Here is a 144179-nt window from a genome sequence, read left to right as displayed (position 1 = left end):
ATAGTTGCAGTGGGCTTTAGCACTTAGGTCACTTTGTGGCAACCCCTGAAATAATGGAACACTGCTATTATGTCTCCTCTGGTCCTTCTTTTCATTAAACTATCCATGCCCAGTTCTTGCAGCTGTTCTTCATATGTTTTAGCCTCCAGTCCCTAATCATCTTTATCTGTCTTCTCTGCACTTTTTCTAGAGTCTCAACATCCTTTTTGCATAGTGGCGACCAAAACTGAATGCAGTACTCCAAGTGTGGCCTTAGCAAGGCCTTATAAAGTGGTATTATCCCTGTGTTAATGTAGCCTAGAACTGTGTTGGCTTTTTTGGCAGCTGCTGCACACTGCTGGCTCATATTTAAATGGTTGTCCACTAGGATTCCAAGATCCCTCTTACAGTTACTACTGTTGAGCAATGTACCACATATACTGTACTCATGCATTTCGTTTTTCTTGCCTAAATGTAGAACCTTACTTTTTCTTTATCATTGATTTTCATTTTGTTAGGTAGCGCCCATTGTTCAAGTTTGTCAAGATCCTTCTGTATTTTGTGCCTATCTTCTGCAGTGTTGGCTATTCCTGGCAGTTTGGTCTCGTTCTGCTGGCAGATCACTTTCGGTCCTAGAAGATAATTCCTGCCTTCTTTATGTGTTGTTTTGTATAGTTCTATTTTGTCAATGGAAAAAATAAAGGCATTGGAGTGGGAGGGAGGGGAATTAGATCAGCACTTGATAGAAGCCTATATATATGTGGTCACAGTGGCCAATGAAAGAACAATGAAAGCCATATTCCACTTGTGGTTTTCTAGCAACTTGGAAGTACAGTATTATGAAAACAGCAATAACTTGTGGCTATTAATGCTATCATTCTTGGATCAATTCAATGGAATGTTGTTAAGCTGTTGTACTGTTTAGTGGCTATCATCAAATTTTATTTATTTATTTATTAGATTTCTATGCCGCCCCTCTCCGCAGACTTGGGGCAGCTCACAACAATAATAAAACAGCGTATGACAAATCTAATATTTAAGTAACTAAAAACCCCTTATTAAAAAAGCAAAACATACACACAAACATACCATGCATAAATTGTATAGACCTGGAGGGAGGGGATATCTCAATTCCCCCATGCCTGACGACAGAGGTGGGTTTTAAGAAGTTTACAAAAGGCAAGGAGGGTGGGGGCAGTTCTGATCTCTGGGAGGATCTGGTTCCAGAGGGTCGGGGCCGCCACAGAGAAGGCTCTTCCCCTGGCTCTTCTCAAATCCTATTCAGAATACCTCCTTTTGTTTCTCTTGACTCTCCTTTGAATCACCAAATTATCCAAAAGCTACTGTTAGAGGAATAATACTATTTTCTTCTACCAGAAGAAAATCTTCTTACTTTCCATATATCTCACTCATCCTTTTATATGCCTTTCACTAAATAAAATAGTTCCAAATACTGCAATTTCTCTTCAAGTAATAGCTCCAATTTTCTGATCATCTCGATTGCCCTCTACATGCTTTCCAAATTTCCACAACCCTAACAGTACATAAAAGGGCAAGCATAGTGTAGATTGTACAAGGGGAAAACACTTTTATTTTTTCAAAACACTTTTATTTTTCAAAAATAAAAGGGTTTCATAATAAATAGAAAATGAGTATAAAAGGAACTGAACTGTTTTGCAGCTGCAGCTCTTTGAGATACTACTGAAACTTCCCCATGGAGATTCCATCAATTTATATTTGAAATTCTTCTGGTTTCTCCTGTCCATCTTTTTCTACTGCATGTGCTATTTTAATGTCCATTGACTTCATTTGAAATATATTTTTAATGGGTTTTATACTTTTTTTCTTTTTTTTTTCAGGCTGAATAATTTAGTGTTGTCTGTAAATCTGGCCTCTCCAACTAACATAATTTATAAACAGATTTAAAGGCACCAATCCTAACGCAAAAATTCAAACCATAGCTTCTCAAAATAAAAATAAAAATTTTGACTCTAAGGATAGATAACAAATATAAAAATTCTAGCTTATTCTCAATTCAGCAGAGTAAAACTACAAGACAGCTCTACATTGGAAGCATACTTCCAATTTATTATTATAGAATTGTTTAATTCATGTAGTTTTGTACTTTGCATTGGTTTTTTGAATTCTTTCATTTTATGTATCTCCTAAATGTATATTGATTCTTCACAGTAGCCCCAGGAAATACTGCAGAACTACTTTATTTGGTTTGATTAAAATGGGATAAAAATTAGCTTCCAGCTTATCTCATGCTATGAGCAATTATTTTTCTATTATTTCTATACTAGGCTTTCTAGATCAAATAAGTCTACTGTACAGTATGTATCTCATAGAAATTGGGGGATATTACTAGATAAAGAAACTAGGATTGCCAATTTGCAGTGGGGTTTCTAAGAGTCTTAAAGTGCAACCGTATGAAATCAGCTATTTCAGAAAGTCAAGCTGTAAGTGACAAAAAACATGAATTTTGGTTCGACCTTTTATCCTTAATGGATAAAAACACCCTTAACAATTGCCATATTTCCTTATTTATTTTTATAATTTTATTTCAAAAGAGATCATCTAGAATAGAATCTCTGGGTAAATCTGAACCTATTTTTTATTTTTATTTTTAAGCTAATTGAAAGTAAAATGAATTATTATAGCTGAGTGATTGTCATTTTTGCTACAAAAAACAATTCCTGCAGTGAGTGTGTTTCCATACACCATAGCATGACATTTGTCAGCTCATTTGTCAGCAATATTGATGTCAACCTGTGGAAAAAATTATATTTATACATGCTATTTAAAGAGTTTCTTGTTTCCACATACCGTATTTTCCGGCGTATAAGACGACTGGGTGTATAAGACGACCCCCTAACTTTTCTAGTTAAAATATAGAATTTGAGATATACTCGCCGTATAAGACTACCCCTCTTCTGACGCACATGCCTTCGCTCCCCTTCTCTGCTGCGGCGGCGAGGGAAAGGAAGGGGGGGAGGAACAAGCGAGCGAGCGAGAAACGGGGTGTTGGTGGAGACGGCGGGCTGAGGCAAAGGGCTGCGTTTCCCTTCCCTCCCTCCCTCCTGCCCCCGTCCTGAATGGAAGCCCCGCTCGGCCAAGCAGCCCTCTTCTGACGCACATGCCTTCGCTCCCCTTCTGTTCTGCGGCGGCGAGGGAAAGGAAGGGGGGGAGGAACGAACGAACGACTGAGCGAGCAACGGGGTGTTGGTGGAGCCGGCGGGCTGAGGCAAAGGGCTGCGTTTCCCTTCCCTCCCTCCCTCCCTCCTGCCCCCGTCCTGAATGGAAGCCCCGCTCAGCCAAGCAGCCCGGGATCTCCGCCGCTTGCAAACCGGGCGGGCGGAGCGGACCCGCGCTCACTTTCGGCTCCGGGGACTGCGGGTGGCTACGGCGCCGAAAGGAAAAAGAAGTTGCTGAGCGTCCCTTCGTTGTAAACCCGACGGGAGGCGATGCCGCAAGATGCTGTCTCCTCGAGCGCTCCCTTGCCTCCCGAACTCCCGCCTATGAAGAGAAACCAAAGGGGGAAATAAAAAAACAAGGCGTCGGGCGAGCGCCAACCGATTCCGGAGCTCCCTTGCCGGCTTCATCGACGCGCTGCTGTTGCTGCTGTCGCTGCCGCCTGAGGCGGCGGCACTCGAATCTGGCGTGGTGGAAAATCTGGAGGCAGGCAAAGATTTTCCACCACGCCAGATTCGAGTGCCGCCGCCTCAGGCGGCAGCGACAGCAGCAACAGCAGCGCGTCGATGAAGCCGGCGAGGGAGCTCCGGAATCGGTTGGCGCTCGCCCGACGCCTTGTTTTTTTATTTCCCCCTTTGGTTTCTCTTCACAGGCGGGAGTTCGGGAGGCAAGGGAGTGCTCGAGGAGACAGCGTCTTGCGGCATCGCCTCCCGTCGGGTTTACGACGAAGGGACGCTCAGCAACTTCTTTTTCCTTTCGGCGCCATAGCCACCCGCAGTCCCCGGAGCCGAAAGTGAGCACGGGTCCGCTCCCCCCCCCTCAATCCCGCTCCCGGCCTCCTCCCGCCCGCGGCTGTGGCTGCTGCGTATGAATGACTTCGGCACCGAATGGACGCAGTATCCGGCGTATAAGACGACCCCCCACTTTGGAAAAGATTTTCAGGGGTTAAAAAGTCGTCTTATACGCCGGAAAATACGGTAGTCTTTTTCTCAACCAAGCTTTACTAATGGATACTCCACAACCAGCTGGCTCTATTTTCAGGGCTTTTCATCTTCTTTATAAATTACCTAGGAGGTAGAGTCGAAAGGATGTTTATCAAATTTAAAAATGAAACATAGCTTATAACTACTATCTCAAAGCACAGATTCTGAAACTCTGTGGTACTATCATCTTTCAAAATGATAAAACTGGACAACAAAGCCCTACAAACAAAAATGTTTCATTGGTTAGTAATAAATTAATTACTTTTAATAATTAACTTTATTTCTGTCCATTTAATAACACCATTGAAAATAATAGAATAGAATAGAATGTTTTATTGTCCAAGTATGATTGGACACACAAGGAATTTGTCTTGGTGCATATGCTCTCAGTATACATAAAAGAAAAGATATGTTTGTATCATAAGGTACAACATTTAATGATAGTCCGAGTACAAATAAGCAATAATCAAACATTATAACCCAAAATCCAATAAATTTTAACTCATATTTTTAATGTGAATGATGAGCTGGCTTATTCTAATTTCCTAATTCTGAAATCTGGGTTGCATTTTGAAGACAGCTATTTTCATTCACCAAAATCAGGGAAAAGGAGACAGGGTGATTCTTGGTTTTCAATCAGCTTCTCTTAAACTGCTGTTAAAATAATGTTTTTTTCAAGCTGTAAGTCAATTTTCTCTAAGCATAGACACACTGAGATAACAGTATCAACTTAATCTCTTCTCCTTCCATTTTTTTGCAATTTCCTTCTTTCCCTCTGTTTTATTTCCCTCTAGAGAAAGAGTGTCAAACACAAGGCCTGCTGGCCTGAATCTGCCGCACGAATCCCAGCGGCCAGTTAGGTCCCACAGAGTTGGTCTTCTCCAGGTCCCGTCGACTAAACAATGTGATCTGGCGGGACCCAGGGGAAGAGCCTTCTCTGTGGTGGCTCCGACCCTCTGGAATCAACTCCCCCCAGAGATTAGGACTGCCCCCCCCTCCTTGCCTTTCGTAAACTCCTTAAAACCCACCTCTGTCGTCAGGCTTGGGGGAACTGAGACATCCCCCACTTGCCTATGTAACTTTGTGCATGATATGACTATGTGTATGTATTTTATCTATTGGGGTTTTTGGGGGGGGGGTTGTAATGTAAAACTGTTATTTTAGATTTTAATTATTAGATTTTTTACCCTGTATTTTTTTTATCACTATTGTGAGCCGCCCCAAGTCTACGGAGAGGGAGGGCATACAAATCTAAATAATAATAATAATAATAATAATAATAATAATAATAATAATAATAATAATAATAGCCCATGATGTGGCTGGTGATGTGAATCTGGCCTACAGGGCTATCCTGGAAAATGTGAGGGGCCAGCCCGTGTTGCTTTGATTCAGTCTACCCAATGCAAAGAGGAAATATTGGGCCAGTGTGACTTTGGCGCAGTCTACCCAGTGTGGAGAAGAAACATGCCAGAAGTTTGGGGAGTGGCATCAAATTGGTCATGCCCGGTGAGTGGCATCAATCTGGCCAAACCCACCCAATCAGCATGCCTCCCCAGCCACCTGAGGTCAACCGACAGCAAAAGGATCCAGAACCCACCCCGGTCAGATTATATATTTGTAAGAATATATATACTACCTGGCACTAGAACTTCCTAGAACTGATACAGTGTACAGTAGAGTTTCTTATTATGATTTGGTTCACCCAACATATTAAACTGTAGTTTGTTAAACATGATTTACCAATTAATCCATATTTGCTGGGTTTGTATATAATCTCTCAATCGTGGTTTGCAAACAACAAAGTTGAGTTTGACAACTTATTGCATCAAGAGCAAACAAATCACAATGTGACATAATGGTGATTTACAAAACTAACCTTTGTGCCACTTCTTTATATATTCACAACACATCAAAGGGATGTGTAAATCCTAATAAAGCAAATCAATTATACAAGCCTGACCACATTCCATTCTTATTTTAAGCCATTGTCCTGAATATAATTACAGTATCTAGTATTCATACAAGATAATGTGAAACAAAATTATCAAGTAGAGCTAAATATTATAATTAATTAGTCTGTCTTTCTGGCAGAAGAGCAAAGATCAAGTTTTCACATTTCAAATAGTTCCATTCTAGATAAAAATAGCCCAGAGTGTGAGTTGGTCCAACAAAATCTGCTTTAGATATCACTCTTTTCAGGTATGTTTAGATAATAACACTATGAAGAAATGATGAAATAGAATCCTGGACAAAAACCAAGAGATATCGAAAGGATTAGCTTAGAGAACTGACAGATGGTGGATTATAGAGAGGAGGTTTATTGTCAAGTTCAAGGAATGAGGATCATTCATAAGACTGCAGTATAATCTTATCATCTCACGGTTGACTTAGCCTTCCATCCTTCCGAAGTCAGTAAAAGGAGGATCCAGATTGTTGGGGGCAACATGCTTTCTATAGTTTAGAGATGGCTATAAAGCACTATGGAGTGATATGTAAGTCTAAATGCTATTGATAATGATCAGATTTATTGAAGCCCATGCAGAGGAATCTAGTCAATTAATGATCAGCACTTGGGCCAACATTCTGTAAAAGACCTGGAATACTAATATCGAATGACCTAAGTGCTAAAGCCCACTGCAATAATATCGCCAAAAAAGCCTCTAGAGTTGTTAACCTGATCCTACGCAGTTTCTGCTCAGGCAATCTCACTCTACTCACAAGAGCCTACAAAACTTTTGCCAGACCCATCCTAGACTACTGCTCATCTGTCTGGAACCCATACCACATCTCAGACATCAACATCCTTGAAAATGTCCAAAGATATTTCACCAGAAGAGCCCTTCACTCCTCCACTCGAAACAGAATATCCTACGAAAATAGACTTACAATCCTAGGCCTAGAAAGCCTAGAACTACGGAGTCTAAAACATAATTTGTGTATTGCCCACAAGATCATATGCTGCAATGTCCTACCAGTCAATGACTACTTCAGCTTCAACTGCAACAACACAAGAGCACGCAACAAATTCAAACTCAATACGAACCGCGCCAAACTTGACTGTAAAAAATAGGATTTCAACAATTGAATTATTGAAGCGTGGAACTCATTACTGGACTCAATTGTGTCAACCCCTAACCCCCAACACTTCTCCCTCAGACTCTCCATGATTGACCTCTCCAGATTCCTAAGAGGCCAGTAAGGGGCGTACATAAGTGCACTGGTGTGCCTTTCATCCCCTGTCCAATTGTCTTTCCTTTCTTTCACCCATCTTATATATTCTCTTCCTGTCATATTTCCTCTCCTCTAAGCCCACTTTCACCCTTTTTATATTATCACATGTCTATTTTCTTCCTATGTACTTGTGTATTGGACAAATGAATAAATAAAAAATAAAAAAAATAAAAATTCAAGGAGGGCTGGACCTGGATCTCTTGTGGCAATGCACACTGAAGTAATGATGTGATTTATTCTGCCCTTCCCAGTTCTGCCTTCCCTTCTCCTACATTTATTTTTTTAAAATAAGGAAAACAAAGGAATTGCAACCTTTTAAACTGTATGTTTAGGAAACCAAACTGTTTTTTCAACTCAATAGATAAAACTGAAGTATTTGCTGGATGAAAACAAAAGTCTCTCTGTAGTTTTTTGTTTTATTAGGGTTATAATCAGATTCCTCTCATAAACTACAAGTTATTTTTGAAAGAAGCATTTCTTCACAGAGCACCTACATAAATTTCAGAATTCTTAGCCACAAAATATAATGATAGCTTAAATCCACCAGGGCTTAAGAAAGTTTTAAAAATGTGTGAATGCTGCCTTTATGTTCTGCTTGGAGGCTTCTTATAGAATGTGATTTCAACCTTTTAAATCAAGTGCCACATTTGGAATGCTGACAGAATTACACGAGTGCTCTCGTACAACATTAATTTGCAAAACCATTGATTGTTCCTACAGGGTTTACCTGTCTTTTTCTTCTCTAATGGACTGTAAAGAACTCCCATTTTGTAAACCATCTGTGGGATCTATGTGGAAATCTGGCTGATGCTTGTGACTGACATCTTACTTTGTAGCAAGTCAATATTCCACTTTCTAAAAAATTAACATTAATTTTTAATAAAATATCTTAAAAAGCAGTACATTGGAAAATGTTTTGAGAAATACTGGAATCTGCAAATAATTAAGATTCTAATCTATATAATTCTGGAATTGATATTTTTTTTTGTATGATTAAGTTCTGTTAAGATATTCATGAACTGGGAGAGCCATATTAATAAGATCAGCCAATGAACAGGCATAGCAACTAAGTCAGCCAATGGGAATTACACACCTCTGAGTCTGTGAGAATAAGAATTGAAACTTAAGCTTGAAGCTGGGCATGGCTCAGTCCACTCTGTGCTCTTTTCAATTCTGAACGCTAAAATTGAAATGAAACCAACTTTTCTCTCCTGCCTGTAACTGCTATTACATTGAAGGGTATTGTAAATACTCATCTGTTATTCTTGTATACAAAGAAGTTTCTTATTTAAACAAATAAGAGCCCTTCACTCCTCCACTGGAAACAGAATATCCTACGAAAACAGACTAACAATCCTGGGCCTGGGAAACCTAGAACTACGGTGCCTAAAACACGATTTGAGTATTGCCCACAAAATCATATGCTGCAACGTCCTACTGGTCAATGACTACTTCAGCTTCAACCGCAACAACACAAGAGCACGCAACAGATTCAAACTTAATACGAACCGCTCCAAACTTGACTGTAAAAAATATGATTTCAACAATTGAGTTATCGAAGCGTGGAACTCATTGCCGGACTCAATTGTGTCAACCCCTAACCCCCAACACTTCTCCCTTAGACTCTCCACGATTGACTTCTCCAGGTTCCTAAGAGGCCAGTAAGCCCAGTGCACTAGTGTGCCTTTCGTCCCCTGTCCAATTGTCTTTCCTTTCTCTCACTTATCATATATATTTTCTTTCTTTCATATATCATCTCCTCTAAGTTCACTTTACCCTTATATATATTACTACATGTCTATTTTTCTTCCTATGTATTTGTGTATTGGACAAATGAATAAATAAAAAAATAAAAAAAATCCTGCTGCCATCAGTCTGTCTGTGTGTACTTTCAGACTTACACTTGCCCAATCACACTGGAAAACTACTTCTAAAGATAGGGTGATCATAACCAATAGGTAGAAATACAATTTATATTTCAGCTAGTGACTTGCAGAGTCTAAATGTAATCATGAATATTGAGTCGCATTCAACAATGAATGCTGGAATTCAAAAATAGGCCTACAAGAGTTACTAATCACTCTATACCAGTATATAACAACTTGGCAAGGGAAGCTCTTACTTAAGGAATAGAATTTATTGATGTAGAAAAGACGATACTGGAACCCGGAGACCATAACAGGAATTCATTTTTATCTTAGCTAGACACATTTACTGTTGTGCTATGTTTAATGACCCAGAATTCTCAGCCTGTAGGAAAAAAAGTTTGGGGGAGCTACATTAATACTAAGTCCTTCATAGTTGAAAAGATGGCAGATAGTTCTTTATGACTCGCTGATCATCAACTTAATATGCTTTGTGCAGGAAGTAAAATATTTAATATTTGCTTTGCTTCTCTCCCCCATAGTGTAGCTTCTACAGTGCATGGGGAAGAGAGACACCAACTGCTATGCATTGTTTATGTGAGACTTCTTGATTCTGAGATTTTTTTTTTCTTGAGAAATAACTCGGAATAAAAAAGGAAACAGCCGACATATATTGGTTCTTCCTGTGGATTTGTCTACCTAAATATGAGCAATCTATAACACTGTTGGATGGAATCATGTGAAGCAGGCTAAAAATGCAGAAATCTGGTAGTGTATCAGCAGTATTACAGATGGTGATAACAGGTTTCATGACAGCAGGCGGTAAAGAAATACTCTCTGAACTAAAGAAAAGACAGAGAAATGAGATGAGAACATGAGCCATCGAAAAAAATGTAAGCTGCCAAGAAACCTGGGTTATGTGGTGTCTATACAAAATAATTAAATAGAATTAAGGGCACATTTAGTAATCCTATCCTATCCTATGCTTAGAGTACTTTCGATGGTACATACTATCCATCTGTCCGTCCATTACCCTGGGGGGGGAATTATTGACCCCCTCGGAGAGGGTCCGCATCTTGGGCGTCCTCCTCGATCCACAGCTCACATTAGAGAACCATCTTTCAGCTGTGGCGAGGGGGGCGTTTGCCCAGGTTCGCCTGGTGCACCAGTTGCGGCCCTGTCTGGACCGGGACTCATTGCTCACAGTCACTCATGCCCTCATCACCTCGAGGTTCGACTACTGTAACGCTCTCTACATGGGGCTACCTTTGAAAAGTGTTCGGAAACTTCAGATCGTGCAGAATGCAGCTGCGAGAGCAGTCATGGGCTTACCTAGGTATGCCCATGTTTCGCCATTACTCCGCAGTCTGCATTGGTTGCCGATCAATTTCTGGTCACAATTCAAAGTGTTGGTTATGACCTTTAAAGCCCTTCATGGCATTGGACCAGAATACCTCCGAGACCGCCTCCTGCCGCATGAATCCCAGCGACCGATTAGGTCCCACAGAGTGGGCCTTCTCTGGGTCCTGTCAACTAAACAATGTCAGTTGGCGGGCCCCAGGGGAAGAGCCTTCTCTGTGGCGGCCCCGACTCTCTGGAACCAACTCCCCCCGGAGATTAGAACTGCCCCTACTCTCCCTGCCTTCCGTAAAGTTCTTAAAACCCATCTCTGTCGTCAGGCATGGGGGAACTGAAACATCTCCCCCGGGCATGTACAATTTATGTATGGTATGTTTGTGTGTGTGCTTGTTAGTATATTGGGGTTCTTTTTAAACTTTTTTAAATATTTAAATTTATTTGGATTTGTTATGATTTGTTTATGCCTTGTTGTGAGCCGCCCCGAGTCCGCGGAGAGGGGCGGCATACAAATCTAAATAATAAAATAAATAAATAAATAAATAAATAATAAAGAATAAAACCTAGTCCTTGTATGTGAAAAAAACCCCATCAATTGATAGATGTGACATCTCAATACCTACAGTTTTATGTACACCAACCTAGAATAGTACAAGATTGGGAGCAATGGGCATTTTATTTGGTCACCCACAAGGATTACAAATCACTTTGCAACTCTTTTTTCTAATAGTATTTCTCCAATATTCTGTTTTGTCTGCTTGGCATGATTTAATTGGCCTGATGGCCTAAGTGTGAACACCAAAATCTGTTGACCAATTTCTTCCTAAAAGGGAGGCTAAGGAAACGACACATCTTTTCAAAGCCAATAAAAACAGATTGCCACAGAAGGGGGAACAATAAAAACAGAAAGTTATTCAGCACTTCTGGAACCTGAAAATATTAACATTTTTTAAAAATGTAAGTGAGCATGTTACATGCTGTTCCCCATGGATAAAGATTTGTAGGAAGGAATTTAGCTTTTTAAAATCTGTTTCCAAAATATGTGTGTGGTGGGGGGCATTAGTGGGATGCACACACACACACACACAGAGACATACAAAATTTTTGGACAATTACATAACTATTTACAGATTTTATTCTTTAGCAAATTTGCCTGTTCAGCTTCAATCAACATACTTAAAACAAGCACAATAGCTATTGTAGCCACAAACCAACTATCACTGGAAAATATATTTCTTGTACTTTTTCCGCATTTATAAATCTGTGAATAGATGTGCCATGTGCTTAACTTTAAATATAGCAAATTTTGCATTGTGTTTATTAGCTTATGCATTAAGCTTACACTATGTCATTAGTGCCTCATACATAAAATGCTCCAATTCATTTTATGGTCATGATTTCCACGGGTCTGGCTTTTAAGCCATGTACTTTGTTAATGGTTGTATCCATGCATGACGTTTTTTGATGTTGGAGGTAGAACACGCATCGTATTGCCAAGAAGGAAATGTTATTATATGATCTAAGATCATGACCGTTACTGGAAATGTTGTTTTATAAAACATGCAGCAGATCTTCACTGCTGAAAGTAGAAAAACTATAGCATGTTCATCCATGAAAACATTGCAGGGTCTTAGATGTATCATTACAACCTTACATCTGTTCTCTATGTTGTTGGTTTCTGTCACAGTGAACTGATTATGGATTTGAGACTAAAACTGCTCTTCTTAATAGTTCTGTCACGATTTGAATTTTCAAGCTTTCAGAAACATCCACTGCTGTTGAGAAACTAGTAATTAAGTGGCAAGAATGGAAATCCAGCTGCAACATAGCTTCTGGAAGAAAACAAGTTTCAAAATATTAGCAGTTCTCCACAGGGCATTAAAAAAAAACCCTATACTTTCAAATGAAAATAGAATAAATACACCCTGTTTTAGAAGATGCAATCATCTCTTGATCCCAACAGAAATTATAGGAAAAAAGTCCCATTGGCTTTGTGGAGTCAAGAGCAAGCTAGTTTTGTACACATGATGAAATGTGTTATGTGATGTCATGATACACTTACCTGTGACCTCTCAATGCAAGTAGAAAAGGGATGGAATTTGCATCAGGACTATAATTATTGACCTTTGTTCTCCTCACTGACACTATAAAGGATTTCTTGTAGCTACAATGCATCTTTTTTACACTATGGGTATGCAGCATTCGTATTGCAACAGAAATAGCATACACTGTATTTAATAGAGAAATGTATCTTTTTATTTTATGTACACTGAGAGCATCTGCACCAAAGACAAATTCCATGTGTGTCCAATCACACTTGGCCAATAAAGAATTCTATTCTGTTCCAGATTTATAAAGGAACTTTGAAGAATTATACTGTACATTTAAACTATAGTATTATAATACCTGTAAATGAACCTATTTTGTGCTAATATGAACCAGCGTTTGGCCTCTTCCTTGATTTTTATGTTTTTCTTCTTCATGTCAGAATAGGGACATGAGCTTCCTAGGGAATTATCTGTACAAGGTCACCCAGTTGACTTCACGCTTAAGGCGGAACTAGAGCACAGTCTCCTGGTTTCTAGCCGAAGGCTTTAACCACTAGACCAAATAAGTTGTTTCTTTTATACAACACAAATTTTGACTACTGTAAATGAGAACACCTTGTACTAGCTTGGACTTAGGTTTATATGTATTTGGAAATAAAATCCCTTAGATCAGTGATGGTGAACCTATGGCACGGATGCCAGAGATGGGCGGCAGAGCCATGTTGCTGGCACACGAGTGTTGCCCTAGCTCAGCTCCAACATGTATGTGTGTGCTGGCCAGCTGATTTTTGGCTTGCACAGAGGTTCTGGAAGGGTGTTTTTGGCTTCCAGAGAACCTCCAGGGGGATGGGGAGAGTATTTTTACCTTCCCCTGGCTCCAAGAAAGCCTTTGGAACGTGGAGAGAGCGAAACACAAGCCTATTGGGCCCACCAGAAGTTGGAAACAGGCCGTTTCCAACCTCCAGAGGGCCTCCCGGGGGGGTAGGGGAAGCTGTTTTTGCCTCCCCAGGCACTGGGTGTGGGCACTAACACATTATAGGTATGGGCACTCACACGTTCATTTAGATTTCTTTACATATTGTTCCATTTATAATATTGTATGCCAGCCTGAGTCACCTCAAGAAGGGCAGCATATAAATCAATCAATCAATCAATCAATCAATCAATTAATAAACTGAATAGACAAGACCTTGCAGACAACCCTCACGCTGTAAAAGACCTTGTAATACTCATATCAAATGACCTAAGTGCCAAAGCCCACTGCGAGAACATCACCAAAAAGGCTTCAAGAGTTGTTAACCTAATCTTATAGCTTCTTCTCCGGTAATATCACACTACTAACCAGAGCATACAAAACTTTCACAGACCAATCCTTGAATACAGCTCATCTGTCTAGAACCCACATTGCATTTCGGATATAAATACATTAGAAAGTGTCCAGAGATATTTTCCGAGAAGACCCTCCACTCCTTTACTCACAACAGAATATCTTACACAACCAGACTTTGAAATCCTAGGCTTAGAAAGCTTAGAACTACGTTCCCTTGGACATAACCTAAGCATAGCTTATAAAATAATCTGCTACAACATCCTTCTTGTCAATGAGCATGAAAGAGTAGTAGATCCTTGGAACAAACTTCCAGCAGACGTGGTAGATAAATCCACAGTAACTGAATTTAAACATGCCTGGGATAAACATATATCCATCCTAAGATAAAATACAGAAAATAGTATAAGGGCAGACTAGATGGACCATGGGGTCTTTTTCTGCCGTCAGACTTCTATGTTTCTATGTTTCTATGACACGCTCCGTCAGCACCCAAGGAAAAAAAAGGTTTGCCATCACTGCCTTAGATCAGTGAGACCTTCTAACACTACACACTGCAGTAATGTATACATGGACCTTTTCTCCCCAATCTAAGCATACTTTCAATTTCCTAATCCCATACAGGTACACATAGTAGGACAGGAACATCCAATGTCTGGTTATTTATTTTATTTATTTATTTTGTCAAGTACATATTGGTAGTGTACATAGATATAACGCTGTTTGTATACATGACATGGGTACTAATAAGAGGGAAACATTAGGACAGGTATGGTAGGCACGTTGGTGCATTTATGCATGCCCCTTACTGACCTCTTAGGAATCAGGTGAGGTCAGCAGTGGATAGTCTAAGGGTAAGGTTTTGGGGGTTTGGTGATGAAACTACAGAGTCAGGTAGTAAATTTCAGGCATTAATTACTCAGTTGCTGAAGCCATATTTTCTACAATCAAGTTTCGAGCAGTTTACTTTGAGTTTGAGTTTGAATTACTTTGTATTTGTATCTGTTGTGTTCTTGTATATTGGTGTGGTTGAAACTGAAGTAGTCATTGACAAGAAGGATGTTGTAGCATATGATTTTTTTATTTATTTTTATTTATTTTGTCCAATACACAATGAGGGTTTTAGTGGGTATATATCTATATACACATAGTAAAATACATGATGAAGGTTATAGAGGAGATACTCATAGTAAAATATATCTAAGAAATAACAGAAAAGAAGGTATAGTAATAGAACATATCAATGAAAGAATAGAAGAAGAGATATAGGAATAGAAGAAAGGTATAGGAGATATAGGAAAGCAATAGGACAGGGGACGGAAGGCACTCTAGTGCACTTCTACTCGCCCCTTACTGACCTCTTAGGAATCTGGATAAGTCAACCATAGATAATCTAAGGGTAAAATGTTGGGGGTTTGGGGATGACACTATGGAGTCCGGTAATGAGTTCCACACTTCGACAACTCGGTTACTGAAGTCATATTTTTCACAGTCAAGTTTGGAGCGGTTAATATTAAGTTTAAATCTGTTGTGTGCTCTTGTGTTGTTGTGGTTGAAGCTGAAGTAGTCGCCGACAGGCAGGACGTTGCAGCATATGATCTTGTGGGCAATACTTAGATCTTGTTTAAGGCATCTTAGTTCTAAACTTTCTAGGCAAATATCTCTGGACACTTTCTAATGTATTTATATCCGAAATGCAATGTGGGTTCTAGACAGATGAGCTGTATTCAAGGATTGGTCTGTGAAAGTTTTGTATGCTCTGGTTAGTAGTGTGATATTACCGGAGAAGAAGCTATAAGATTAGGTTAACAACTCTTCAAGCCTTTTTGGTGATGTTCTCGCAGTGGGCTTTGGCACTTAGGTCATTTGATATGAGTATTACAGCGTGAGGGTTGTCTGCAAGGTCTTGTCTATTCAGTTTATTGATTGATTGATTGATTGATTGATTGATTGATTGGTTTCTATGCCGCCCTTCTCGAGGCGACTCAGGCCGGCGTACAATCTTATAAATGGAACAATATGTAAAGAAATCTAAATGAATATAAAAAATTATACAAATTAATAAAAAGTATTAAATCCCCCATATACAGTCATATGCATTCATCCAATTCAATCATACATAGTATCAGCTGGAGACAATCACACCATTCACAGCCCCCATGCCCGCTGGCAGAGGTAAGAGCTTTACGAAAGACCAGGAGAGAGGGGGCAGTACGTGTCTGTGGAGGGAGTTTATTCCAGAGGCTGGGGCCGCCACAGTGAAGGCTCTTCCCCTAGGCACCGCCAACCGACATGTCTGGCTGACGGGACCTGGAGAAGTCCAACTCTGTGGGACCTAACCGATCGCTGGGATCCATGAGGCAGAAGACTGTCCTGAAGATAATCTGGTCGTAATATCTATTTTGATGTTCTGATTCTTTTTGCCAATGTATATATATTGAGTCTAAGGAGAAGGGCAGCCTAGAAATCCAAATAATAAATAAATAATATAAATTTTATATACACACACATAGTCAATACATATATTTGACACACAGTCAAATAGTTTCTATTGGAGAAACTAAAACATTGCCAAAAGAGAGAGAGAGAGAGACCATGTTTTGGGAGAATGTTTTGAGATTTTTTTCCCAGAGAAAATTCCAAAATGAAAACTTTCAGATAGTGCACCCTCCTCTGTTTTTATCGATCCCCTCTATGTCCCAGTTTTCTCTTTTCCCCCTTTCATTTCATCCTCACAGCAAACACAGCCACCCACTACAGATCAGGCAGGTGGAAATCGTGAGACTGGTGCTAGGAGAAACCCAACTGGCTTTACCGAACCGTTTAAAACTTTTGCTGTCCCCAAACGGGTCCGTGATTCTTGCCCTCTTGCCCATAGTGGAGTCAGTCAACGGGTCCGTGATTCTTGCCCATAGTAGAGTCAGCGCCAACACACACACACGCACGCACACACAGAGAGAGAGAGAGAGAGAGAGAGAGATGCTTTTAGTTCCTCCTCCAGGTAGGGCGGGAGGGGAGGGAGACTGGGGAGGAGGAGGAAGAGGAGGAGAAGCGGCGAAAGGCAGGGCTGGGAGAACGAGGTGTACTCAAGCCGGGCGAAGGTGCAATGCCAGGAGACTTCGCGGCGCCCCGGTTTGCCTCCCTTCCTCGCGGCTTCTTTTCCCGTCCTTCCCCCTAAGTCCTCATTCGCCGCAGAAAATGACGGCTGCCGCGGATCCGAGCCAGAAGGTCTCCGCGAGGTAAGGTCTTCCAGCTTCTTGGCTTGCCTTTCTCCCCCGGTCTTTCGCTTCGCAGTGGATTCTCCTGGATCCCGACTTGCAGAAGGGCTGAAAGAGCCTCGCCTGGCCCGTCCTTGGAATCAAAGAAGCGGTTGGTTCCCGAGGCGCCTGGAGGCTAGCAAAGAAGGCGGCTTAATCCACACGGGACAGCCGCACGAGCCGTTGAGGGTCTTGTGTTACATCGCTGGAGTAAATGTCTACGGAGAGTCTCAGTCATGGTTGTCCCAGCGGTGTTCCCCACCCTCCCCAAATCTGGACTTTCTCTTTCTTCTTTCAAGACGTTTGGCTGCTCATCCAAGAAGCTTGGATGGCGTTCGATCCTTCCATTCATTCCTAGTCTACAGCTGAAGAAGCTTCTTGGCTATCAAGCGAAACGTCTTCAAAGAACCCCCCCCCCCCCCCGCAGAAACAGCAATAGCATTTAGATTTATATACTGCTTCACAGTGCTTTACAAGCCCTCTCTAAGAGAGTAAGCATATTGACTCCAACAATCTGGGTCCTCATTTTACCGACCTTGGAAGGACCAATTGGGGTGGACTTGGAAAGTCCAATCTGGGTCCTCATTTTTACCGACCTTGGAAAGTCCTCTGGAGGAGGGGAGCCACCGTTGGGACTTCGCTGGAGTAAGCTTAAATTGGATGGGGGAGAGCAGGGAGAACCGACCGTCTGGTTGATTTAAAACTACCAAGCTTTGCTCAAAGCCTAGAACCGGATTCTTGGAACCGGATTCTTTTCCCCTCTAGAGAAAACGTCGCCCAAACGGGCTTTCACATGCTAAAGGAGCTGCCTCCCATCCTAAGCAGTGCCCATGAATAACCGGTCTCGTCGGCTTAAAAAGAAAGGGCAGGTGGGAAGAAATCGAAGGGTGGAAACATACTGTAGCTTTCCACGGGACTGGACTGGAGGGAAGGTGACTTTTTGGCTGCAGGGCACGTGGGAATTGAGAAGTGTGGATCGGCTAATTGAAAGCAAAGCTCCGGGACGGTGTTTTAGGTCGCACAAGGTGCGGCCATGTGGAAGCCCTTAAACCATTAAAATTGCAGTTTGAAAAAAAAAAGATTCTTGCTTTCCTAAAGTGCCATCGGATTATAGTAACGGCTTTGTGGCAAAAACCTTCCAGGAAGGTTATATTTGGGGATGGGGTTGTATTTCCCCCGCGATCATATAATTTCAGACTATTCTAATGAGAGAGAGAGAAATAGAGAGGGGGAGAGGGGGAGGGAGAGAGTAAATGTAAGCAGGCAGGAGGGAGAATGTTTTTTTCTTTAACATAGCTTATCACATTTTTCTTATGGGTTGCAAGTCTAACATTAAATACAAGGCAGTGGGAATTTCAGTACTTGGAATTTCCAGAATGTGCTTGCTTTATCATGACCAACATTTTCATTATACATATTTGTGTAAGAGAGATACGTAGTGTCTGTTTTAATATAAATCATTGCATCTGTTTAAATGCGGTTGTATTAAGCTTGCATTCACAGAAACCACTGCAGAAATACGTTTTCTCCAGTGCCCAAAGATTATTTGGAGTTTCATATGTCCCATAAAAATTGAAGGAAGTAGATTAAATGCTTAAAATCATCATTACAAAATATGTTATTAAAGAAAATAAATCATAATACATTACGTTTCATGTGTTTAATGTTATAATTTCCATATGTGTTTGTTACATGCTACAGTCATGTGTATTTCATGGCTGCCTAACATCCATTGCTCTCTGACCTAAATATCACAGATTGCTCCAAGAAGCAATAAGTTTATGATCTGTTCCTTAAGTTAATGAGTTTTCACTTTATTCCCTTAAGCAGATGTAGTTCATCACGTAAATATTAAAAAATCATTATAGAGGGTTAATGGTGTCTTAGTAGAATAGCTAAAAATAAACATCCAGACATCTTCCAGCTACTTCGGTCATTCTTAATGGACGACATCTGTCTCATTCATACATCTCGTAAGCCAGTAAACAGTGTGCAAGCATAGCCATCTTTAACCATCTATGCTAAAGAACACATCACGTTTGAACAGCAGAGGGTGCAAAATTCAACCCTTTTCTGTTATTAGAAAAAACTAATTAGAAAAAACATTAAACATGTTTATTATATACTTTTCAGTGTAATTTCCTTTTTTGTCTTAATAAAATAAAAAAGCACAACAAAAAAATTAACAGATTGTAGTAATGCATAATCATTCAGATTTCCTTTAATATTTAAATGCAGTTCATTAACAATCTGAAGTTAGTTGGGGGAATGATCAAAGGCAACATGAGAAAATATTATTTTACTGAAAGAGTAGTAGATCCTTGGAACAAACTTCCAGCAGACGTGGTTGGTAAATCCACAGTAACTGAATTTAAACACGCCTGGGATAAACATATATCCATTGTAAGATAAAATACAGGAAATAGTATAAGGGCAGACTAGATGGACCATGAGGTCTTTTTCTGCCGTCAGTCTTCTTTGTTTCTATGTTTCTATTAGCTTTAGTATCAATGTTTGTAAAGACATAAAACTGATAAATCATGAAAAATGCCCAGGAGAATCAGGCAAAGGCTCTGCTACTTGATTTGAGAGATGCTATTAATTTCTTTTATGGTTATAATATAAATCCTTATTCCAGTCTGAAATGTTTTGCAGAGGTAGACATACTGGTTCCCTCCAGATATTTTGAACTTCAGCTACCATCTGAACTACAGTCAGACACTGTAGATATTTGCCTGTTTTGTTCCTCTATATATTTATTGTAATGTATGTATCTATCTTGTTCCTCATAGTGTTAGCATGTGTATTGTGCATAAAAATAAAATGGGATATAACATTTTAACATTTCTCAATAACAATGCTTAAGATTAACTTCTAAACATGTCAACTAAAAGATCTGCCCAAGAATATAACCTTCCTTTATACTTTCAGTAATTGCAAACATCAAAAAAACCTGAAACGTCTTCTGATTTTTCCTTCTACTTCACTTCGTCTCTGCAGCGATAAAGACAACATAACTGTCCTTATTTGAATGTAGCTGCAATAATTCGTTCTATTAGAAAATTTGATTGTCTGTGGTTTCCAATAGAAATATAACCTTATTTGAACAAAGTTTAGTTCCCCTTCAGTCATTTTTTTCCCGTTAAACCAGGAAGGTCAAGGAAAGAACAGGCAAAACTGATCCTGTCTGTTCTTAGAATTACTGAATGACCAATTGTACTTTAGAAAATATGCTCTTAAGATCTTTAGGATTCTCTGCAAGATGTACTTCTTGAAAATAAGAACATTTATGTGGCTATGGCTCAGTTTCTAGGAAAGAACTGGAGATTGCCCATTTCAAGATGCTGATAGCTTGACTCGTGGATTTTAATAAGTAATGACCAAATGAAATTGAGATGGATCAGGCTTATAATATTTTTCAGTTCCTTAGATGTAGCTTCTGATTAAAGTACTTTCATTCTCCTGCTTATTCCAAAGGCAAATGAATCATACTTACTTATTTATTTCTATTATGAAAGAAAGGCTAGCTTTTTCCTCCTTTTCCTCCTCTCTGGCAAATAGGTCCATACAACATAAACCATAGAACAGAAAATAATGCATTTTGCTGAAATGCATTAGCGAAAATTCTAATGAGCTGCCAAGAAATTTTTATTATGGGATGACTAGTAGAGGTAAATAGAATTAAATAATGAAAAAATAATCTGTTATTATCAGTAAGACTTTAACTATGCTTTTGCTTGGACCAGAAGTGGGTTCCTTCTGGTTTGGACTGGTTCACCTGAACCGGTAGCAACCCACTGGTGATGTCACGATGCTGTCACAGAAATGGTTTGGTTGGTGCTGGTTCGTGGGCACTGCCACCTTTAACAAAAATTAATTTAATTTTTTAATTTTTTCCCTTCTGAGCATGTGCAGAAGCTGAGTTTATGGTATTGTGTATTCAGTCGCCACCTTGTTTTGGGCATATTTATTTATTTTTCTGCACTGTGCTTGTGCAAAGTGAGCATGCAGCCACGAGGAGTGGCCGCATGGCGTGGGAGGAAGTGAACTGGTAGAGAGGTGAGTTGGAATCCATCCCTGGCTTGGACCTTATATAATGAAGAGTAAAACATACCTTTCATGTGAAAAAAACCCATCAATTGGTGTTCTGCCGGGCTCTCTGGTAGGAGCCTCCCGAAAATTCAAGGGTACAAATTTCAGACACACATACACGTTTGAAAATTCAAAACAATGTTCTTTATCACAAAATGCAAAATAAATTAAGCACTCTTTTTGTATTGCAAAGAGTACAATTAACCTTAAGCAGTCATTAAGTACTTAGCTAGCAGCTGTGAAGAAACTTCACACCCCTTCTTCTTCCAACAAAATGACACACACACACACACGCACACACGTTGCTCTGCTTTGTTTTCAAAGGTGTGAAAAATCAACAAAGTCCAGAAACCAGCAACGCAGGATTCCTGATGAACTGTGATCAGATACTCTTCCACAACGGCCAAACCCACATGTTGCTATTTATAGCAGCAGCCCTAATTACTGGCGCCCTACCCAAACATAATATGTTCTTACTTGGTCTCTTCTACGCATACTTCTGTGCTTGCGTGGATCCAAAACATCTTCATCCGAATCAATGGAAGATAAGGGAGATTGACTGCCTGGGCTGTGTGCCAAGCCCCCCTCTGCCGAGTCACTCCCACCTTCTTCTTCGTCCAAGGAAACTAAACTCTGAACTGACTCTGTCGGCAATAACACAGGCCTGTGACATGTTGAAGTTTCCCCTGTATCCACCTCCACATTCCCTGGGGCAGGAGCTGGGCCAGAGCCAACCACAACAATTGGTAGGTGTAACTTTCCAGCATGTACAATTTTATGTAGGTAAACCTAGAACACAAAAAGGATTCCTGGGACCAATCTGTACGGCCATTTTAACTCATCATTCACAAGGAATATGATTCACTTTGCAACTTCCGCTATACTATTGCTCCAACATTTTTCCATTGGCATGACAAGTAACATATGCTTAAATCTAGTGATATTGGTGGGAATAATTTTAAAGCCTTATTGCCTGAGTGAGAATCAACTACCCTTAAAGTGAGTCCAAGAATTATATGCACTGTTGCTTTGTATAATTTAAGAGTCTGACCCTTATATCAGTATATCAGTATACTAGTCACTAATAGTTACTGCTTCCCTGAATAATGCTACCTTAGTTCTGGTTTTAAGCTACTACAGAAATGTTTAGTAGCAGTACAAGTTAAAAACCAAATACCTATTTCATATAATCTCTAATAGAGAACTGTAGCTCTTGCTTTCAGGTGTACTTTTAAGGAGGTAAATAGATTCCATATACATCTTCATGTATGTTAAGATGCAGAATATATACTCCTCTGCAATTTGAGCAAATATAATAAGCTGCTAAATTTCAATACCATGATTGATTACCTTCACACCTGGCATAGTGATATACTTTGATCATCTGATACTTTACTCCTTTTTCAAGACTTGCTCTCGGGTCTGGCAAATTGGCAAATGTGGCAGATTTGGTAGGAGGTTCTCAGATGGGTCTTTGTATAAGAATGAAGCCACATTCACGTAAGATTATACAGGAGTCAAATTCTCTGCTTCTGGATTTAAGCTTTCCCCCTCTTTTTGATTCAATGAATATTTGGGTTTCTTTTGATGGCCTTGGAAGGCAACTGGTTTCTGTTGTCACAATGGTTCCCTTTAGCCTGAGAAATACTGATTCCTGTGTTGCCAGCTTATTCCAATTGCTGAAAATTGGCAACATGTATGTACCCTGAAAATCATAAAATAAACCCTAAGAAAATTTACTGCAATTAAACTCCTCTAAAGATTGTCCACTTCAGCACTTTTATTTTTATTTTAAGAAAGTAGAAAGTTGTTAGCATCTTTTATTAAAAGTGTCACAATTGGACTGGTACAGTGAAATTAGTGGCACTTTTCATATTTGGAAACTCAGGATAACAGAGTATAGATGCAACAGTGCAATTTATATGATATCACTAACTTATACGCAAACATTGCTAGAATCACATGTGGGCTAGGATTGGGAAATGTATAAATATAATTGGATTCATTATTAGTGTAAGCAAAACCAAATATCAAATATCATAATCAGCTAAAGAAATGTTAAGTTCTTTGCACAAGAGAAATCCACAGGGCCAATGGATTTTTTATTCACAGTACACACATGTTGTTCTTAAGTGCCTCTTGAATAACACTTAAATTGAGTACATGAAGTTAATCAACAGATTTATAACTGCCCAGCATGATACAAAGAACTGGCATTTCCCAAAAGGTTAACTATCATTGAAAAAAAATTCAATTGTTAAAGTATTATTACTTAAAAGTAAATTAATCATGACCTCATGTTGTTAGTTGAGTAAATGGCTACTTTTGCAGAACACCTAATAAATTAGATATAATTATTTTGACTGTTCCGCCACTTACCTTCCGCCACAAGGTAAACTATAAGAACAAATTTTGTTAAAACTGATGAATCTCAGGAGATTACAAGGGACTAGAAAAGGTAAATCAAAGCACAACATTTTTATAGACAATAGATGTTAAACACGAGCTGCTTCCGTATCTCTTCTTATATCTGAAACCTAAGCGAGAGATTATTGAATGCAAAATTAAGATTATAAGAAGAGCTTTTCTGGATAAATTATTGGTCAATAATAGCTCTATGAAAATTCGTAACCTGGATCTGAGTACAAGATAAAACTTAAGAAATGAGCCTCAAGGCAGCTACTGAAAAAGTTTGTTGAATTGAACTTTAAAAGAGTTGTATTATAGGGGAAAGAACTATAAAATGTAATGGAATTTTGAGTGTCCCTCTTATTTTTCATAATTGATATTACCCCAAAATTAATAATAATAATAATAATAATAATAATAATAATAATAATAATGAAAATCATAATAATCTCATAGGAGGAAATGTATTTTAATTCTTCTAATGAAAGTCAATGACCATAGTGAAAAACCTGATCTAAGATTAAATATACAGAAGACCAAATTCATAACAATATGTACAATAACATAGAAACATAGAAACATAGAAGTCTGACGGCAGAAAAAGACCTCATGGTCCATCTAGTCTGCCCTTATACTATTTTCTGTATTTTATCTTAGGATGGATATATGTTTATCCCAGGCATGTTTAAATTCAGTTACTGTGGATTTATCTACCACATCTGCTGGAAGTTTGTTCCAAGGATCTACTACTCTTTCAGTAAAATAATATTTTCTCATGTTGCTTTTGATCTTTCCCCCAACTAACTTCAGATTGTGTCCCCTTGTTCTTGTGTTCACTTTCCTATTAAACACACTTCCCTCCTGGACCTTATTTAACCCTTTAATATATTTAAATGTTTCGATCATGTCCCCCCTTTTCCTTCTGTCCTCCAGACTATACAGATTGAGTTCATTAAGTCTTTCCTGATACGTTTTATGCTTAAGACCTTCCACCATTCTTGTAGCCCGTCTTTGGACCCGTTCAATTTTGTCAATATCTTTTTGTAGGTGAGGTCCCCAGAACTGAACACAGTATTCAAAATGTGGTCTCACCAGCATTCTATATAGTGGGATCATAATCTCCCTCTTCCTGCTTGTTATACCTCTAGCTATGCAGCCAAGCATCCTACTTGCTTTCCCTACCGCCTGACCACACTGCTCACCCATTTTGAGACTGTCAGAAATCACAATAACAAGCTGAAGAATTGACAATGGAAATATTGTATGGTGGGTAGAGTGAAGCACAGTTCCACTTGAAACATAACCCTTTAAAAGATTTAACATGTATGTTAACTACTTCTTTTCCTTTTTATTCACCTCTTTTGAGTCTATAAGCCTTGCATTAATCTTTAAATCTTGGAATTTTATTAGAAGTCATTTTTCCTTAGGATTTCCTACAAGAGCTCCACTTTTTTTTACCAGAGAACAAACAGATACAAATATATACATGTCTCATTTTTAAAACTCATGCATAAATTTATTATCGCTCTCTCTTGTTTTTTTTAATTTAAATAGAAAAACTTACAGAAATTCAATATTTATATTCTATATCTTTCCTTCTTCACCTTCAAATATTTAAACATGTTATTCTAAAAATGATCATAATGAACTATAAGAATGTTAACATATTTTGCTTTCAGTAGTCTAAGCAGTAATATTTGTTCCATACCTCAACTTTTTAGTGCAACTGCCTAGTACGGTCCACTTCTTATTTCTCTTCCCTATTCTCATTACTCATTCCATCATCATTACAAAGGCACGACAAAGGGTGTTCTTCCTGCATCAACTCAAGAAGTTCAGACTGAAGTTTTGCAGAATAGTTATTGACTCTTATTTTATTTTATTTATTTATTATTTGGATTTGTATGCCGCCCCTCTCCGAAGACTCGGGGCGGCTCACAACAAGTGAAAAGCAATCCAATACATAATCCAATTAATTAAAATATTGAAAAATTTAAAAACCCCATATACTAAGATACATACACACAAGCATACCATGTATAAATTCAACATGCCCAGGGGGAGATGTTTAGTTTCCCCATGCCTGACGGCAAAGGTGGGTTTTGAGGAGTTTGCGGAAGGCAGGAAGAGTAGGGGCGGTTCTGATCTCCGGGGGGAGTTGGTTCCAGAGAGTCGGTGCCGCCACAGAGAAGGCTCTCCCCCTGGGGCCCGTCAACCGACATTGTTTAGTTGACGGGACCCGGAGGAGGCCCACTCTGTGGGACCTAATCGGTCGCTGGGATTCGTGCGGCAGAAGGCGGTCTCGGAGATATTCTGGTCCGATGCCATGAAGGGCTCTGTCATTTGTATTGTTATAACTGTCTGGTTTGGAACAGTAATCAAACAGAACAGCAGGAACAGATGCCAATGGATAGTCAGGGCTGTAAAAAGAATGATTGCAACCAGCCTGCCTTCCATGGAAGATCTGTATATTGCATGGGTCACAAAAAGTGTTGAGAAATGTTTACAGACTCCTTTCATCCTAGGCATAAACTGTTTCAACTTCGCTCTTTGGGATGCTGCTGTAGACACAGCAGATAGACGCACAACTAGACACAGGGATAGTTTTTTTCCTTCATGAAATCAATCTGCTGATACCTAACTCTCACAGTACTGTCTAATGCAGAGGTCTTCAAACTTGGCAACTTTAAGACTTGTGGACTTCAACTGCCAGAATTCTCTAGCCAGCTATGCTGGGAGTTGAAGTCTACAAGTCTTAAAGTTGCCAGGTTTGGGGATCCCTGGTCTAATGTCTCTATATATTTACCCATGTTATATGATGGGAGTATTACTATTATCCTTCTTATCTTTTTTTTACTCCCCTCTCTTATTGTATGATGATGATGATGAGTATTACTCTGTTGTTTTGCTGTACACTGAGAGCTTCTGCACCGGAGACAAATTCTTTGAATCACACTTGGCCAAATAAAGTTGTTCCATCCCATCCCATTCCATCCCATCCCATCCTATTCTATTCTATTCTATTTATTCTATTCTATTCTAACTTTAATTTTTCACATTGTTATAAACAACTAGGGCACTGAAAGGACTCATATAAGTTATATCAATCTAACATCTAAAACAAAGTTGTTCTCTATCCCACTGAATTGATTAAATTATGTATAAGAAATAAATGATATATCATACAATTTTATCTCCATATAGCAATTGTTTTAGTACATTGCTTTTTAAAATAAATATTAAATAAATACAAATGTCTCCTAGCTACCAGAAGATTGGAAGTGCTTTCAACATACCAGTTTTGTTCATTTACTTATTTAAATGTCTTTTAAAACAATATCCTATCAAAGTTGAAATTGTTTATAAATTAAGTGATATCATGATAGGAAAAAGTTCTTGCTGATGTAGAAGGCTGTTTGTGTACTTGCACTGAAGTAAGTTTGCTCTTCTGTGTTGGCTTGTTGAATATTTGTTTAGAAGAAACCTTCTACTCTGCTTTTCCTTTTGCACATTTGCATTTTTATCCACAATTTCTTAGTTTAAAAACAATAAGTGATTAAAAAGTTGCTGCTTCCTTGGTGTTGCTGTTTTTGTTATGTATCAGTTTAGAATGATCATTTATATTTGCTGGGAGACTCAATTCTATTTTATTGCTACTTCCTGAAAAAAACTCTGTAAAAGGGCTGGATGGTTTCTAGTGCTATAAAAGTAATTTATTTCCTCTGTAATTCTAATGTGATGCTAGTTCTAAATCTGTTCCAGCAATTTTTTTTTACTTTTTGTTCTGTTAGTTCAGCAATACATAATAAATTGATTCAGTAACTCAATCATGCAAACATCAGTGATTCGAGAAGGCTGTAAAGTTTAACAATTATTTGTGTGTGTGAGAGAAAAAGAAAGCTGAAAGAGAAACAAATTATTTTCCATAAAAACAAAGTTTTCTGGGCTAGTTTGTTATGGCTCAAATCAAACAGTTTTTAAGGTTTCGGGATTGTCATGGCACCTGTGATGCAATTCAATTCAATTCAATTTATTAGATTTGTATGCCGCCCCTCTCCGTAGACCTACACTTACTATAGTTTGTCCAAACATAACTGCAATTCTAGAGGAAACTATTTGCTGTGGTTAGCTCTGGCCCAGCTCCTGCCCCAAGGACTGTGGATGTGGGGGAGACATACACATGCTGCAGGCCTGTTTTGCCCCCCCCCCCGGGTGGAATCTGATGATGAAGGCTCCTCTGACCAAGAAGACATGAGTGACAGGGAGGAGGAGAGTGTGGCAGACAGCTCAGAAGGAGATCAATTATGTAGCTCCTCCTTGGATTCAGAACAAGAGTTAATGATACAGCCACACATGCGGAGAGCGATGCATAGGCAACAACAACTGGGAGATTATTATCAAAGAAAATGAGGCCACCTGTGGTTGGGTGGGGCTGTGGTAATTAGTGAGGCTGCTATAAAGAGCAACCTGTGGGTTTGGCCATTGTGGAGGATTATCTGATCGTTGTGTTTCATGACTGCTATACTGACTGACTTGTTGTGTGTGCTGATTTTTCCCTGCTTTGAAACTAAACCAGAGCAAAGTGTGTTTCACTTTGTGAAAGAAGGACTTCGAATTGCCTCACAGCTGCAAGCTAAGTATCACAGGACTGATAAGGGACCTGTATAAATTACCAGTTTGTTTGGAGACGAGTGCTCTTTGCTATACCAAAAGAGAGCTTAGTTTAAGTGAATTTTCATTATAAAGAACATTGTTTTGAATTTTCAAACGTGTGTGTGTCTGAAATTTGTACCTGTGGATTTTTGGGAGAGCCCGACAGAACACTATTTAGATCAAAATATTGTTTCTCAACCTTAGCAACTTTAAGAGATTGAAGGACTTGATGACTGGCTGGAGAATTCTGGCAGTTGAAGTCCACATATAGTTGCCAAGGTTGAAAAACTAGAACTCCTTTGTAAAAGAGATGGTGGGTGATAGTAGAAGCCATAAGCTTTGCATGCAAGAAGGTCCATGTTGCCCTCCAGCTTTATCCTGTCACACATCAGGGCATGGAAAGCATCACTGACAGGTTGAAAATCACTGATGCTCAGAGTAGATAATAATGGACAAATTGATTGATATACAGAGCAGCTTTTGCTGGCATAAGGGAGATAATGGATTGAACAAAATTATTGTTTATATTGGTAGAATCTGACAATAATATTCTGCCCATGCAGTTGAGCTATAGCCTTTATCAGTTTTATTCCCTAGCATTTATAATCTGAGTTTATTATAAAGCATAAAGTAGTGAGATATTCCAGGGTCTAGTTTTTATGGATTACTTGTGTAGTGCAACAAACCTATAATAAAACTGTATGCATCAAACAGCTTCTGGGGGAGACTATTAAAATCCAAGCAGCTGTGGTTTTCAACTAAGCCAATAATGAAAATGCAGCAAAATTTATTCTCAGAAATAATCTGTTTCTTTCAACTCTCCTCTCTTTGAAGCCCCATATTTAAAAATCTTAACTAATTAACCCTAACACTTTATAGCCCAGGCATGGAGGATAAAAATTTAAAATACTAAGAGCATTATGTGCTGCTGCTGTCTGCACTCCTAACCCAGTTGTCAATTTCTATGCATAAAATTTAACAATAATTTGGAACAAAACTGCACCTAGTCCAAGGAACAAAGGCTTACAGGCTAGGAACACTTGATTCATCACACAGTGCAAATTAAGGCAAGTGCTTTATTGCTGGTCTGTCTTATTTCAATTACATTTTGAAATGACCTCTGGCCATTTTAACTATAATAAAGAGGTTGCAGAGAAATATATAATTTGCTTTTGTATTATGCTATGAAACTTATGGATATTTTTTCCTAAGTAGAGTTAGAAGGGCTATATCAACAGAAGTAATATAGCACATATATTTTAGTGCTTATAAACATTAATAAAATCACTGGATCAAATTGGCATCCATCCAATTTTACCTTATCTATAGGAGAAGGTAAAATTGTTGATCATAGGTGCAAGATTTCTTCAACTGAACTCTGTTTCTGAGTGGTCTAACACATGGCAGCTCCAAATCTCAACTAGCAAATGCTCTGTCCTACACATTGGGAAGAAGAATCTGAACTTCAAATACGAACTGAATAATCTAATTATCACAGATAATCCCCACTGGGTTAAAGACTTTGGTATACTAATAACAAAAGATTTAAGTGCCAAAGCCCACTGCAACAACATAGCCAAGAAGGCTTCAAGAGTTGTAAACCTAATCCTATGTAACTTCTGCTCTGGCAATCTCACACTGCTTACAAGAGCTTACAAAACTTTTGCCAGACCCATCCTCAATACAGATCATCCGTTTGGAACCCATATCGCATCTCAGACATCAACACCCTTGAAAATGTCCAAAGATACTTCACCAGAAGAGCCCTTCACTCCTCCACTTGAAACAGAATACCCTACGAGACTAGACTTTCAATCCTGGGCCTAGAAAGCCTAGAACTAAGAAGCCTTAAAAATGATCTAGGTATTGCCCACAAGATCATATGCTGCAACGTCCTGCCTGTCGGCGACTACTTCAGCTTCAACCACAACAACACAAGAGCACACAACAGATTTAAACTTAATATTAACCGCTCCAAACTTGACTGTAAAAAATATGACTTCAGAAACCGAGTTGTTGAAGCGTGGAACTCATTACCGGACACCATAGTTTCATCCCCAAACCCTTAACATTTTACCCTTAAATTATCTACGGTTGACCTATCCAGATTCCTAAGAGGTCAGTAAGTGCCTTCCGTCCCCTGTCCTATTGCTCTCCTATATCTCCTATACCTTTCTTCTATTCCTATATCTCTTCTTCTATTCTTTCACTGATATGTTCTATTACTACCGTATATCTTCTTTTCTATTCTTTCATAGATGTATTTTACTATGAGTATCTCCTCTATAACCTTCATCATGTATTTTACTGTGTGTGTGTGTGTGTGTGTATGTATGTATGTATGTGTATATATATATATATATATATATATATATATATATATATATATATATATATATATATATATACACACACACACACACACACAGTGGTCCCTCGATCATCGCGAGGGTTCCGTTCCAGGACCCCAAGCGATGATCGATTTTTCACGAAGTAGCGGTGCGGAAGTAAAAACACCATCTGCGCGTGCGCAGATGGTGTTTTTACTTCCACTGCCGCCCGCCCTTCGCCCGCCCACCCCGTTGCTCGCGCCTGGGGTGCGCGCGCGCTTGGGGACACCCTAGCTCCGCTTCCCAGCTGGGAAGCGGAGGTGGGGTGTCCCCAAGCGTGCGCGCTTTTCCCAGCAACGCGCGCGCACGTGGGGACACCCTAGCTCCGCTTCCCAGCTGGGAAGCGGAGCTAGGGTGTCCCCAAGCGCGCGCGCTTTCCCCAGCAATGTGCGCGCGCGTGGGGACACCCTAGCTCTGCTTCCCAGCTGGGAAGCGGAGTTGGGGTGTCCCCAAGCTCGCGCGCGCCGCCCGCCGACGCTGTTGCCGGCTCCGCTTCCCAGCTGGGAAGCGGAGCTGGGGTTTCCGCGCGCGTGCCGCCCGCCAGCCCACGCCGTTGCTCGCGCCGCCGCTGGGGTCTTACCGGGGCAAGAGGGGGAAGACCCAGGGAAGCCTCTGCCCGGCGGGGAAACTCCACCATCTACGCATGCGTGGAAGGGCACACATGCGCAGATGGTGGAGTTTACTTCCGGGTTGAAAACTAGCGATATAGCCCTTTCGCGATGCTCGAGGACGCGAAACTCGAGGGTTCACTGTATATATATATACCCACTAAAACTCTCATTGTGTATTGGACTAAATAAATAAATAAATGAATGAATAAATAATAACTAAAAATAAATAAATTGAAAATATATAATAAATAAATAAATAAATAAAATAAAAACTTTAGCCATTTTAAGATTGTAGATGTCCCCGATTTATTTATTTATTTATTTGTTTGTTTATTTTATTTGTCAAGTACGTATTGGTAGTATACAAAGATATAACACTGTTTATATACATGATAATGGAAAACATTAGGACTAGGATGGTAGGCATACTGGTGCACTTATGCAAGCCCCTTACTGACCTCTTAGGAATCAGGCGATGACAATTCCTATACTGGCAGGTAAAACCTGGGAGTTAATAAAGTCTGCGTATTTAAAATGCAAAGGCTGCGTAATACTAATGTAAAGTTCAGACTTAATGCTTGGGAAAATAAGTGTTATGATGGCTGTTTTGATAAAACTTTGATAAATGTGAGTCCAGAACATGATAGATCCATTAGTAGGAAATTGATGGCAAGAAGAACTAAAGGAAATAGAAAAACCAATCTTGTTGGAGAAAAATAAGCATGGTATCTGTGAAAGAAACTATGATTCTTGATGTTCTCATATAGCTTCAACATACTGTACATACATCAAAATCAATTTGTTAGTGAATATCTGACCTAATTATGAACACAATATTTTTTTCTATAATGAAATAAACCTTCTTCTACACATTACTCAAGAGAGCTGTATGTGAGTTACCACAATCTGTGACTAACCTGACAATTGTCAATATTATTTGGATATGATGCAAACTGTAGTCCCAATATTTGACTTTGGGAAGTCATCTAAACATATTTGACGTGGGATTTTATTTATGGAATAAGTGGGCATTGATTGAAAGCTTAAAACTATGACGCCTAAAACACGATCTAAGTATTGCCCACAAAATCATATGCTGCAACGTCCTGCCTTTCAATGACTACTTCAGCTTCAACCGCAACAACACAAGAGCATACAACAAATTCAAACTTAATATTAACCGCTCCAAACTTGACTGTAAAAAATATATTGTCGAAGCGTGGAACTCATTACCAGACTCAGTAGTGTCAACCCCTAACCCCCAACATTTCTCCCTTAGACTATCCACAATTGTCTCTCCTTATCTCATATCTCATATATCTTTTCTTCCTTTCATATATCTTCTCCTCTACTTTTATATCCTTTCTTTATATATAATACCTCATGTCTATCCTCTTCAATATGTATTGTGTATTGGACAAAATAAATAAATAAAATAAAATAAATAAATAAAATAAATAAATTAGATTTTAAAAATCATATTTGTTAATTGTTCTGTGCTGCCGTTTGTCACGCTGAGTATTGACAGCCCCAGAGACATTCTAAGTCATTCAGAGTTATGCAGTAATTAAATAGTTAACAGTGTGTGTGTTGTATTAGCTCCACCCATTATGATGTAAAATCCTGCCACATCATCAATGCATCATTTCCTTCTTGTTGAGATCCTCCATATTCCTTTGTCTCTTTCTTTGTTAGCTGCAATGATGTAGCATGCATCTCAGATGCCTCCAACAGGCATTAATATATTTTCTTATTTTCGTAATAAAAGTAACTTTGTTTGAAAGCTGATTCTCTTTTTTAATCCATCGACTCTCAGAGATGATTTACTATGGTCCACGCAGGCTGTAATTTATCTATAATCTGTCACCGTTCAGCTTTTCTATCAGTCTGGGTATCAAGCATAACTAGAAGCATAACTAGTTTTTCCCAGGCCACAACTTCGTAAAATACACTACTACTTACTCCATAACAAGCAAACATACAGACAGGGAATAGTTGTCATGATAATACACATAATCCAGATAATCCAGGGAAGTCTTCTAGCATTTCTGAATATCATACTATTGCTTATAAAGTGAAATATTTTATATTCTAAGGAATGGAATTAGAGATCCGTGTCCTGTTTTTTTAACACTTTGCAGTGCTAGCTAAATTATAAAAACAGTAGAGATCTGATACAATGAAGTTTTATAACGCTAATACGAAGGAGGTACCTTCTCTTTATCGTTCTTGGCAGATCTAGCATTGATTTTGGAGATTCCAATATTCCAAAGGGAAATATTGACTTATACTTTTTTCCTCTCATACCCCCCTCTATCATTGGTGTTGATACATATGAACTTTGAATTCATACTGGATAAAGTCAATGTTTCATAATACTAGATCTATGCAGACTGATTCTCATGGGCAGGTAATTACTTGAGAGGTGTCACTGATAGACTTACAGAGAAATATCCAGATCCAAATGCAAGCTCTACCATGACAGTAATAAACTCAGAATCTACTTCAAGGAATATTTGGAAAATATAGTGTAGGAACCATAAAATGAAATTGTATTTTGGATGAAACAGAAATAAAGGTGAAACTAGACCCCAGAGTTGGGTGAAATATTTGTTCTCCCTAATAGGTGGAAGTAGCCTCCAATGATGGGAAGACACCATCCTTAGCCAATCAGGACTGAGTGTGAAAACAGTATAAATAGAACTACAGTGCGTCAGTTCTCCCTCTTTTAATTCAGTTCTGAGTCAAGGATGTGTGCCTCCTCTCACCTTCACTACCTGGACAGGGAGTCATTGCTCACAGTCGCTCATGCGCTTATCACCTCAAGGTTCGATTACTGCAACGCTCTATACATGGGACTACCTTTGAAAAGTATTCGGAAACTTCAGATCATGCAGAATGCGGCCGCGAGAGCTGTCGTGGGGCTTCCCAGATTCGCCCATGTTTCTACAACACTCCGGGGCCTACACTGGCTGCCAATCAGTTTCCGGTCACAATTCAAAGTGTTGGTTATGACCTTTAAAGCCCTACATGGTATTGGACCAGAATACCTCCGGAGCCGCCTTCTACCGCACGAATCCCAGCAGCCGATAAGGTCCCACAGAGTTGGCCTTCTCTGGGTCCCGTTGACCAAACAATGTTGCTTGGCGGGCCCCAGGGGAAGAGCCTTCTCTGTGGCGGCCCCGGCCCTCTGGAATCAACTCCCCCGGAGATTAGAATGGCCCCCACCCTCCTTGTCTTTCACAAATTACTCAAGACCCACCTTTATCGCCAGGCATGGGGGAACTAAGACATCTCCCCCAGGCTTTTATATTTTATGTTTGGTATGTATGTGCTGTATGGTTTTTTAATTGTTGGGGTTTTATATATCTTTTTATTATTAGATTTGTTCTATTGTTCTATTGCCTTTTTATTACTGTTGTGAGCCGCCCAAGTCTTCAGAGAGGGGCGGCACACAAATCTAAATTATTATTATTATTATTATTATTATTATTATTATTATTATTATTATTATTATTATTATTATTATAAGTTTCTATTCCCTGACCGAGCCCCCTCCCCAAGCTCAGTACTTGGGTTGAAGGCAGTCCAGGGCATCAGCCCAGCTTACCCCTTCAGCTGAAGGCCCTTACCTGTCATCTGAAATTCCTGCTGCAAGGAAGTGGGATTAGTTCCAGCTTTAACATCTAGTGACCAAACGAAGGGTACTTCAAAATCATCTGGGCCCTGGGCCTCGAGAGCTGAAGAGTTCCCCTAACTCAGGGGTAGGCAAAGTTGGCTCTTCTATGACTTGTGGACTTCAACTCCCAGAATTCCTGAGCCAAACATGCTAGCTCAAGAATTCTGGGTGTTGAAGTCCACATGTCATAGAAGAGCCAACATTGCTTACCCCTGCCCTAACTGAACTGCCTGCCTCCTCAGAATGACAGGCCTCTAATCTTCCCTCAGAACTGTCGTGTGAGCTTTGGGCAGCGTGGTCAAGTGATTTGCCCTTAATTGCTGATCATATGCAGAGATAAGCCTCTATTTCACAGCCAAGCTGACAGACTGATTTGGACAAACGGGCACGTAATTTGCCGACTGTCGCTGTCCTTGTTTTTTTTGGAAGACTGAGAGCTTCATCTTTGAATGAATAGAATTAATTTAATAGAATAAGATTTTTCAAAAAGTGTAAACCAAGGAAAGAAAATATCTATGTAAAGTTAAAGAATTATGTTTTTTTTCCATTCAATATTCTCTATTTGATATTTATTCTAAGATGATATCTAATTTAATATTAGGATATTATGATTCCTACAACGATTCAACCGTGGGACAATATAACACAATGTGCATTGAATATAGGAAACGGAGTGCTATATTTTAAAAATACAAAGCTGGTGTTTATTTAACTTGGCTGATTAAGTGACAACATATAATACTAGAAATAGATTCTTCCTTAGTAATTACATCCTTTATAGTCATAATCCTGAGACATAGCTTATCGTATTAAAACCCCTAATGTGTGATCTATGTAAGCTTGTGGAATTAGGCCACAGATAGCATTTACAGTTTGCCTGAGGTTTTCATCCATAACAAATCCCAAAGACATTTGCAAGAGGTATTTTTAGCTGTCACTTTGACTAACCATCTGTGCTTTTACTGAAGAATGCATGGTTAGAAGTGAACAAATAATGCTAAACAAGTCTAACTTTAAAATCACAAATCCAATTACTGGGGTGCATATGTCACCCAAACATATTTTGTTTATGTTTGTTGCCAAATCAATACATATGCATATAAAATTCATATAAAATGAGAAAATCTGAATTAAAATCTCAGTGATTTTGCTATTTTCAATATTTGTAAGGTTTAATGATATTATATAGGGAATGACTCTGCTTCTACAAACCTATTTGGGGTTTCATTGTTTATCATACAACTCGTTAGTAAGTAATCTGGACTTTAGAACCATTTAACTAAATTGAAAACATGGTGTTATAATTTTATTAATGCATTATCTTGGAAAATGAATTTGGTTTTCTAAGCTGGGTTCTCCTGTCCATCTTTCATAAACACTGTATTTCTGAGAACAGAGGCAAGTTCTTATTTTAAAATATGCTTTATATGAGCACAAGTGGATGGTCTGCAAACTTTGTGACATTTTCAGTCCATTTTGACAGCCTGACGAAGCCCCTACAATAGTGCTGAAATTTATTTGCTGTCTATCTCTCCCTGGGGTTATTCTATGTGGCTATCATATCCTTTACTATTAGTGTTTTTTCATCTTGTTCCCACAAATTATGTATCAGGGACAAAAAAAGCTTCCAATGGAAGGTTATTGTAGAAAAACAGATCAATCAAAGAAAAAAATTGCATTCCTGAAAATGGGGAAAAGTAATGTTTCTCCTAGTAAAATGTTCAGATGAATTCTAGGGGCACGTGGGGTTCTGCAGGTAATAAAGAGCTTTATAGCTTAAAACCAATACTTTAAACTGTGCCTGAATCCAGTTGACAACTTGCAATCAGCCTGCAAAACAGATATAATGTATGTCTACTAGCAAATACCCCTGAATATCTAGGCCATTGATTTTGAACCAACTGAAACTTTCAGGTGGTCCAAAAGAACCTCATGTAAAGTGTGCTGCAATAGTCTATATCAGTGAGGGTGAACCTATGGCATAAGTTCCACAGGTGGCACACGGAGCCATATCTGCTGGCATGCAAGCCATTGCTCTAGCTCAGCTCCAACATGCATGTGTGTGCCGGCCAGATGATTTCTGGCTTCCATGGAGGCTCTGGGAAGGTATTTTTGGCTTCCAGAGAGCCTCCAGGGAGGTGGGGGGCATTTTACCCTCCCCTGGCTCCAGGAAAGCCTTTGGAGCCTGGGGAGAGTGAAACATAAGCCTACTGGGCCCACCAGAAGTTGGGAAACAGGTCGTTTGTGGCCTCCAGCGGGCCTCCAGGGCAGAGGAAAGCTGTTTTTGCCCTCCCCAGGCATTGAATTGTGGGTATGGGCACTCATGCAGGCGCGATAGCACATGTGCACCCTCTTTCGGCACCCATCACTGGTCTATATGTATGTCAGAGTATATATAGTTGAGCATAGCATCCAGAATATTACTAAAATGATGATGGCTCTTGTGAGCCATATGATAACCCAGGATTTCCACATTTATGGCTACTTGACAAATTTCTGATCAGAATTGCCCTGATTTTCTGGGAAATAGCTTTAACCAAATACTTCATTGTCGTGACTTTGTAATGAATGTATCAAACAACACCCAAATTCCATATTTTGCACATGAGCATTGAGAGTGATACAGGTTCTGGGTCCTAGAAATGTACTTCAAGCTTCAAAAGTAATGTGGAATTATTACTAGCTTCAAAAAAGACAGTCTCTATGAAATTAGCTTTATACATTATAGGATTATAGCACTGGACTCTGTCCAGTGGGTCCATTTCCTCTCCAGACTGCTATGGTGACTGCTTTAATTTTTTGCTTCACTATCAGATTACTAGCAGAATTATCTTGTTTGTAATAATGCCAAGAAAAGGAATCCAGTCTTTGCACTGGTGATTGGTCCCAATTAACGAGAAATGTCAGTTAAAAAGCTAGTCAGAGATTTGACTATCATAAATGCCAACTAGCCAAATTTATAATAATATTTCCAAAACACATTAGCACAAGGTTTTATTTGATGCAGCACTGCTGTTCAATCAGCTGGAGTTAAGGCACTTTACTGGCCTTGAAAGCTCAGGTATGAGCAACTGATGTGAACTGACAGTGTTACAACAAAGTCCACGTAAATCATCAGGACATATACAGATTTAGATCAAATAGCCATCAGAGGGAGATCATGGCCTGGAGACTTGACAGGAGCAACTTAAAAGGAAGTTCTAGTGAACTTTTTAAGCTCCTCTCAGCTCTTTCTCTAATGACGGAGAATGACAGTTAGCCTTACCACTGTGGTAGTTAGAAAATGTCCTTGACAGATACCACCTTATAAGTGTGGGATTTCCTTAAGAGAGAATTCAAGCAGCCAGCCCATGGTTTAAATTATTTGTTTGTTTGTTTGTTTGTTTACTTACTTTCTTACTTACTTACTTACTTACTTACTTACTTACTTACTTACTTACTTACTTACTTACTTACTTATTGGATTTGTATGCCCCCTCTCTCCGTAGACTCGGGGCGGCTAACAACAGTGGTAAAAACAACATGCGACAATCCAATACTAAAACAGCTAAAAACCCTTATTATAAAACCAATCATACATACAAACATACCATGCATAAATTGTATCAGCCTAGGGGGAAAGAATATCTCAGTTCCCCCATGCCTGACGGCAGAGGTGGGTTTTAAGGAGCTTACGAAAGGCAAGGAGGGTGGGGGCTATTCTAATCTCTGGGGGGAGTTGGTTCCAGAGGGCTGGGGCCGCCACAGAGAAGGCTCTTCCCCTGGGTCCCACCAAACGACATTATTTAGTTGACGGGACCCGGAGAAGGCCCAATTATGAACTACTTAACTATGTTATGGTATCATATTCTGTCCTGGTTCCATGTTTGAGGATTTAGACTACTACAAATGTTACTACAGCAAAATATGCAGGAAAGTTATTTTATATGCACATAGTCCTGTGTCCTAATGGAAGATATTTCCTTCATAAGATGGCAAGAAAGATAAACTCCTGCCTTCTGAGTAGAAGAAAATATTCTTTCTCTTTTGGTGATCAGGATAGCAATTCCTGGTATATTTATATAGCCACAAGAGTCAGTTCTTGTGTCAAAGCTGAAGTTATGTAAACGCCTTTGCCTCCTGACTTCCCATTACACCAATTCAGTAACAGTAGCACGTAAGACTGATAGGAGCTTTGTCTGATGATGAATTGACTGATAAAATCCTCATATAATTTCTTTGAACCTCATTCTTCAAAAACCGATTAACTGTTCCCTGTCTGTGCTGATAGAAATGACCTGCTTTGCTTTCTAAATTTAATCAACTCCATTGTAGTCTTTGCCTTGAAAAGCTATAATTTACCTTTTTTCTTGGGTATGAAACAGACGACTTAGTATAAAATTTAGTGTGCAATTTCTAGCCTGCTGGCATAGTGAATGGATGTAACCACTATATAATTTAGAAACCTTAAACTGCTTCTTTGATACAGAAAAGAATATTTTATTGTATTGTTGAAGGTGAACAGATGCTCTATCCAATGTACTGTAGTTCTGTATTCTAGGTTTTTTTTATTTTCAAAGGCAATCAGGCCACTATTTCAGAACAGGGCTCCAATGCTGAAAAAGTTATAATAAAAACTAATCCCATCACAAATAATATGATGCTTTGTGCCAAGGAAACCTGCAAGAGCTAGAAGGGGAAGAGGTATGAAGGATTATGAAATAATGTTTGATTCCTTTGTACCAATGTCACTGATTCCTACTCCCCCTTTTCTCTTCAGCAACTTTGAATTTCCCTTGATGTACGAAATTTCGCACCACTGTGGCACAGAAAATAGTGTCAGAAGTTCGGTCACGGCATGTAAGAAGGTAATGCCTTTTTGAAGTTGTCAACAATGCAGCTAATTCTGTTTACCCATTATTTCAATAATATTCAAAATGCACACAAGGAAGGCAACTAAATGATGAAAAATATTAACATACAGAAGCAATCAATTGACCAATGATTTGCTGAAAAATAGCTACCTATTCTAAAAACATAATTGTTCAGTTTTATGGACAAGCCTCATTGCACCATCTGATAGTTCTTAGCCTATAAAAACAGTGGCTTATAATAATGAGCCTTAAACATGACAGGGCTTGGAACAATGGATACAAATATCACACTACTGGAATTATGGAATGAAAACAAGCAAGGACAGAAAGAGTTGGATCAATATACTATTAAAAAGTGAGTTTTGAATGTTATCTGATTGAGAAATTATTAAACCAAAGCTTTCCAAAATGAAATCGGGACGCCAATTTATCCTAGAAAGACTTAGATGTGGGCACAGGGTTCATCCACCCATGAATCACTGCCAAATATTAAAAGAAGAAAAATATATTTTTAAAAAATTGGGTAGAATATTCCAGTCCAGATCTAAATGCATCAAGTACTGAAATTGCCAGCAAAGGATTATATGATAATGCGTTCATTTTACATGATGACTGATATGACAGTTTTAAAAATGACTGCAAAATCTTTTCAAGAAGGAATCCAACTTGGGTTTTCAATTTCTAGATATATGTATGCCTAAAAAAGCAATTGTTACATATATAATTTTCCTAAACATTAATATTAAACTAAGAAGTAACAAATATTGAATACCCAACTTCAATTGTTCTTACCACTTTGATTGATCAAGATTCATGTTTGGGTATATTTTGCCCACAATATCTCATTCATTCATTCATTCATTCATTTAATTCAACGTCTATGCTGCCCTATCCCAAAAAACTCAGGGCGGCTTACAGCAACAATATAAATACAAAACAATAAAAATAAGTCAAATTTAAATTTAAATTTAAATGGGTTGACCTGCCTGAACAGAAGGTTGTATTAGAAGACCTCAAAGGTCCCTTCCAAATCTGTTATTTTGTTCTGTTATTCTGACCCACTTTTTATTTTTATTTCACTTCTCCATTAAACTCTCCACGATTGACCTCTTCAGATTCCTCAGAGGCCAGTAAGGGGCGTACATAAGTGCACTGATGTGCCTATCGTCCCCTGTCCAATTCTCTTTCCTTACCCCTTTTATCTTATATATTCTCTCCTCTATATATATTCTCTTCCTATCCACTTCTCTTCTTTTTTACTTCCTATCCTTATATATATTACCTAATGTCTATTCTCTCTCATATGTATTGTATATTGGACAAAGAATAAATAAAATAATAAATAATAAATAAAATATTTTAAAGCTTTATAATCTCAGGCAGCATCAACATGACTGCTTCATCATTCCATTCTTGCAGCGTAACATTAAATGTGTGAGATATCCTGTCCTAATTATTAGCGTAATATGATGAACCATGTTTTTAAAATTACAGTTACATATGTATTATGAAGATATGCATCCCTGAAAATTTCATACAAAGGGAAGAAAAATCAACCTAGGCTTCAATTTTGTACCTGCAGATTTAAAATAAATCCACATAGTTTTAGAACATTGCAAATGCCTTCAAATTCCTATCAAACATATTGATATCTAGATTTGTGATCAGCAGAAATCATAGAACTGATTCCAGTTTTTTTGGATTTATCAGAATGTAATACTGCTGAAAACAAAGACACATAGGGAGAAGCATTTCTGCACATTGTTTTTATTTGAATTTCTCCCATTGCCTGGTAGTTGTGTACATAGCAGTGGCACATGATTTGAGTGTGTGGGAAATATGAAGAAAATATTAAATGAGATAGAATGATGGAGAGACGATGTTCTGTCTGGGTCACTCCAGAAGCCAATACCAACCCAAAAAGAGAATCCAGACACACTGGTAAAAGGCAAAGGCAGTTTTATAAAATTCAAGAAAAACACAGGTAACAGAAAATGTCCTTACAAACAGGAAAATGCTGTATCTGCAGATATATTCACGAAGGCCAAAAGTCCATGCAGCAATACAGAATTCTTGCTGCCAAGCCAAGGCTGTAGATAGCAGACCTATACCTCCCACGGATCTTCCAAAGCTGCTGGGCCACAAGCCAGGAACAGAGACGCCGAGAAACAAGACAGGATAACGCCACGCCAAGCTGATAACACGCCACATGGCTTAAAGGGCTTGCCTGCCTTTTAAACCCTGCTGATGAGTACCACACCCAAACCCAGCTGTTTCTACTTCAATGGTGAAAATATCTCTTTAACTGCTCCTTTCGTTGCTCTGAACGTTGCTGTCTCATGTCAATGACAGCTTGTGCGTCATCACCTAATGACTCCAAGCTACTGGCTGGGGAGAGCCCCCCCCCCCCCGGGGCTGTCATGCTGTTCGCCTTCATCCCATTCCTGCTTTTCCTCTCCCCCGTCCGACTGTTCAGCTCCCGCCTCTGCGCTGTCATCCTCCTCTGGGCATGGAGCCAGCAGAGACACAGCTGGTCCCTGAGCAGCCTCAGGCTGAATCACAACAGATGATAGACGATATATCTCTTTGCAAGATATCTATGGAACCTTAAAAGATAATAGAGAAAGTTGTCTAAACCACACTGTCAGAGTTATGTAGACTTGGCACAATCTCTCATCATACCTGACTGTCAGGGCAAAAGATTACTAACTTTTGGCCTAGGTTTTTCCTGCAGTTTGTAAGACATATTTTATTCACTTCCATTTTGCCAATACTCTCAAATAATTCAAGACACTTATTATAAGATAAACTAATATGAAAAACATCATTGAGCCATATTCATAAGCCATCTTGGTCCATTTTCTGACTCCACACATTATATTAACAAAAATGATTTGTTAAAATGAAATTTTATTGTTTGCAGTGGGCTGACACAAGAAGAATAACAAGCATTTCCTTCAATTTGCTTTAGGTTCAATTATCCGTGACACAAACAAAAACTCATAGCATATGGGGTACAAAATATTATTTCACTGACTCCGTTTTAGAAAATGAATGTGGAATGAGTCCCCAAAGTCTCATCTTGTTTTGCATGTTCTTTGCCATCTCTTTTTGATGAGCTGTAATTAAACACTGCAATTAAGATGATCAGGCAAGAATAAGCTGTTATCTCATGTGTTAAGAAAGCCTCTATAGCAGTGATTTTCAACCTTTTTTGAGCCGCGGCACATTTTTTACATTTACAAAACCATGGGGCACATTGAGGGGGGGGCAGCTAAAAAAATATTGGACAAAAAAATTCTCTCTCTTCCTCCCTTTCGCTCTATTTCTCTCTCCCTCTTTCTCTCCCTTCCTCTTTTTTCTCTCTCTCCATCCCTCTTTCTTTCTCTCTTCCTTCTTTCCTTTTTTGCTCTTTCTCTCTCCCTCCCTACCTCCCTCTATGTCTTTCTCTCTCCCATCTTCCCTCCCTCGCTTTCTCTCTCTCTCTTGCTTTCTCTCTCTCTCTCTCTCTTGTTCTCTCTCTTGCTTGCTTTCTCTCTTGTTTTCTTTCTCTCTTGCTTGCTTTCTCTTTCTCTTTCTTTCTTTCTCTCTCTCTCTCTTGTTTTCTTTCTCTGAGCTTCGCAGCACACCTGACCATGTCTCGCGGCACACTAGTGTGCCACGGCACACTGGTTGAAAAACACTGCTCTATAGGGATGTATCCAATTATGCATTGACTATATTAGTCATATAGCTATCTTATAGAAGGAAGTGGTTGTTCTCAATTTATAGTCTGCGCACTATTAGACAGTGTTTCAGTTTTCTGATTTTCAACTGACAATATAGGCCATAATTGGAACAGATTACCAGTGATGGCGAATCTTTTTTCCTTCGACGGCCGAAAGAGCATGGGCGTGCACTATCGTGCATGCACAAGTGCCCACACCCATAATTCAATACCTGGAGAGGGCAAAAACAGTTTCCCCACCCCCCCAGAGGCCTTCTGGAGGCCAGAAACAGCCTGTTTCTCAACTTCTGGTGGGCCCAGTAGGTTTGTGTTTCCCCCTCCCCAGGCTCCAAAGGCTTCCCTGGAGCTGAGGGAGGGTAAAAATGCCCTCACCCACACCCCCAGAAGCTTTCTGGATACCAAAAATGTTGGCAGGCACACACATGTACATTATAGCTGAGCTAGGGCAACAACTTGCATGCCAGCTGTTCTGTCGGGCTCTCTGGTAGAATACTTCCAAAAATTCACAGGTACAAATTTCAGACACACACACGTTTGAATATTCAAAACAATGTTCTTTATAATGAAAATTCACTTAAACTAAGCCCTCTTTTGGTGTAGCAAAGAGCACTCGTCTCCAACCAAACTGGTAATTTGCACAAGTCCCTTATCAGTCCTGTGATACTTAGCTTGCAGCTGTGAGGCATTTCAAAGTCCTTCTTTCACAAAGTGAAATACACTTTGCTCTGGTTTAGTTTCAAAGCAGGGAAAAATCATCACACAAAAAGTCAAAGTCAGTAACACAGTCATGAAACACAACGATCAGATAATCCTCCACAATGGCCAAACCCACAGGCTGCTCTTTATAGCAGCCTCACTAATTACCACAGCCCCCCCCCAACCACAGGTGTCCTCATTTTCTTTGATAATAATCTCTCAGTTGTTGTTGCCTATGCATCGCTCTCCGCATGTGTGGCTGTATCATTAACTCTTGTTCTGAATCCAAGGAGGAGCTAGATAATTGATCTCCTTCTGAGCTGTCTGCCACACTCTCCTCCTCCCTGTCACTCATGTCTTCTTGGTCAGAGGAGCCTTCATCATCAGATTCCACCAGGGGCAAAACAGTCCTGCAGCATGTGGATGTCTCCTCCACATCCACAGTCCTTGGGGCAGGAGCTGGGCCAGAGCTAACCACAACACCAGCAGAGATGGCTCCGCATGCCACCTGTGGCACCTTTGCCATAGGTTCGCCATCACTGGACTAGACTATATGGACATTTCTATTCAATTAGAATTAAGGCATTCATTTTTTTTTATTTTAATGTTCCTGAACAATCATGAAGTTTCAGTTTGATATATGTAGAATATAAGTTGCATCCATTTGTAAGTTTACTGAGAAGATGAAAAAATTGTATTTTAATCACATAATTTTTTTAGTTCAAGATGTCCTTGGGTGTTTTGGGGATCATATATTAATCCCCAATACATCATATATTAGATTGGGGATCAAAGGCTGCATCAAAAAAAAATAGCCAGGGTTAAACAGTGAAGAGGATGGACCCAGTAAAATAGTAAAAACATTATATAACTTTATTTGACATGTGAAGTAAATTAAAATATAACCAACCAACAAAGAAGAGTTTTAACTCCTCCCATGTTAAAAATGATATTGTGACAGCAAGAAAACTGAAAGCAATTGCTTCTTAGATGATAAGCTATTTTGAGTTTAAAAAGCTCAGATTTTGATGATTTAATTAAAATGTTGCAATGATTGAAATTGTTAGAATAAGGAAGAATTAAATTGTTTGGTCTGAAAAAAACCTCTTTATCTGGATTATTGTATTCCAAAAAAATTAGTCTACCACAATGGCTTCTTTTAAAAAATACTTCATTATCAAGACCTTTCAGAACATTTTGTTTATTTATTTTGTCATGCATGTATTAGATTACAGATATAAAACATAATTACTGTTCTGCCAGGCTCTCTGGTAGGAGCCTCCCGAAAATTCAAGGGTACAAATTGCAGACACACATACACGTTTGAAAATTCAAAACAATGTTCTTTTTCACAAAATTCAAAATAAACTAAGCATACTTTTTGTATATCAAAGAGCACTGGTCCCAAAACAACCGGGTAGTCTGTACAATTTCCCTTAAGTCATTAAGTACTTAGCTAGCAGCTGTGAAGAAACTTCACACCCCTTCTTCTTCCAACGAAGTGAGACACACACATACACGTTGCTCTGCTTTGGTTTCAAAGGCGTGAAAAATCAGCAAACAAAGTCCAGAAAACAGCAACATAGGATTCCTGAAGAACTGCGATCAGATACTCTTTCACAACCCACACGCTGCTAATTACAGCAGCCCCACCCAACCACAGGTGGCCTCATTTTCTCTTGTAGTAATCCTTCAGTTGTTGTCTCCTATGCATCTCTCTACACATGCGTGGATGTGTCATTAATTCTTGTTCAGAATCCAAGGATGATACAGATGATTGATCTCCTCCTGGGCTGTCTGCCAAACTCCCCTCTTTCCTGTCACTCATGCTTCCTTGGTCAGAGGAGGATTCATCGGCAGATTCCATCGGGAGCAAAACAGGCCTGCAGCATGTGGATGTCTCCCCCACATCCACCTGCACATTCCTTGGGGCAGGAGCTGGGCCAGAGCTAACCACAACAATTACGAATACATGAAATAGATACAAATAAAAGAAAACATTAGGACAGGGATGATAAGCATGCTGGTGTGCTTATGCAAAGCCCTTGAAGACTTCTTAGGAATGGGGTGAGGTTGACAGTAGACAGTCTAAGGTTAAGGTTTTGGAGGTTTGGAGAAAACCCCCCCACAGAGTCAGGTAGTGCATTCCAGGCATTGATGGAACTTTGGAACTGTGTGATCATGTGATCAAGAACAGGTACATATTCAAGATATACAGTAGTACTTTTGTATAACATCTAAACATGCCTGGCATTTCAAATTAACTCATTACTAATTTGCATAGAGAATATACATAGCATCTTGAAAGAACAACAATGTTTCCTACTGTTGTCCTATTCTGCTGTTTTTCTCAAAAGTTCAAGACATGGGATCTAATATATGCACACAGAAGCAAATGTATTCAAAGTTGCCCAATAAATTTCAATAACTAAGACTAGACATGAACCTCAGCCTCTCTGGTTCTAGTCCAACACCCTAACTACTATACTACACTGAGGTACAATAGTGGTTTTGAAACCTTATTTCCTCCCTACACCATACATTTGTGACTGTTTGGCTGTTTGACATGATAGAAAGGGCTCAAGCATTTAAGATTCTTCCAATTCAAAGCTTTTCAAAAGCTGCTCTGTTCAGTTCAAGAACTTAAGTCCTGTCATCCCTATTTGGGAAATAATTTTAGATTGTTCTATTTTATTTAAGAAACCAATATTATAGAAGTTTATAAAAAGTTAAGAAAAAATTGAGTGACTTGCCTGAGCAAGGCATTGCCAAGGTCCTTTTCAACTCTGTTATTCTGTTCTGTTATTCTGACTCACTTTTGATTTTTAAAAATAATTTTCTTAATAATTTTAGGCATCAATATGACTGCGTTATCATTCCATTCTTACAGCATAACATTGAATGTGTGAAATACATTGTCCTAATTATTAGCATAATAATTAAATACTGTATAGATATGCTTTTAATTTTCTCTTTAACAATCAATTTTAGATTTTGCATTGCCACTGACTGCTTGGTTTCATTAGTTAATAAACTGGTATTTTAAAAAGGCCTTTCTAGTCAATCTACCTCATGCTATTCAATTTCTGATTGAAAATATGAAGCACTCTTCTATAAAATGGATTCCCTGAGTCTCCAAGGTGATGTTATTTATGCCCCAGCAGTAGTAAAATCAGAAATATTCTGGAGTCATCAAGAATTTTATAGAGTTTTATACTAGGAGCAGCCCAAAAGCAGTCAATCAATTTTGCTTCTTTGGCATAGAACTCAGACTGATATTTGGGAGGAAAAAAATAAAATAAAATGAGGAATGGAATGGAACGCAATGGGAGTAATACAGCTATCTGGAATCCAATAGGACCATGATGGTGAATCTATTTTTCCTCAGGTGCTGAAAGAGTGTGGACGTGTGCTATCATACATGCGTGAGTGCCCATACCCATAATTCAATGCCTGGTGAGGGCAAAAACAGCTTTCTCCGACCCTTGGAGGCACTCTGGAGGCCAGGAACAGGCTGTTTCCCCAACTACTGGTAGGCCCAGTAGGCTCGTGTTTTGCCCTCCCGGGGCTCCAAAGGCTTCCCTGGTGCCAGGGGAGGGTAAAAATGCCCTCTCCCATCCCCCTGGAGGCTCTCTGGAAGCCAAAAACACCCTCCCAGAGACTTTTCAATATTTCTTTCCTGCCATCTAATACACATCCAGATTTCTGTATGCCAGACCTAGCACCTCTGCCTCATGCCTTAGAGCAGGGATGTCAAACTCACGTCATCATGGCGGCATCATGTGACATATCAGGACTTTTCCTCCCTTCGCTAAACCAGGCATGGATGTGGCCAGCACATGGACTGTTAAGTTGACAGCCCTGCCTTAGAGGGGTGTTTTTTCCCCTATGCTCCCTATTCCTACAAACTTAGTCAATGATAATAGTCAATGAAAATTTGGAACAGTGATCACTTTGTCTTTTCTGAAAAATAATTAAAGCATTTAATGTATTTTTTATTGCTACCTAGTAATAATCTGAAGTTTGCAGTCCAGTTATATATAGCCTCAATAATAGTAATATTAAAATAATAATAATATTGTACTACAAGCTGCTATATTTTATATATTACTTGGAATTGATGTAGAAGCTGTAAATGTGATTTTAAACATTCTGGCCCATTAACTAGCATAGCCCCTAAAGGGAGAAAAAAGTATCATTTTGTAATTTAATCTGCATGCCTTACACAAACATTCATTTTTCACCAGTTCACAGTTATTGTTATAGAATAGTTTTATTTCATTTTTCATCAGAATTTTTCTTTCTTTCTGGTCGCTTTAATGTACTACTGTGATACATAGTTTGGTGATGACAATTTTCATCTTGTTGAAATGGGGGCTGCTGGGCATTTCCCTTCTCATTATTTGGAATCTTAACACATTTTATTACAAGATTTTATTTGCAAACATGCGTGGTGTGAGTATTTATAATTGTGAACTAGCATTAGCTTTTGAAAAATAATGCCTCTCACTGAAAGGAGACAAAAGCATTTTTATGTGAAACGGTAATGATTTTTTCATAAGAAAGTAAGCAATATGCCAGGCTGCATTTTTAAAAGATTATTTAGTAGCATTCCAACAGTTGAAAAAGTTTGCTTTAAGGCATTGTTCATCAACCACCAGCCCTTCAGATGCATGGAGATTACAATACTAAGAATGTCAAAGCAGGAAGAGTTTGGAGTTCATGAATACAATAAATTTTTCATTGGCTGTGATTAAAGATGAGTTGGAGCATCCTCCAAGACTGTGATAAAGAAGTTGGGAAAAAGGTGTTATTTTAATTCCAGCCAGATAATTGACATTTTTTTAATTAAACCATGAATTAATTATTAGACCCTTTCGTTTCATATTTCATACTTCAATTACTTTAAGCTAGGGTTTTCCATTGCATTTACATTGAAATGAGTAATTAAATTTTAACTCCAGTTTACAATATGAAATGGAAATGATTCTTGCTATGTCCCGGGTTTTAAAGGCATGAAAAATCCAGAGCAATCATTGGTTGTCCACGCCTGGCAGCCACATATATAAATAGCTGCCAGGCGTGGTCCGGGTTGTTCGTTGCTACCAGTTGATTCCTGTGTTCTTGTTCCTGTTGCTACTCTTCAATAAATACAGTGGTACCTCTACTTAAGAACTTAATTCATTCCGTGACCAGGTTCTTAAGTAGAAACATTCTTAAGTAAAGCAATTTTTCCCATAGGAATCAATGTAAAAGCAATTCAAAGTGTTGGTCATGACCTTTAAAGCCCTACATGGCATTGGACCAGAGTACCTCTGGAACCGCCTGCTACCGCATGAATCCCAGCGACCGATAAGGTCCCACAGAGTTGGCCTTCTCTGGGTCCCATTGACTAAACAATGTCATTTGGCGGGCCCCAGGCGAAGAGCCTTCTCTGTGGCGGCCCCAGCCCTCTGGAACCAATTCCCCCCGGAGATTAGAACTGCCCCCACCCTCCCTATCTTTCGTAAACTACTCAAGACTCACTTATACCACCAGGCATGGGGGAGTTGAGACACCTTGCCCCAGGCTTTTTTTTTTATACTTTGTTTTATGTTTGATATGAATGTGCTGTTTGGTTTTTTTAAAATAATGATAGGGTTTTATATGTTTTTTAATATTAGATTTGTTCTACTACTATATTGTTTTTATTACTGTTGTGAGCCACCCCGAGTCTTAGGAGAGGGGCGGCATACAAATCTAATAAATAATAAATAATGATAATAATGCATGCAAACCCATTAGGAAAGAAATAAAACCTCAGAATTTGGGTGGGTAGAGGAGGAGGAGGAAGAGGAGGAGGAGAGTCGCTGCCGAAGGAAGAAGGTGAGGTGAGGGGAATCAAAAAAATCCAAAACTTTAAGACTTAAAAAAAAAGAGAGGGACTCTGAGGCTCTGAGGAGGAGCATGCGCCTCCCTCTGTTCACTCTGGACTGCCAAAGTCTCTTTAAGCACCAACGAAAGGCTCCTCTGGCAGCCCAGAAAAGCCCGAGCTGGCCAGGATTAAAGGGGGAATGGCCGGAAACTGGCCAGGCCTTCATGCCACTCTCAAATTTCCTGGGAAATTTTTCCAGGCTCGGGTTCTTAAGTAGAAAATGGTTCTTAAGTAGAGGCAAAAAAATCTTGAACACCCAGTTCTTATCTAGAAAAGTTCTTAAGTAGAGGCGTTCTTAAGTAGAGGTACCACTGTACTTGGTTCCTTTCACTGGCCTGGCGTCTTTCTCCCTTCAAGGGATTTTAACAATTCTAGCATAATGGAATAAACCATAATTAATTTTCCCTGCATAGATGTAAACCATGGCTGTCAAACTCATGTTGCCATTATGTGATGCTTTGTGATGTTTTTCCCATTTACAGAGCTTGGTGCGTGTGGCCTGCATGTGATATGTCCAGCAGTTGTCCACCAGTTTGACACCCCTCATGTAAACTTTAGATAAAGTAACCACACTATGTGCATACTACCTACTGAACTCTCCTGTACGAAATCGTAATTTTCTTAACTGTTTTTTTAAATTACTGCCGTTGATTTATTGTAGTGCCTTTAAATGGCATGGGTGAAAGCACTTTTAAATGGCATGGGTGAAAATAAAACTATTTTGAGAACCTCCTGTAGATAACCAATGCAACCTAGAAATAAGGAAAAAAAATCTATTGACAGCAAGAACTATTAGTGGAACAGCTTGCCTCCAAAATTACTGCATTACTAAAGGTTTTAAAGAAGAGATTGAACAGCCATTTCTCCAGAATGACATAGGGTTTCCCTCTAACCCTATGTCATTCTGTCTAACCCTTTCCCTCTAAAGGGTTAGACAGAAGACATCCAAGGTCTCTTCCAGCTCTATTGTTCTGTGTAATGTTGTATTTAGGCTCATGGTTTCATTTTGCAAAGCACTAGGAATTGTTTCTGTTTCAACAGGTAATTTGCAGTAACAGATTGCTAGAATCAACAGACTATTGGCTCCACAATCAGAAGACACCATGTCGAATTGGCATCATGGAGGACAAGACAGACAAGAATTGCACCTCTGTAAGTCCTTTGTAGTGGAGAATATGTACAGTCAGAGCTGTGCATATAAATCTGTTAAGGAAAAGTAATGCCTAATGACAAAATCCAATTATTACTGAACTGTAAGTTATGGTATCATATAGTTTTGATTTTTGTTGTTGTTGGAATTGTTTCCTACGATCTGGCAGTTCTCTATTGATTTTTCCCTGTTAGAAGAGGGATAAATTGGGATTCAGGGGGAAAATTATGCATGCCAAAGAAGATAAGACAAACAATTATTATCATTTCATTTAATATTTTAATTTTATGTTCATAGGAATGAGGCATGGTTTCTATTGGAATGGGGACAGAAAAAATAATCTGAAATATAGAGCTAACCAAAATTTATTTATTCTATTTTATTTATTTTTTATTTTATTTTATTTTATTTTATTTTATTTTATTTTTTATTTTATTTTATTTTATTTTATTTTATTTTATTTTATTTTATTTTATTTTATTTTATTTTATTTTATTTTATTTTATTTTATTTTATTTTATTTTATTTTATTTTATTTTATTTTATTTTATTTTATTTTATTTTATTTTATTTTATTTTATTTTATTTTATTTTATTTTATTTTATTTTATTTTATTTTATTTTATTTTATTTTATTTTATTTTATTTTATTTTATTTATTTAGTTTAGTTGATACTATGAAGATACGCATAACAGATGTGACTAAGAGGCATATTTAATGATAGATGGAACTGCTTGACAAAATAAACAAAAAGGACCCTTAAAATACGAAGTATAGAAACAACCAAAAAAGATCAGATGGGAAGGGGGATTAGAAAATTGCTAGGCAAATTTATAAATGCTCTTTGAAGTATATTTTAATTAAGGAATAGTCTTAATTTAAATATTAATTGTAATTAATGTATTAATTAATTACAATAACTGAACTGCAGAGTTCCCATCATTTCTAGCCATTCTTGTCAAGATTTAGGCTTTTTAAAAAATGTAGTTTTGCATTTTTTGCCTATATCCTCTCTCTCTCTATCTGAAACCTAAGTTATTATTAGTAAAGGTATATTTTTAGTGTTAATCTGCTGCTTAGTGCTCAATTTTGAAACACCTTAATTACATTTCACCAAGGAAAAAGAAAAGATAGTTTCAGGAGGTTAGTGCTATAGCAATAAGAAAGCCATGGCTATTATTTCAGGATAGTTTCTCAGGGATTCATGTTTTACAAAGAAGGCTAATGCTTTGCTTTAAACTATTAGATTCATATGGTCCTAATGATAGTTAATAATAAGGATTACTTCCAAGATAAATGTTCTCTGCTTCAGCTTTGCAAATGTCCATTGTTGTCATTTGATCACAGTACTGGTCCATCTGCTTTATGCCTATCTGTTAATTATTTGCTGCCTAAAAGGGGAAGTCAGGATAATTAACTTAGGTAAAACTTCCCTATCTGATTTTTCAAACATTATGCTATAGTACATAACACGAAAGTATGTATTTATGGCATGAGTATATAATTTTCTTATTTTATTTATTATTGATATTTTTCTTCTGGGAGTTCAAGATAATACTCTAGGGTTTTCTTCCTTATTTTGCTATCACAATAACCCTGAGTGCAAATTTAGGATGAAAAATGATAATTGGTTTAAATGGATCCTGTTCATGGTCAACTGTCTTTTTATTTTATATATGATATATCATTAAAAATAAATTCCAAGTTTATTTATGCAAGAACTATAGGTTGTCTTTTCATCCAAACCAAATGCTATTTATTTGCTCTCTTTCTCTGTCTTACTAACTTGTGGATCCTGCTTATAGATAAATCATTATTCAGTTTTAATAAAATTATGAAGACAAATTTGCTGCTCATATGTATGGTTCATTTTGCTTGTTAAAGGACATGCTTTTGCATCAGCTAAAATGGCATATTTAGAAGGAGGTAGTCAGAGGTAGTACTACTAATAGCATCTTACATAGACCATTCTGAATAAGTTCATTGAATCTACATAGTGAATGTTTTTCTGTAAAATTCTACCTGATGTATCAATCTATTATCAGAAAATATTTTGGCACCTAGAAAAAATCTCCATAGTAATAAAAAAGTCTCAGACCCATATAAGCATGAACAAAAAAGAAAATAACTTTGTTTTAGTGGTTGTGCAGTTTCGGCTGATACCATAATAACTGGGTACTAAACAAAACTATAAGTAGTGGTATTCAGCAGGCCGTTTGATTGCTGGGTGCTTCAATGGGGATCTATAAGCATCGTTTTTATAATCAACATGATATCTCTATGACCTTTTTGAAACAAAATATCAGGAAATCAATACACTATTGCCTGTGCAATGTTATGATTTAGTGCTACCTGTGGTCAAACATCTCAGTGTGACTAGAATGATTTCAGGTATAAACAAGAAGTGTCCTGCTAATTCTTAACATATGGTACCAAAGAAAAGCAGATGGCAAGCATAATATAAATATTTATTGGCATATTTTTGTTAAGGACTTATCTGAAGTGACAATTGATTACATCATAACCAAAAAGTAGCCAGCTTTCATTACAAAAAAATATTCATAATAATTTCTAAATGCTATAAAATATGCAGAAAAGGTTCTGGATGACAGTGCCAAGTATTTATATGGGGAAGAATTTCTAATATATTTATAAATATACTGGGACATTTTTGAGATACAAAGTACAGTTAAGCTGAAAGCTAAATGTAATCTATTTATATTTAATTTAATTTAAGTCAATTTATTTATTTATTTTATTTATTTATTTATTATTTAGATTTGTATGCCGCCCCTCTCCGAAGACTCGGGGCGGCTCACAACAAGATAGAACAAATCATAAATAATCCAAATAACTTTAAAATATTTAAAGATTTAAAAGAACCCCATATACTAACAGACACACACACAAGCATACCATGTATAAAATTGAACATGCCCGGGGGAGGTGTTTCAATTCCCCCATGCCTGACGGCAGAGGTGGGTTTTAAGGAGTTTACGGAAGGCAGGAAGAGTAGGGGCAGTTCTAATCTCTGGGGGGAGTTGGTTCCAGAGAGCCGGTGCCGCCACAGAGAAGGCTCTTCCCCTGGGGCCCGCCAACCGACATTGTTTAGTTGACGGGACCCGGAGAAGGCAATGAGCAATGAGTCCCGGTCCAGATAGGGCCGCAACTGGTGCACCAGGCGAACCTGGGCAAACGCCCCCCTCGCCACAGCTGAAAGATGGTTCTCTAATGTGAGCTGTGGATCGAGGAGGACGCCCAAGTTGCGGACCCTCTCTGAGGGGGTCAACAATTCCCCCCCCCAGGGTAATGGACGGACAGATGGGATTGTCCTTGGGAGGCAAAACCCACAGCCACTCCGTCTTATCCGGGTTGAGTTTGAGTCTGTTGGCACCCATCCAGGCCCCAACAGCCTCCAGGCACCGGCACATCACTTCCACCGCTTCGTTATATTGCAATTCCCTATTTATTCAATACTTCCCTTTTTCTGAGACATTTTAATTTGCAAGTTTATGCCATATATTCTGGTGATTGTATCCAGTAATTTTAGAAGCCATTATGTACCAACCAATCCATTATAGCATATTCAGCATGCCTTGATTCAAATAATTTTGGGGTAGGGTGAAGCAGAAAACCGAAGCCTTGTGAAGCAGCAGAACTACTTTCACTTCTCTTGAAGGAGCAATACAATTTGTGGCAACATTTTGACTTGAGAAAGGCATCAATCTTGATACTTATAATTAACTCATTGAAGCATGTAATTCCATCATGTCTGGCTGCTTTGCTTCAGGAGAAGTCCTTTAGCACAGCTTGCCTGTGTCGAGCCTTTGGAACACCAACTGAGTAGAAAGTACAATCCATTGAAAGGCACCTCAGCTGAACCTTCAGCTGAAGAGAAGCATCTTTTTTGAGGCTTCAGGTAGCACCTCAAGGCCTGAAGAGAAGGAATGCTTCTCTTCATAGGAGGACATAGGTTTTAGAATAGACAAGTGTTGGGCACCTGCACGATGATTTCAGAATCATTATTGGGAACAGAAGAATGACTTAAAATGACTACTTCTCTGTTTTCTGCTGAACAGTAGGTCATTTCCTAGAATATTTTTGTCAACTAGTCTACGGAGACGGGCAGCATACAAATCCAATGAATTATTATTAATTATTATTATTATTATTATCTTAATGTCAAGTGTTGGAAAGAAAACATTATTTGGCTGCAGGTGGAAATGTTTTTATTTTGCCAGGTTATACTTTTTAATGAGTGTAACCAAAAGGGAGAAATATAACAATCCAGAAATAAAGGTGAGGGAGAATTCCTTCATTTTTGCTGCCCATGTTATTCTCTAAGTAATATTGAAAAATTAGCTTGAATGAATAAGACCTATAAAATTCATTGCTGGGTTTTTTCCCTGTGTTTTATACCTCACTTTAAATTAATGTTTTTCCCCCCATGATGTTCTTTTGCCTTTTGAATCTAAATCTGAATTATAGAAAACAACTGAAGTACAGTTGTTAATTGTCTTCAAGTATAGAGGATTTTCATTTTAAAACATTAATTTACTGGGTTCTCTTCCTTTACTCCAAGGGTAAGTATGGTAATCTTTATAACTCTGAATGCTATTAGTAGTGTTGAATGATTTATATCAGAGACACATGTGTATTTAAGTATACAATTCAATACTTGGTAAACAGTCAAATCCCACAATACATATCCACAGTTCCTTATAAACAGTTAAATTCCACAGCTTTGGTACATAATTTAAGATTATAGTAAAACTGAAATGTTTAAATATTTTCCCATAAATATGCTAATATACTATTTTTCACTCATTGCCAAAAGTGATATTATTTCAGACATTCAGAGAATGGTTGTGGGAAATGTCTATCATTTCTGGAGCCAGTACTTCCTATCTATCAAAGGTTGCAGCAATATGTGTTATTATGGCAATAATTTATTGCATTGTTCATATTACAGTAATGCATTCATTGGTAAACCAATGATTGTTGATAGGTATAAAATATAAGATTTTAGTTCAACTCCTTCTCATATTTATGAATATCTTACATTTATGAATATCTTACATCTTACAAAAGCTTGTACTTTTTCTGTAAAAGTTTGTTTTAAGTTTGAAGATTGGTTTTTTTTGGAAAAATAAAAATATTTAGTAACAATAAATTTAAAATATATTTTCATTTTCTTTTGTAATCTGCACTGCGGAAATTCAGATCACTATGAAATGGCACCAAAGAGACATAGAAAATTCTTTCTTTTTCTGTCACAGCACGATCGTGTGGATTTTTGCAGCACAGATTTGGTAGGGCAAATAAAAATAAATTAAATATAGAGCTGGCATGCTGCCAAGCAAGACACCAGCTTTAGCTTAGTTATTTACAGAAATGCCTTGGGGCTCCTCAGAGGTCCCATTAATACAAGGGAGAGTATCTAGAGTGTCTCATGTCAAATGAGTAGTTTGTGATTGGCCATGTCACTGAGCAGTCATTCTGTTAATAGTAAATTCTCCCATGGCAGCTTTCTTTTAAGTGCCTACAACAGATGTTCTTAAAATTCCTAATTGCTCCTGGCCTAAATACATGAAGATGGCCAGGGTTTCTGAAATTTCATAGAGCAGTAATCATTCTTTTTTTATTTCTTAAATACCAGGTTTCTCTCTCCTTTCTTTTTGTAACTGCTTTTGAGTGAATTAATTTTCAACAAAACTGTATGCTATTTTTAAAACCTTACTAATGAAGGTTCATCCAGGTTAAGATTATGACAGGTGTCTATACCTTTCCTCAAATCACATACTGATGAACAATGCCTCTGGTGATTCAGCTATTCTCTGTTAAGGAACCTCAGTATAGTTTGCCTCAAGGTTTGGGCATTATGTTTCATAGCAGCTCTGCGGAATAAGAGATATAATGATGATATAACTCGTCTCCAACATATAGCTGGGTAGATGGTCTGATGATATTCTTACCATGTTATTTAGGTTGGAAAGTGAATAAGATTAAGGTAGTTCCAAATGGGGTCTCAACTTATTCAGGAGGGCATCTGGCTTACCCCCATCCAGTCGCCCAAATTCAACCCCAAAATAAGGGATTCCTTTTACCTTTTGTGATTATCCAAAATTGTTTAGATGAGATAAATAGAATAGAATAGAATAGAATTTTTATTGGCCAAGTGTGATTGGACACACAAGGAATTTGTCTTGGTGCATATGCTCTCAGCGTACATAAAATAAAATATACATTTGTCAAGAATCATGTGGTACGACACTTAATGATTGTCATAGGGGTCAAATAAGCAATGAAGAAGCAATATTAATAAAAATCTTAGGGTATAAGCAACAAGTTACAGTCATACAGTCAACATGGGAGGAAATGGGTGATAGGAATGATGAGAAAAACTAGTAGAATAGAAGTGCAGATTTAGTAGAAAGTCTGACAGTGTTGAGGGAATTATTTGTTTAGTAGAGTGATGGCTTTCGGGAAAAAACTGTTCTTGTGTCTAGTTGTCTTGGTGTGCAGTGCTCTGTAGCGACGTCTTGAGGGTAGGAGTTGAAACAGTTTGTGTCCAGGATGTAAATATCTTCCCGCCCTCTTTTTGACTCGTGCAATATACAGGTCCTCAATGGAAGGCAGGTTGGCAGCAATGGCCAGATATATTGAAATAATAATAAAATACTATTTGTTAGTGCACTGATCCTTCTATCAACAATACTGAATATCAAACACATCTGACAGATTATCCCACTTCCTTTACCTGGATGATCTGAGGTTGTATGAGGGGTAAAATATCCAAAATAGAATCTCTGCTCTACATTGTCTGTATACCCAGCCAGTATACCACAAGGGAGTTTGGACTGAACAAATATTCCATTTTCATCATTGACAGAGGAAAAATAGGGAAAACTGAAGGAATCAATATGCCCTATGGAAACAACATCAAGAATTTGAATTAAGATGGTCACTACAAATGCCTGGGTATCCCTCAGACTGATAACATCAAACACACTGACGTCAAGAAGAAAGTTAGAAGTGAATACATCATAGGAATCTTAAAGTCTAAATTCAGTAGTGGAAATAAAATCAAGGCAAAGAACACCTGAGCAATTCCAGTAATAAGCAGGGGTGGGCTACTTCCTGGACGGGGGAATGCAGTGGGGTAGTGAAAATGGAGCTCCACCCCAGAGCACCCAATTTGCACTGAAAGATGTTGAGAAAAATGCAGGGCGTCCTGCATAAACCACGGCCACAGCGCAGTAGTAAAAATTTTGGTATCCCTTCACTGGTAATAGGGTAGGAAAATAATGCCAATAAACTATGCCCTTCATTCCTGCAAGTATATTGATAGACTGTACTTACCAGGGAAAATAGGTGGCCGTGGAATATTGCAAATACACCAGACAGTTGAACCAGGAAAAGAACACAGGAAGAATATCTGAGATGATGAGTAAGATGAAATTACTATACCAGGAAAGCTGACTGAGTACCAGAGAGTCCAAACTGTCTTACAAGAAAGATCTTACACGTCCAAGTAAGAAGGTAAAAAACTGCCTTAGAAACACAGAAGAGTATTGAAATTAGTGAGTTAAAGGGATACTGTATTTGTGAAAGGCACTTTTTCCTAACTAGGAAAAAAAAACCTTTAGCTCTCCCCCTCCTTCACAGAGTTATGATCCATATACTGAACCCTCAAAGTAGATATTAATATAAATAAACAATAGCAATAAATGTCAAATGTATACTAAACATACATTAAAGTTGAGACTTAGGCTAATAAAAAGTATGCATTAACATTCAGTTAAACTTTCCCAGAATTATACAGTGGCATTTAGGATTTCAAGAGCGTATATTTAAGTTGTCACATTAATTGAATTGATGACTCCAGTTCAAGTGAATAAGTTGACAGGTGCTGATGATTCACAAGTCACATAAGATGGCCGCAGAAGTCTCAAAGAAAATGATGCTATTTTTACAGATTTTTAATATCATATGTGTTAAAAATAGACAGGAAGTGACAAAATAAGAATTATTGTCACAACACTGTCAACTTTAACTAACAAGGGCAAACAATTCTACAGGCAGATGCTGTAAGGATAGGTATTCCAGTGAGGTTTTTTTAAAAACGTTTTAATCTTCTTTTCTTTAGTTTAATAGCACAATCCATACATATTTGTTCCTCCATGTTCCAGGATACTTAATTGCAGAGGGGATAGTATCAGAGTTGGAACTATAGGAGGAAACAGGGCCTCCACCCTCCTTGTGGTTTCCCCAATCACACACATTATTTGCTTTTACATTGATTACTATGGGAAAAATTGCTTCTTCTTATAAACTTTTCTACTTAAGAACCTGGTCACGGAACGAAATAAGTTTGTAACTAGAGGTACTACTGTACAGTGATCCCCCGGTTATTGCGTCCCCGACCATTGCGAACAGGGTAATTTGCGATTTTTGAACCCGGAAGTCAGAACACCATCTGGGCATGCGTGCCTTTTTTTTCTATGGGCACGCATGCGTAGATGGGCCGGGCAATCAGCTGCTGGGCGGCTTCCCTGAGGAGTTTCCCCACCGCCCACGCAAACTCCTCGCTGCTGCAGCTTCGCTCGGGCCGCTTCCCAGCTGAGTACTCAGCTGGGAAGCGGCCCGAGCGAACGGCTTGTCCGCAGCCTGCCTGCCCGCGCGCCCGCGACTCGCGCGCCCTTCTCCCACCCACGCCGTTCGCTCGGGCCGCTTCCCAACTGAGCTCTCAAGCCAAGCGCAGAAGTTAGCTTTTGGCGCTTGGCTTGAGGGCTCAGTTGGGAAGGCGCGCGGGTGTTTTAAAACGTCCCCACTGACATGGGGGGCTCGCTAGCATCCCCCCAAACCCGGGTTGGGGGTTCGGGGGGGTGCTAGCGAGCCCCCCATGTCAGCGGGGACGTTTTAAAACACCCGCGTGCCTTCCCAACTGAGCTCTCAAGCCAAGCGCAGAAGTTCGCTTTTGGCGCTTGGCTTGAGAGCTCAGTTGGGAAGGCGCGCGGGTGTTTTTAAACGTCCCCACCGACATGGGGGGCTCGCTAGCATCCCCCCAAACCCGGGTTGGGGGTTCGGGGGGGTGCTAGCGAGCCCCCCATGTCAGCGGGGACGTTTTAAAACACCCGCGCCGCCCCCAATCTTCGGCTCCTCGCTAGCGCTGCGGAAGTAAAAACACCATCTGCACATGCGCAGATGGTGTTTTTACTTCTGCAGCGCTACTTCGTGAAAACCCGCTCGTTGCGGGGGGTCCTGGAACGGAACCCTCGCAACGAGCAGGGGATCACTGTATATGTTTGCATCTATAACCTTGCATGGGTATGAAAACATATACTAAGCTGAGTAGTATAAGAACATTGAATGAACAGTGATGAAACTAAATACAGATGAGCTTGTAAAAAATATTCATAATCTTATTTAACCATTTAATCTCTGCTTCAATGGCTTAAACAAGATAAAAGCTTTAGAATTGGAGCTCTAAATACCTACACACACAAACATGCACACTGCATATTACAAAGGGGGGGAAATGTTCATTTTTTTTTCCAAATAACTAAGTAAACCCCCCCTTCCATCCACCCTTCCATGGATATTGGTTGGTATATGTGCGCAGACATGTGTTTATTGTACAATGTTACAGTGACTCATTACTTCAAGCATTTAATTGTCAAGCTGCAAGTACCATAAAATTGTGCATAATTAACACATAATTAAGTCACAGGAAAGAGGTAAATCTTTAGAATTTTAAATAGTTAAACCAGTGAATACAGTCCAACATAAATATTACAAAAGTGCTCTTAAAAAGAAAACATACATGATTTTGGCAATAAGTATACTGTAATTCTATCACTTGTTTAAATTGATATTGACACTTGATAGTTCAAGTGAAATATCTGACAGAATAAAATTCTGTCTAATACTATGATAAGAAATATGCATATTATTTGGAAATTATTATTGAGACTGACAATTTTTAAATGTTACGTCGTATAATTATATTATGAACAGTTTAATATACCGTGATTTGTATTTGTATTTTTCATATTTTAGATTTTCAAGGCTCTGCAATTCAATAGCGACTGTTATATAATATTATTACATTCACTATAGTCTAATTCATAACAGAAAACAGGTCAAATAACCACAGAGGTCATTCTGATAAAATTGTTCCAAAATGGATAAATAAATGAGATCATTCACTGCCTTAAATGTATTTTTTTTTAATGTATTTATTTATTCAATTTTTTAATGCCGACCTTCTCCTTAGACTCAGGGCGGCTTACAACATGTTAGCAATAGTACTTTTTAACGGAGCCAGCCTATTGCCCCCACAATCCGGGTCCTCATTTTACCCACCTCGGAAGGATGGAAGGCTGAGCCGGTGATGAGATTTGAACCACTGACCTGCAGATCTAGCAATCAGCTTCAGTGGCCTGCAGTACTGCACTCTACCCACTGCGCCACCTCGGTTCTTATTTTTTTGCTTATTTATTTAGCAAATATATGTAGCTGTCCATCTCACAAAAAGTGATTCTGGGTAGTTTATAAGAAGGATATAGGGTCTTTCTGGTCACATCTGAAATCTGGTCTTGAAGCAGGAGTTGCAGTCCAAGATTGCATACCAGTCTTGAAAGGAGAAGTTGCATCCAAGTTCAAAGATGCAATGTTCCCAAATCTGGTTGGCCAAACACACACAGCCTTGCTAGGATTGAGTTAGAGACAGTTCCTCCCCATCCAAACAGGACAGCTTTTGGGAACTATGACAGAACGTTGAAAGTTTTTCTTGGATGGTTTGTAGTTGGAAGATATAATTAATTATCATCAGCGTCTTGATGATACCAAACCCCAAAATAGTAGATAACAGTTTCAGGTAGATGTTGAAAAGGAATGAAGAAAGATAGGCATCCCCTCCACACAAGCAACCAAATACTGTACCACTTCAATTCTTCTTTGAATGTTCTTTCCAATAGTAGGGATTGAACTGTAAGATTCTGCTTTTTCCAGAGCTTGGTTGTTCCCTTTGTGATGTCAAAATCCACTGTCATGGGCCCTAATTTTATTACGGTATCTAGCCTGGCAATAAAAATATAAAGCCCTTCATGGCACCGGACCAGACTATCTCAGGGAGCGCCTTCTGCTGCACGAATCCCAGCGACCAGTTAGGTCCCACAGAGTTGGTCTCCTCCGGGTCCCATCAACTAAACAATGTTGCTTGACGGGACCCAGGGGAAGAGCCTCCTCTGTGGCGGCCCCAGCCCTCTGGAACCAACTCCCCCCAGAGATTAGAATTGCCCCCTCCCTCCTCGCCTTTCGTAAGCTCCTTAAAACCCACCTCTGCCATCAGGAATGGGGGAACTGAGATATTCTTTCCCCCTAGGCCTTTACAATTTTATGCATGGTATGTCTGTATGTATGTTTGGTTTTACAATAAGGGTTGTTAACTGTTTTAATATTGGATTGTCATATGCTGTTTTACTACTGTTGTTAGCCGCCCCGAGTCTACAGAGAGGGGCGGCATACAAATCCAATAAAATCAAATCAAATCAAAATCAAAATATCTACCAGAAAACAATGAAATTATGTGTTCTTTATTAAACTAGACTAGAAGGTCATCATCCTTAGGAAGTGGAATAGAGTCTTGAGTTCATCTCCAGTGTAACATAAAAAGACTTTTTTCTGAATTTATTGAGAAGTGGAGAGGGGAGATTTGAAAGTTCAGCTGGAAATCTGTCAGCAAAGTGTTTGTCAGAGCAGAGGGCAATCTGACAAACAGAAGTTTGGTATCAATCATCAGTGACTGACATAGCCGAGCTCTGTCAAAGGGCAGCAAGGCAGCAAACGGGTGTTTTTCCTTTTCCCAGTGATTTCAACTAAACATAAATGCAATTTATTTTATATGGAAGGTGTCTGCTCAGCCTTTTGATGTGCCTCAGAAGAATTGTTTTTTTGTATTAGGATGCCTCTTTCAATATTAAAAACAAGGCATAGAGCTTCATTTCAGAAATGAAAAGCTGAAGCTAAATTTCAGAAAAGTTGGCCTTTTGCCCTTACCTTTATGAATTCTGGAGCTCTATTTTGCTTCTCGCCAAAGAAATATAATATAGAACAATATTTTCATTCCCAGCCTTTAGCTGACTCCAGTGTTTGCAAAAGATGTTCATCCAAATGCTAAAAGCACTCAAGGGAGCCAAGATTTTGAGCTCCTCGTGACCCATTATAATACTGTGGGGAAATTTTATTTGAAATTATTCTTCATGAAAGCATAAAAATCCCTTCCATAATGCATTTTTAATTTATTTCCAATCTGACCGACAAAACTGAAATGTGAATATGATTTGATAAATGTGCATGCGAACTGGGCTGGTGTAGTGGAAAGCAATGTGGCAAATACCAATATAGTCTATATCTAACTAGCAAATAGATTGACTAGAGGTAGTAGTAAAACAGTGTGTTAGATTCAGATTATTCCAGTTGAGTAGAAAAGTTATGGTTGGAACAAAATCCTCCCGATTTTCTATCATGTGTCCCATCCCATCCAAAATCTCACTGCTTTTCAGTCAAAAATGATTATCTAGAAAAAAACATGTTTGTAGTGGGAAAAGCACTATGAGAAAAAAATTACCGGCTTGATAGTGAAATATAGGAAAAGGTAGACCAATGTCTTTTATGAATACACCCTCATTCAAAGAGGCATTTTCCCTTACTGTAACCATTGAACCAATCTGTTGTAGACAGTTGAACAAAATATGCTGCTCAAAAAAATAAAGGGAACACTCAAATAACACATCCTAGATCTGAATGAATGAAATATTCTCATTGACTACTTGGTTCTGTACAAAGTTAGATGTGCACAACAGCACGTGAAATTGATTGTCAATCAGTTTTGCTTCCTAAGTGGACAATTTGATTTCACAGAAGTTTGATTTACTTGGATTTATATTGTGTTGTTTAAGTGTTCCCTTTATTTTTTTTTGAGCAGTGTATATCCATATGAACATAGTAATAGTAATAGTAATAGTAATAAAATATTAGATTTGTATGCCGCCCCTCTCCGCAGACTCAGGGCGGTTCACAACAACAATAGTACAATATAACAAATCTAATATTTAAAAAAACATCTAAAACCCATCATTAAAACCATACAACACAAGCATACCATACATAAATTATATAAGCCTGGGGGGATGTATCTCAACTCCCCCACGCCTGGCGATATAGGTGGGTCTTAAGCAATTTACGAAAGACAAGGAGGGTGGAGGCACTTCTAATCTCTGGGGGGAGTTGATTCCAGAGGTTGCGTACATGTGAGGGCATGTGTGCTTATGCGGGGTGCATGATGCGGACCCATGTTCAGGGAGGTGGGGCTGATGCATGGGGATCATGCACATATTACATTTGGGGGGTTCGGGTATGCACTTGAGCTTTGATCCAGAAAAAAATATTCATCACTGCCCTATAAGATAGTCTGTGCTTTTCACTTCTGTGAGTAGAAATGTATTGAAGATACTAAATGGATTTCTTTTTGAGTTGATGATCTTCTTAGGATACCTTCAATTCAATGTATTTCCATATTATTATTATATGTTATTACTAACTTACTAACTGAATTAGTAAGCCATTCTTTGTGGCAGCATTTTCTTGAGTATTATTATTATTATTATTATTATTATTATTATTATTATTATTACTTACGGTGTATGTATTTTTCAGGAAAAACAGTAACAGAGCAAAGGTTTTTTTAAAACTCATGAAAGAGAATATCCTTATGAACAAGTTGTTACCAAACTTAAAATATTCTGTAAATAGGATTGTTGTGATAACTGTTTTCTGTAATGTAACCAAGCATATATTCACATGATTGAAATGACAATCACCATCCAAGTGATATACAGTATTTTCAGATTCATTTATTTAAATATACTGTATGTCTAGATCAAAACAAAGACAACATTTTAAAGTAAAAAATGTATTGTCTTTTCTTGAGTTTCCCTTTCTGGGTTCAGTTTGCATCTGGTTGCCACAGCTGCTCTATTTTTTACATGGAATCCAAGTATATTACATAGGCGTAAGCAAAAACCAGATAAGAGTAAAACATTAATCTGAATTGTGCTATTGTTTGTTATGACATATTTCTGATATTTGTTCTACAGACATTTTTCCCTAGTGATTCTCATACATGCTTAAAGCAAGCTTTCTTTCTTTCTGCCTTTAATTTCAGTCCCAAATCAACAAAAAACCAAGTTGTGATTTGTCTAAAAGAGATACAGTTGTCTGCTTGTAATGAATATTATTATACTGTTATAGAACATTTGCTGAAATGATTTTCATATTCTTCCCAGTCCTATACTGCTAAATATGGCTTCATTACGTATTTCATGACTAACACAACAATTGTTGTCATGTACTTATATATCTGATTGCAATATTGTTTTTTTCTTTAGTTTCATCTGATAAAATATACTTGGAACATCTAGTACAAATGAATACACTCAGAGTTCAGTCCCCAGTAGTAGCATATACAAAACCAATCTCAAAAGAACTAATGGATATCATAAAGAATTGAGTCTTTTTTGTGATAATTTCAAGAGAGAGCAAGTTGCCCCCAAAGATTAAAAGTTTGTTAGATCTGTCTCTGCTCACATATTTATGGTGCAAGGAAGTGATGGCTAAGAGAGGACAAAATCTTTTTGACCTCTATAAGGTACCATTTAGAGTCTTTACTCTATGTGAAATTCTTTATATATTCATGCCTACGCCCTATCTGCTAAGACAATCAAGCCCTAGTAACATTTATTTTTCTCCTTGTCATTGTAATGTTTTCCTTACCTCATCCTTAGCCAATGAGTTTAACTGATTTAAGCTCCTAGCTCTACCAATAGTAAGGTTTTTCCTTGTAGTGGAATGACGTTAGGTCACTGAAACAGATTAAGAACATAAGTATGTTATCCATATATCAACGATATATAAATTGAAATTGATCTCATTTTCAAATAGTGATTAGGACTCTATAATTGAGATTGCTGATTATTTATTTATCTATCTATCTATCTATCTATCTATCTATCTATTTATTTATTTATTTATTTATTTATTTGACTTGTGTGCCGCCCCTCTCCGCAGACTTGGGGTGGCTATATGGTGCATCCCATTCCAAGCCTCAGAGCTTATGAGGAGACGTATAAGAATCAAATCAAATCAAATCAATTGAAAACCATATAAAGATAACACCAATTGTCTGCAAATAGTTCAAGCCAATGAAATTAGTCCTTAAACCAAACATCAATTATTTTTGACTGTCTGAAACATTACTAGAATGTATATAGATTCACTATTTTTAGAGCATGGGCAGGATATTGGACAAAGTTTGGTTGGTGTTAAGATCCAGTTTTATTACTCATTTTAATTTGGGGAGGGAATGTAAGGCAACAGTTCTCAGCCTGCTTCACTATTGGCTGTGTTGTCTGGGATTGCTGAAAGTTGTTATACTGTAGTGTATCTCTGCTAGCTAGTTCCCACTGACTCCTTATTGTACATCTATTATTTGTCTACATTTGGCATTCATTGAAATTTCAAACAGAGCTTTATTTAAAATTTGTTTTGTGTTGTTTTGTGCATGTGTGTGTGTTTGTGTCTATAATAGTACTGCTGATAGAGAATTATTTTTAGCTCAGGGTTGAACTTTGGAGTACTTGGTGCTCTCAGAATATTGCTCCTTGATTACACTATATATGCAGAGTACCATTTATAAGTGTCTTGTGATTTTTTTCTTTGCATCAAAGAAACAGCTATTGTAGGTATGGAAAAAATTCAGTTCTCAGCTAGTTGATAATCCAGAGAAGAAACCAAGATTTAAATCTCATAGTAGCAATGGGATACTAAAGTAGCACTTTATTATTGATAAAGTGACAGTCCCATTGTTTCCACTATATAACAATTTGTTTCTTTGAAGAAAGTATACACACACCGCTCCATATATAAATAGACAGATATTTGTCTTCCTTGTGCTTGAATGGCTTCTTGGTGGCCAGAGGAAAATGATCATTTAGCTTTTAAAATCAAAATCAAGCGCTCCTATGGGAAACATTGAGTAGTACTGTGTATGGTATAAAAAATTTACCCTGAGTCACTGGAGAATTCCAGCTACTCAAATTAGGAACGACAAACAAGAAACCAAAAGTCATGAATTTTGTAAGTCATTTGTCTCCAGATGTCCAAGAACCTCAACACCTAGCATGTCTTTGTTGATTTGAGTGACGACCAACTTTGAATGGTCAACAAACTGTTGTAAGTCAAGGAGTACATTTATCACCCAAGAATCTGCTACTAGGATAAAAGAGATACTAAAATGTCTAGATTCTAAGAATCTAAAACGGTTCTTGGATGTTCTGTTTTTCTGGGGGGGGTGGGGGTTGGTTTTTTAAATTATTATTATTATATTGATGGTCTTTGACTGTAATAAAGGTCTATCATTCTGCAAAAGGACTTTGTCATTCTGCAAAAGGACTTTGGACAAATAAGTTAATTTTTTGTCCCCAAATAGATTTATAGATTTTTCTCTCTGGGATCTCCTAGAATCTATTCCCCCCTCCTTTTATTTATTTATTTATTTATTTATTTATTTGTTTGTTTGTTTGTTTGTTTGTTTATTTATTTATTTATTTATTTAGTCCAATAGACAATGAGGGTTTTAGTGGGTATATATCTATATACACATAGTAAAATACATTATGAAGATTATAGAGGAGATACTCATAGTAAAATATATTTAAGAGATAATAGAAAAGAAGATATAGTAATAGAACATATCAATGAAATAATAGAAGAGATATAGGAAGAGAAGAAAGGTATAGGAGATATAGGAGAGCAATATGACTTTTTCTTTTCATTTGTCTTTCATGCTCTTATTACAGGTATGCTATGTGAATCTGGAAGCAGGCAAAGTTGATTACAACAGTGAATTCATGAAACAGGCAAGTGTTCTTCTAGTACACGTGCAGTAGGATTCATGTAAGAATAGATCCAACAGAATCCCCATACAGCCTTGCAGCTCATGGTGTGAATTCAGTCAATCACTTTTCTGTATGCAATTTATCTCACAGTATGTTTGTAGTGGAGAGAAGAGTTACGAAACCTCCTCAGGTGTGTGGCTTCGAGCTTCTTAGATGAAAAATTGAACATTAATCCAATTAATTGTGAAATTCAATGCTCAAACACGATGACTACTTGCTTCTCACATCTGGATTGTAAAAAATTCTGGATGGGTGAAATTGTGTGATCGCATAACATCGCCATTTCAAAATTCACCTCCATTTACTATCAATGAGAAATTCATTCTCAGTTCATTTTTGAGGATGCCAGCAATCACACTTATTTTTTATTCGACTTCTATGCCGCCTTGAGTCCTTCGGGATTGGGCGGTACAGAAGTCGAATAAATAAATGAATGAATGAATGAATAAATAAATATTTGATAGCAAGATCTCTTAACAAATACAATAGAGTCTGCCTTAAGATCATGATTCTTATATTTCAGAGATTGGTCAATATCTCCCCAAATCTTCCAAAGTTTATTGCCTCAATGAATATACAGCCGCCAAAAGACAATGAAATTATTTTCCTGAGTGGATTAACTTCACAAAATCTTCAGGCTGATTTGGAAGAGCCCCAGGTATGAACGTATGAATTAATCATTAGAAATATTTCTGAAATAATTGCAGAAACACCCTATCTATCTATCTATCTATCTATCTATCTATCTATCTATCTATCTATCTATCTATCTCTCTGAGAGAGAGAGAGAGAGAATATACACACATGGTACCAAATATGTAGGGTGAAAAGTTAGTATACTGTATATGGTTGATCAATAGCTGATCAGTTTAACGAAACCATTGCCTTGGGATTTAAATTACATGTAATTCCTTTGAATGAAACACAGAAAATCAAATTGTTTCTGCCAGCACTATAATATTGTTATCCTGATAAAAAATACTGGATTACATGAAGCCATTATGTAAAGGTTTAAATTATAGTTAAACACAATGGGATTTGTCCTAAATGAACCTTACTATAAACCTGATTGCTGCTGAAGCAGAAGAGAGTGTGTATTTGTGTGTTTGTGTGTATGATATATTTAAATAATTTTTATCTAGGCAATTTTTAATAAAACAGATTTTTGGTCATATTACATTTTTTTAATTTTATGAATGAAGGGAGCATACATTAATGGAATGAGATTTGTTCTCACATAAAAGATCTTTTCATGACCAGAAGAGATTCCAATGTGAGGGCAAGTTTCTTTTCATGAAATAAAGCATTAGATTCAACTTAATTTTACTATAAGGACAAATATCAAGTACCACTACTCACCTATAGAAAATAGCCAATTTGTAGCCATGTTGTTAATGTCTCTAGACCATGCACTATTTGCATTTCTTTAAGTGTTCAAAGTAATCCACAGTAGGCGTTTTCAGAATTCAGTGTTCCCTCGCTTTTCGCGGGAGATGTGTTCTGAGACCGCCCGCGAAAGTCGAATTTCCACGAAGTAGAGATGCGGAAGTGAACACGCTATTTTTGGCTATGAACAGTATCACAAGCCTTCCCTTAACCCTTTAAACCCCTGAATTGCAATTTTCCATTCCCTTAGCATCCATTCAGATTATTACTCACCATGTTTATTTATTAAAGTTTATTTTAAAAAATATTTATTAAAGGCAGACGAAAGTTTGGCGATGACATATGATGTCATCGGGTGGAAAAAAACCGTGGTATAGGGAAAAACCCCGCAAAGTATTTTTTAATTAATATTTTTGAAAAACCGTGGTATAGACTTTTCGCGAAGTTCGAACCCGCAAAAATCGAGGGAACACTGTATCTATAAATGCAGACACTCATCCATTGGCATCCATGTATGCACTATCAAAAAAGAGATTTAATTGGATGAGAACTAAATGGCTCTGTTATTATTCTGGTACTGTATCAGGCTAATTATACAGAGAATCAAGCTCCTATTTTGGGCAGGTGCATTTGAGCTATCCTCTTTCAAATTACATAATACCTTTTGACCTTGAAACAGAAAATGAATCTGGGAATACAGTAAAGAACAGACTCTGGCATCAAGTTTAACAAAGTCATGCAAGCATATGTAAGCCTAACATAGTAACTATTTATGTGATGCATATGTTCAGTGGAGCATATTCCCAAGTTTAGGATTATAGCTCTTCAAGCAGAATATACACCATCTTATAAATGTTATGAGTGTGATATTTTTACCCAAGGAATACCTTGGGAATACGAAAAAAAATGAATAAAATATTCCTTATTTTTATTTCATATTTGCATAATCTCTGTGAGTTGTTTCCTGCTCCCTCCCCTAGTGTCCTTGGCTGGCAGATGTATATCTTCTGCAGTGTGCAAGAGGAAACGGAAGGAAGAACACAAGCTGCCTCATCTTTGAAATAAACAAGTTTCTGATTGGCCTGGAGCTCACGCAGGAAAAGCAGCTGGATATAGAGGCTACCAGCTTGAAGCTAGAAGATGATACTAACTGCTCGGTATCTTCAATCGAAGAAGATTTTCTCACCGCATCGGAACACTTTGAAGATGAGGACGATGAATATAAACAGGGTAAAATCTGGAGGTCGGAGTGCTGATTCATAACAATCTGTGTTACTTAGGAACTGATGACTGAATGTGCAATCAAACTGATATCCATTTTTAGCACAGGCGGACCTTCTTCAGGATTATCTATCCCTCCTACTCTTTTAGCAATGCAGCTATGAATGCTGCATTTGAATGTCCTCCTTGCTCCTGGCCGCTCTCTTCTTGCTATCACCTTTCTCAAAATTAGAGTAAAGAGAAACAAAATTAAAGTCCTCACATAATACCTCCGGAACCGCCTTCTACCGCATGAATCCCAGCGGCCGATTAGGTCCCACAGAGTTGGCCTTCTCCGGGTCCGGTCGACAAAACAATGTCGTTTGGCGGGCCCCAGGGGAAGAGCCTTCTCTGTGGCGGCCCCGGCCCTCTGGAATCAACTCCCCCTGGAGATTAGAACGGCCCCCACCCTCCTTGTCTTTCGCAAATTACTCAAGACCCACCTATATTGCCAGGCATGGGGAAACTGAGACACCTCCCCCAGGCTTTTATATTTTATGTTTGGTATGCATGTGTTGTATGGTTTTAATTGTTGGGGTTTTATATATACTTTTTTAATATTAGATTTGTATTGCTGTTATATTGTTTTTGTTATTGTTGTGAGCCGCCCCGAATCTTCGGAGAGGGGCAGCATACAAATCTAATAAATTATTATTATTATTATTATTATTATTATTATTATTATTATTATTATTATTATTAATGCCTACAGCAGTGATGGTGAACCTTTTTTCCCTCGGGTGCCAAAAGAGCATGCACGCGCACTATCGCACATGAGCGAGTGCCCACACCCATAATTCAATGTCTGGGGAGGTCAAAAACAGCTTCCCCCATCCCACGGAGGCCCCCTGGAGGCCAGAAATGGCCTTTACCCAACTTCTGGTGGGCCCAGTAGGTTTGTGTTTTACCCTCCCCAGGCTCCAAAGGCTTCCCTGTAGCTGGAGGATGGTTAAAACGCCTTCTCTCATCCCCCTGGAGGCCCTCTGGAAGTCAAAAACACCCTCCCAGAGCCTCTGTGAGAGCCAAAAAGCAGCTGGCCGGGACACACATACTGTTGGAGTGAGCTAGGGCAACAGCTCGCGTGCCAGAAGGTAGGGCTCTCTGTGCCACCTGCGGCGTCAGTGCCATAGGTTCGCCATCACTGGCCTAGGGTATGACAATTGGAATCTGGTAATTTATGTCTTGAGTGAGAATTCTGGATTGATTTGTTCTATGGTTCATGGTTCATTTCTCTAACCATCTCAAGAATCTTCTCTAACACCAAAGTTCAAAAGTGTCATTACCCTTTCTATCTGCTTCTTTAAAGTCCAACTTTTGCTCCAGAGAGCAATTCTGAACTTTCATAGGTATGGACATGTCATGGTATCTGAATATCCTCAGATGGTCATCACCGCTGTCTATTAAATGCTAGGCTGAGCATGTTGCCTGAGTGCTGGTTTATTTTTATGCAACTTGGAAGGAGATTTTTAAAAACCTCCAGGTCATTAAATATCATCCACGAGAGAGAGACAGAGATATTTGATCATTCTACAGTGTGATTTTCTCTCCTTTTCATCAGTTACTTTGAAATGCCACTAATCTGACTGCTTTCGTGGGTTAATGTGTTGTTTCTCTTTTCCAGGTGAGGAAAATCTGCACCTTGCACCTGAATTCAAAAAGTACAGAGAAGGAGATTGTGAAGACCTGCATTGCAAAAAGGCCCAAATCCCCTTTTTCCTGAAAGGCAGCTGCATTAGCCACGATAGCACGGCTTCTACGAGATCTTCAGAGTCTTCTGAAGAAGAATATAATAGCGAAACTGAAGACAATGTTTTAGAAACTGTAGATGAAGCCACTAAGCAGCTTAATTGGAAAGTTGAGAAGTATAATACAACTGGGAAATGTAAGCCAATCTCCAGCACTGATGATCAGAAGGACTTTTGCAAACGTGATAACAACAAATCAGAAAATGTATGTTTGACCATAGCAACTAAGGAAGATGTGATTTTATTGGATGATCTAGCTGCAGGACAAAGAAGTCATTTGGATACATTAAACTGTAGAGTCGAAAGAACATCTCATCCCCTCATTCAAAATGATCAGCCTCCTACAGGTCAGTTTGCTACAAATTTAGCAGAGTCTGTCCTCCAAGATGCATTTGTTCGATTGTCTCAGTCCACTTTTACCAAAGAAACTACTCTCGGCATCGCTGTCAGCGACCCATTAACTTCAACAGCATGTGCAACACAGAATGAAATGGCTTGTCAGCCCTGGAATGCACTTCCAAAAATTGTCATTGTTCAGAGTCCAGATGGTTCTGATAAGTCTGAGTGGCCTGGGTCTAATTTTCCAAGCGTACATCCTTGGCCTGAGGTTGAACATTCTTCTGGTACAGATTCTTTCCAAGACAATAGTCCTAGAAAAAGTACTCAGAGCCCTTTGGAGGTAGCTTTGGCTTGTGCAGCTACTGTCATTGGTACCATTTCAAGTCCACATGCTGCAGAAATGCTCAGAGAACAGGAATCCCCAAGCTCTGCAACGACTGTAAGTAATCATGAAGTAGAGGGAAAAACTTCCCAAAGTACCAACAGTAATTGCAGCTCTGTGAATTGCTCATTTCCACCTGACCTTTCAGACATGGCTCAGATGGCAAATGTAGTTGCTCTCCATGGACCTGTTGAAAAAAAAGATATGTATCCTGTAACTTCAAGTGGACTCTTATCTGCAGCTGAGACATCAGCAGCTGTTACGCTCCATTGTAGCATAGCCATAGGAAGCACTATGAAGAATTTGAACCATAGCATTGCACAAGCCTTGTTCAAAGAGGCATCCCTAGTTTTAACCGAACCTCATACATACAGATCTATGGGAGAATTTATGGAGTCTGTAAATGGAAAAATAGTTCAGGCTGCAACAAAGCCCTGTACCACACTCCTAGATGAAGTCATTGCTGATGAACTCGCTCAGAATCTGTCCAATATTATTCTCAGGCATTCTGTGGAGGAAGTTAGAAAGAAACAATGCTCAGAAAAGAACATAGATGCATGTTTAGAAAGCACACAAGATATTTTTACTGCAACTGCAAATCAGCTTCTGTTTAATGTATTTTACTTCACTTGCAAGAAAATGAATGACATTACACAGCTTAATGAATGCTCAAATACTTTCATTCCAGATAAGGTTAGCAAACAGGTAATGGACTGCCAATCAAAAGAGACAAAAAATGATGTATTGCATCAGTCCTCAAGCTGCTACAAGAATAAACTCACCAGTAATCTCCATGACAAGGATGATCTATTAATGACAAATTTGGCAAACAATGTCAAAGAGGAAATTGTGCCAAATGCCTTGGAATCTCTATCTAAAGTCAATTCTCAGAGTTCACCCTCCAGAAAAACATCTTCCAAGAAAAGGTATTTGAAAAGAGTTACAAAAGAATGCTGCAGACCCATAAATCCAAATAGCAATCACATGAAGATGGACCTCTCTCCGTTTAGTGGCAGAGGCAACCAGACATTAAGCGGTGAAGGCATCCATGGCCTTCAAGAATTTCTAACTTCCAGTGTCTCCATAATAACAGACAATCGTGAAGAGCCCACATGTGATGTTGCGTGGTACAATGAAAGACAGCTTAGTGTACCTCTCTTGGGTAATCAAGGTATTCTGCCTACCCGACCCTTGGTGTATTTGATGCATCCAGCAGATAAATACTGCATAACAGATTTTGCAGAAGAATTGGCAGAAACAGTGGTTTCCATGGCAACAGAAATTGCTGCCATTTGCCTTGATAATTCAAATGGCAAGCAGCCTTGGTTCTGTGCATGGCAAAGAGGAAGTGATTATTTAATGCCCCAGGCTCTGCCATGTCGACCTATGAAAAGGAAAAAGGATACCCAAAGCAGTGGATCAACTGTGAGAAAACATCGTCCACCTAGACTCAGTGAGATCAAAAGGAAAGCGGATGAGCATCCTGAGTTAAAAGAATGGCTTATGAATAAGGTAGTGGATGACTCAATTAACCTTGATGACACCCTGGATTTGAGCAATAACTTTGCAAATGAAGCCGCTGCTAAACTTATGAATTTAGCTGAATTTTCTGCAGCTGATAATGTATGGCAGAATCCAAGCCATCCTCAAAATAGGCTTCATTGTGACCGATGGAATAGAGTCAATGGATCCAGCTGTGAAAGCATTCCAGAGGAGGACTTGGATTCCAAAGGGTCTGTAAATACTTTGGCTCTCATAAATACTTTAGGACAGCCAATAAGCAGGACTAGTTCAGTCTCCAAGCAGTCTAGTTGTGAAAGCATTACAGATGAGTTTTCAAGGTTTATGGTCAACCAGATGGAAACTGAAGGCCGGGAGTTTGATTTATTACTTGACTACTATGCTGGGAAAAATGCCAATAATATTATAACATCTGCACTGCAACAAGTCACCAAGAAGAATGGCCACCTCAATGTAAAGCCAAGTTGTCCATCCAAACAATCAAGCACTGAAAGCATAACTGACGAGTTTTACAGGTACATGTTAAGGGAAATTGAAAAAGAACATAAAGAAAAAGTATATTCTGCTAGGAATGCAAAGGAATGGACCAGCAGATTATTATTTCCCTCTCAACGATCATCTTTTTGTTTCAGACAATCTTCAGTCCCTGACAACAGATCCTCAGCATCTAGGTTAACAGTAAATATGCCCATTAAGGCAAAGTCATTAGATGGCTTTTCCCATAGTGGCCACCAGGATTCCTTAAACGTCTATCCAGTCAACACAGCGTCTTCTTCAGGACTCTGCAAATCGGATTCTTACCTGTACCAAAGATGTAGGACTGATCAGGTCACTGACATGCTCATTCACGAGACCTGGGCAAATTCCATTAAAGCTCTGATGTGCAAGAACAAAATAATTCCAGATAGTGGGGAGGTTGCCCAGCCTGAGCAGCATCCACCACATGTTCAGCAATACGCACACCGACTTGCTGCAAATATTGTCGAAAGTGGGAAAACTTTAATTGCCGTCCACCAAGATTCCACAAAGAAAGATCATGTCACAGAAAGCAGCCATATCCCACCGGGGATGCAAAGCAGCTCTCAACCATTTGCAGACAGAAGATACTTAGATGAGAAAGAACAGCAGGTCCCTTTCCCTGGATTGTTTCCTATAAAACACAGGAGCTCTTCTTCTTGTCTCAGGGAAGTGCCTTTAATCCATATCGAAACAGATCAAAGACAAGACCTTGATAATGTCTCAGAAACTTTAAATGGAATTAATGTTACTCCTGGCAAAGCAAGAGAAGATCTACTCAAAGGGAAACCCATAGATGCTGATTCAGGACAACAGCTAATTTCTTCAAAAAGCCATGGGTGAGTTTCATTTCCCATAAGAAAAAAATGTAAGACTCTATGACAGACAAACTAGTAGTGCATTAGCAGGAAAGCAAGAGGTAAAGAAGCTGCCTTGCCATTTTTCCAACCTTGACTAAGCCTGGAGTTTGCTTGGGCCATGCTCCAAGATAGCAGGGAGTCGTGAGTGAGTGAGTGAGTTAAAAAAATATAAATAATTGAAAATGTAATACAGTGGTACCTCGAGATACGAGTTTAATTCGTTCCGGACCTGGGCTCTTAAGTCGAGCAGCTCTTATCTCGAACGACTTTTCCCCATAGGAATTAATGTAAATAATTTTAATTGGTTCCAGCCCTCAAAAAACTCACAAAGTTAGTCTAAATTATGCAGAAAGACATGTTTTTAATGAAGAAATGTACATGTACATATAAATGAATAATGAAGTTTCTTTCACTTAACTTGTAAACTTTCTTAAACTTTTAAATTTACATATGTTCAACTTCTCTGCCACCCAATCCTGTAGGACAGAGGTCCCCAACCCTTTTTGCACCAGGGACCGGCTTTAAGCAATCAAGAGAGGAATGGGTGAATGAATGGACGGAGGGTGGGAAGGAAGGAAGGAAAGAGGGAAGGGACAGGAACAGAGGAAGGAAGGAAGGAAACTTATGAAAGGGGAGAGTAAGAGAGGAATGAGTGAAGGGAGGGAGGGAGGGAAGAAGGTGGGAAGGAGAAAGAAAAGAAGAAATAGAGGAAGGGAAGGTAAAAGAGAGAAAGAAAAAGAGCAAGAAAGAAAGAAAGAAAGAAAGAAAGAAAGGGGGAAGGGACAGGAACAGAGGAAGGAAGCAAGGAAACTTATGAAAGGGGAGAGTAAGAGAGGAATGAGTGAAGGGAGGGAGGGAGGGAAGAAGGTGGGAAGGAGAAAGAAAAGAAGAAATAGAGGAAGGGAAGGTAAAAGAGAGAAAGAAAAAGAGCAAGAAAGAAAGCTGCAAGCACCCCCCCGAGCCCCCCAGGCCGGCTGCAACCTTTTAAAACACGCGCGCCGCTTCGCAGCTGTCTCCTGAAGCCGAATGCGGAAGTTAGCGTTTGGCTTCAGGAGACAGCTCCTTGGCGCTTGTATCTCGAATTTGGGCTTGTAAGTAGAACAAAAATATCTCTCCCCTCCCAGCTCTTATCTCGAGTTGCTCTTAAGTAGAGCAGCTCTTATGTCGGGGTTCCACTGTATATTTACAATATTCAATATTTTAATAGATTTGAAATAACTACTCATAATTTGCTTTTTCATGCATTCACAACACTGACCTACACAGATACACAGAGACAGACATCATGTTCATACATTCCTTTTTAGCCATAACAAAATAATTTTAAAAAGGGAAAAGCAACTAACAATTATATAATTACCACGAAAGCAACTGAGAATATTGCAGGCAGATGATTTTCCTATGCAGATTCCTATGTTGAGGAATTCTAGGCAGCTTAGTTCATCATCCTAAAAACAGGGAAGTGTTTTTAATAGGAAAGTGAACACAAGAACAAGGGGACACAATCTGAAGTTAGTTGGGGGAAAGATCAAAGGCAACATGAGAAAATATTATTTTACTGAAAGAGTAGTAGATCCTTGGAACAAACTTCCAGCAGACGTGGTTGGTAAATCCACAGTAACTGAATTTAAACATGCCTGGGATAAACATTTATCCATTGTAAGATAAAATACAGGAAATAGTATAAGGGCAGACTAGATGGACCATGAGGTCTTTTTCTGCCGTCAGTCTTCTATGTTTCTATGTTTCTATCCACCAAACCAGCAGTCATGAATGCAGGAAATATGACTTCAGTAACCAAGTAGTTGATGCATGGAACTCACTACTTGACTCTGTAGTTTTATCACCTAACCCCCAAAACTTTACCCTTACTCTATCCATTGTTGACCTCTCCCGATTCCTAAGAAGTCAGAAAGGGGTGTGCATAAGTGCACCAGCCTGCCTTCCGTCCCCTGTCCTATTGTTTCTCTCTTACTAGTATCGTGTATATAGACATTGTTATATCTTTGTAATACTATCAATACGTACTTGACAAAACAAACAAACAAACAAACAAATAAAAAATAATAATAGTTTGAAAAGAGAAAACAGGATAAAAATAATCTACCAAAACTAACCCCAGTATGAAGTATGAAGAGCAAGAACAAATGAGGACTTGCATGATACTTAAAATTAATCCAAATAAACACCCAGGAAACCAGCCATAAAGAGAATTTTCAGAAATTGTGGCATTGCCACTAAATAGTCCCATTATCTTATCACCACTCATCTCATATCAGATAGTGGATAAAGAAATTATTTTATTACAACCGTCAACAGGTATTGAACTAGCAAGAAAGATCACATTGCTTAAAACTTTTAATTATATTCTTTTCCTAATTTGGTGATCTTTCTCCCATTTTCCCTGTCCTTGAAGCAAACTGTACTTTCATTTTTCTCCGCAACATATGGAAAAGGGATTGTCAGGGAGCAGAAGGGAATGGAATTATAGGAGGTATAGTGGTACCAACTGCAGACTGCAATCCTTATGAGAGGGAATACCATTTTAATTTTTCTGGTAAAATATATGGTAACAGTTGCATCTTTTAATAAGACACTATAAATTGCATTAGAGTCTGATGATTCCATGACTACTACAAGGGTGTTGTTGACAGTTAGAATTATTTCAGTTGTAAGAATTACAGAGTAGTCTTGTTTCATCAGGAACATCTTTCCATTTATCAATCAGTTTGACAGTGTGTAGTTGCCCTGAATCTGAAGCCTCTGTGGACAATACAGCAGTGGAAGAGTTTCCAGTTCCTCTTAGCAGCAGTGAAGAAAGTACATGTAGCAGCTGGTGCCAGCTGGCAAACAATCCTGATGATACAAGCAGCTATTTGCAACTCAGTGAGAGATCTATGAGGTAACCTTGCGCTCTTCAAACTATAAACTGCATAAAGGTTTGGCTTGTGGTTTTCCTGAAATGAAGTCTGCAAAAAGAGGTTTAACTTTTGTACTGAGTTCCAGGAGACCTCATTATTGCCTTGGAAATAATGCATAAATAAATAAATAAATAAAATAAATTGCAATCCCACCCAAAACAATTGTTTTCCATTCCCATAAGAAAGACACTAAGAGACAAGCTAATCAGTTAATCAATATTTTTTTCGCTTTCCATATTGCTGATACACATATTATTTGGGTGACTTGCCCATTGTTCTCCTGTACCAAGTTCTCATTCATCATTAGGGTGGAAATCTGAGTAGAAAAGTCTGGAGAACAAATGACTATTTAAGGCACCTTTTTTCTGTCAAGCAATTCAGTCTTTATCTATCTATCTATCTATCTATCTATCTATCTATCTATCTATCTATCTATCTATTTGATTTGATTTGTATGCCGCCCTTCTCTGCAGACTCGGGGCGGCTCACAGCAGTGATAAAACAGTATACAATGACAAATCTAATATTAAGTCTAAAATAGCAATTTTACATTAAAAAATTGGGTGGGGGCAGTCCTGTTCTCCGGGGGCAGCTGGTTCCAGAGGGTTGGGGCCGCCACAGAGAAGGCTCTTCCCCTGGGTCCCGCCAAACGACATTGTTTAGTCGACAGGACCCGGAGAAGGCCAACTCTGTGGGACCTAACTGGTTGCTGGGATTCATGCGGCAGAAGGCGGTCCCGGAGATATTCTGGTCCGCTGCCATGAAGGGCTTTATAGGTCATAACCAACACTTTGAATTGTAATCTGAAACTGATCGTCAACCAATGCAGACTGCAGAGTGTTGGTGTAACATGGCCATACTTAGGGAAGCCCATGATTGCTCTCGCAACTGCATTCTGCACGATCTGAAGTTTCCAAACACTTTTCAGAGGTAGCCCCATGTAGAGAGCGTTCCATATTTCTGACACACGTATTATTTGGCTGACTTGCCCATTGTTCTCCTGTACCAAGTTCTCATTAGGATGGAAATCTGAGTAGAAAAATCTGGAGAACAAATGACTATTTAAGGCACCTTTTTTCTGTCAAGCACTTCAGTCTTATTACATGACTGTGAGTATCAAGAACAAAGTTTCAGGATATGTATAGATCTACATAGCTTTTTTAGGCCTGAATGGCCAGTCTATAAGAGAAAACAATAACTTGAACAATCTATTTCTTTTACAGATATTTCATTCTAGGGCCCATTCACATTTTCTAAATGTTTTACATCTAAACCTGGTTTGACACAATACCAAGCAAAGTAGATAAATTCACAACTGTTTTAAGACTTTTCTCTTCATAAAAATAATTTGCCATTGCACTCTGAGATCATTTGTCCAACAAGACTGATAATTTGTATTAAGGGACTATTATTGTTTTCAGTTTTCACATTATGTGGCTCAGTGCTGCCAAACAATCAAGTATTTGGCGTTGCAGCTTGATATAAGATGTCACACAGCCAAATGGTGATGCTTTTTATTTTATAAGAAGTTTCTGAGTTTCTGGAAAGATATTCAAAGGGGTTATAATGTAATCAGACTTAAAGTCTATATGAAATGTAAACTTGCTAAATAGTTCATCATTGCAATATCAACTGATAATTGGAACATACATAAACCAATCGTCATTGATCCAATATTATCAAGTGTTCATATCAGCTGTCAGCAATACCTTTTAAATGATACATCTCTCACATTTGCTGCTAATATCAGTTGGTTCATATGCAGGCTAAATCGCCTTATAAAAAGGATAATTTGCTATCCTGAACGGAAAACACATTTTCATTTCAAAACACATACTTCAGATTTAGTTCTTTCTTTAGTAGTACTTCATATCATTAGATATACAGTGGTACCTCATCTTACGAACGCCTCTTCTAATGAACTTTTCAAGATACGAACCCGGTGTTTAAGATTTTTTTGCCTCTTCTTCCGAACTATTTTCACCTTACGAACCCAAGCCGCTGCTGATGGGATGAAGGGGTTTCTTTTCCCCCCCCTTTTTTGAAGAAAGAAAAGGGAGGGGTGGCTTGGAGGGGGAAAGACTGCATTAACAATAGTAGGAGAACAGCATGCTTGCAGGCACTGAAAGAGTGTCTTTTGAAGAAAGAAAAGGGAGGGGCGGCTTGGAGGGGGAAAGACTGCATTAACAAAAGTAGGAGAACAGCGTGTTTGCAGGCACTGAAAGAGTGTCTTTTAAAGAAAGAAAAGGGAGGGGTGGCTTGGAGGGGGAAAGACTTTGCAGAGAACAGTGTGCTTGCAGAGGCACTGAAAGAGTGTCTTTTGAAGAAAGAAAAGGGAGGGGTGCCCCCCCTTGCCTTTCTTCCTTCTCACTCACCCTTTAGCCTAGCCTTGCTTCTTCCACCCGCCCCCTTTAGCTGCTCCTCCCCGCCCTCTGTTCGCCTCCCTTCTAAAGTTTGAGATTTTCCTGAAGGATTTGCACGCATTATTTGCTTTTACATTGATTCCTATGGGAAACATTATTTTGTCTTACAAACTTTTCACCTTACGAACCTCCTCTTGGAACCAATTAAGTTCGTATCATGAGGTACCACTGTATACCTATTCTAACAATTTACTTCGCTTTCTTCCCTTATTTTTTGCTCTGTTAGTAATGTTTTGCTGAGCAAAGAAGAACGACATGCCCTCATTCTGACAAAAAAAAAAAAGTAACAGTTCTGCCTGTCACTTTGGGTTAACATTCTGTTCAAGTACATATTGGGGCAGGCTAGCATTAATATTAACATTTTTGCATTGTCAGCAATGGCAACAGCAGTATCTCTAGCAGTCTTAGCATTATGATTCTGGAAATGTATCAGGAAAACATACCATCTACTTATGCATTTAAATAAGTAGCTGTTTGGAGATGGGACTCATCCTACAGAAACACCATTTCATTTTAACCAAAAAATTTACAATGTGTGAAAATGTGGCAATTTTCCCCAAAGTTTTATAGTTTATCTTGATGCTTTCTAGTTGCTGTTTCTTGCAAGTAGTAATATAACCCTATGGTTGTGTATTACAAGTTTGGTAATCATTGTTTAATAAAAATGTTCAGCTTTCACACAAATATTACAATGCAAAGTACAAAATAACTTTCTGCCCTTATATTAAATAAGTTTGCATAGACAAATTCATGTCAATAACCCATGTATATTTTCCCTCCCAAGCCTTATCATAGTATTTAAGGATACATAGCTACTTTTGCTTCTGTTGGCGCTGTCTATAGTAATTCATTTAAATGCCTTTACCTAGCAACACATTTTTGTTTATTTTGAAGAGTGATGTTCTTACAGCCCCCAGTCCTGCACTAGGCAGTAGCAAACAAGCAGGAAGCATTAATACATTTCCACTCATTTGATTAGCTCAAACAAATCAGTTAGCAATCAATACAAAGGGTTGTAAATTAAATAGCAAAAGATATGCAGAGAAAGAATATCACATCTGTAACACTTACTGTAGCTGAAGTTTAATTTCAAAATTAGTATGCCCATTGTAGTATTAGAGGCAGAGGTATTTATGATATACAATCCAGGAGTTATGAATTGTAGACCATTTGCAAGACAAGGGAATCAGAGAAAAGGAACCAGAAGAATGCAGGTCTAATAATGGAAAGTTCTTTCTAACGAAACAAGCAGGGTTTTGGGGGAGGGATTTTTTTTTTCTCCATACAAACTTTTTCAATACATTTCTTTTTAAAAAATTATTTGAATTTACAAAAATAACTTGCAATATATAAATCATACAAATACCGTGTTTCCCCGAAAGTAAGACAGTGTCTTACTTTCTTTTTATCCCCAAAAGCCCCACTATGTCTTACTTTCGGGGTATGTCTTATATTGGAAAACTCCCCACTGGCGACCTCCCTACCTCCCTTTTATTTTAAACATGTTTCTGACCTGCGGGATGGCTCCAGCTGCGGCTTCTGCTGCCACTTCCATGGATTACAATGGAGATTTCCAAGCTGGTTATCAGGAAATCGACGGCATCAATTTGGGTTACTTGCAGATTAACGGCACGAAGATTAGCGGCGCGCAGATTAGCGGCGCACAGCTAGATGAGAGGGAGGCGGCAATAGCCCCGTGTTTCCCCGAAAGTAAGACATATGTCTTACTTTCGGGGTACGGCTTATATTAGCCGACCCCCCTGAAACCCCCGATACGTCTTACAATCGGGGGTGTCTTACTATCGGGGAAACAGGGTAGTAGCAGTAACAAGCAAGCAAGTCAACATAAAAGGACAAAAACAAAACAAAAAACAAAACAAACATAGACAAAAACAACACCATTTAAGAGGAGAGAAAAATCTTATTTCTCTCTTGGCTATCCCAATCTTAAGTGTTTCTTATCAAGTTTTGTGCAGTTATTCATATCACTTAACACATTTACTTTTCAAAGTTAGTCTTATATAGTTCTTTTATCATTCCAAAATCCTTTCATAATACAATACAAACAGTATAAAGTCAGTAAGCCAATTATATTTGCCCCCTCCCAAATTATTAGTTCCCATTTAATTACTTCCGGTATTCATCGACACACACACACCCCCAACCTTGACCTCTAATTTTGTCATGTAGATATCTAATTTTCGTCTAATTGAATTCAACCTTAACTTTCTTTAAACCTTATTAGATTAATATCATTATCATTTTACTAATTCAGGTATGCCATCCTGCCTACTCCTCCTTCTTATGTATTCTCCAAAACCCTTACAAAAAACAAAAAGAAAGTTATCAACTAAAGGAAAAAAGGAAGAAAATTATAGTCTTAAAAAAGAAGGGAAAGAAAAAGCAAAAGCAGAGGAAAACCAAACTCTATTACTATAACAACATAGAAATGAATCAATCAAAACAAGCAGTTTTGAAATATGCTCTGATACAGCCAGAGTTCCAGGTTTTGCTAGTTGTTAATTAACCCTGCAAAAGACTGCTTCTTGAAGAGTCATGCACATTCTACTAATCACATCCCTTTACCTGACTCTGACTGCTTTGGAGGTGGGTTCTACCGGTTCAGACCGACTCTATAGAACCAGTAGTAACTTGGTGGCCTGGGTTGCTAGAACTGGCAACCACCCAAGCGTGCCACACCCCCGAACCAGCTCTCTCATCCTGTTTTTTGCTTCTGTCCATGCACAGAAGCTGGGTTTTTAGCACTGCGCATCACACATGTGCCCATGCAACACCTCAAGGAGCGAACTGGCAATGAAGAAAAGAAGAACCTACCCTGAACTGCTTGCTGTGGTATCTGAACCAACAATCACCTGTGTTAAATGAGTCAGGTTACTGATTACCCATTGTTTTCCAAACTGTAGACTGAAAGTCTACTAAGCCTCCTATTCAGTTTTACACTGCTCAAAATAAATAAATAACACTCAAATAACACATCCTAGAACTGAATGAATGAAATATATTCACTGAATGCTTTGTTCTGTACAAAGTTGAATGTGCATAACAGCATGTGAAATTGATTGTCAGTCAGTGTTGCTTCCTAAGTGGACAGTTTGATTTCACACAAGTTTGATTTCCTTGAGTTATATTGTTATATTGTGTTGTTTTGTGTTGTTTAAGATCTCCCTTTGTTTTTTTGAGCAGTATATTATCACTGAAATTCATAACCACGTCTGTGGGTTATTTTGTGGATGAAAAGTGGAAATAAGATTATATGATTTGTAGATGACACAGAACTGAGTGAATAGCTCAGCTTAAGCTTGGGAGAAATTCAAAGTAACTTTAACAAACTAGAAACAAAAATAGTTGAAAATAGCAAAATGAAATTTAGCCAAGAGAATGGCAAGTTCCTCATTTAAAAAAATCAGATGCATTGGAATTGGGTGCTGGATATCTGATTTGGCAAAGATGCTTGTGAAACTTGTACTGGAGATGTACTTGACTGCATATTGAACATAAAGTAGAGTATGATACGGTTGAAGGGATGCAGTGGCTCAGTAACTAAGACACTGAGATTGTTGATCGAAAGGTTAGCAGTTCAGCAGTTCAAATCCCTAGTGTCACATAATGGGATGAGCCCCCACTACTTGTCCCAGTTTCTGCCAACCTAGCAATTCAAAAGCACATAAAAAATGCAAGTGGAAAAATACAGAACACCTTTGATAGGAAGGTAACAGTGTTCCATGCGCCTTTGCCATTTAGTCATGCCGGACACATAACCACGCAGACATCTTCAGACTTTGAAACAGAGATGAGCAGTGCCCCCTAGAGTCAGAAACGACTAGCACCTTCACCTTATGATATGGTTGGAAATAAAAGCAACTGCCACTTCGTTAATTGTAAAGTATGATCTCCAAATATTGGGAAGCAATAATTCTTTATACTTGTTTTGTCAAGTTTGTCCATTCTGATGGCAGCTACTAGCCCTGCTCTACATTTCAACCTCTATGAATAATAATGTAAAGCATTACATTCATCTCATTGAGGATATCTCTTAGCAACAAATTAGGCTTGTTCAGAACAGATTCAATTAAGATGAAAAGAAGCTGTAAATTTCCAAATGAAAAGATAATTAACATGGTGCACTCATTTTAAACATATTTTCTTGTTTGGGTTTATTTCTATTGCATTTGTCTAAAAGCATTAAAGCTCTGAACAGGTGTGGGAAACATGCTTATATATTCTATACCTGGAAAATGAAACAATTTATCAATAGATGCAGGGATGGGTTGTCGATCCTTTTGCTGTCAGTTTGCTCAGGGTCGTGCCAGAGTCACATGCGCCCGCAGCAATCAAAAAATAGTTTCTGCACATGCATAGATGCAAAAATCCAAGATGGTGCCCATGGACCAACACCCACATAACTGGCTCTGTGACATCTTCACCGGTTTACTAACAGTTCTAAAGAACCAGTTAGAGCCGGTAAGAACCCACCTCTGAATGGATGCCTGCCACAATGATTATTAAATTATTTTGCCTAGTTAACTTTTTTCTGATCTTCCAATAAGTCATTAACTTCACAAAAATAAAATATATTGTTGTTTTACCCAAACCTCATCCAGTACAGTGTTCCCTCGATTTTCGCGGGTTCGAACTTTGCGAATAGCCTATACCACGGTTTTTCAAAAAATATTAATTAAAAAATACTTCGCAGGTTTTTTCCTATACCACGGTTTTTCCCATCCAATGACGTCATACGTCATCGCCAAACTAATAATTTTTGCAAATAAATAACAAAAAAAATAATTATTGTTAATAAATAATTATGTTTATAAATATCAGGATCACTAAGTGCCTTATTCAATGGTGAGTACCAGTAATAATGGTGAATAAATGGTTGTTATGGGAATGGGAAATGGTAATTTAGGGGTTTAAAGTGTTAAGGAAAGGCTTGTGATACTGCCCATAGCCAAAAATGGTGTATTTACTTCCGCATCTCTACTTCGCGGAAATTCGACTTTCGCGGGCAGTCTCAGAACGCATCCCCCGCGGAAATCGAGGGAACACTGTATCTCAATTTTGGAAGCTCTTTACATTCCAATAACCATATCCTATATATATTTAGTGTGCAATTCTAAAGGATATACACATTCAAGTCTAATTTCATTCAATGGAATCAAAACCCAAACATGCAAATGAAGGAAGACAAATATGCAAATGAAGGAAGACCACTATACATCTTTCTTTTTTTTTCTTTTCTTTTTTTGAAAATAAATTTATTAAATATATACAATAAAAACAAAATACAGAAAGACAAAAGGGATATGCATACTGTACATTTTAACATTTACAATCTACTTATGTAGTAATTGGGGAGTGGGAGAAGGTTAGGGGGTTGTGAAGGGAGGGAAGTAGATATAGAAGGAAGGGGGATAGGGAAAAGAAGGAGGGGGGGATAAAGAAGCAAAAACCAGCGTTAGAGCTGGGCCTTTCATGATTTGCGGCCTGTAGTTTGAGCTCGTAGTTGGTGTGTTTTACCCTAAGGTTTTATCGATATGTTTTGAATGTAGTTTTTAGTGCCAATATGTATAATTGATTTAGGGGTTTATTTTCTTTGTAAAATTGAAGTCCGTGTCGATCGATGTTTACAGTTTGTTGTTTCAATTTGATGTTATGATTTGTGATGTAGATTGCTAATTTTTCACGTTGTTTTTGTTGGATATTTTTCTTGATGAATAATTTTTAGATAATTCCTTTTTTTTAACCAAAGGTACCATTTATCCCAAGCTTTGTAGAAATCTGTCTCATCCTTGTTTTGCAGTTCCATTGTTAGTTTGGACATTTCTGCGCATTCCATTATTTTAATCAAGAGTGATAGAGCAGTTGGGTTTTTTTCTTGCTTCCAAAATTGTGCATATAAAATCTGTGCGGCTGTAATAATATGGATTATAATATATCTGTTTTCTTTACTAAAATTTTGTCTTATGATTCCTAGTAAAAATAGTTCGGGTTTCGCATGGATGATCTGAGAAGTAATTTGTTCTAGCATAGTTTTAAATTTTTCCCAATATTTTTGGGTGGTTTCACATATCCACCAGATCTGGTAATATGTACCTGGTTTTTCCCTGTATTTCCAACATAATGGTGATAGATTTGGATACATTTTTGCAAGTCTAGCAGGTGGCAAGTGCCATCTGTAGAACATTTTGTAATGGTTTTCCTTATATGAGGTTGCCATCGTTAGTTTATAGTTAGCAGTCCAAATTTTTTCCCATTCGTTTAAATAAATTACCCAAAGTTTTGTGACCACGCTATCATAGTTCCTTTAACTATTTCTTCAACAGTATCGTGTTGAAGGAGGATATTGTATATATTTGATATTTGCTTTTTTTGTGGACCAAAAATTATTTTATCGAGGGGGTTGTTTTTTTGGAAGTCTGATTTGTTCTTATCTTCATTATATTTTGATTTTATTTGTAGGTAGTGTAACCAATCTACTTTAATACCTTTTTCCATGAGTTTTTGCTTAGGGATTAGCTCATTTTCATTTAGTAGTTGGTCGTATGTTATAATTTTATCAGGGGTTAATGCATTCGGGTATATAATGGCTTCTGTTGGGGAAATCCATTTTGGGATGCAGAGATAATGGTTTTTTTTAATGAAGTGCCAGGTGTTAATTAAGGTTTTTCGGATGTAGTGTGATCTGAAATATGTTGGTATTTTATCTATGTTTGTCATCAGAAACTTGTGCCACCCGGATTGAAGGTCATAGCCTTCAAGTGTTAATATTCTAGAATTTTTAAGTATTATCCATTCTTTCAGTAGGTTTACAATTGAGGCATGGTAGTATAGTTCCATGTTTGGTAACCCAAATCCACCCCTTGACCTATGGTCTTGTAGGTCTTTAAGTTTTATCCTGGCCTTTTTTTTTGTCCATATAAATTTGTGATTTTTTTTGTGTAAGTTTTTGAAAAAGGTCCTGTTTAGTTTAATGGGTGCAGTTTGGAAAAGGTATAGAAATCTAGGAAGTATATTGCTTTTAATTACAGCAATTTTCCCCATTATAGAGAGTGGGAGTTTCGACCATCTGCAAAAATCTTTGTCCATTTCATTGATTAGTTTATCGTAATTGTCTTTCTTGATAGTGCTGCAATTTGCGGTAATTCATAATCCTAAGTATTTAACTTTTTTGGCGGTTTTTATTTTAGTGGATTCTTCTAATTTCAATATCTGCTGTTTTGTCATATTTTTTGTTATCATTTTTGTTTTTTCTCTATTGATTTTTAGTCCAGCAATCTCTCCAAATTTATTTATTTCATTAATTAGGATAGGTGCAGATTTTAAGGGGTCTTGTACAATGAACACCATATCATCAGCAAAAGCTTGAAGTTTATAGTGTTCATTTTTAATTTTTAATCCTTGGATTTCCTTGTTGTGTCTTATTTTATTTAGTAGAACTTCTAGTGCAAAGATAAAAATCAGGGGGGCTAAGGGACAGCCCTGCCTCACTCCTTTTTTTATACTTATTGTTTCTGTCATATCATTGTTTATCAGTATTTTGGCTGTTTGTATTGAGTATATAGTTTTAATGAGTTCTGTAAATTTATTACCAAGTTGCATTGACGCTATTTGTGTTGTAAAGAATTGCCAGTATAAACTATCGAAAGCTTTCTGTAGATCTACGAATAGGAATGCTACTGGTTTATCTATGTTTTTATTGTAGTACAGTGATCCCCCGATTATCGCGAGGGTTCCGTTCCAAGACCCCTCGCGATAATCGATTTTTCGGAATGTAGTGGTGCGGAAGTAAAAACACCATCTGCGCATGCGCGCCCCTTTTTCCATGGCCGCGCATGCGCAGATGGTGTTTTTACTTCCGCACCTGGGAAGACCCAGCAGCTGAGGAGCCACCTGCCCGCCCGCTTGTCCGCCACTTTTCCGCTTGTCCGCCGCTTGTCCGACCACCGCTTTTCCACCCGCCGCTTGTCCGCCGCTTTTACGCTTGTCCGGCCGCTTGTCCGCTTGTCCGGCCGCCGCTTTTCCGCCCGCCGCTTGTCCGCCGCTTTTCCGCTTGTCCGGCCGCCGCTTTTCTTGTCCTCACGCCGCTTGTCCGCCGCTTGTCCGCCGCTCTGGGAGTTGAAGACCCAGGGAAGGTTCCTTCGGCCGCCCACCAGCTGATCTGCTCGGCAGCGCAGTAGCAGCGAGGAGCCGAAGATGGGGTTTCCCTGTTGCCCACGCAAAGAGGAAACCCCATCTTTGGCTCCTTGCTGCTACTATTATTTGCTTTTTATCGCTGAGTGTTGTTTTTAAAGCATCTGTATGATCATATAATGCCTCTATAATTTTATCTTCTTTTTGGTGAGTGAGTTTTGAGGCTAACCATCGCCCAGGTTTGTTTGCAAATTCAAAGTGCTTTTGTTTGGCGATCCTTAATTTATGTGAGAGTTCTTCTTGAGTTTGCAGGTTTATGTAATGTTTTGTAATATTCAATTCTCCTAAAATTTCGGCGTTGTCTGGTTTCATTTGTAGGGTTTTTTCGATGTTCTGAAGTTTTATTTTTAGTGTAGATAGGCTATTTTGTTTCTGCTTTTTATTTTTCTTTTGGTAAGCAATATAGGTTCCTCGCACATAAGCTTTCATTGTGTCCCATAGGTTTTGTATGGAAGTGTTACCATCATTGTTAATTTGGAGAAACTCACCCAATTGTTGTTTTAGCATTTTTTGAAAGTTTTCTTCTTTAAATATTGTTTGGTTCATAGTCCATCGTCTTGAATAGTTATTAGTTGACTCTCTCCATTTCAACAATATGGGGATATGATCTGCCCAGGAGTTTGGAAGTATTTGTATGTCTGTTACTTCATTAATAAATTCTAAATCCACCCAGGCCATATCAATGCGGTACCATGACTTGTGGGGGGAAGAGGAAAAGGTATATTGCCTATTATTTGGGTTAAAGTGACGCCATATGTCTTTTAGAGCTAGTTCAGTTGTAAGTTGTTCAAAGGTTGTTGGTAGTTGTTTTCTTTTTTTCATTTGCTTAGTGCTTTTATGGCCTTTTTTTCTATCTAATATTGCATTGAAGTCGCCTATTATTATTATATTTGTCAAGTTTAATTCCGTAATTTTTTGATGTAGTTTTGCATAAAAAGTGGATTGATTTATTGTGGGAGCATAGATTGCAATTATATGTATTTTATTTGTTCCTGATGTGATTTGTACTATTAATATCTGTCCGTTGTCATCGGTGTAAATTAGTTGGGGATTGAGTTTAGATTTAATGTATAGTACTACTCCTCTTTTCTTGACTTGGGCAAGGGATGAGAAGATTTCTCCAAGCTTGGGATGGTTTAGGATTAGTTGGTCTTGTTTTCTTACATGCGTTTCCTGGAGACAGATTATATCTACTTTTTGTTGTTCAATTTTGTGGAATGTTTTTTTTCTTTTACTAGGAGAGTTGAGGCCGTTAATATTAATAGAAAGAAGTCTTATTTCATTGTTCTGTAAAGTTTTTTTGAGATGTAGGTTAGTTTGCAGGGTTCTCTTCTTTTCTCCTTTCTCGCCTCCGCTTGAGATCTTGTTGTTGGGCCGTCTCTGCCATGTTCTTCCGTTAAATTAAGTCCAGTTTCCTTATCTGCAAGGATGTCTTCAGAGCTGTTCAGTTGGTATATAGTTTTCAATACATCTGCTCGGTCTGCCTATCCTTGTTTGTTCTCTGCCGCCATCAGCCAATTTAAATAGAATGCAGTTGCCGCTTTTCTCAAGGGTTTTGGCACTCTTCCTTAACAATACAAGGACACAACAGGGGGTCTTTCATCCGTTATTATCCACAAACAACAATCGATCAAAAGAAGTCTCTTCGCTGAATCCACTCCAAAAGCTTTCACCGCCGCCCTCTCACAGCTTCCTTAATGGAGTCGGAGTGTCACAGCTTCAGGCCGATCTGCAGATCGGTTCTTCATGCGCTGGCAAAAAGGGTTTCCCTGCTTCCCAGTGGGTCCGCCGACCTCCCTCAGGTACACAAGGAGTTCCTCTACTAAATCACTGTCTCTCCAGGTCGGTGATCGCCGTTAAGCACCAAAAAAAACGCACGAAAGGCCAGGACAACCCCCGGAGAACGGAGAGCTGCCTGGTGACAGCTTGACGCCAAAAACCGGAAGTCCACTATACATCTTTTTGAATGTAAAATTGGGACATTTATGTTTATTTTTTAACAAACACAATATTGAATATAATAAAGTTTAATGCAATGAACATTTTTGAGTAGAATTGCAGAAATTAATCTTTAAAATCCAGTGTGCCTTAACAATCAATATTCAAATTCATAATACTCATTTCTTATATAAAGGTATGGAATGGATTTAATGACTGGGATTCAAAAACTAGGCAAGCATGCAAGCTTCTGCCTTCACTATCTGCTCCCCCACCCCCAACTGTACTGACTTGTGGATTTAAAGTTACCTTGAGTTTGCTCTAGATTATCCCTATTTAAGATTAATCTGAATCAGAAGGTTTCTGGTAGAAAAAAGTAACTGAAGAGAGTCTAGATGTGCCTCCCTAGGTAAGGAATTGTGAAGGCTGGTGCAAAACACAAAAAGCCTCTCTTAGTCCTATCATTGCTCTACCAATAGGTTTCTGTTAGCATGGTTCATAATAAAACCATTACTTTTCTTGATCTATCTTAAGTAATCACAGGTTCATTAAAGAATAAATAAGGGCGTACATAAGTGCACTGGTGTGCCTTTTGTCCCCTGTCCAATTGTCTTTCCTTTCTCTCACTTATCATATATATTTTCCTTCTTTCATACATCCTATCCTCTAAGTTCACTTTTTATTACCACATGTCTATTTTTCTTCCTATGTATTTGTGTATTGGACAAATGAATGAATGAATGAATGAATAAATAAATAAATAAATAAATAAATAATAAAAATGTAGTAAGAGCCAAAGTTCCTTATAAAGATTGTTTTTTGTTTGTTTCTTAAGTGATTTGACAGAAGGAGGAGTTTTCTGTGAGAAACTACCAGAAAAGATAGAAGGTAAGTCATACATTATAAAACAAGATAGAGGAATTTTCTTCTTAAGTATTTGTCTCATTAAATTTTTTTAAAACCACTTTCACATTTTAGTGTGCACGTCTGGGTTGACTGTTGAAACTACTAATGAGCAGAAAGACCTCTTGGTGATCAATGTGGATCTGGAACCGGAATATCCTGATGCAGAATTGCGTGCTACACTTCAATGGATTGCTGCGTCTGAGCTTGGCATACCCATGATTTATTTTAAGAAATCTCAGGAACACAGAATTGAAAAGGTATTTGTGAATGGTTGTACGGATTCCACTGTTTAATATACCATCACCACTTTCTATGGTAGGCAACAGTGTACGAGTAAGAAAATATATAAAATACCAAACCCACTTCTGGCTAATAATACATCCAAAGGATATCCTATACAGTATACCATTCAGTGGAACAGCTTAATCTTTAATAATCTCCGAAATACAAGGGGGACTAAGAGCAGTCTGAGAAATTCAGTATGTTCAGCATGGAGGCAGTTATAGAGAGGGTATATTGTCTGGTTCCTACTCCAGAGCCTTCATATCAGTGGCCCCTCTCATTAATCCTTTCCAGAAGAATATATGGGACAAACAAGATCTTGACAGGAGTCATAGCTCTATAAATATCCAGGAGCTAAGTCATGATGGGTAATCAGAATGACAACTAGTACTTTGAAGTGAAGCCAAATACTGTAAGACATGATTTACAGTAATTAGAAACAAATGTCACTTTTTCAGACAGAAAATTACAAGGACTTTTTTCTTACAGTTTTGCAAAAAAAAAAAAAAGTTTTTGTCATTGAGATACTATAAATTTGTTGCATCTTCATCTCATCATTTCTCTAAGCTGCTCCAAGTACTATATACACAAAATCTTTTTGTCTTCACACTACTCTAAATAAGGTCAAGAGATTATGACATCTTAATTCTGCACCATGTGTTCCAGGGATAATTGGGGATTTAAAGCCAAGCATCTTGTACTTAAGCCTGTACTTTACCTTTCATTGACTCTATTGTGACGTGTGTCCAATTCATGCCTACACAAGACAGCAGTCCAGAAATTGATAGTACAGTACAGTATTACAATTTACATGCTACTTGGTATTGCTTAAGTTATTTCCACTACCATTACAATAAAAATCTGTCCATTCACAACTGTAAGAGACAATCATGTCTCAGACCTAGATTTACAGTAATGAGTCATGCAGGTAAATGTTTATTTTATTTTATGATGACTTATTTATTTCATTAGACTGAAACATGCTTTCTCTAGGATTTTGTGCTGCTCTATGATTGAACTAGAGATCCAGTATTGGATGTTTTAATTTCCACTGACAAAGACATTTGAGCTGTTTTAGAAACCTACAACCCAGTTTCATCAGAGTCATCTTAAGAAAAAACGATTCTTTTTATTTTTACAACTTGCATTTAAATAGTGTCCTCATTTCTTTAGTAAATGTATATGAATCATTTGATTTGTCATTAATCATTATGATCATGATCAATAGCAAAATGGGAATGAGTACAGTTGATCTGGCTGCCAATCTGCAGTCAATGATTTAGGGCAGTTCATATATGCACAACGTATTTGGTACAGCTGTTTTCACTAGTTACACTGTGAATTAATGTGTATTAGTTTAGATCTCTTAGCTTGAGATGAAAAAGTGACAAACAAAACCTTTTCTAAAAATTCTTTTTTTCCCCTTCCAGTTTTTAGATGTTGTGCAGTTTGTGCACCAGAAATGCTGGAAAGTGGGTGATATCTTTCATGCTGTGGTACGATTTTGCAAGCTCCATGAAGAAACTAAAGGCCCAACTCTGAGCCTCTTTGACTGGCTTCTTGAGCTAGGATAAAAGCCTTCTGAAAGATATTATTTGCATTTTTATTCCATTTTAAGCAGCAGTGATCTGTGAGTGGCCCCGTTTTATTCAAAATCTCAACATAAATAGAGCTGAAAAGTATCCATTCTGCTGCTACACCATGACCTTGTTCCAAAGGGTAAAGAAGGGAAGTGAGGGCAGGGCAGAAAGAGAGAAGTGAAGAGCCAATGTAAAATATTACTATATGAAGGACTTGGTAATCTTGAATGCATTGCTCTTGAAAAGAAGAGGATATGCAGTTAAATGACTGTGGTGGTTTTATTTTTTCTACAAAATCTAAATGAAAAAGACATTTTCCATAATCTGACAACTACAGTATATATTAACTGCTAATTGGAATCCCAGTAACAAAAATCAGTTTCAAACAAAAAACAAAACTTTGTATTTATGGTTTAAATGCCCAATGATTATACAATGACAAATGAGTACATATCAAGTCCTTAAACGAATTCTACATCGTTCTGCTTTCAATCTATTCCCAAGGAACAAATTAAGGTCTATGCTGACACTGCATTGAAAAGTCTGAAAGTCATTCCATAAGTGTGTCTGCTGAAAGAATTAAGCCCAAAGCCTTTTAGATGAGTTCATAAAACTCTTGCTCAGTGAGTATAATGCTGGTCTGTCCTTTAGTAGAATCGAGTCTCTCTGGGAATTCTAGAGAGACTGCCTGAGTGGCCATTGTCAAAATACAACGGTTATCCAGAAAGTAAAGTTACAAGACACATAGTTCTCACGGGGAAGGTTTGCAGGGGAAGTTGGTATTACTATCATGCAGCCGAAAGCTAGTGGATGCGAACAAACAGTGCCAGTGGTCAGTAGATCATTGACTGGTGTTGTGGTGAAGGTTAGAGATGAGCGTCCTCATTCCATTACCCACCGAGTGCGAAATGCATGCTGTAATATGCTCCCTGAATGCTAAATCATTTCAGTTTATGGAGAGGATGTAATGTCAAGGCAACGTGTGACAAAATGTGTACGGAATTTCAATTGAAGGAACACATTTGTGGAAAACACTTTTCCTGTAACAACAAAATGAAAATCGAAGTGACCAATTGGCTGAAAAAGGTGGTGGGAGACTTCTATGACATAGGTATCAAAAACCTCATCCTGTGGATGACAAAATGTATTGAACTGAATGGTAATTATTTGGAAAAATAATATAATACCTATGCTACAATCGGTGTAACTTTTATTACAATATCTTTATTCTTTATATTTTAATTTTTTTTTAAAAAAAACCTTGTAACCTTACTTTCCGGATAACCCTCATATTAGCATTTCCCAGTTTTAACAATAATTCATGTGCTTTATAAAAAATATTTCCAATCTCCGAATAAATAATCGAAACATGTACTCTGAGTACATAAGTTTGCAGTGGGTTCAGTCAGGAATTAAATATTTAACTCCAAAGTAAAAACATTCAAATAGGCCAACCTGGAAAATAATGGCTTTCCATTATGCCTTAATAGGAAGATTGTACTGATGAAATGTTTCATACTATTAACAACAGTTTATTTCTAACATCTTTAAACTAATGTATCCTTTCATTATAAATATTTGAAATATAATATATAAAATTTTTCTAACAGAAAAATGTGCTTGTCAAAAGCTAGTACCTTGCTACTCAGAAAAATAGTTCTCAAACATTCTTTGTAACAGCTAAAGAATCTGATTTTAATATATACAATAATCAAGGAAGCAAATCAGGTTGCAGTAAAAACAACCCTTCAGTTATTACCTGGTAAATAGCTCCAGTACAACTTGCCAATATCCATTGCTAGTAGTTTTCATTGTGGCGCTACTATGATATTGAATATTTATTTCACAAAAAGGGGTGCTTTTCACTACCGGATTATGATTTTAGAATGTATCCCAAAATAACATTATTTTTGCACTATTTTAGAAGCAATTTTTAATTCAGTATAGACATAATTACCACCATTTCCCAATCATGCCTGCCCTTTCTTATATATACAGCAAAGATATTGCCAGCATTTCTATCAATTTAAGTGGCTTTCTGGAAAATAATCATTCTACAGTACATGTAGAAAAGTAAAGAATACCATTGTTTATAGAAGAACTTTGGACTAGCACCTTGGTCTGCTTTAGAAAAGTGCCATTTCCTACAAAGTTTATTAGTAAGTGTTTGCACTCAGAAATCAATAAAATAATACATCATTGGAGATTGATATATTGTTGAAATATATTTATTTTTGGCAAATTGTTTGTGAATTACACAGATTTTGCAGTGGTAGAATAAATGTTTACAAGCACAAATAATATAACAATGTAACAATGTGATGACATTTCTCTCTATATATTACATTTTAGTACTGAAGCCTGACTTGAAATAAATTTGTGTTATCAATCTGCCTTTATCTTTCTTAAATCTTATTCTGAATATCCCTTGTATGTAATACAGATGAAATAAAGCATGGTCGTACAACTATTTAATGGGAGATAAGTTCTGTACAAATCATTACCAGCAAGATCAGACTACCAGTAAACCTAAAAGCCTATTAAGTAATTGATGCTTAGCCCTAATGTAAGATATAAGATTTATTTCATATAATCATATATTCTGAGCCTATATATGTGCAGATAATATTTCCCGCACTTTTGATATGTGGAATATTTGCTTGAAAATAGTTACATTTTAGTAGCATCTTAATAGTTTTATTTAATTTTTGTTTCTATAAATTTTCTGAATGTATGTATTACAGAAACAAATGAGGTTTCACCTTCCACATCTGGAAAGGTGCTATGTTATATAAAGTATAAAATAGTGGTCCTTTGCTATATTAGAGATTTCGCCGGACTTTTTAAGCTTTCTTCATTAAAAGGAAACTATCCATAGTGTTGAAGAAAGTTGATATTTTCAGAGCCATATAACAAAATCTAGATTCACACACATTTACAATTAAGCTTTATGACAGTTTCTGGATATTTTAGAACACAATGATGCTTTGCTGAAAGCAACAGTTTTTTAACAGTATGCAAAACAGAAATGTAGGAAATCGTTTCTAATGACTAAGAACTGATGAATCATAAATAATAATATCAACTAATTCTAGTTTATACAAGAATTATACAAGAGCCAACATAAACAACATTGCATGAACTTTGGGGCAGGCATTTTCCTGGACAGCCTGCTCATATAGAAGCAGCAGGTCAGATTAGAAGGCTCTGTAAAATCAACATCAAGTTGTTGAGAAGAAAGGCAGCTCATATTAAAAGAGAAGACATGTGGGTTATGCTATTTCAACACCACTATGATTCTTACAATTGAATGCCAAAATCAATTTAATCATTTTCATTTCAGCTTAAATCTTTGAGGATGGGACAAACCATAAATGTAAACTATACTTTAAAAAAAAAATCAAGAAATAGAATTATACAATATTAATTCAAAATTAAGTCCCAAATATAAAATACAAATAGAACATTCCAATCAATACTACAATATTTACATTATACATATGGAAATGTTTTATTAAATAAAAATTAAACATTGTAAGGATAAGGTATCTAAATTAAGAGTAACACTAACAGTATGATGAAACTTCCTCTCTCCAACTAGCCTATAGATCTTTAGAGGAAAAAAAGGCATTTCTTATAATTTTCTCAATAACACATTTTTATATAACTAGCCAAGTTATTTATTACACTAAGTCCATTAAATATTTCTGCTTCTTAAAGAATATAAAGGCAAATGCAAAAAAGCAGATTTTTAAAGATTACTGTCTATATAAAAACTCTGAATTAAATTTCCTAGAGGTGTGTCAGCATTTGTCTCAATTAGCGCCATATCCTACATGTATTATCTTTGCTTCCTAAAAAAAATAGAGAAGAATATAACATTAAGTATTAAATCTTTTTTATAACCATAATATCTAAACAACAGTCTAAAGATTTGTTTACTTGCTGGATCACTGAAGTATTGTGTTTATTTTATTTTAAGCACTATTCTTGTTTTGATTGTAATCAGTAATGCTCATAATCTAAAGTAATTCACCACAATTACTACTCTTTTTTGAAAATTAATCTTGCTTGCCTTATACCTAAAAAGCTATTGTGCTATTCTTTAATTATAGAATAAATCAAATATCTTCAGAAAAAGCTCTCTGAAATGATACAAATAAACCTTTATTTAAAATCTTGGCAATTCTGGGTTGTTGTTGTTTTGAGAATATGCTATAGCACCACATAGACTAATGGTCCACTTCAATATAAAGCAGTTTTATATACTATGGCTTTATAACAGTAAGGCAAAAAGCAGACATTCATAAGATACAGCTTTCCACAATTATAATTTCAAGCTTATATTGCTTATTTTTATATGTAATACAACTGTTAAAAATAAACCGTAAAATAAAGCAATTACGATTCCTCATATATGGATTACAGTGTTTAGTAGGCCAGCACTCAACATTATAATCCATACATGGTTATATGATACATCAATTAAGTTATGGCTTAATGTAAAGTCTAATTCGGATCATAGGCAAAAAAGACAAATGTGACTGGAATAATATTGCCTTCTCTAGTCTTCTCTTGCTGCAATGTTTAGCAAAGTGCAGTAGTAACATTTCAGCTGCTTCTACTTAACTTTTTCATGACAGATGTGTAAGCAAATGTTGAAATCTGAAAGTTATTTCACTTCATTCTCATGTAAGAGATGAAAATTGTAAATAGAGCAATCCCCTCCAAACTAATTTAATCCAAGTTTCTGGACTAAGAAAAACAGAGACACTCTTTATTTCACATTGCTTTATTTGTATTCACCACTACCTGATTAAAAAAAATCCAATTGATCTATACCAATTCTATTTCAGACTATGTACTAGTTACCTGTAATAATTATATTTCCTTTGTAATTGAAAGCACAGGAAAATATCTCATCAGTGTGGCCTTCCAATATTTGAATGCATTGTCCCGTCTTGGGCTCCCAAAGGCGAGCTGTCTTATCTGAGCTGGCTGTAAGAATACGACTTCCTTGAGGATTGAAACAGATCTTCAAAAAAATGATAAAATTATATTTTTTACAAAAGTTAAGAAAGTAGAACACTTTATTGTAGTTTGTCAGCACTTCTATTCCTATTTTATGCATGCAGCCAAATAGGTGGCTTTAATCTAGTCTAAATTGATTTAGGGCACTGAAACAAAATGAAGTTTTCCATGGCAAGTCACCAGAAACCGATTCGCTGTCTTTCTTCTCAGAATGGTACTTATAATTATTTTGCAAAATTAAAAAAGTACAAAATGTACAAATAATTATGAACTAATTTAAGATTAAGCTGTAGACTTAATTATGAACTAATGGATTAAAATGTATGTCAGAAAATATCAATTAGTGTTACTACACTGTTATAGTTGCATATCAAAGTAGCAATTCATAGGTTGAAGATACATCATGCAGTGGTGGGATTAAAATAATTTAACAACAGGTTCTGTGGGCATGACTATGTTGTCATGTGACTAGGTGGGCGTGACCAGGTTGTCATGTGACTGGGTGACCATGGCTAATTTAATAGTCCATTTTGCCAATTTAGCAGTCCATTAAAATAGCCCCCTTTTCTATTCTTTTTAATACTGCATGAAAGGTTTTTGGGTTTTTTACTGGGGTGAGAGCAGGGGTGGGTTCTAATTTACCTCACTGCTGGTTCGCTTTGTCCTGTGCCACATGGCCATGCCTTGCGGGTAGCAAAAAATACCAAAAAAGTATTTTAAAAAATCACATTTTTTTAAAAAAAGATGATGAAGATAATGATGATGATTTACCATATATGCTCTTTTACCTCACAGGATGCTCTATCTCAATGAAATGTGCAAAATATTAACTTATGATACTTGATTTCTATTGTATTATGCCCACCTGATCTGATATTCAAATAACTAGACAGTAACAATTTGGTTTACCTTTGAAATTTCTCCTGTATGACCTTCAAGTTTTGCCACACATTTTTTTGTTTCTGCATCATATACTCTTGCTGATCCTTTGGTGAAAAAATAAAGAATCTAAATAGATTAATTACATTTTTGTTAAATGTTAAATTCAAATAAAATTCTGATAAAAATATAAGATATACTGGATAAGTCTAACTCCTAAGTATGTTTATTTGCAAATGATATCATTCAGTTGTGATGGCTAATCCATGGCATGCGTGCCACAGGGGGCACAAGGAGCCATATCTACCAGCATGGGATCCATTGCCATAGATCACTTCCAGTGCGCATGTGCATGCTGGCCAGCTGATTTTTGGCTAGCAGTGGCCCATTTTGAGGTCATTAAAGGGCTTATGTGGAGGCTCTGAGAGAATGGGGGAGGCTGATTCCCCCTCCCCAGGCTCCTCGAAAGCCTCTGGAGCCTGGGAAGGGTGAAAAACATGTCCATTGTGCCATCGGGTGCCAAAAGCAGGGGTTGCATTTGGGAGTCACGAGCACATACATGGGGTGCGGTGCATTGAATTAGGGGCATGGGCACATGCACACATGACCTCCCTGTTCTCCCCCTGCTTTTGGCACGCAATGGCAAAAAGGTTACCCCTGGTTTAGGGGGCCTTATTTCTAAGTAACATGTGTAGTCTAGAGAGTCCCCTGGTGCTCTTTAGTCATTGAAACAGATTGCAATGCAAACAAATAAAAAGTCTATGATTGCTTTAAAAATGTGGTTATAAGAGACTTAGCAGGTTCTGAAGTTTTTTTGCTGAAATTTATGTCACACAGTGTGATAAAATATATATTCAAATGTTACATCCTTACAAGAAATATTCTTTGAGATAATTAGATAATTCGATAATTAAAAATGACACCCTGGACAGTAAATATCTATGGAGATTCTCAGTCATCCAAGTCATGGTTGTCCCAAAGGTGCTTTTTCAAGAAGCAGCTGGAACTTTCTTGGGGTTTTTTGAAGAGATTTCGCTTCTCATCCAAGATGCTTCCTCAACTCTGACTGGATGCTGGGGAATGGAAGGATTTATATTTCTAGCAGACAGATAGTAATTTGCATTCTTTTAGAGAGTCATTGAGGCCACTTGGAGGTTTGTCTGGGTCATCAGGGTCACCTGAATAGGACAAATGGGAGTGGGGTCTTTTTGGAACTGCTGAAAGGACTGTGTTGTGGAGCTGTGTTTTCTGCAGGATGTTTTTGCCCTGTGTTCTTTCACTATTGAACATAGGCACAGGTTGTGGGAATGAGTCTGAGCGTTGCCTGTATCTCAAAGTATTTTCTGCCAGTTTGCAGACTACATGGCTATAGGAATCATTTGCGCTTCAGTTTGAGAGGAATACCTTCTGACAGAATGCAAAACCATTTTAGTTTTTCAGAAATCCTCTTCACCTACCATCAGCTGAGGCACTTGCAATACGCTGGCCAGTATAATCGAAACAAACATCTAATACTTCATCATCATGGCCTGTTAAGGTTGCTACCCGCTTGCCTGTCAAAGCATTCCAAAGCTGCAATGTGGAGGGAAAACATTAAGCAACTTACACAAATAAATTCAGGCAATCAAAACATTATCATTTTATGTTATATCGGACTTTCATTGCAAGTATAGCTAGCCTTTAATCTTTTTCTTTAAAGAACATAGAGCTAGTGTAAATCAGAGTGAAAGATAGCATCTATGACATAATAGTAATGTAAACAAGACATTTACTGAAATAATTTTTAATGCAAGATGCTCTTTTACAGAATTGTTAGAGACAGATTTAGTTTGCCAGAGTTCAATATATATCTATGTTTCTTTTCCAGTCAAGCTGATATTTAGTGTATTATTCTTGTTGCTGTTCCTACTCAGTTGACATGTGCTCAAAAATCACTTGGTGTGGTATTTCTTTAGTCATCTCGATTCTGTCTTTTTCCACCGATAGATAGGCAGTTGGCCTCCTTTTGTCCCCCCCCCCCAAATTCCTAATCCAATTTTTTCCTCCAATGGGCATGTGGGCTGCTTTCTTCCTCCTCACCTTTCTGACCCCGATTGCCCAAATTTATATGAATACTTGGAAGATCATTGCCTGTTATATTATAGTGTTGGAGGAGTAATACCACATTAAAAAAAACCTTGGTCCAGATAGCGCAGCTGATAGCACCTGGTAGCACCTTTCCAAGGTTACAGGAGAAGATGGTCAATGGTTTTGAAAGCAGAAGAGGGCTCTAGGTATCAATGTTAGATAAAGCAGCAAAACCATCTTCTAGGAGAAGGGAAACTCTGACTGCAAACTTCCATTACCTTATGGCCATATCCATAATTGGAAAAGGCTTCAGGAGTAAACCTTGAAGCAAAATCCAGAGCTGGAGTCCCAGAAGCAGTTCATGACTGTGTACAGCCATGTTCTGATAACTCCTACCACGTAGCTGGAACCAATTGTATTGGTTTTACCAATTCATTATATTATTTCAGAGACATGGAGAGCAGGGATCTGCTGCTTGGGTCATACGGCATTTTAGGAACTCTTTCCAGAGAATGATACCATAGTCTTTGGAGACTGAAGGGTGCCAATAAATGCGTCTTTGAACCAAAAGTGTGACAATTATATTACAAAATGGCTGAACAAAAACATGACTGTCTAGTCTGCCAATATTGTATAGTCAATATATCTTTAATATCTATATCCCTTATCTTTTAATTGAGGTTCTGGCTAAAACATACCATTCTGCAAAGTTCTAGGAATTCCTGGCACGTATCTCTGATTGTCTCTATTAGTGTCTAACACTTTATATGCTGTTAGTATAGAATCTGATAAAATTATATACAGGAAGCAATATTCCATTGCTTGGATCTACATCTCAGAATTCCTGATGAGAAATTAAAAAGGGTCAGATAAATTTGAAGAAGACATGAATAACTGAATCTTTTTGCTGGATCAAATATTTTGGAGGAATAAATAAAACCTTTCCATATAAAAAATTATCATAACCTGCAATACACTATTGTACCATGCATGTTTTGTCCATAGATCCAGTGATGATCAGAGTACAATCCCAGTTGAATTGTGCGCTGCTTATTTCTGCACGATGGCCTATTAAAGTATGCATTCTCCTGATGGGAAAGAAAATAAATTTCAAGTTAAATGGTAGTTTACATTGATATACATTAATCACAGACATCCTTGGGAAAAAGTGGGAGAAATGCTTCAGATAGTGCTGTCCTTAATGTGTTTATTTAATAAGTATCAGTAAGTTTATTTAATAAGTATAAGAAGAAAAAAATTCTACCTAAATATTATAAATATGAACAAAAATGCAGCCCTGGTGTTAAAATATGGAGTTTTTCACTCAGAAAGTTTACACAGTAAAGCTTAATGAGTGGTTTGTATTATATTTATTTTCTAAATGCATGTCAGCATTTTATTTTATAAAAATATGGAAAATTAGTTTTAAAATGCACAAGGTCACCTAGTAAATATACTGTATGAATCAAGGAGACTATCATTTGTCCATTAGGGCCATAGCAATTATCTAAAGATTGTTACTGTTAGTTTAGCAAAATGATAACAAGCTTTTTATTACTTCAGCTTTGGTTAGGTGAGGCTATGAAAACACTCTATGCCTTAGAGGGGAAATGGCCTGAGCTGGCTTGTTTTAAGTCTGAATAAATGACACTTTAAGAGGCAAGTTCTTGAATTGCATTGCCCTTTAAAGAGATTCTTTTATTAAAGAATAAGTCTAAAAAAGCCCTTCTGCATGTAGTTATTTTCTACAAAGGCTGAAGAACTCTTCTGAGATTTTGGATAGCACTAAACCACTGATGAACTTTTCAACTCAATATAAAGACATACTTGCACTATAATTATATACTAATTTTCCAAAAGCTACTTCAAATGTAGAATATGAAAGAATATAAATATTTTAAATAATTCAAATAACTAAAGTTGCATCACATGTTCTCCAAAATACCTAACATATGTAACATACTGGCAAAGTAACTGGCTAATTTGTTGCTGTGGAGTCTCAGTGAAATAATACACCTAGTTTTTATCTTTTAAAGTTCAAAAAGTTTTATTTGCTTCAGAGACAGAAAACATGTAAGTAAAACACAACAGTGTTATAATATAGATATAAAAGATTTTGGAGTTTATGGAGACATCAGGACATCAATTTATGCTTGTTAAACTAGCTGGCACAAACCAGAGTCTGCCTTAAAAATTACCAGATAATCCTAGATTATTTGGGCAATCTCTGGTTTGTTTTTGCCCTTTTCAGTTATATTTGTCATCTACCTATGTACACTGGAAAAATGGGAAACAAAATTAAACCATGATCACTGTTTTTATATTATACTACGCCATAATGCAGACAGAAATCCAACTGCAGTAATCTGAAAATATGGAAATCTGCCTTAAAAATAGCTCTTTCATTGACTCTATTGTATAATGCATTAAACAAAAATGTATACAGGGCACATTATGAACTATATAATCCTAGCATGTACAAAATAGGATTTCTATAAAACATGCCATAAAAAATATAGTACCTGCCCGTGCTAACATCCCATACTGCAACTGTATGATCAAAAGAACCTGTGATTATTTTGTCTCCTGTGGTGTTAAACGCTAACGCAATTATCTCTGCAGAATGGCCCTACATTTGTTATAAAAAAGAGAATTTCATTGAATTATTTATATATACAGTAGTACAAACCTTTTTTCAGACATGAAATGAGGTAAAAGTAAATCAATATAAAGGATATCAAATTGGAACCTGAAAAATAAGTCACTGGCTTATTATGACATATTAATATTATAGTTCATAAAGCCGGACTGATGTGTATGCATTGGACAAACAATACAAAAAACATGGGAAACAGTCAAAATATCAAGTGGAAGTAGGTTGGGAAAATTTGGTTTAAAATAGGTTGTGGATCTTATTTGGTGAATTGGATCATCTCTAATCAACATGAATACTTCTACAACTGAGTGGGCAGCTGATACCAAATACAAGCAGAGGTGGGTATGTAGTAGTTCATCAGAACAAAAATGGTAGACTCAATTTATAGGATGACTTGGAACTCCCTGCCTGCTTCCCGATTGTCTTTGCTCAGAAAAGGGAAGGTTGTAAATGCCAATCATGTGACCACAATTCTCTGAGATAGTGTAATCACAAACTGGATACCTGATTAACCAGATTGTGATAATCATATATCTGTAGGCCAAAACTTCATGGACCAGTTTTTCAGTACTGCTACCCTGCTGTTCTCCTCACATTTACTATACGCTTGTGATCCTGGAAGTGGGTTTTTTAACTACTTTTTTTAATAGTATACTAATTTGAACATTTTTGAACACAATGAAATGAAAAATGAAATGAAAAAAATAATGCTTATTTGTTTATTTTGCTCATAAAAGCCCACCCTCCCGGCTGTGTGCAATTTTTTCAATTTATAGATAGATTAGCCTGCAAAATCCAATTTTTTTTAATACCTTTGGCATTGGTATACTAATTTAAACATTTCTGAACATAATAAAATGAAAAATTGATGCTTATTTGTTTATTTTGCTCAGAAAGGGGTCCCCCTCCCAGCTGTGTGCAATTATTTCACTTTATATATAGATTAGCCTGCCAGTTCCAAATTTTTTGACTATCTTTGGCATTGGAAATTGACATTATTTTTTCATTTCATTTTTCATTTGTTTATGATCAGGAATGTTCAAATTAGTATGCCAATGCTAAAGGTATTCAAAAACTTGGAAATTTTAAGCCTAATCTATATATAAAGTGAAATAATTGCACACAGCCCAGGGGGGGGGGGCTTTTCTGTGCAAAGAAAGAAAGAACCCCTCAAATGAGACAAAGTCATGTAATTTCAAGTTTCAGATATGCAGGAAAACATTTTTACAGGGTCTCAAATTTTGTTTCCAGTCTAAAAGGACCCAGAACAGCAGGGTTAACTTTGAATAAATGGATAAAAAAGCAATGGATATAAGGTACCTGTATTCTTTCAATAACTTTTATTTCATTTAAAACATAAGAAAGCATACTATGCCTGCTAGAACTATAAGTAATTGCAACGCACTGTTAATCTGACCACTTCTTCTCCATTCTGTATGTCCCATAATCTAGCTGTAGTATCCATGCTTCCAGTTGCAACTAGTGTGCTTTGAAGATTAAATGATAAGCAAACCTGTAAGATAAAAGAAGGAAAGCAGATATTTTTAGAAATCTTTAGTTTTCCTAACTTCCTTGCTGTCAGGCAGGTGACAGCACGACAAAATGTAATTCCTGCTGATCTATGTCTTATTGGTCAGAATCGCACAGGATTATAAATGGCAAATTAACTTATTAACCAAACATTCAGCAATCATACAGCAATCATATATTTTATTTATTTTATTTTACTGGATTTATAGGCCGTCCAACTCCTGATGGACTCTGATCCGTCCTTACCTAATTTTATCTTTATATTGGACAATATTTTCCTTACTTATATATTATTTTACAATAGTACTGTTTTAATACAAAGATATTTCATTTTTACAGTTCCCTAGCACCTTTCTTACTTCTATTCCTTCTTAAATTTCATCGTTCATAGCCTATAGATCTGTTATTTAATCACTTATACCAGTCATCCCATGTCTTATAGTATTCTGATTCTTCTTTATGGTTTACTTCTTTAGTAAGGGTATATTATTTTTCTTCCAATAAATAAAATTGCTGGAATGGATTGCAGTCATTAAATGACAAGATTGAATGACTGAAAAAGTTTGTAACAATTGAAACTACTCCCTATTAGAAAAGGAAATGTTCAAGTCTAAGATGTGTTACATTCTAATTTACAACTGTTCTGAGCTTGAAGCAAGTTGTGTCACATTTGGAACACATCCAATGATATTGGAACAGCTCATTTTAAAATCAAACTGTTTTACTCATTTCTGTTATATATACAGTATTTAGTTGTTAGGTGCAACAAAAACTCATTACTTACAATTTCTGCAGTATGTCCTCTAAAAGTATAATAGCATTTTCCTGTATCTACACTCCATAATTTGCAGGTCTTATCAAATGATCCAGTAGCAATCTTGTCACTAAATAAATAGAAAAATGTTATTGTTTTAATTATTTAATTATTAGCTCCAAATAAATTGTTGATTTAACTTACATAGTGCCAAATCCCTAAGACTCCTAGCAACTAACAGCATTGCATCAAACAGGAGAGGAAACCAAATTAAAATTGAAATATGTCTTTCAAATTAAGTTTACAACATACCTTAGATCTGAAGACATGTATAACCATGGTGTATTTACAAATGTTGGTTATGACCTATAAAGCCCTACATGGCATGGGACCAGATTACTTAGGGGACCGTTTTCTGCCTCATACATCCCAGCGGCTGGTCAGGTCCCACAGAGTTGGCCTTCTCCAGCTTCCATCAGCCAGACAATGTCATCTGGTGGGATCTAGGGGTAGAGTCTTCTTTGTGGAGGCCCCAGCCCTGTGGAATGAGCTCCCTTCGGAGATCCATACTGTCCCCACTCTCCTTGCCTTCCATAAATTTTTTAAAAGCCACCTCTGCCGATAGGCCTGGGCCCATTGAAATTTTAACACCTTGCCCCACCCAATGAATGAATGTGTGGTGGATGATGTATGAATGTATTGTTAACTTTTAATTATGGGGATTTTAATCTGTATATTTTATTTAGATTTCTACATGTTGTGAACTGCCCTAAGTCTTAGGAGAAGGGCGGCATAGAAATCAATCAATCAATCAATCAATCAAACAAACAAACAAACATAGAATTTTGAAAAGTTACATACCCATAAGGATTATTGAAAGCAATTGCATACACGACATTTCTGTGGCCTTCCAAAGAACGTAACTCTTCTCCTGTTGCTGTATCCCACAGTTTGCATGTTCGGTCATAACTTCCAGTGATAAAGCTACAACAAACAAGTCCATTTTATGTTTTCAGACCCATTTGTTCTCATCCACAAATTAACCCACTTCTGACTGAATTCAACGGCTATTAAAGTAATGTAGTATTGGCAAATCTAAACATTTTAAACTCCAGGTTTGTTGAAAATATTGCATGATGACTTATATTGGTGTTGTAACAATAAGACTGAACCCAGAAAGTCTAGGTATGGTAGTTTCAAAGTTCCCTTCCCAGAAGCCCTCTGAGTTTACATACTCTGGCCCATCTTCCTGCCTTAGTGTACAAAGTTTGCTGTTACTGCTGCCTATGTTCAAGAGAGATGTTGTTACCTGGCATATGGAATACATAGACATCTCAAAGCCTAGAAACCCAATAGACAAATAGAGGTGAGGAGAAAATGATAAAAAAATAAATACAATCTATAGCTCTATCTAGTAGGATGATAGCAAGAAGTGTGTGAATACGGAGATAAATCTCTTTTACTCTGGAGGAGCAAAAGAACAGAGAACACAAATAACAGAAATGCCTGAGCCAACGCATCTGTTTCTCTGTTTTTTCTTGGAGTCCCCCCCCCAAAAAAAAACCCCAACACATTTTTCTTCATAATAGGGAGAGGCTAAGAAGAATTTCCTAACATGACACACTCACTACTAGTTATTAAATATTATTAGTAAGAAATTGAAAAATGTTAAGGGTTTTTATGTATCTTTGTATTTTTGAATTGTTCAATAATGATATGTTATATATATCTAGTAGGACTTGTCCTGAATAAATAAATATTTGCAGTTTCAATAGCTTTATTATTTAAAACCTGGATTTTAATGGCAAGTTGCTATTACATAAGTATTAAAAAAACATTCACCATAGCATAGGTGAACTGAAATAAAGAATAAATTCAGTATTGGGACATGCTTTTCAAATGTTAACATTAATGGTTTTAAATATCATGTCAGTGAATGACATTTTTAAAATAGTAGGATTTGTTACATTATTAACTAGCAGCTTTCAAGAAATGGATAAAAAAAGCAGAATACTGGCTAAGGAAAGGAAAAAAGTTGTATCGTATGTTTATTCAATGTCATTTTGCTATCTATTTTTTTACTAAAACATTTTAATTGAGGTTTTTTTCCTACTGTTGTTGCTACTGCTGTAATTTTGGCCTTTCATACCCTACTGACTTTAATCAACTTTCTTTAGTTAAAACAATACCACGGACTGTTAAATGTATCAATTTTACAATACAATTTTAGTTTAGGCATACCATTCCATTTAGATTACTTACTTTTAATTTAACATATCCAAACTTACCAAGAACCTGATTTGTTAAAGGCAACATTGGTGAGTGGCAATATATGTGCTCGAAGTACCTGAATTTATAAAAAAATAGCAGTGATTTTTCATTATATTTCTGCACATTTTTGCCTTCGTAAATAGAGTTCCATAAACATATATTTGAAATATGTGACTTGTATCAATAAAATTAAATGTTTCGTTGATTTGAGTGCTTATTGATTTCAATGGCAGGCGTTTAAGTATGCACTTCACTTGAATTAAATGAGGATTTGACTAGATTATGCTTAATTAAATTAAATCACCATGCCATAACAGCATGTTTTATGTATGAGACACTCAAATGCCAATCATGTTATGTTACAGCAGCTTGCCACTGAGCTGAGCACACACACAAAAACAAACAAACTGATCCCCCAGGAAACAGCTAAGCAAGACACAGTCATTTCATACCCATCCCGTGTCTCCATTAAGAGGTGTTATTGACAGTTACAAGGTGATATGAAGTGAAAATAGAAAACTAGTCTTATTTACACTTCTCTGTTCTTGACAAATAAGTGTCTAATGAATATATTTGCATATCATTCCTTATTGAACTGTGGGGAGGAAGAGCCCCTATTTTTATCAATATGTAGGATATCTTTTAAGCAGAACTTTTATTTTATTTCAAATTAACTACATTCCATATAAATAACCTAGATATTGGTTTTTTTTAAAAAATAAGTTATATTTGGATAATTGATTCTCTGCTGCCAGATAGACTGATGAAAGACCATGTCACTTATAATAATTTTATCTTCACTGTCTAGTTTTGAATTATTTTATTAAAAGAAAAAAGGCCTTGAAAGAAGAAAGGCAATATTCAAAGGTCTTTAAAAAATGCTTAAAAGTTGTTTTAAAATTCAATTAAGTGAAAAGATTGAAAAGTTAAGATATGACAGTTACTAATATCAAGGACGTGTGACGTGGTCATCTGAAAAATAGAACATGGGGGAATCAAGCATTGTAACATCTTATCACGTCCAACTGCAACTGTTCTGTATAATTGTGGATTCGATTGGTTAATTCCTTTTTGGTTTGTTTTTTTAATATTCTTATTACTAATTATTTGACTTGTTTATTGTATGTACTATTTTCATTGTAAGTCACCCTGAGTCCCACTGGAATTGGCCGGCATAGAAGTCAAATAAATTGAATTAAATTGAATTAAATTTTTACCCTTCATTGAACAAATTAAATCTAAATAAAGTTTTTGATAAACTTTGTATCCAACTTATTTCAGCTGCTGATTTTTTTAACCAATGGCAAAACCATGATTCCGCAAACAGTTACTAATGCTTTCTAGCAACACCAACTTAGCCAAATTCATTGTTTCATGCTAGGGTATCTATCTGTGAGAGAATTGACAAGGAAAAAAAACCCTTCAAAGTCTGGCATTCTGTTACTATTATATTGTAAAAGAAGACTTAAAATTATTATATTTTTGCATCCCATTTAAGAATAGGCATGACCATCCACTAGGATTCTGGACAGAACAAAGTCTTCCTGAATGTAACATAGTAGTCCTGCTTTATACAAAAATATCCATATGAATGTAGAACAGGCCTAAGCCCTACCCTTAATTGACAATTTATAGTTCATGTATTGCATTGGTGATACTAGTGAAGGGTTTTACCCATGAAATTTACAATTTAGATTAATATTCCAATAGTCAAATTTTCTATTCAACTGCCTGAAATATCTTACTCTAGTACAAGCAGTATAGAGTAATTGGTGTTTATGCATCTTTCCTTTGCATATACTCAATCAAACTTAGCACAAATATATTATAGTATAGTACTATAGTAAGTTTTAACTCACTTTTCTTAAAATGCATTTGCTTTACTTAGATTTTTGGCTGACAACAGATGCCAACAATTTGCATTGATTGGTGCCATATATCTCAGAGTCTAGTCATGGCATTTTAGGGAAATCATAGCATTTATTTTAAGAAATCTAGGGACATTTGTATCTCTAGTACATATTCAATTCCAGTTGTTAATGCTTTATGGATCATAATACATCACTCACCCACTTAATCACTTAGCTTAACATAGCAAAGTCAGGAATAGGAAGCACAAGAATTTATTTTCAAATTACATTGTCCAAAACGTCTTTCCTATTAATGACTACTTCACCTTCAAGTGCAACAACACATAACCATGTAACAGATTCAAACTAAATTGAAACCGCTCCAAACTAGAATGCAAAAAATACGACTTCAGCAATAGAGTGATCAATGCCTGGAAATCACTACCTGACTGTTGTTTCTTCCCTTAACCCCAAAATCTTCAACCTTAGATTGTCTACAAGTTGACCTCTTCCCTTTTCTAAGAGGTCTGTAAGGGGCATGCATAAGCGCACCATTGTGCCTATCGTCCCTGTCCTATTGTCTTTTTTATCATTACTTTCTATGTTATCTTCATATAAACTACTATCCTATACTTGATTGAAAAATAAAATAAATTGAAATGAAATGAAATGAAATGAAATAAAATAATTAAATCAATCAATCTTCCTTTGGTTGAGGTATCTTGGAAGCAAATCCCCTTCAGGGACTACTGTAGATCGAATCCACTATTAGTCCATTTAGAATAGCTCAATACTGCCATCTAGCTGTGACAACAAAATATTGCAATTTCAGAAAAAGAAATACTGTAGACCATTTATAAAATAGAAATCCTGTGAAATCTTTGATTTATTACTGTTGTTGTTGTTGTTGTTGTTGTTGTTGTTGTTGTTGTTGTTGTTGTTGTTATTATTATTATTATTATTATTATTATTATTATTATTACATTGTTTTAAAATTTGGTCAATAAAAGATAGAGAACATATTTAATACTCCTGCTTCCTATTTTTGCCTTGTGAGGTGTGTTTGGGATAAGAGACTGCCACCAAACAGACTTTGATTCTTAAAGGAGCTTAGAATTAAGTCTCTTAGTATTTAGGCTGGCTACATCAGACCGACTCTCTAGTTTGCTTAGTTTTCAGTTTTACAAGAAAAGAGAAATAATTCACCATTGTCTTTTTTTTATGAAAGATAATCATTGGATTTTATAATATTGGGATGTTAGGATGATTTCCTATTGAAATGTTAAACAGGCCAGTTTTTTAATGATTGCCTAGATGTTGCCATCTTACCCAATAACTTAGCCTTCTAAATTGTTTCATTAAGTTTAATAAATCTGTTCCTGTTAATTGCGTTAATAGCCAACGATCTAGGGCAGGCTGTCAAACTGGCAGCCCGTAGGCCAGATATGTCACATGCAGGTCACATCCACCTGTTCCTTATATGGGAAAAATGTCCTGAAATGTCACGATGGCAATGTGACATGGCAAGTTTAACACTTGTAGTCTAGATCTTTAACTTCTAAAAAAGCCCAATGTATTGTAATCATCATTCTTCATCTTAATGCAGGAAAACACATTTTCCCCAGTCAAGAGTGTTTGAATGATATAATGGAGACACATTTCAGTGTGTGTCAATAGTTGAGACAATAGCTAATTTTCTTTTCCTTTTATTTACATTTAACGAAAATGATGTTTCTCCATTTTATTTTGTTTCCTTATATTGGCACTCAAACAGAAAAAGAGAGAGGAAACAATGTTTCAAAATATAAAGATTATTTATTGCATGACTAACACACACACCCATGACTCTTACCTTAAAAAGATAGAATTTGTGGTCCACTTGTTGTCGTAGCTTTTCTTGTAATCGTAGAATTAAATGTACAACCTGATCTTTCCGTGACTGTGTAATGAGAGGCTCTGCTTTTCTAATATCTTCTACTAAGGCTTCTACATCAGTTCTAAAGTACATTTTAAAACACAGTTTTCATCTTCTGACAAACAGGTATATAATTGTTCCTATTATCAACACCCATCATGCCAGTACTGTATTGGTTTCTCTGGGAATGATGGAAGCTGAAGTAAATAATTTAAAAATTAAAATAAATTGAAGAATTATAACACCCAGATTATAATCACAAATTTGAAGCTGAGTAAGACATGCTTGTTTAGAATATTTCAGCAGCCGTTTACAAAATATAAATATAAAAATGAATTATGTATTGTTGCACTGTTTTATAGCATTCACTCAACCATTTAGCAATGATCAGTGAAAATTTATTTCTAAATTTAAATAAAGTAAGGTGTGAGCCTCTACATATGACGATGCAGTGGGGGTGGTAGAAGAATTCTATAATGCATTCTTAGAAGCTTATCTTTAGGTTATTTTTTTAATATTGTAGAAGTCTCCCTTCCTACCATCTACATTCTTTTACGTAAAATCAAATCATTCTTGCAGCAATTTTATTAAAGCTATTACAGTTTTTAAATCTTTCTTAGGGCCATAGATAATTATAATATTTTATATGTATGCAGCTTAGGTATATGAATTGCTAAATTATAACAATCAGGTTTTCAATAATTGCTCTAACCTTTTAAACCTAATTGCTTGGAACACAACCTTCTCTAACACAGTAATTGTCCATATACTAACAAAGGAGCAAGACTCATTCCTAAAAGCTTTACTGAATTACATCCAAGATTTCTCAGTAAGGTTGTTGAAAACAAGTAGTGCTTTATATATATTATTCTCCTAAAGATTGATAAGTTTTAAATCTCCAAGGGAAAATGTTTCTTGCAGTGGTTCTTAGTACAGGAACTGATTGGTTCTTAGTACAGGAACTCATTGACAAAGGTGGCGATTTAATTCCTTTTATGACAATCTACCTCTAGAAGAACATAAACTGCTTTGGTCTCATGAAATAGTTTTATTTCAGCAAATATATACTTTCATCTATCTTTAGTTAATTCTTTCATTAATATAGGTTTTATTTCTATTATTTTGTATATTTTCGGTATTAAATATTATAAGTCGCCTTCCAGATTATATGGTAGAAAGGCAACATGCAAATTGAAGAAATGAAATACTGAACTTGCTGGAACTTACTTCTGAGTAAACGTACATAGGATTGGCATATAACAGCTTTTCCCAGAATAAATACAAATTTAAAATCTGACTTCTATGTTGCCCAATCCCGAAGTTTTTCAATAGGTAGCTTTTCTATTTTTGATCAATTCATTTGAAATGACACTAATTACATTTTAAAACTGTCTTCTTAAAGATAGATGAACTTTGAAATTAGTTTTTCAAGTAAGGATGTAATTACTTCAATGACATAATGTTTTAATTTATACTAAAAAGTATTGGATCTTCACCATGTTCATTTGTCTCTTCCCTATCCCCACCTGCATAAAAGAAAGGTAATCTATATATGTCTGTGTCTATATACAGTATGTCTATGCTATATGTCATAGGTGTTAAATTTTTTACATTCCATTGATTTTTTAAAATTCAACTACTGTACTGTACTTTGAAAATAGTCTCAAATATTTTCAAATGTTAAATGTTCAATACCACTAAGAACCAATATATGTGTATACAAAGGATTTCACATATGATGTATAAGTTTCTCACTGAGAAATAAAGTCTGTGTAAACAAAAAGGTTTTGCCAGGTATCATCTGAATCATGGTAAACCATGAAAAAAAATCCTGGTGACAGAAAGTAGGGTATGCTCCACTGCACTGGATGTTTCAAGCAAAGACTGAATAGTCATTTTCTGGGACTGGTTAATTGGAATTCCTGCAAGATGTTGGACTCAATGTCCTAAATAGCGTTTTCCGATTTTATGATATTAGAAATTTGAAGCCACAAAAATATTTATAGAGAAACTAACAGCTATATGCTAAGTATGTAAAGGAGACAGGATTAGGCATTCATATCTCTGTCTTAAATAAACAAGCCCAGATTAACAACACAAACATTATTATTAAAAGGTAGCATTTTTTTGTTCAGCATATATGTGGGCATTACTTAAATTGTTCAATGCAATATATAGTCCTAGTGATATAAGAAAAGATAATACTCACGCAGTATTGAGATCTAGTAAATCTATGGATTTGGTTTTCAGTTCCCCACTTTGAATATATTCCAAAATAATGCCTTTGAAGAAGCATAACAATACAGTTATGAATTCCATGTTGAGATAGATTCCAATCATAAGCACTACAAAAACAGGCCTTTCCTTTGATAAAAACTTACTGTTTTCAAGTAGCATTTCTACTGCTGTTTCTGTCATACTGCAGGGCATAAACCAGGACCCAAAAATCTGCAACTAGTTGAATATATCAAATAATTGCATAAACTTAGTTTCTTCAAGGTACAATCCCCCTCCCATTGCCACTTGCACTCCATTTTTGAAACATAAGTGAGAAGGATTTTGTAGATGGGTGATTATGGAGAATTGCTAAAAAATTCCTCTGTTTTGTACACATACTTGGCGGGGCCAAGGGGAAGAGCCTTCTCTGTGGCGGCCCCGGCCCTCTGGAACCAACTCCCCCCAGAGATCAGAATTTCCCCCCACCCTCCTCACCTTTCATAAGCTCCTTAAAACCCACCTCTGTCATCAGGCATGAGGGAATTGAGATATACCTTCCCCCTAGGCCTATACAATTTATGCATGGTATGTTTGTGTGTATGTTTGGTTTTTAATAAGGGCTTTTAGTAATTTAAATATTAGATTTGTTTTATGCTGTTTCTTGTTATTGTTGTTAGCCGCCCCGAGTCTACGGAGAGGGGCGGCATACAAATCTAATAAATAAATAAATAAATAGCTGGGCAACACTTTGGATTCAGTCTTGAAACATTTTTTTTGGAGCATGAAGAAGCGCAGATAAAATACCTACCTAAAATACTGTAAAGCAATGATAAGCAATTCCAAGAAAGGCATAACTGTTTTAAAGTCTTGTGGACAAGTACTACATTCATACTTTTTCCTATCTGGAAGCATGTTTTTTAAATAAATAGATCTGGTGCACTATATAGTCCTACTAGCTGTATTCCTTTTAGATAATATTTAAAGTCTTTGCCTTGACTACAATCCACCTAGTATTGCAGGAACTGTACCTTATCAGACCAAACACAACAAAGTTCTAAAGTTTAAATACTAGAAAAATGAAGATGTCATTCAACATATAGCAAGTATTATATTTATGATCATTAGCTTGATTTCTGAAACTATACTACAAAACTTGCATGAAACTACATTTACAGCAAGAGCATGGTTCAGATTTGACCTGTGGACTTCCCAACATAAAATGTATATTCTGAACTAATTAATTAAATTGGCACTGTTTGAATCATTTGTTAGTACATATGAAGTATTTAACTGGCTATAAATTAACTACCATCTAATGCTTCAGAAAACTTTTTTAAAAATTAACAGATAAATTAATTTACATTTTGTTGATCCAGTAGAAACCAGGCTAGCTAATCCGTAACATTCAATTCTTATCAATAAAGCAGAGGACAAATTAACAAAAACAGAAAGGGTAGATTTTATATTTTGGAATTCTGCACCAGAAGAAGTTACCATAGATTAACAGATTCTTAAGAACCCATTTATAGTTTGACAAATATCTTATTTAGAATAAAAGTATAAATTTTAGTTTATTTCAGCTGCTATTTCAACTAATTTTTCATATTTCCCTTTTTGTTTTATAGTAGTGTAAGATGCCCTAACTACTGCAGAAGTCCTAACATAGCAAAATAATAGTTTTCATTAAAATAAATAATTGATCATTTCCCCTGTTCTGAGTCCATGATTCCCACAAACTGATATTTAATGTCCATAAACTGGTAGTATCCAAGCAAACAAATACTTTGAAATGAGTGAGAATGCTCTTCCCACCAATCATTATTTAAGATGTAAAGGAAAGGCCTCTTTTAGTTTTTCAGGATGCTGATGATTGGCTGTGTCTGCAAGTCTCTACGCAGATCTTCCCTTGATTCTTTTTTTGCACCTAAAAACAAACTGCTACTAAGAGTACGTCCCACAAAAGACTGAATAGAAGGAGTCTACTAAGCCCAGCTTAAGTTTACTTCAGGGTGTCCAGGGGGAAGCATTTTGAAATTCACTGATATTTTCCTGACATTTCCCTAGTTTGTGATCTAGTTAAGGCGGGCGTAGATGACGTCATAACAAATGGCTAAGCCATGGAGAAATATCGATGGCTGAGGAAGCAAGTTGTTGCCACAGCTATGCTCATTTTTGCTTGGCTCTGTCAGGCAACATGATCCGTCTTTTTTAACATGATTTTTCCCTGTCTTTTAATCATTTTAATAGTTTGGGTTTTCCCCCCCTGATTTATTCCATTTTTTCATGAATTCCCTGATAATTCCCTGATATTTAGCTGGTTTTCCTGATAATTCTCTGGTTTCCAGGTTTGCTGGACACCTTGTTATTTTCAAGTCCACAACGGGCCTGGTTAACTTTAGCTGCACAAGGGGCATGCATAAGTGCACCAGCTCGCCTTCCGTCCCGTCTTATTTTTTCTTTATATATATATATTTTACTAGCATCATGTAGGTGAATATTATTATTTCTAATGTTTTTCTAATCTTTTATCTCTTTACTGGTGTCATGTATATAAATACTATTATATCTTCACATACCTCCATTATGTATTAGACAAAACAAACAAATAAGGTGCAATGAAACTTTGCCCTCCATTCTCTGGTTGTCTTTTAACAGATTAACCAGAGTTGGAAGGGACCTTGCAGGTCATCTAGTCCAACCCCAAATAGGAGATCCTACATCTTGCCTCTATCTAGGATCAAACTCACAGCCTCCTGATTGTGAGGCAAGGGCTCCACCTCTAGGCCTCTCTGGGTCTTTCCTCCTGCACTTCCAACATACCCGCTCCCTTGAGTAGCCCGTCCTGTCGCTCCACCTTCGCTCCCCCCGTTATCCTCCGTTTGCCCGCACCCCCTTCAAGGCTTTACCCGCTTTCCCTATCATCCCCGCCCTTCCCCGCCGAGCTCTCTTCCCATAGGAGTTCGCCTCCGCAACTGTCTCTCTCCCTCCCAATTCTGCCGTTGAACCTTTTCCGCACCCGGCGGGTAATATCGCAGCAAGAACCGCTTCAGCTTCATCTCGTCGCGAGCCGCCGAAAACTTAGAGCCGGAGCCGTTGCCATAGAAACCAGACAAACCGACGCTCAAAGCACAGTGCGCAGGCGTAGCCGGGTACCAACCCAGGAGGGAGGGACATGGTATTCTGACTCCATCTTCGGCCTTGTTACTATGACAACGGGAGGCGTGGCATGAAAATCGTCAGTTCTCCCGCGATGGAATAGTTTGAGCTGTCGAATTTTCAGAGGGAAGTTCAAAAAGGGAGGAAAAAACGCAAGTGCGACTTTAGGAGTGAAATGTTTGGAAATGCAAACGCGGGATGAAAGTGCCAAATCGAGTCTTCTCCTGTCTCTCCAGTCGCGCCAGATCGCTGCTTCTTTCTCCCATCTCCGGAAAAGGTGATGAAGACTGGGATAACTCCTGAGTGTAATTGAAGGCTTGCTTTCTCAGCGACTATCCGATCAACTTCCACGGGGTGTCCTCACAACTAAACACAACTTCACACATTTCTCCTCACACAAACATGATTTGATTGGGTGGTGTTTAATTATCCCCTTTTTTCCAATTTGCAGACAACTCACAAAGCAAGCAGGCATTTATTACACTGAAAAGCCCGTGTTTTCTACATAGTATAATAACAACAACAACAACAATAATAATAATAATAACAATAATATAACAACAACAACTAGTATCATATATATGAATATTATTATATCTTTACATACCTCCAATATGACAAAACAAACAAATAAATAAACAACAACAACAGAGTTGGAAGGGACCTTGGAGATCTTCTAGCCCAACCCCCTGCTTCGGCAGGAAACCCTACAGACAGATGGTTATCCAACATCTGCTTAAAAACTTCCAGTGTTAGGCATTCACAACTTCTGGAGACAAGCTGTTCCACTGATCAACCGTTCTGACTGTCGGAAAATTTCTCCTTAGTTCTAAGTTACTTCTCTCCTTGTTTAGTTTCCACCCATTGCTTCTTGTTCTAAGTGTTTTTGAGGGGGCTTTGGTCTTTCATGAATGCCACCCTTGCCTGATAATTCCAGGATGTTGATTCGAAAAGCACATTTCATATACAGTATTTTTTTTATACGGATCTTCATAAAATATATGTTGCTGCGGCTATCTAAGTAAAACAGATATTTTATGTCAAGTTGCATCTTTCTGATATGAAGTATCCTCATATATACCAGTAGACAATTTTATATAGTTACAGTGAAAACATGGAATCAGATTATACAAACATGATTAAACTCTGTTTTATTGATGTGCTTGTAAATTGAATTTGACAGTAAAAAGTAAATCTCAGGATGTTTCAATAACTTAATCTATTTTATGACACCATATATTTTTTACATGTACTAGTGGACATATCACTGTAGAAAATATGAATAATTTTGTCTTAGTGTAGATAATGCTAAGACAATTATCCTAAAGTGGGGAAAGGGAAAGGGCCATTTGTCTTACCTACACCTCTATCTCGTCCTTCAAAATCTTCTGGATTACCTTGGGGATGAGAGACAGAGTGGGCAACGCATATAGTAGGCCGATTGGCCATTCGCAGCAGAGGGCATCTGCTATTCTGCGCCCTTGGTCTGGAAGCGGTTGATCATTCTCCTCAAATTTTTGTAGCACTTTTTTTGTTCTACAGGGAATTAATCATTCTGTTAAGTCAGTAATGACACCAAATCCATTGTAGTTCAACTGTCTTTATTTAAGGAGAACTGTAATGCTACCCATTAACTGACTACAAAAACCCACAAGAAGCGGTGGCAATATGCCCCGCCATTTATACTTTTTAAAGTGGCGGGAAAAGCGGAGACAGCCGTTTATTTTTGGCGGCCTTTTCTATAGACCAATCCGCAGTTGCCGTTTGACGGCCAATCAGGTTCAACCACCAGACATAACACATTCTTTTTCAGATTGATATAAATTTGATTCATAATTATGTTTTCTCTAGTGGTTAAGGCACAAGTCTAGAATACAGGAGACTGTGAAAGACTCCTTGCCTTTCTCAATTAGAGACCTCCCATCTCCCTCATAGAGTGACCATAAAACATAACGTTTGCTTCAGGAGCAAGAACTATATTTGTTAGTTAGATATAAGAGGACTAGGATTTGGGTCAGTTGAGTCTTTCATATCATACTTTTAAGTAAGTAAAAGAGGAAATACTTGCCTTAGTCATATTCATATCACATGTTGCATTCCCTGCTATTGGTAAGGTCTATTTTGCAATTCCTCAATGGTGAATTGAGAGTACATGGTAGTACAGCTGTCATTGGAGAAAGTGCACTTAGTAGAGAGAAGGATTGGTAGTTGTAAGACTTTGTCTCACCTCAGTGAGAAGGTTTTCTTGCCTCAGGCAACAGATCAAGTAAGAGAGACTGAATTTACAGAACAACCTTAATCTAGTTGGCTAATTTCTTATTCAAAATATTGTGCAAAACTGTTGGTATGTCTCGGTACAGCTAGGCTATGAGACCTTTGACACTGAGCAGAGAATTTTAACAGAGTGTGGATGTGTGGTAACGCCAAAGGGGGCTTCTTTGCGGCCTCCTAAATGCCGAACCCAGAAGTTCAGGTTTGGCGGTCAGGTTCAGGAGGACACTAAGAAGCCCCCTGGCTGTTTTAAAAGGTGACAGCCAGGTGGCGGGGCTTCTCGGCGACCTCCCGAATGCCGAACCCGGAAGTTCGGGTTTGGCGTTCGGGTTCAGGAGGACGCTGAGAAGCCCCCCGGCTGTTTCAAAAGGTGACAGCCGGGTGGTGGCATTTTTTGCGGGTTTTTTTCGTTGCACGGATTAATTGATTTTACATTGTTTCCTATGGGAAACAATGTTTCATCTTACGAACTTTTCGTCTTACGAACCTCCCCTGGGAACCAATTAGGTTCGTAAGACGAGGTATTATTGTATTTGATTTAAGTTGATCACAAAACTATGGAGGCATTTAGGATATAAATGCATTTCAAAAATTATGGGCATCAAAATAAGACTGTTTTTGAACAATTCTTTGGCAGCCATAGAAATGATTTCAATTTGCAAGCTAAAGTAGAGCCCTATATGCTACCACACACACACACACACACACACACACACACACACACACACACAAAAGGGGTGGTGGTGGTGAGAAATGTTCTTTTTCTGAAAAATGGGGAGGGAGAAAGAGAGGCCTCATTCCAATAAACCATGCATTTTGCCAATTTTTCCCCCTTTCTATCACAGCTGCAGAAGACGGGGTGGGGAGGAAAATAAGTAGTAAATTGTTCAGCTAAGTAAATACAAGGAAGAAAGGCCTGGAAGGAAAAGAAAAGTCTCTGCTTTGACTTCCATCTGCGAGGAAGCATCACATAAAGAACAGTGGAAGAGAAAATGGGGTGAAAAATGTGAACAAACTGCTGTGTGATTCTGGTTGTTGATGTAATCTGGAGCAGCGCCAATTTTCTCAAACCCTCCTGTGTCTTCCTTGAAAGAGCTGCTGTATGTAAAGTGGGAAAGATTAATTCTAGCTCTAAAATAGGTTAGTTGATATAGAATATGCCTCCGCTCGCTCTGAGTTTCTTCACAGTATTAAGAATTTGGCCAGTGCCAATCCTTTCAGTTTAGAATACCAATAGGAGGATTTTATTGAATGTTAATCTGGGAAACTTCGTGAAGTAGAATTAGAATGACTCCAGCTAAATGCTCCCATTGAGATTTTAGCCCTTTTCTCCTCTACCATCCCAGAGTTTGATCATAAAAAGCTTACATCCCCACCGGGCACCTCAGAGATGAGTTGTAACTTCTCAGCATACGAGCAATATTGCTAACACATCTGGAAGACCCCATTTTGAGAAAACCCAATCTAAACCCAAGCATAATGGATGTTTATAGTGTCATAATAACTAAGAAACCTCTTAAATTACTACTGTCTTTTAAACAAGTTTAAATAACTTATGTAATGATGATTTAATACTCTTACTGTTAGCCCCTTTGAGGACTTGCTCTGAGGCTGAGAAAGATGGATTACTAATATTGCAAATACATAATTGAATTTACAATCAGTTTGTTAGAAAAATGATTGCTGTCACTTCATTGTCTGCCTTGAAGCATATCCCTTATATATAAATTCAACTTCTCTAATCTGGCACATTCCAGGAACAATGAATTATAACTCAGCCTTCTGGAAGCTGGCACAAGACAAAAGCGGCAGCTTCCAGAGGGACCTGTGGAGCCTTTCCCACCTTAAATTGCAAAAGAGGCTGCCCAATTTTCTTAACAATATAGGCTTCCCAGCTACCTTTAGCCTTATTGCGCTGTAGGCATCTTCCGCTACCCGGAGAGGTTTCCATGCAGAAGATGCTGAGAAGAGTTTGGGATGGAGGGAAAGAGGGACATTTCACATGCTCATTATTGGGTATCGTTAAATATTCCAGTGAACTCAAGTATTGGATTCCTTTCTTGAAATTTGACAATATGAACCATTTTTCAAAGAGAGACTTTAATAACAGGAAGCAGGCAAAGGACTATTATAAATCTGCATTTTTGATGATGTAAAATGCATTAACCCTCAGTGGAATTATGCTAATTTGAACTTGGGTATGATTTGTTCAACAAGATTTAGATTTCTTTATACTCATTTGAAAAAGAAATGAGTGCAGTTTCCCTGTCTTTATAAAAAAAAAACTTTATAGAATCTTTTCTGGTTCAGTGATTCTAAAACAAAATTAAATTCGATACCCGGGTGTAAGCAAACTTATGCAAGCAATCAGGAAACAATCAATATTAATGTAAATTTATAAGGATACAGTCATAAAGTGGGAGGAGATTGGTGATAGGAATGATGAGAAGACTAATAGTAATAATAATGCAGCCTTAGTGAATAACTTGACAGTGGTGAGAGAATTATTTGTTTAGCAGAGTGATGGTGTTTGGGAAAAAAACTGTTCTTGTGTCTAGTTGTGTTGGTGTGCAGTGCTCAATAGTATTGTTTTGATGGGAGAAGTTGAAACAATTTATGTCCAGGATGCAAGGGGTCAATAAATATTTTCACAGCCCTCTTTTTGACTCATGCATTATATAGGTCCTCAATGGAAGGCAGGTTGGAAGTAATTGTTTTTTTCTGTAATTCTGATTATCTTCTGTCTTGTTGGGTTGCAGAACTGAATTAGATATTATAGATATGCAGATGAGACTCAATAATTCCTCTGTAGAACTGTATCAGCAGCTACTTGGGCAGTTTGAGCTTCCTGAGTTAGTGCAAAAAGAACATTCTTTGTTGTGCTTTTTTCATGACATTTTTTTATGTTAGGTGACCATTTTAGGTCTTGAGATATTATAGAATCTAGAAATTTGAAGGTATCTACTGTTGATACATTGTCTATTATTGTAAGAGGTGGTAGAATGGAAAGGTTTCTCCTAAAGTCTATCACCATTTCTATGGTTTTGAGTGTGTTCAATTCCAGATTGTTCTGGTTGCACCGTGAGGCTAGTTGTTCAACCTCCTGTCTGTATGCAGTTTCATCGTTGTCTCGAATGAGACCAATCACTGTTATATCATCTGTAGTAAAGTAGTTTAACAGATGGAACATTAGAGATGCAGTCATTGGTATATAGAGAGAAGTGTTGAGAGCACACAGCCTTGGGGATGGGCCTGTGCTAATTGTACAGATATCTGATGTGATTTTGCCTAGCTTCACCTGCTGCTTCCTGTCTGTTAGGAAGCTTGTGATACAAGTGTGTTCAGGTGCCGCTAGCTGATTTAGTTTAGTTAAATTAGCAAATTAGCAAACGCACATCCTACATCTTACATTTAAAATAAATTGATGTGACACAAATTAATTTTAAAGAGAAATATTGATGCAAACAGAGCACAGTGTCCCTCTTTCACACAAGAGGCTTCATATTTTTTGCACTTGTATTCCTGTAGAGGTAAGAGAAGAATTTTTCAGTTGCCTCCATTCACGCTGCTTTACTTCCTTTATGCAACTCCGTTGCTTTCAAAAACACCCTAAGCAGTGGAGGCAGGGTTTCTAAGCAATAAAGACATTACCTTGTTTAATTGCATGCTTTATTTTTCTTGGCTTGAAGTCAAGAAAAGCATGCTGTTATTCTGCCTTTTTAACTATTCCTTTTTGCACTCAGAAGATGAAATCCACCTCCTTCAACCCCTGTGGAATTCATTTAGTAAGCACACTGTTACATAAATAAAGCAAGTACTGGCATGTAATGCAAATAAATAATTGGATATTTTTAAATGATGAAGAGGAATCAATGTGATTGTATTGCTTAAATAAATTCTTGTTGTCTGTCCATCCATCATCATTTCCGTCATCTAAACATCAAAACAAAATAGAAAAAAGAAAGAAACATCCCTAGTTAAAATAAGACTTAACTGTAATACACAGAGTAATAGTAAATTACTTTGGTAATTTAGAATAAATGTGCTTAGTAGTTTTCTATTTTATTTTACTTTCAACTGAACTGTTTTGCAAAACAATGTGACAAACTTCATGGAATGCTTGAATATTTATAAACCTTCAAAAATTTAAAGAAAGTTTTTTAAAGTTGTAAGGTTTGAAGCGTTTTACTTATTCATTAAGCTGCTGAAGAATGGATCCAGGTGGGTTGATATAGCACTATGAATTAAACATTGCACATATGATTGGCAAACGTGAAACTTTAGAAATGAATGACAATATATTTTAAAATTCAGGAACTATGCAGTAGATTACATGACAGATATAACATTGGAATCACACACACAAAAACTGTAAATATAACTTTGAGACCATTTTTAAATGCTATTTTATAAATAAATAAGCATAAGGAATATTGTGCAAAAATCACTCTGTAGTAGTACTGCCTTTCCCTGAACAGAAGAAAAATATTGCCACCAGGACCTTACAAATGTCTCTGACAAGAGCTTAGCAGTTGTCCAAAGCTTGATTGGGATACACCTCAAGGACAGATCCATATTGCCAATCCAGTATGGGGCTCTCCCCACTTTCTGAATGTAGAAAAAGCTAATGTCTTCCATCTACATCCCTCCCTCCCTCCCTCCCTCCTGTAGTAAATGCCCCTTACAACCTCTTGGTTTTGGATTGCTAACCCATTCCTTGGCATACAGTATTCATTCGAAGACAATTGCATCATCTCAACTGGTGTGCCATTTTCTTCTTACAATAGCAAAAGACAACAAAAGCCAGCAACCAATCTTCTTTCTATTTCAATTAAGTGTAAACTTTGCTTTTAATATTTCCTTTTGTGTGGTCCTCAAAGCCCTTTCCTAGCTTTGCACATTACTCTTCAATTATTATTATTATTATTATTATTATTATTATTATTATTATTATTATTATTTATTAGATTTGTATGCCGCCCCTCTCCGAAGACTCGGGGTGGCTTACAACATGTTAGCAATAGCACTTTTTTAACAGAGCTAGGCTATTGCCCCCACAATCCGGGTCCTCATTTTACCCACCTCGGAAGGATGGAAGGCTGAGTCAACCTTGAGCCGGTGATGAGATTTGAACCGCTGACCTTCAGATCTACAAGTCAGCTTCAGTGGCCTGCAGTACAACACTCTACCTGCTGCGCCACCCCGGCTCAATGCCATAGCATCTCCTTCTTGCCATCCCTTGATGAGACAGCACCATAACAACCAAAGTTCTCTAGACTTTGACAGTAAATTAACAGATGGTCAGCAAAATTCCAGAAATTCCTGGGAAGTTTAATAACCTATTTTGATTTAGTTAAATAGCGGGGTTACCCAAAATATTCTTCCACGTGATACTCTCCTTCTATATTTCTTTCATGTCAGTAAAGGAGTATGATTTGGACAATTTGTTGGTGGATTGAACAAATCAAAGAAATGATTTCCAGAAAATACAGTAGGTTAGCCATAAAAAGAGCTTCTGTAACATTGCTGCTAACTTTTAGTTAATATTATATTTGGCTGAACTTTGAAGCCTAAAGTATAGCAACTGTGGATATCTCTAAGCATTGTTATAAATATATCCTTGTCCTTTGTAATGAAAACTATTGACTGTTCTTTGATCAGAGATCAAAGCAGTTGGCACTCCCTCCCCCATTTTCCCTAAGTAGATTTTACTAAATACAGGTTAATGTGCCAATTACGAGTCTACCTTGATGCTTACTCATTTAACTTCCTTGTCTTTTGCAAAGAGCATTTTAGAAATCCATCTGAAGTTTCATGGGCTGCATGTATGCTTGGCAACCTAAATGAATCATGGTGTAAAATGAATTGCCTTCCACAACATGAAGGTAGGTGAAAGAGAGATACACTGGGAGAGTAGAGTCAGGAAGCAAGATTTTCTGGACGTACAACTTTTTTTTTCTTTCTCATAATTCTCTGCCTTACTTCATCATATATCAGAAAAACTATGGTTAATTTGTGTTATTATAATTTGTATTTTAATTACATAATCAAAGCATTTAAAGTCTTCAAACTTAAAATAATTTGAAGTTAAAATAAATAAATACTTGGTTTATATATTATATTCTAATTTAAAATATGTATATCTTTGGAAAGAATAGAAAAATAATTACAACAATTTATTTATTTATTTATTTACTTACTTACTTACTTACTTACTTACTTACTTACTTACTTACTTACTTACTTACTTACTTACTTACTTGACTTTTGTTGTCCATTTCACCAAATTATAACTGGCAAAGGCTATTTCCAAGAGAATATAGATTCAATTGTAGCATGAGCAATCAGGGATCTTTGGAAAGAAATGAAATTCATACACACATCATGGTTCCGTTTAGGTTAATAAATGTAATACCTCTGACCATAATTCACCTTTTAAAATTTCTCTAAAATTAATTCTTGTATTTAATTATATTGCAGTTATAATTACTTTGTCCAAATAGAAAATCAACAAGATTATCATGAATGAAGTGTAATTAAATGTACAGCTAATTTTCCATTTCTCTTTCTAAAACCAAACATTCTTTCATTAACCAGAAATAAGAAACTTCAATTGTACCATGTGAATTATTTTGGTGTGATATACAGGTGAGTGAATTTACACTGCCTTACTATTGAGTTGTGGATAATCACTGTATTTTTTTAATGAGTGTTTCTAATTGCTCTGCAAACGTTCTGCATGTTTTGGACAGAATTAGTTTGCAACCTATTATTGTGTTTGCCAAATTAGTTACCCTTTCTAAAGCTCAGATTTGACCTCCTTCGAAGAATTACTTTACCAAATCTGTAACGTTGAATAAAGCAATGTTGCCAGTATGGAATATTTGATTTATTTCACTTTTCACTCTCATAGCTTGTTTTCATTCTTCAGTTATGAAGAAATACATTCAATAATGTTTCCTGTATATTTGCTTGCAATTTTTCTTCCAATGGCATAAATATTCAATGGCTTTGAAGGCAGGAAGTGCAGTAAAGAGAAGATTGCTTATTCGCTTGCATTGATTGATTTTTTTAAAACTAAAATAATTACAATTTAATTTACTTTCAATTTGGCTCCCTTGATTTATTATACACAAAGACACATGTGGCAGGTATAAGTTATTTTCAAGGAGGTGGTAGGTGTAAAACATGAAAAACTGGAATAACCACCATGAGGCAAGGAAGAATCTGAAAGGAAGCACAAGCAAGCTTTAAATTCATTACATCAAAAAAACAAATAACCAACCATTGGAAATGACAGGAAGACATCTACAGAAATTCTTGCCTCAAGAAACTTGAAAACCTAAGAAAGGTATTGATGAGAAGCAAGGGTAATTATTTAAAGAGAAAACCCATTTTTATTTGAGGGAAGCAGAGAACATGGTTATCATTTTGCAACAACCTAAGAAACTGGAACAGATAGCATGGTAAATATATTTTTTTTTAAAAATATTTCTCATATATCCTTCATACTACCCACCTCTGTCGTCAGGTATGGGGAAATTGATTCCCCTGGGCTGTTTCCGTTTTATGTATGGTTTGTATGAGATGTATGATTGTTTTTATATTAAGGGTTTTAAATTGTTTTAATCATTGGATTTGTACTGTTTTGTTGTGAGCTGCTCGGAGCCTTCGGAGAGGGGCGGCATACAAATCTAATAAATAATAATAATAATAATAATAATAATAATAATAATAATAATAATAATTTGAAGCTAAACCAATGTACACACAACCACTTTTTCTATTTTCTCTGCAAGAACAACTGTGAGGATATTTGGGCTGACAGAATGACTGGTTCCTTTGTGAAGTTCTCTTGCTGATACTGGTTCTTAAATTAGGTTTCCCTGGATCCAGTCCCACATTTTAACCCCCATGCTATGCATTCACTATCTTAATGGTTCTGGGTATTTTTTTTCTTTCCTTTGTGCAAAATGTTGAGCTAAGTATAAGGTTTTTGCCTCCATCAAATATTTTTCTTATTGGCTCGCTATTATTTTGTTGTTGGATTACAATTGCCACTACAATTACAATTGTAAAACTGTAAAATAATAACAATTATTTCTGTGGAATTAAATTTCCACACTGCTCAGCCCAGTTTTATTCACAAAGTTGTGGCCATTGCAATGTTCTCTCTGTCAAATGACCATGATTTCTGAGGCAGCAAAATCAATGGGAAGCTAGCAGGAAGTAAGGGTTTTTTTGCCCATCTGTGGTCATCCTGTTTATCTGTCTAGGTAAGTAAATATTGACTTATCTTTAAACTTGTTTTCCACTACAGTACTTTATTTATGATATAAGCTCTTCTTAGATAATCATGGAACTATCAAGCATTATAGTAAGAAAAATGTAGTCAGCTAAAACTTCAGTATACAGTGTTCCCTCGATTTTCGCGGGGGATGCGTTCCGAGACCGCCCGCGAAAGTCGAATTTCCGTGAAGTAGAGATGCGGAAGTAAATACACCATTTTTGGCTATGGACAGTATCACAAGCCATCCCTTAACACTTTAAACCCCTAAATTACCATTTCCCATTCCCTTAACAACCATTTACTCACCATTATTACTGGTACTCGCCATTGAATAAGCCACTTAGTGATCCTGATATTTATAAACATAATTATTCATTAATAATATTTTTTTTATTATTATTTATTTGCAAAAATTATTAGTTTGGCAATGACGTATGACGTCATTGGACGGGAAAAACTGTGGTTTAGAAAAAAAACCATGAAGTGTTTTTTAATTAATATTTTTTTAAAAACCGTGGTATAGGCTATTCGCGAAGTTCGAACCCGTGAAAATCGAAGGAACACTGTAGTTGTGGGGAAGAAAGAGTATTAGATATGTTGGTTGCCTTGAGTTATTTGTAAAAAAAACCAAAGCAGGATACAAATAAATACAATTTAAAAAATAATGATCATTTTTGTTCTATCATCTTTCTGTGAAAAGATGACCCAACGGGTCACAGTTATCTAGTCTAAGCTATTTATTTGTATCCCACCTTTATTTTAATTATAAATAACTCAAGGCAGTGAACATATCTAACACACCTTCCTTCTCCAACAACCCAGTGAAGTGAGTTAGACTGAGACTGCCCAAAGTCATTCAGCTGATTAAGCAACTTCCTATATACCTAAATACAATTTAAGTTTTACTGTACCATATTTTATTTTTAATTTTTTAAAGTTAATATTTGTTTTGTAAACATTTTGTAAACAATGCGTTTTCAAGGATGAATTAACAAATAGAAGGGGACAGCAATTTTGATTGGAGAAATAAGGAGACATTAACTTTTAAAAGTTTAATTTATTTATTCAATTTTTATGCTGCTCTTCTCCTTAGACTCAGGGCGGCTTACAACATGTTATCAATAGCAATTTTTAATAGAGCCAGCATATTGCCCCCACAATCTGGGTCCTCATTTTACCTACCACGGAAGGATGGAAGGCTGAGCCAACCTTGAGCCAGTGATGAGATGTGAACCGCTCACCTACAGTCAGCTTCAGTGCCTTGCAGTACAGCACTCTACCTGCTGCGCCACCCCAGCTCCGGTAATTGTTCAGTAGTTGTGATGTTACCTTTTTTTTTGGTCAAATACAGTGAGACATCCCACTGAAATGATTTTTCTTTTCTTTTTGCGCCTTGATACTAATCTAAGAAGCAGGTCAAATGAATACTGAAAAGGGTTCTATGCCTTGGTTTTTGACTTTTATTATAGTTCCTCTACAATTTCAATTCTTCGTCCTCTAAGACAGGGATGTCAAACTCATGTTGTCATGGTGCCATCACATGACATATTGGAACTTCCCCCTTCACTAAATCGGGCATGGGGGTGACCAGCATGTGACGCATCTGGCCCATGGGCCAAGGCCAGCCCTACTCTAAGAAAAACATCTATATACATTAGTGAAATAGAGAGTTCTTTTAAAAAAATAATACAAAACTTTTTCTATTTTTGTGCACTTTAATATTTTAGCTGAAAGAGCCATGGATTGTTGGCAGAAAGTACATCAGAGTGGGTGGATATTTCCAACTCTGATCCTTTGCATTTATGGTTTCTTTACCATGATGCGGCCATCTGAACCTTTCCTCACACCTTACCTTACTGGACCTGAAAAAAATCTGACTATTGACGAGGTAAAGTGAAATATACTTTATCTGTGAGAGAATGTATTGGGTATGTTCTGTCGGGCTCTCTGGTAAACTTCTCCCAAAAATTCACAGGTACAAATTTCAGACACACACACGTTTGAAAATACAAAACAATGTTCTTTATAATGAAAAGTCACTTAAACTAAGCCCTATTTTGGTATAGCAAAGAGCACTCGTCTCCAAACAAACTGGTAATTTGTACAAGTCCCTTATCAGTTCTGTGATACTTAGCTTGCAGCTGTGAGGCAATTCACAGTCCTTCCTCTTTCACAAAGTGAAACACACTTTGCCCTGGTTTAGTTTCAAAGCCGGGAAAAATCAGCACACAGAAGGTCAAAGTCAGAAAAGCAGTCACGAAATACAACGATCAGATAATCCTCCACAATGGCCAAACCCACAGGCTGCTATTTATAGCAGCCTCACTAATTACCACAGCCCCACGCAACCACAGGTGGCCTCATTTTCTTTGATAATAATCTCTCAGTTGTTGTTGCCTATGCATCGCTCTCCGCATGCGTGGCTGTATCATTAACTCTTGTTCTGAATCCAAGGAGGAGCTAGATAATTGATCTCCTTCTGAGCTGTCTGCCACACTCTCCTCCTCCCTGTCACTCATGTCTTCTTGGTCAGAGGAGCCTTCATCAGCAGATTCCACCGGGGGAGAGGGGAAAACAGGCCTGTGGCATGTGGATGTCTCCCCCACATCCACAGTCCTTGGGGCAGGAGCTGGGCCAGAGCTAACCACAACAGGGTAAAATAAGATGCAGTTGGTGGAAGGCTTTTGTGACCACCCCTCCCCCGATACTGGTTGAATTGCATGCATGTTAAATCCATGATGCAATTTTGGGTCCATGATTCATCAACACAAGTATTTATTTATTAATTGGATTTCTATAGATATTTTACATTTCAACAATTTTACCAAACTACAGTGGTATTTTTCGAAGTGTAATTCATTGTGTTGGCCTCTACCTTCATAGACCTCACATACTTCATGACTGAAGGCCTCGCTAGGACCAGCTTTCTACCGGATCTTCTGATTTCTGAGTGATTTGGCTTATTCTAATTTCCAGGCAATGTTGTTTTATGGCATTACAGTAATGCTTAAATGTTTGCAAACCTTTCTGAATTTTCAATATTTATTTATTTGTTTGTTTGTTTGTTTGAACACGGGTCCTCATTTTACCCACCTCGGAAGGATGGAAGGCTGAGTCAACCTTGAGCCGGTGATGAGATTTGAACCGCTGACCTTCAGATCTACAAGTCAGCTTCAGTGGCCTGCAGTACAGCACTCTACCTGCTGCGCCACCCTGGCCCATCTCCATAAATGTTACCTAAAATATGATCTATAAGTCCTAGATAAACAGAAACCAATTAAACAAAGAACTTATACTAGTTTGTTTAGTTATTGAGGAACATGATCCAAAGCTATGTATTAATACGTAGCAAAATTTCTAGAATTATCAATTCATTTGAAGGGGGAAATTAAACTTGAACTAGAGAAATTAGGTGTTTCACAAATTTTTAAGCACGACTGTAAAAGACTTTCTTTGGTGTTAGCTAAACCTGCCCTGTGGGACAATGTTCCTCTAGAGCAGTGATTTTCAACCTTTTTTGAGCCGCGGCACATTTTTTACATTTACAAAATCCTGGGGCACACCACCAACCAAAATGACACCAAATGACACCCTAAGACCCTCTCCTCTCTTTTTCCATCCCTGTCTCCTCCCCCCCCCTTGTGTGTGTGTATATATACACACTCTTGTACCATTTCCAAAAACAGGTGAGGGCTGGGGTTTTTTTCTCTCTTATTATTTGGGTGCTTTTTATCATATGCTTTAAATCAAGAGTCACTTCTCTCTCTCATTTGTTTCTCTCTTTTTCCTCTCATTCTCTGTCTCAATCATTTTCTCATCTCTTTTTTCCTCCCCTTTTTGCTCATTTCTCTCTCTCTCTCCCTTCTCCTTTTCTCTCTCTCTCCCTTCCTTTCTTTCTCTTTCTCTCTCTTTCTTTCTTTCTTTCTTTCTCTCTCTTGCTTTCTCTCTCTCTTTCTCTCTCTCTTGCTTTCTTTCTCTCTCTCTCTCTTTCTCTCTCAGCAAAAAGTTGTGAGACTGGAACCTGAGCTTCCTTCTTCGCGGCACACCTGACCATGTCTCACGGCACACTAGTGTGCCACGGCACACTGGTTGAAAAACACTGCTCTAGAGGTCTTCATGGCTCTAGTGGGCTTTCATGAAGTTATAACAACATAGCTTTTCTGATATACAGTGTTCCCTCAATTTTCGCGGAGGATGCATTCTGAGACCGCCCACGAAAGTCGAATTTCCGCGAAGTAGAGATGCGGAAGTAAATACACTATTTTTGGCTATGAACAGTATCACAAGCCTTCCCTTAACACTTTAAACCCCTAAATTGCAATTTCCCATTCCCTTAGCAACCATTTAGATTATTACTCACCATGTTTCTTTATTACAGTTTATTAAAAAAATATTTATTAAAAGTGGGTGAACGTTTGGTGATGACATATGACGTCATCGGGCAGGAAAAACCGTGGTATAGGGGGGGGGAACCGCAAAGTGTTTTTTAATTAATATTTTTGAAAAACCATGGTATAGACTTTTCGCGAAGTTCGAACCCGCGAAAATCGAGGGAACACTGTATCTAGATACAATTATATGCCTACTTTATGGTTCTGCTTTATAGAATTTCTCCTTTTTGTCTTCTAGGTAACACAGCATATTCTTCCAGTTTGGACATATTCCTACCTGGCCCTGCTCTTCCCTGTATTTCTGATTACAGACTATGTACATTATAAACCTATAATTATTCTACAGGGGATTAGCTTAATAATTACTTGGCTGTTACTTTTGTTTGCATCTGGCATAGCAGCCATGCAGCTGGTAGAGTTTATGTATGGACTTGCAACAGCCACAGAGGTTGCCTATTATGCTTATATTTATAGCGTTGTCAGTGCTGATCATTATCAGAAAGTGACCGGTTATTGCAGAAGTATCACCCTGGTTTCATCCACCTTGGGATATCTGCTTGGACAGCTTTTAGTTTCCTTAGGCCGGGTATCTTATTTTTATCTCAATGTCATAAGTTTAGTTTCTGTATCTATGGCATTTATATCTTCATTTTTTCTGCCCATGCCACAAAAAAGCATGTTCTTCCACAGAAAGTCTTCCCCAGAACTTTCCATTGGATCGGTAGAGAAAGTTACAGCAGAAATTTCCAACCAACAAACCAATCAACAGGACAAAGGGAGGACAATATCAGTGGCCAGGTCCCAGGATTTACCTGAAAACAAGCCATCCAAAATTAAAATCCGGAGTCACTTTCTATTAGTCCTAAAGCAGTTGTGCATGGATCTGAAAGAATGTTATACCACTAAAAAGCTTCTTTACTGGTCAATATGGTGGGCTTTAGCTACTGCAGGATTTAACCAAATTTTGAATTATGTGCAAGTACTGTGGGATTATAAAGCACCTTCTCATAGTTCTGAAGTTTATAATGGCGCTGTTGAAGCCATAGCTACATTTCTGTGTAAGTAAACTTAAAATTTATTTTATACATTATCCAACAATAAATGTTAAATACAAACAATTTAAACACTAAGTTCATGCAAAATCCCACATTTATTGAAACATGCACACATATTTTGATTATTGTTGTTTATTTCAGTGGCGCTTAAGGATTATAATACAAGTAATCATCAGGTTATGACCATAATTGGAGTCATAACTTGAGCAGAGTGTTAGGTCAGTCACCTCCAATTTTATGACATGATGATGTCATGGAGCCAGTTCTGTTAGCATCGGTCAGCATTCGGTTAGCATTCATTTTAATTTTTATTTAATTTGTTTGGATTTTTTCTGGGTTTTTTCCCCCTGTGTATGCGCAGAAGCTCAGTTTCTGCAATGTGCATGTGGTGCCATTTCATTTTAGGCTTTTTTTGTGTGCGTGTGTCGGGATTTTTCAGCACTGCTCATGCACATGGAAGGAAGCAAACTGGCAGTGAGGTAAGTTAGAACCCACCCCTGGTTTGGAGACTTCGTATCTTATGAGGAATGATTTGCAAATTTTGGGCATATTTAATCTGGGATTGTAATTAATAAACAGGTAATCAGATAACCATAATAATATACCTGAATAATTATCCTATAGTATTACTCCTATTTATGCTGTTTGTTTGGGGAATAATAACAATAAGACTCCCAGCAATTCTGGGAATTTCTATATTAAATTAAATAAACCAGTAGCCTCCGATTTTACAGAGATTTAGATTAAACTTTAGTTTGTGAAGCAAGTCATCAAGTGATACATTTTTTGCTGATTGTATAGCACTAGCAATAGCATTTAGTCTTATATACTGCTTCATAGTGCTTTACAGCTCTAAGTGGTTTACAGAATCAGCATATTGCCCCCAACAATCCGGGTCCTCATTTTACCGATCTTGGAAGGATGGAAGGCATGAGCCATTCGAATTGAATAGGACTGCATTCTAACCATTGCACCACCATGGCTCTTAATAAATAAATATAATCATACACCGATTTAATTACTGATTGTTGTATTGTTGGTCTTTTAAGTTTTGTTAGAAAGTGACAAAGTAATACTTTAATGAGAGGATCATTATATCGAAGTTAAACAGATGAATGATTAGCCACCAGACTTTTGTTAGCCCTTCTGCCTTATTGAACTATTTCTTTGAAATTCTTCAAAAAATAGAAGAGAATGTTCTTGTCTGCCTATTAAAGGAGCAATCATGTTTAAACAAAGAGGGAGTTGTTTTTAAATCCTTTTTAGTAGATGCTACAGTCCTGCAAAACACAACAGGTTTCTCTGCTCCTAGGTTCAATAGCATCATTTGCTGTCGGATATGTGAAACTGAACTGGGATCTAATTGGAGAACTGGCACTGGGAATCTTCTCTGCCCTGGATGCTACTTCACTTATTGTGATGTATTTTATCCAGAACATCTGGGTCTGTTATGCTAGCTATTTAGTGTTCAAAACATGTTATATGGTCCTTATAACCATAGCCACGTAAGTAACTTTCAATTACCCGTGTTAATTTGATACCATTTACAGTACATCTTGCTACAGTTGAGAATGAAATATTACTTATTTTATGTAAACACACAAGCTACAGAAGAAATTGAGATTTTGTTTCCCTAGCATAGTGTTTTTCAACTTTGGCAACTTTTAAGATATGCAGACTTTGATGATTAGAATTCCCCAGCCAGCATGCTGCACTAAGTATGGAAGAGTTTCGTGATATCTTGTTCAGAAAACCCCATAAATGACATCTAAGAGGACTGAATTTATTTATTAGATCTTATTATTGTTTTAAATAAAATTAATTATCAGAGGCAGCCAGATATTATGGACCAAAATAGATGTGTTCTATTATCTTTTATTTTGAAATGCATAGTTCTATTTTATAACAAGGTATGTGAAATCCCAAGTACCATGCATGATTGTCTAAAGCAAAGTCTCGGCAATTTTAAGATATATGGCCTTCAACTCTCATGCTGGCTGGAGAATTCTGGGAGTTGAAGTGCACACATTTGAAAGTTGCTGAGGTTGAGAAATACTGGTCTAAAGGAAACTTGTCCACCCTCCTTTGAGCTGTTTATTCCAAGCCTAAAAGTTGCATCAATGCTAATACAAACATGGAATGTGTAATCTCACTGTTCCTTCAATTAATAATTATTTTGTTGTTAAATCAGTTAAATGCATTTTAAGACTTATTCAGTTATCAATTTTCAAGATAAAAGTGATTCTGAAAAAAAGTCATTGATTCTTATCCTTAGCAACCTTTGTACCTCTGCTTTTGTATCTTAATGAACCAGTGTAAGTTAAGCAATTAGTCATATTGTGCTGTGTGTGTGTGGGGTGTGTGTGTGTGGATATAATTTTATACTGCATTTGTAAAATTCACTTATATTCTCCCAATTTTGCCCCAGCTCAAGTCTTTTACAATATTTCAATGTTACTAATACATTTTGCGTAATTCATGTAGTTATTCTTCTCATATGCCAAATTATACTGAAACTTCATCTTTCAAAATTATATTCAGTATTCTACCCAAAGTTTGTATTTTAGATTCCAGATTGCTATCAACCTCAGTATGGAGCGCTATGCCTTGATGTTTGGTTTCAACAATTTTGTTGCACTGCTAATTCAAACTATACTGACTGTTATTGTAGTTGATTCAAAAGGTCTGGGACTGGATATTGGGACTCAGGTAAGTTGTACATGTAATATGGGCAGTGGTGCTGAATCAGTATTTCTGAAGACTTTCACATCTTTTAAGAAATCACCTTCTGAAATGAATTGACTTGGGAATTTCAAACTAAATAGGAACAGTTAGCCTTATACAGCCAGGTACTGTACTTGTGTTTTGGAAGATATTACTACAAACACTAAGCCTATCAGTCAACACATTCATTTTTTAATTTCTTACTAAAAACAAGTGCATTATTACTTAGTTATAATCCTCACAATGATTTAATAATAAAAAAACTAATTTAGGAAATATTAGAAGACAGAATTAAATTTATTATTCTGATGGAACTATAGGCCACACCTGGGTAAAAAATGAGATCAATTCCTAAAGTTGTTTTAAAGTCAAATTTGTATGCAAGTCAGAACTCATATTTACAGACTGCCTATTAAACCATTGAAAATTGGCTGTTCAGTGGTACCTCTACTTACAAACTTAATTCGTTCCGTGACCAGGTTCTTAAGTAGAAGAGTTTGTAAGAAGCAGCAATTTTTCCCATAGGAATCAATGTAAAAGCAAATAATGCGTGCGATTGGGGAAACTACAGGGAGGTTGGAGGCCCTGTTTTCTTCCAGGAGATTCCTAGAGGGGGCCCACAGAGGCTTCTCCCAGCCTTTTCCGGCCCTGTTCCAGGAGATTCCTAGAGAGGCCCCATGGAGGCTTCTCCCTTTTCTCATTACGGTTTTGGAGGCTCGGGTTTGTAAGTGGAAAGTGGTTCTTAAGAAGAGGCAAAACTATCTTGAACACCCGGTTCTTATCTAGAAAAGTTCATAAGTAGAGGCATTTGTAGGTAGAGGTACCACTGTATATTAAAAATGCACAGCTTCATGAAAACAGTGTGACTTCAGTGGTTCTTCAGCTTGAAAAAAAGAATGCCACCCACCATATTTAATAATAGACAATCCATTTATAAATATGAGTTGTTTGTAAGTGGGATGTTCTTAACTTGGGAACTGCCTGTAATTGGAACCAGGAACTCTTGTTAAATATCTATGGAGATTCTCAGTCATCCAGGTCATGATTGTGCCCAAGGTGCTTTTTCGAGACAAATGGACTTTTTCTTTGAACATTTTTTGAAGAAACGTCTTCAAAGAAAAACTAGAAAGCCCAGTTGCCTCTTGAAAAACCACCTTTGAGACAGGAATCATGTCTTTAACTGATGCAGCCATAAAGCACAACACATGAATGCCATTTGTGACCTCTTGCCACCTTCCTCATTGATTTTGCTTGTCAGAAGCCTTGCAAATGACATCACGTGATTGTGGGTTGCTGTGACATCATAATTATGAGTCAGTTGCCAAGTGCCCATAGTGCAGTTATGAGACCACAGGGATGTTACAATCAACACAATAAGGTACATGTTTTAAATTCCCCTCATTCGGTGTTATAATTAACTACATACAGTTTCTGAATGGGTGGGCTTCAATCAAGGACTGCCTGTAAATGTAAGGAGCTGCTTAAACATTACAAAAAGATGACTTGTTGAGTTCTGAGATGGGAGGAAATATGGAATCCTACATCTTCAGGTGCATTTTGGTCACTGTTTCTTAGGTAATAATTTCTGTTTTCAGAAATACATTGCTTATAATTTGAAAGCACTGTAACAAAAGGCATGTTGTTAATAAATTCAAGTCTCACAGAAATGTAATTATTCTTAACATGTTTTTATAGCCAGAAATAGCCCTGGAACCACAAATAACACTTTCATAGTAAATTAATTGTTTGTCCAAACACAAACTTATATATAAGATATTTTGGTAGCCTTTGGAGTTGATGCTATGCTCTTTTCATACCATTTTTTAAATGATTCTGACCATTTAAGATGTAGATCTGAACTCTCATTTCATGCCAGTGCATATCACTCACTGTTCATTTTATAATTATTTAATGAAACCTTTGGGATTGTACTCAACAGATTATTCCTATGGGTTTAGCCATGTACATCAATGTACATTCAGGAATCTCACATGGTTTGCAAAGATGTTTAATGTTAGTACTATAGCCAAAGTTTCTAGGCTTCATTTTTTGACACTTAAAAGACGCTAGACATAACGCTACTAGGCAAAATAGTTGAAAGACATTAAAATAATCGTTGAAAATTTTCTAGGGAAAATAGCTTGATTCTTCTTCTGCTTTATTGCAGTTCTTAATATATGGAAGCTACTTTGCAGTAATAGCTGGGATTTTTCTAAGCAGAAGCATTTACATCATAATCTCAACGAAATGTAAAAAGGAAAACCCTGCAGAAAATCTTCAAATGGAAGCACAATGGCAGAATACAGAGATTCATAGCACAAGAATGTAGCACCTTAAACAAGTTGCCTTAAATCCAAATTGAACAATCATTCATTTGAACAAATCAGTCCTTCTGTGACTTTAAGTCACAATTGCCCATGAAATTAACTTGTATATTCTCATGTGGTTTTAAATTCTGTGATTATAACAAGCATATTAAAAGATCAGAATTCTCAGTGTGTCCAACTTAACATAATATGGTTACATTTGAAACGAGAAGGAAATGTTGGTTATATGTAACTGGGGGGGGGGGTCATTTGTAATTGCCATTAAAGTAGTTCTTTATAATACCACTTAATTAATGAAAATATAAAGTATTTCCCTACTTTTGGAAAGTTATGCTGTTAATTGTTTCTGGCTTCAGTTTAAGTTCTTGGTATAACTTTTATAATTGACTCCATTGTAGAATTAAAAGTCTTGCCATTGATTATTTTGTCTCAAGCTCTTCAGATGTTATTCAGTGAGAATTGGAGAGCTACAGATCTCCCATCTTTAATCCTGAATGGATGAAACTGTCTATTTGAAATCTTGCCTCGTTACATACCTGACTCAGACAAGGGATTTGGAAGATAATTCAGCTGTAGAGGGACATTATTATAGAGCATGAAGTACTGTATAGCTCAGTTACTCTGTCCCCAACTGTGGGCTACATTCTCTGAGGATTGTAACTGGTCTCACTCTTCTTGTGAGAATACATGTCCAGCTAGTTTTTTGAGGAGTCAGTGTTTTTATTGTTTTATGGTTATTGTTTCAAGTACAGTGATACCTTGTCTTACAAACTTAATTGGTTCTGGGATGAGGTTCTTAAGGTGAAAAGTTTGTAAGACGAAACAATGTTTCCCATAGGAATCAATGGAAAAGCGATTAATGCATGCAAGCCCAAAATTTACCCCTTTTGCCAGCCGAAACGCCTGTTTTTCCGCTGCTGGGATTCCCCTGAGGCTCCCCTCCATGGGAAACCCCACCTCCGGACTTCTGTGTTTTTGCGATGCTGCAAGGGAATCCCAGCATCACAAAAACGAGCGCTCGCTGGCAACGGAAGTCCGGAGGTGGGGTTTCCCAGCGAAGGGAGAATCAGTGAAATCGGAGCATTGCAAAAACACCGAAGTCCTCGAAACCCCACCTCCGGACCTCTGTTTTTGCAATGCTTCAATTTCACTGAGGCTCCCCTCGCTGGGAAACCCCACCTCAGGACTTCCGTTGGCAGTGAAGTGCCTGTTTTGCGCTGCTGTGATTCCCCTGCTGTGATTCCCCTGCAGCATCACAAAAACACGGAAGTCCGGAGGTGGGGTTTCCATGGAGGGGAGCCTCAGGGAAATCCCAGCAGCGCAAAAACGGGTGCTTCGCTGGCAATGGAAGTTCGGAGGTGGAGCATCCCAGCAGCGGCGGTGGGTTTGTAAGGTGAAAATAGTTTGCAAGAGGCAAAAAATCTTAAACCCCGGGTTTGTATCTTGAAAAGTTTGTATGACAAGGTATCACTGTATATTAATTTCTCATTTTAAGTTTTCCCAGTGCATAATCCTCGATGCCAAAGTATTGTGGGCAGAAATCAGGTTCTTTGAATATCTAAAACAGGAAAAAAAATCATTTTGAAGTTTTTGGTCAATAGAAGATGCTATTTTGAAATGGATAAAGACTAAAACCAGGAGTGCTCTAATGATGAAGTGTTAAGAGAAGAGTAAGGGAACATCCAAGGCGGGTGGAAAGGATTGCTTGATCTGCATGTGTGTCAATAGTGCTGGTAATCGAAGGCACAAGCCAAAGTTGAAAAGCCAAATAAGCACAGAGTGAACGAAAAAAGACATGGATAAGGCTCGAACCGCTCAAGCTGACGCCTGATGCTCCAGGTGCTAGTCCTCCAGTTTTAGGATCTCCTCCTCCATCTCCAAGGATCGAATTAGGGGAGCATCCACAGTGGGTGGTACCAAAAGATACCAGCTCAGAGGCCATATTGAATACTTTTTATCAAATGAGGATAGCATGGGACCCAAAGCTGGTGCAGTATATTGACGTTGAACATTGTCCATGAAAAGCTGTGGGGCTGGGATGACATCCAGCTCTGGTACCTGCTCAGTGAAATGATAAAAAGTGGATCCATTGTAGGTCCCATCCCATCCATTGATGGGGCTACTAGATTGGGTAGACCAGCTGCATTCCTGGCTTTATATAATAACGACTTGAAGATTTCTGGAGGGAATAACCCTACGGATACTGGTTGTTCTGGTAACAGTCCTTCATCTTCAGATAAGGCAGTCTCCTCACACTCACCCTCTTCCAAATGAGGAGCAGTGTTATCCTTGCTGGCTGAGTCAAGGAATCACCTGCCTGGGACCCTGGTATGTGGGGACTGACGTTTGAAAGGCCGGCTTGGTATGTGGTTTCTGGAGTGGCCAAGCCATCTGTTGGAACCCTGCCATGCATTGGACTGTGCTGCAATTATCATTTGTACATTGAACAGATCTACGAGATTAGAGGGATCTGGTTGGGCTACCTGACTAAGAATTGTCACAATCGAAATAGCTGGGTCATCTGTGAGCCGCCCCGAGCCCTCGGAGTGGGGTGACATACAAATCCAATTAAATCTAAAGCTAATTGGGCTTGAAGCTGTACAGAGGCTTCTGCTGGAACAGATGGGCCCACGGCTGATGCAACGGAGGGAAGGGCAGGCCTCAATTGGTGACGCATTTCAAAGTCATACTCTCCTCATTGACCAAAGGTATGGTTGGGGCGTCCAAACTGATGAGCTCTTCCCTGACAGATGTCTGTTAATTTACGTAGCATGTGATTGTGCTTCTTGTTCTGCTCAACTGTACATAAGTAGGATCTTGAAGTATGAGCCTCTGCCGAAGCAGGATACGCAATTTCATCCTCCGAATGTATTTCAGCTCAAATTTTTTGTCGCTTCTTATCAGCCTGTTGAATCATTTTGACAGGAGTTAGCTTCAGCCATGTTGATAGCCAATGAAATCTTGCCGCAGATTTAATATGGTGGAACCGCTTCTGCCTATAACTTAAAACGGCCGCCGCAACAGAAAAGGTAGCTTCGGGCGGGAAAAACTTGGGGAGAAGGCACGACCTGTAGTAAGCTCATCGGTCACTCAGAACAGTAGCAATCACTTGTTAGGAGAGCGGCAGGCCTGAGGTAACTGGAACAAGCAAGCTCGTAATCTCCTGAATGTTTCAGACAGTGATGTAATGAGTGCTGCTGTGGGAAGCCAAGTTTCCCAGCGAGGTAACAAACGGCAGGAGGAGAGGCAGTCCTTATCTGAAAGCTATGGCCAATACCACCTGGCTCCCCCGATAGTTCTGAGGTTCGTAATGAGATCTAGTGCAAGCACTGATACAATCTCTGTTAATGGTAACAGCCATAAGGGAGATGAGAGCCGAAGCTCCCCCCAAATACGAATTAACGTTGCTTGGACCGATGTAAGAAAACAGGGCGGTAAATCACTCAAAAAGATGACAAATTGGAGATAATTGAAGCTAGCAATAAACTAAATAACCACGTCTATCCTCATCTAGGACTGAGTCTAAAATGGATATATGCCCAAGATGGTGGACAGAGCTACAAGGGATTTTGATTGACAGACTCAGTCCTCAATATGATTGGACGAGGACAACCCATATCTGAGCACTAGCTCCAACCCCTATAGAGAATCACTTTTGGACTTGTGTTTCATCTTTAGCATCACCCTAAAGGTTTGTCATTGATCAAACTAATATTCTCAAAAACTGTCATTGTCACCAGTCCGTTTGTTGTTCCCATTATTCTTTTCATATTCTTCTGCAGTAAAAAGTAGACTATTTTCCTTTTAACTTGCTCTAACCAATTACACAGCCATTAATTGGCTACATAATTGGCTCCTTATTTTTCTTTTTTAATAAGCACCAAACTCTAGAATATTTTCTATGAATTGCAGGATATGTGTGCATTGAAAAAGCTAAAGATACCCTCACAGAAACCATTTTACTAGATGTTGGTTACTTCTGATCCTACTTAAAGATGATTCTAAGTGTATATAAACCATTACAAAGCTTAGGACAAGGTTTAAAGGATATGTTATTTAGTCTAATTTCCTGTTTAGATTATTAT

At 37.5% G+C, this 144179-nt stretch overlaps 3 protein-coding genes across 6 annotated transcripts; 2 read left to right on the top strand and 1 right to left on the bottom strand.

Annotated features, from left to right (window-relative positions):
- Positions 1-39763: 39763 nt before the first annotated feature.
- On the top strand, positions 39764-97171 carry SPHKAP (SPHK1 interactor, AKAP domain containing). The gene is made up of 11 exons (XM_070754238.1): positions 39764-39925; positions 51310-51420; positions 68342-68401; positions 68964-69098; positions 70807-71056; positions 72708-76428; positions 79178-79351; positions 82169-82255; positions 92778-92830; positions 92921-93105; positions 94561-97171. Exons 1-11 carry the CDS (start codon positions 39764-39766, stop codon positions 94702-94704), a joined length of 5082 nt encoding a protein of 1693 aa, XP_070610339.1. The 3' UTR covers positions 94705-97171.
- Positions 96923-119028, bottom strand: DAW1 (dynein assembly factor with WD repeats 1). Of its 4 annotated transcripts, none has more exons than XM_070753328.1 (13): positions 118897-119028; positions 115873-115945; positions 113601-113745; positions 109916-109974; positions 108489-108611; positions 107658-107757; positions 106749-106856; positions 105210-105316; positions 103673-103775; positions 102078-102192; positions 100651-100727; positions 99583-99745; positions 96923-98564 (listed from the first exon to the last, which is right to left on the bottom strand). In XM_070753328.1, the coding sequence occupies exons 1-13, from the start codon at positions 118934-118936 to the stop codon at positions 98530-98532; spliced, it is 1248 nt and encodes a 415-aa protein (XP_070609429.1). In that variant the 5' UTR covers positions 118937-119028; the 3' UTR covers positions 96923-98529. The 4 variants fall into 4 exon arrangements, with proteins under 4 accessions (XP_070609429.1, XP_070609433.1, XP_070609431.1 ...); XM_070753332.1 differs by having other exon boundaries at positions 113601-113860; positions 118897-118980; XM_070753330.1 differs by lacking the exon at positions 118897-119028 and adding an exon at positions 116045-118647.
- Positions 119029-127902: 8874 nt separating this feature from the next.
- SLC19A3 (solute carrier family 19 member 3) lies at positions 127903-140259 on the top strand. The gene is made up of 6 exons (XM_070754086.1): positions 127903-127955; positions 131325-131485; positions 134227-135046; positions 136356-136548; positions 137611-137752; positions 139935-140259. Exons 2-6 carry the CDS (start codon positions 131336-131338, stop codon positions 140094-140096), a joined length of 1467 nt encoding a protein of 488 aa, XP_070610187.1. The 5' UTR covers positions 127903-127955; positions 131325-131335; the 3' UTR covers positions 140097-140259.
- The last annotated feature ends 3920 nt before the right edge of the window (positions 140260-144179 follow it).

Source organism: Erythrolamprus reginae, chromosome 5 (genome assembly GCF_031021105.1).
Source record: "Erythrolamprus reginae isolate rEryReg1 chromosome 5, rEryReg1.hap1, whole genome shotgun sequence".
Taxonomy (NCBI): domain Eukaryota; kingdom Metazoa; phylum Chordata; class Lepidosauria; order Squamata; family Dipsadidae; genus Erythrolamprus; species Erythrolamprus reginae.
This window is presented reverse-complemented; position numbering and strand designations above follow the sequence as displayed.

Coding starts and splice junctions, on each gene's coding strand:
- SPHKAP (XM_070754238.1), top strand. CDS start 39,764: ATGAAGGATTATGAAATAATGTTTGATTCCTTTGTACCAATGTCACTG. Junction 71,057..72,707: donor GGACGATGAATATAAACAGG/GTAAAATCTGGA, acceptor TCTCTTTTCCAG/GTGAGGAAAATCTGCACCTT. Junction 92,831..92,920: donor ACTACCAGAAAAGATAGAAG/GTAAGTCATACA, acceptor TTCACATTTTAG/TGTGCACGTCTGGGTTGACT.
- DAW1 (XM_070753330.1), bottom strand. CDS start 116,093: ATGCCCTGCAGTATGACAGAAACAGCAGTAGAAATGCTACTTGAAAAC. Junction 109,975..113,600: donor ACAAATTCTATCTTTTTAAG/GTAAGAGTCATG, acceptor TTATAAATTCAG/GTACTTCGAGCACATATATT. Junction 105,317..106,748: donor AAGAAGTGGTCAGATTAACA/GTGCGTTGCAAT, acceptor TAACAAATGTAG/GGCCATTCTGCAGAGATAAT.
- SLC19A3 (XM_070754086.1), top strand. CDS start 131,336: ATGGATTGTTGGCAGAAAGTACATCAGAGTGGGTGGATATTTCCAACT. Junction 135,047..136,355: donor AGCCATAGCTACATTTCTGT/GTAAGTAAACTT, acceptor CTCTGCTCCTAG/GTTCAATAGCATCATTTGCT. Junction 136,549..137,610: donor GTCCTTATAACCATAGCCAC/GTAAGTAACTTT, acceptor TTTGTATTTTAG/ATTCCAGATTGCTATCAACC.